Source organism: Microtus pennsylvanicus, chromosome 5, assembly GCF_037038515.1.
Source record: "Microtus pennsylvanicus isolate mMicPen1 chromosome 5, mMicPen1.hap1, whole genome shotgun sequence".
In the NCBI taxonomy this organism is placed as follows: Eukaryota; Metazoa; Chordata; class Mammalia; order Rodentia; family Cricetidae; genus Microtus; species Microtus pennsylvanicus.
Genome location: NC_134583.1, coordinates 84695844 through 84824220, shown reverse-complemented (window position 1 = coordinate 84824220; position 128377 = coordinate 84695844). Strand labels below are relative to the sequence as shown.

At 51.2% G+C, this 128377-nt stretch overlaps 3 protein-coding genes across 4 annotated transcripts; all 3 read left to right on the top strand.

Annotated features, from left to right (window-relative positions):
- Positions 1-9850: 9850 nt before the first annotated feature.
- Mrgpre (MAS related GPR family member E) lies at positions 9851-15667 on the top strand. The gene is made up of 2 exons (XM_075972884.1): positions 9851-10132; positions 12523-15667. The coding sequence occupies exon 2, from the start codon at positions 12591-12593 to the stop codon at positions 13518-13520; it is 930 nt and encodes a 309-aa protein (XP_075828999.1). The 5' UTR covers positions 9851-10132; positions 12523-12590; the 3' UTR covers positions 13521-15667.
- Positions 15668-29438: 13771 nt separating this feature from the next.
- Positions 29439-32808, top strand: Mrgprg (MAS related GPR family member G). The gene is made up of 2 exons (XM_075974935.1): positions 29439-29476; positions 30831-32808. Exon 2 carries the CDS (start codon positions 30906-30908, stop codon positions 31770-31772), a length of 867 nt encoding a protein of 288 aa, XP_075831050.1. The 5' UTR covers positions 29439-29476; positions 30831-30905; the 3' UTR covers positions 31773-32808.
- Positions 32809-60345: 27537 nt separating this feature from the next.
- On the top strand, positions 60346-122480 carry Osbpl5 (oxysterol binding protein like 5). 2 transcript variants are annotated; one of them, XM_075972882.1, is made up of 22 exons: positions 60346-60623; positions 87259-87415; positions 89568-89650; positions 94742-94822; positions 95154-95255; positions 95585-95788; positions 101043-101127; positions 103877-104048; positions 104317-104521; positions 105721-105905; positions 106299-106380; positions 107657-107755; positions 108135-108231; positions 109422-109520; positions 114975-115072; positions 115442-115531; positions 115623-115759; positions 116171-116356; positions 116780-116906; positions 117719-117845; positions 118710-118812; positions 121327-122480. In XM_075972882.1, the coding sequence occupies exons 2-22, from the start codon at positions 87280-87282 to the stop codon at positions 121463-121465; spliced, it is 2637 nt and encodes an 878-aa protein (XP_075828997.1). In that variant the 5' UTR covers positions 60346-60623; positions 87259-87279; the 3' UTR covers positions 121466-122480. The 2 variants fall into 2 exon arrangements, with proteins under 2 accessions (XP_075828997.1, XP_075828998.1); XM_075972883.1 differs by lacking the exon at positions 60346-60623 and adding an exon at positions 76886-76906.
- Positions 122481-128377: the final 5897 nt, after the last annotated feature.

The window sequence follows — 128377 nt, the reverse complement described above, 5'->3', positions numbered from 1 at the left end:
GCTGGACTCAGGACCTGGCCTTTATTTCTCAGGCAGACCTCACTAACCAGGATGGAGGAGGCAGGCAGGAACATAGCATGATTTCCTGCTAGAATGGAGGCTTAAATGTTCAGCCTAGACAGTTGAACGCTATCCCTCTGGGGGAAGCAGGAGAGGGCAGGTGAGGGTTGGAGGTCTTTCGGGGACGGTTGTGGAGTGAGACGGAGCTGAGGGTGAGACTCAAACCCAGCTATGTCCACTCGGAGTCTGACTTCCAGTGTAGAGATTAAGGTAGTCTTGCTCTAACACCTTGACTCCGTATGTGTGGCGTGTGGTCTGCTCCTCTTTGGCATGGTGCCCAGCCCCACTTTTAGCTCCTTTATCAGATGCCATTGTTACCCACCTGCGTTCAGTCCCAGAACTGAGTCCTGAGTGTGCAAGGAGCGCCCTTTTGTGGTAGATCTTGGGACTGCATATGGGGTCACATGTAGAATGTCCAGCTATGTCCATTCTGTTTGGGGTTCTGCAACCTCTTCTGAGGCACAGGGATTGTTTCTCATCTTCTCCCATTTCTCTGTGTCTCTCTGGGTGATATTCCTTTATAGTGAACTTCTGCGGAGACTTGTGTGGCAGGCTGTGGTTTCTTCTAACTTCTTGATTTTTGACACCTTTTCAGACATTGGATGTGTGCACCATTGGCCTGACTCCTCCCCCTCACCTCATCTCACATGCTTCTGGAAGGACAGTAGGGGAAGAGATGGAAGGTCAGGGGTACAGGGTTAGAGCCAGGGGTTAGTCCCGGCAACATCTAGCTGTCTAGGCGGACACACTGAGCCAGGTGAGGTGAAGCGTGGGGACGCGTGTGTGATAAATCCAGCTGCAATCTTCATGGTACCCAGGGAAGCAGGCTGAGTGCAGTGGATCCTTCAGGGAGAGGGTCAGTTGTCATAGAGACAAATTTAAAAGCTGTAGACCTAGAGTAGAGCCAGCGTGGGGCTCCACATTGAACAATGGAGAAAGTGTTTTCTCCAACAAGGGGCGAGGAGGGAAGACCAGCACTACCAGGTGTAGAGTTGCCCAAGGCTCAGCCTCGGAGGTGTTCTGGGATGTGTGAAAGTTAAAATCCGACCCCTGGGGCTGGAGAGAAGGCTCAGCGGTTCAGAACATTTGAGAGTACATTTTGCGCTGCAGAAGACTTCAGTTCCCGCATCCTTGCAAGGTGGCTCACAAAATCCTGTAACTCCAGCTTCAGGAGACCCAGCATCTTCTCCTGGCCTCCAAGGACACCTGTACTCACATATACAGGCACGTGTATACACAATTAATAATTTTTTATTTGTTTGTTTTTTGAGACAGGGTTTTTGTTTTTTCTGTATAACAGTCCTAGCTATCCTAGAAATCGCTTTGTAGACCAGGCTGGCCTTGAACTCACAGAGATCTGCCTGCCTCTGCCTCCCAAGTGCTAAAATTAAAGGTGTGCACCACCACCGCCCAACTTAAGTAGTAATTTCTTTTTTCTTTTTTTTTTAAGATTTATTTATTATGTATACAACATTCCTTCCATGTATGCTTGCATGCCAGAAGAGGGTGCCAAATCTCATTATAGATAGCTGTGAGCCACCATGTGGTTGCTGGGAATTGAACTCAGGATCTCTGGAAGAGCAGTCAGTGTTCTTAACCTCTGAACCATCTCTCCAGCCCCAATTAATAATTTCTTGAAACAGGGTATTACTATGTAGCTCTGACTGACCTGGAACTAATTCAATATGTAGGCCAGGTTAGCCTCAACTCCCAAAAACTCACCTGTTTCTGCCTCTCGAATGCTGGGATTAAAGGTGTACCACCATGCCAAGCAATTTAAAAATAAAATATTTGGAGGCTGGAGAATTGGCTCAGTGATTAAGAGCACGTTCTGCTCTTGCAGAGGATCCACATTCAGCTCCTGTTACCTGTGTCAGGCAGCCCACAGTCACCTGCAAGTCCAGCTCCGTGTGACCCAGCACCCTTTCCAGGCCTCCGTGGGCAGCCGCACTCAGTGCACATACCCCAACACAAATACATAGGCATACATGTAATTTATTTATTTACTTATTTTGGTTTTTCTGTAGACCAGGCTGGCCTCAAACTCAGAAATCCACCTGTCTTTGCCTCCCAGGTGCTGGGATTAAAGGTCCACACTGCTACCACCTGGTTTACATGTAATTTTTTAAAGAATTTTTTTTGTATTTTTATATTAAAAATTCAGTAAAAGTGCTAGCCACCAAGCATGGCCACCTGAGTTCCATATTTGGGTTCCATATGGTGGAAAAAGAAAACCGACTCCCCAGAACTGTCTCCTGATCTCCAGGCACACACCATGGCACAAGCCTGCCCCACACACAAATAAACAAACGTTGAAAATCAGGGACTGGAGAGGCGTTTCAGTGGTTGAAAGTACTGGGTGCTTTTCCAGAGGATCAGGGTTCAATTCCCAGCACCCACATGGTGGATCGCAACCACCTATAACCTTAGTCCCAGGAGATCCGACATCTTCTAGCCTCCAAGGGCATTGTTTGATACAGCTGAAACACATTAAATAAAGAATACACATTTAAAAAAGAATGAAAACTAATATCCCCCTGGGTGACAATGCTGTGACTGAGCGCCATGGGGCAGAGGCATCTCAGTGCCCCTCCCTGCAACAACACGTGGAGCTCTTCATTCCAGAGGGAAGCCAGCCACAGTCCTGGCTTCACGTTGAGGTTCTGGAGCTCTCAAAGCAGCCACCCCTAGGGTCATGGATCTCTCGGGATTTTCCCCCACGTTGTGGGAAGCAAAGCCAAGTACTTCAAAAGACACTTGCTGTTTGTACCAAGAGTTTTCTGGTATCTTAGAAGTAGATCTGTCACAACATCTGCCATACAAGGTCTTCCAGAAGTACAAACAAGGCCACCTCAGCATTTGGGGATGCTTCCAAAACGTTCCACGTGGAGCTGTCTGCCGCAAGTTCTCGCCTCCTGTTTGTGGCAGGTTAGAGATACATAGCATTTTAGGTCACAGCCACGAGCCAAGTTGTACCTCACATTTTCTTTGGCATGCTGAAGATAGGGCTGAGAGATGCGAGGGCGGGAGGGTGGGGACACACAAGACAAGCCACACCCAGAATTCCATGGGTGCTGCATTCCTGCATCCATGGGGGACAAGGCCCTCTAGACCAGGAAACCTGTCATGCCATGCTGAGCCTCTTTATGGGTCTCCACTACCAACCCCAGAACCAGCCGTGTGGGGAAACTTGTGGGGGAACGCAGTCTCAGCCCAGGCACCTCCTGGAAGCAGACTGAAATAAGGACTTGAGAGGAAACGGTTGCCTAGAAGGCCCTCTCAGGATTCAGAATGGAGGACCAGGAGGATCAAACTAAGTTGGCCATTCAAAAGAGAGTTGCCTGAGTTGCCCAGTCAGTCTCTGCAGTGGGAAATTGAATCTGCGTCTATCTAGAACCTTCTGAGGAGCCTCTGAGCCATCCACCAGAGGATAATTAGAAATCTGTATTCATGGGCTCCAGTCACCCATTGCTGTAGGGCTCGAGGGTGCACTGACCCCTCCATAGCGCCTTGGAGCATGCACTCCCACGGTCTCTTCAGTGTCCAGGGCTTCAGATCAGAGGCACCTCCCCAGGCAGAGAGTCCCCTCTGCTGGACACAGACCTCCAGCCTCCACTCTTGTCCTCTCCACCACGTCCCCTCCTGGGTGTGGTGGGCTGGCCTCTCCCTCCATCTTTCTTGAGTAATCTCATCCTGTTTCCTGGGGGTCTGAGAAGTCTGCAAAGACCCCTCCTCCAATCTCTGGTCTCATCTAAGACAGACCTGCACCAGGCCAGGCTTACGAACCCCCGTGTCCATGTTATGTGTCTATAGCGCTCTCCACATCTGGGCCCTGCTCCCTTGCCTGTATCTCTCCCCGCCTTACTCCAAATCCCTGTCATTCAGGCTAAACTCAAATCTTACGATAACCTCTGACTTGGGGCTCAGACCACAGGGTCCTACACAGAAGCTCGTATTCCCTGGTTTTTCCTTCCAGACGATTCTGGAACCAGGGAGGGTGACTGATCCTCTAAGCTAGAGCCTCAGGTAGACTAGGTAGCTGAGCTTCCAGGCCTGGCCATGACTCCCAGTGTACCCCACCCCAGCCGTACCTCCTCTCCCACTAGCCCAGCTGGGCCTTGTCTTCTGACTCCAGAGCCACTACACCCCCACCAAGATACCCCCTATTCCCAGTCTTGGTGACAGCCCTTCCCCTATATGTCGCTGAGGCCAACTTGCCTCTTCTCAGTCCTTCAGGCAAAGCCAGACCTGTGAAAACGCAGATCCTGGGAGGATGTGTCCCCCTGGCCTGCTCACTTACGACCTGGGATCATGGGGCTATTCTGACAACACAGACTTCTCAGGAATGGAACAACACAGTTGGGGTAGCCAGCATTCTGGCGGTGCTGTAAGTCTGGTCCTGCCCAGGGCCTACAGGCAGCACTGTAGCCCCATCCTGCTTTGGCTGGATGACACCTTCCCCCCCACCCCATCTACTCCACCTGGCCCTGTGCCTGTGTGAAAACTGTGCCTCTCCTGAGACCTGGGGAGGCTTCGCTTGCTCCTCGGCTGCTCCCTTACCTCTCTGGTTGGAAAAGTACAGCCAAACCCCAGTCCTTGTTTCCAGGGTGGTATCTTTTACAGCCTAGCTCCCTGCCAATCTGACCATGGTCTCAGTGTCCCAACCCCCAGTACCGCAGGGTCAGCCCCGGAGAGGCTGGTGGGCAGCAGTGATGGGGGTGCATAGTAAGAGGATGAGGGTCCTAAGTTTTCTGTGTTCTTAATGTGTGCAACCAGCATAGATATTAGAACACTGCTGCCTCTAAAAATGGATGGAATTGTTACTCTCAACTATTTTCTAAAGAGTTATGCAAGGTTTAAATGGTCCCCCTCTTTTTCTTTCTGTGTGTGAGTGTGTGCGCATGTGCGAGTGTGCGTGCAAGTGCCTTTGTGTATGCTTGTCCGCATAGGTACAAGTGTGTGGAGAACAAAAGTCTAGCATTAAGTGCCTTCCATGGTTTCTCTCCATCTTATTTTTTGAGATAGAGTCCCTCAAAGAACCTTGAGCTCAACAATTGTCTGGATTTGTCAGCCAGCAAGCCCCAGAACCTGCCTCTGTATGCCCCTCCTCCCCCAGCTCTGGGGTTACAGACAACAAACTCAGGGTCTCAGCCTTCACAGCAGTACTTACAGATGGAGAGAGCTCCCCAGCCCAGGGTAACTCATTTCTTAAATGCCTTAAAGATCCATGGACTTACCAGCTGTACCATTGGAATGGAGGAGAATTATTTAAGGAAAAATATTCAATTAGAATCCTAATTTCTAGCTGGATGGTGGTGGCACACGCCTGCAATCCTGGAGCTTGGGAGGTAGAGGCATCTCTGAGCTCCAGAGCTCTTCATGACATCATTTGCATCTTTGAAGGAGTTACGCCAGTCCCCAACCCCGTCACATGTGTCTGCACACAGCTTGTGTGGGGTGCTCCCCACAGCCTCTGAGTAGCTGGGCTCTGTGACAGCTGCCTCTGGGCCATGACATGGAGAAGGGCAAGGCATACAGTTGAGTGGTAGACAAAGTACAAGGCCCGGAGTCCAGTCCCGACACTCTTGAAGCCAGACATAGTGAAACACTTCTGAAATATCAGGACTGGGAGAGTGAGGCAGGAGGACCACTTTGCGTTCAATGCCAGCTTTAACTACACAGCTAGTACAAGGACTGGATTACAGGCCTGTTTCTAAGAGAAACGTGAGAGGCACCCCCATTTGGTAATTTGTATGTTTTTTTTCTAAGTCAGTCTACATGAAGTTTTCAGTTCTATTGTTTTGTTTTGTTTTTTAAGACAAGGTTTCTCTGTGTAGCCCTGGCTGTCCTGGAACTCACTCTGTAAACCAGGCTGGCCTTGAACTCCCAGAGATCTGCCCGCCTCTGCTTTCTGAGTGCTGGGATTAAATGCTTACAGCACCACCATGCCGGCTAGAAGTCTATCAGTCTCTTAATACTGCTTTTATTTTACTGAATTTTTAAAAAAATATATTGTGTCCATTTTCTGGGGTTCTTAAGTTACCTTTCTGTCTTCACAATTTCCTGAGGTTTCCTTACTGGAGTTCCTTGGTAAACTCCTTTAGTACCTCCTCCCATGCCACAGTTAGAGATTCTTCCAGACAGTACTGTGAGCAAACCCAACCAAACGCATTCTCTTGGGGAAACCTACCCTTCACTGCCTGGTGCCGAAGTCCTCAGCAGCACTACTTTCTGGTTTTATGATGGGGTAGCAATTCCAACTGGTACTCCTCCCGTATAAATGGGAGTGGAAACCACGGTCCGTCCCAGGCCCTTAGAAAACATCACCCTATGCTGTGGTCTTTGCAGTATTCATGGCTGCCACAGGGCACTCCCACACTTTTGCTTCATCCACAGCCCATCACAGCGCTCCTCTGATTAACCCTGAGGCCACACATACCCTGACTGCTAGCATTCCTCTTAATGGCCGCCAACCACACTGCCAGACCCAGCCAATGGTATGCTTGTGGTGGGACTCCTGGGACAGTTGCAACACAAGCAGGAACAGTCGGGAGGCAAGAACTGCATGTCACTAAAGAGCACAACCGTGCAGAGGGAACCCTAGGACAGCGCAGACGTAGGGACTGCAGGACATTACTGCAGAAGGCAGCAGCTGCTAGAATCTTCCACACATCCCCACACTCCTCCCCAGGCCTGGGGTCTCAAAGGAGCTGCCATAGTTAACACTCATTCAAAACCTTGAGGCCACAGTCACAGCTCAGACTTCAGAGGAGGGCAGGCAGTCGGGCTGGCAGCGGGTGTCTCTCAATTGTCAGACAAGAATGGTTTTTCATTGTTTTTTTGGTGAACCCAAAGAAAAACATATAGGCACCCTCCTGAATATTAACCTTCATCAGGCGATGAAAGGAGACTGAGATAGAGACCCACATTGGAGCATAGGACTGAAATCTCAAGGTCCAAATCAGGAGCAGAAGGAGAGAGAGCACGAGCAAGGAACCCAGGACCACGAGGGGTACACCCACACACTGAGACAATGGGGATGTTCTGTCGGGAACTCACCAAGGCCAGCTGGCCTGGGTCTGAAAAAGCATGGGATAAAACCAGACTCACTGAACATAGCGGACAATGAGGACTACTGAGAACTCAAGAACAATAGCAATGGGCTTTTGATCCTACTGCACGTACTGGCTTTGTGGGAGCCTAGGCAGTTTGGATGTTCACCTTACTAGACCTGGATGGAGGTGGGTGGTCCTTGGACTTCCCATAGGGCAGGGAACCCTGATTGCTCTTTGGGCTGACCAGGGAGGGGGACTTGACCGGGGGGAGGGGGAGGGAAATGGGAGATGGTAGCGGAGAGGAGGCAAAAATGTTTAATAAATAATTAATAATAAAAAAAGAATGGTTTTTCAAATTTTACAAAGATCACAAACTGGAATTAGTGGCTTCCACCAGGCTGAGGAAATTGCTGAGCAGTGTGGACTGTAACAAAAACAGAAGCAAGAGAGGGTTCAACGCGTGGGCACAGGAGACCACTTCCTAAATATAGCCCCAGCAGCACAGACACTGAGAGAAACAATTAATCAGTGGGACCTTCTGAAACTGAGAAGCTTCTGTAAGGCAAAGGACATAGTCAACAAGACAAAACAACAGCCTACAAAATGGGAAAAGGTCTTCACCAACCCTACATCAGACAGAGGGCTGATCTCCAAAATATATGAAGAACTCAAGAAATTGATTATCAAAAGAACAAATAATCCAATTTTTTAAAAAAAATGGAGTACAGACCTAAACAGAGAACTCTCAACAGAGGAATCTAAAATGGCTGAAAGACACTTAAGGAAATGCTCAACAACCTTAGTCATCAGAGAAATACAAATCAAAATAACTCTGAGATTCTGTCTTACACCTGTAAGAATGGCCAAGATCAAAAAGACTGATGACAACTTATGCTGGAAGGTTGTGGGGGAAAGGAAACACTCCTGCATTGCTGGTGGAAGTGCAAGCTGGTACAACCCTTTTGGATATCAGTATGGCGATTTCTCAGAAAATTAGGAAACAACCTACCTCAAGACCCAGCAATACCACTTTTGGGTATATACCCAAAGGATGCTCAATCATGCCACAAGTACATGTGCCCAACTATGTTCATAGCAGCATTATTTGTCATAGCCAGAACCTGGAAACAACCTAAATGCCCCTCTACCAAAAAATGGATAAGGAAAATGTGGTTCATTTACACAATAGAGTACTACACAGCAGAAAAAAATAACGACATCTTGAATTTTGCAGGCGAATGGATGGATCTAGAAAACATCATATTGAGTGAGGTAACCCAGACCCAGAAAGACAAATATCACATGTACTCACTCATAAGAGGCTTTTAGACATAAAGCAAAGAAAACCAGCCTACAATTCACAATCCCAGAGAAGCTTGACAACAATGAGGACCCTAAGAGAGACATACATGGATTTAATCTACACGGGAAGTAGAAAAAGACAAGATCTCCTGAATAAATTGGGAGCATGGCACCATGGGAGAGGTTTGAAGGGGAGGGGAGACGGAGGGAGGGGAGCAGAGAAAAATGTATAGCTCAATAAAATCAATAAAAATAAAAGAAAAAAGGGTTCAAAACGTGAGGTGGGGCTGGGATGGCGCTCAGGCGGCAGAGCTTCAGCCTAGCAGGACCAAAGCCCTGATTGCATCCCCAGAACCACGTGAGCAGGGTGTGGTAGCACAGACCTCTAACCTTGGTTTGTAATCTCAGCACTCGAGAGATGGAGTCAGGAAGATCAGAGTTTCCAGGTCATCCTCGGCCACATAAAGAGTTCAAGCCAAGTCGGAATAAATGAGAATTTCAAACAAACAAACAAAAGATGTGCACTTACAAAGCCGGAGAGAACCCTTCTCCACTCCTGCCCTGGACCTCTCTAGCGCTCCCTGTTTGCAGGGCTTCCCAGGGATTGTCCAGCAAAGCCAGAGGCAGCTTGCAGAGATGTGGTACAGCATTCCAGCGTCAGAGAAGCAGGTGGGAATGGAGCCTGGAGCCATCCCAACAGGTGGTGCCCTCGGGACGCAGATGCTAGCAGTCAGAGGACACCATGATCTCCTAAATGTGACTGTCACCCTGGGATCATGAAGGATGCTGCCAAGGTGTCAGGTTTGCGGTCCAGGTTTCTAAAGGGACACTACCACAGTCAGACACTTGTCCTGGCTTAGCTCCACAAAGGACAGGAACACAGGTGTCATTGCCATGGGAACCATTTATACTTGGTGAATTTGGGGGTTCCTCTTGAGACCCTCCCACAAGTCTAAGGTTTTCCCCACAATACTAAGGTGAGGAAGAGTCACTGGGGCCTGTACTTCTGGAGACCCTGGAACTAAAACATGCACTTGCCCTTCCTCATTGCACACCAGCTGTGATCAGTGACCCGTGGTTTTAAGATAATCAGAGAGCTCCTAATTATTAAAGTTCACTCTTACAAAGCTTTCTCTGGTTCCCTCTTTGCTGAAGACTGTACACACTGGCTCAACACCTCTGCCTCTGCCACAACCTGGGCTGCCACAGCCCCGATGCCTGGAGTTGCAGGGGCCAGCAGCCTCCATGTTCTGCTTGTTAGAGACAAGCTTGTTAGACCTTGTCTGGCACATGGTGGTCCTTCTGTGTCATCAGTAGAGCAAATGGTCTCTAAAAGGCCCCTGGGTGTCTGAGTCTAGACAGGAGAGCCTGTGAGGTCATTACTGGGCGTGTCGATGCTCAGCAGGCTCCCCTGAGCTATCCTGATTTCTTCTGAGCGCCAGGCTTGCCAGGAAGGCTGGCAGGGAGGAGCTGGCTTTCTCTTGCTGTTCATACCTGGCCAGTAACTGAGCTCAGCTTAAGAGCAAGGTCCCCAGAGAGGCTCTTTCCTGACCTACCCTATCCCCTCCAACACCATGTGACATTGAGGAGCCAGCCGGCTGACGCTGAGTCGGAGCGCCCGCCTGCAGCTTGGTAGCTCCAGCAGCGGCCAGAGCCTTGGTCTGGCCAGGACAGTTCCCTCCAAGGCCCAGGGTGGAGCAGGGAGGACCAGAACGGTGAGCAGCCAGGGGACAAGGAAGAGCTCTGCGGCAGCCCAGTAGCTGGGTGTCCTCTGGGCAGTGGGGGACGGCAGCTGGGCGGGTGGGGGAGGGGCAGCTACATGAGCCTGGCGGGCCTAGCCTCCATCCTCTGACTTGGGCTGGGTCATCTGGCTTGCAGGCAGCTTTGGGCAACACCAGAAGGGCAGCTGAGTTAAACAGCACTTCCTCCACCTGTGGTGAGGCTCCTGTCCTATCAGGTTCCTTATGTGTGCCATTGTGTCCCTTGAGGGAGAGGAGGGTGGAGACTCAGGAGACAGTCACCTGGGCACTGTTCCTAAATCCTCACTGTCCCCAGCCAGAGCAGAGCCCGGGCAAGGGGGACTCCATGCCAATCTGTAGAAGGCAGAGCCACACCTATGTCCTATCCCAACCTTCTGTGTTTCCAGGGGAAACCTCCCCATTTCTCCTCTATTGATGTTTTCCTCCCTCTCCATCCCCTCCCTTCTACCCAGAGTTTGTAATCTAGTTCTTCCTACCACCCAGCCCTGAGATTCTGCCCCCCAACCTCCAGATGGACAGGTGACCCCATACACAGCCCCCACAGGGTTCTAGTGGGAGAAGGACACTGGCCAGGCCTGGCTAAGCCTTGCCCTGCCTTTCACCCCTAAATTGTTGCTGTTGTTATCATTCCCCTGGTGAGGCTACAGCTTTTGTTCTCAGTTCTCCTCCCCACTTCCCTCCCTCTTCTCTTCCTCTCCCTTGTCATGTGCTCTCTCCTCTCCCTTCCTTCCCAGGCTTTCCCTGGGGTCAGCAGGGCTGTGCCCTTCCTAGCCCCTGTCCCTAGCTGGCATTGAGGCCCTTGGTACACAGACAGGCCCCTTCAAGTACAGACATAAGGAATTCAGCCCAGGAAAGGAGAGGAGGGAGCTTGCAGCGCCATGGTGAGAACCTCAAGGTTAGCGAAGACCACCTGGCCCTTCAGAGTCTGAGCCTCCTCAGGGTCCTGGAACCAACTCAGTGCATGGCTGTGTGGAACTGAGTAGTTGAGAGGGGTCTTGTGTCAGGGGTGTCACCTCTGAATGTTCCCCCTTGACCATGGCAACCCATCCAGGCTGCCTAGGTGTGGAAACACTGGCTCACCCCATCAGTCAGAGCAGTTTCCCGGCCACACATAGTGCTTCCCTCTGTGAAGTGTGGGTTCAGGGGCCACCCAGCTGGTTGTCATAGGATGATGGTACTTTAGAGAACCCAGCACCACTACCTAGACTCCACCCACCCCCACAGCACCACCAATACTCCCGCCCATTGCCCCCGCAGGAATCCCAATGCTTTGGGAGCTAGGATGGAACACGTAGCTAGAAATGGAGTCCTGAATCTCCACCTAGGGACTGATACGCTCTTCCCAAAGGAGACGAGGTGGCTAGCCACACCAAGACAGGAAGAAGACTCCAGCCAGACTCTGGGGAAAGGCAAGGCCCTGCCCTATCTCTCCAAAGAACAAGGAAAGGCTGAAGATAGCGATGGGGACAGATGAGCACAGGTGGAAGGATGGGACAGATGGCCATAGGTGCTGGGGTAGACAGGGAACCGCAGGTGACGGGAGGGACAGGTAGCCATGCTGGCAGGATGTGTGTTTGGCTGAGGGCTCGAGTTTGGTGGCCTCAGTGTCACAGCTACAGCTGTGTTGGGTCAGGGTTGTGCTCCTCTCCGGCCCCACCCTCCAGCATGCAGTGAGCCACTGTCTCAGGCACGGAAGGCAGATGAGGACCCTGTCCAGCGTCACCATCAAACAAGTACCTCTTCCCCCTCAGGGAAGGAGAGGGACAAGTGAGTGGCATTTGAAAAAGAGGGGCCTCCCTAGTCCCTGAAGGACTGGAGTACTGTCACAGGCTGCAGGCATATGGCCAAGGGAGAGGGACAGTTGCTGGGTCTCCCTTGCCTACACGGGATGGCAGTCAGCTAGAGGGTCCAGAGCCATTTGGCAACACACCCTCATGGAATGCTCCAGAAAAGCCTAGAAGACTAAAGAGCTTTTCATGCTGATGACAAACACAAGGGGGCCTCCAGGTCCTCAGAGTTATGCCTCCAGCTCCCCTTCTCTCTATACAAAGGGAGCCATCAAATCTGGGCTTCTCTTCCTCTCCCTGTGTTCCAGGCCATCCAGCCCCTCCAGGGAAGTCCAGAGTGAACAGTACTAGTAGGCTCCTGGAACAGGGCTCTGGAAGACGGACATTTCCACTTCATGCTTCAGACAGATAGGGGGGTGATAAAACAGATATAGGAGGTGGGTACCTCCTCCAGTGGGTGTCATCCTTTCTGTCACCTATGATTCCCTGGCTACCTGAGTCCTCAGACATGGGCAGGGACAGGCTCAGGTTCCTAAGCCAGTGTCATTACGGTTGCAGGGGTGTCCGGAGAGAGAAAACGCAACACAGACTTCTGCAGGCTCTGCTGTGGTCACCTTCGCTCCACAATGTCACTGAGAGTGCACACACAGTTTCCCAGAACCCAGGAGGACACGGCGTTCAACCTGACCATCCTGGTCCTCACCGAGCTCCTAAGTCTGGGTGGGCTGCTGGGCAATGGGGTGGCCCTTTGGCTGCTCAACCAGAACGTCTACAGGAATCCCTTCTCCATCTATCTCTTGGATGTGGCCTGTGCTGACCTCATCTTCCTCTGTTGCCACATGGTCACCATCATCCCCGAGCTGCTGCCGGACCAGCTGAACTTCCCGGAGTTCGTACACATCAGCCTGCTCATGCTGCGATTCTTCTGCTACATCGTGGGCCTGAGCCTCCTGGCGGCCATCAGCACAGAGCAGTGCCTGGCCACTCTCTTCCCCGCCTGGTACCTGTGCCGCCGTCCACGGTACCTGACCACCTGTGTGTGCGCACTCATCTGGGTGCTCTGCCTGCTGCTGGACCTGCTGCTGAGCGGGGCCTGCACCCAGTTCTTTGGCGCACCCAGCTACCACCTGTGTGGGATGCTGTGGCTGGTGGTGGCAGTTCTCCTGACTGCCTTGTGCTGCGCGATGTGTGTGACCAGCCTGATCCTGTTGCTGCGAGTGGAGTGTGGTCCAGAGAGGCACCAGCCCCGGGGCTTCCCCACCCTAGTCTTGCTAGCTGTCCTCCTTTTCCTCTTCTGTGGTCTGCCCTTTGGCATTTTTTGGTTTTCCAAGAACCTGTTCTGGCACATTCCCCTCTACTTCTACCACTTCAGCTTCTTCATGGCGAGTGTGCACAGTGCGGCCAAGCCTGCTATCTACTTTTTCTTGGGCAGCACACCTGGCCAAAGGCTGCAGGAACCCCTCCGGCTGGTGCTCCAGCGGGCACTGGGAGATGAGGCTGAGCTGGGGGCTGTGAGAGAGGCTTCCCAAGGGGGACTTGTAGACATGACTGTCTAAGCCCAGTGGATCACAACTGCAGCTCCGACCCAAGGGGTCCAGGGGAACTGCCTGGTATAGGTTAAGAGCTGGGATCAGAGCTCCATCAGTAAGACCCTGGAGGGACATCTTTGCTGATGACCCAGCTGTGTGTTCCCTGGGAGGATGCTGGGAAGGGGCAGACAGAGAGTGGTCTTTTTTTTGTGGAGGACCTGGGATTGTGCATATTAGGCAGAACTCCAGGACCACTCATGACAGCTGCTTCCATAGCCTCCCTTTCCCCACGGCTACAGCAAGAAGAGATAGGCCAGTCATAGTGGTGGGCACCTGTTCCTCCACTATCAGCATCCTCTTAGCTATAGAGCGTGGAATAAATGATGCTGAAATTGGACGCTTGGTTAGGTATGGGGGAATAAGTGGCTTGGGAGTCCTCAGTGGTTGAACTACAGCAGAAGGCATCCTCCTGACCCCACACCACAGCCAGAGATCAAAGCCTATCAGGGACCAAGCAGAACTGGCACAGGCCTGATATCCCAGCTGTCTGACAAGCTGCAGTAGGGGGAGCAGGGTTGTAAAACCAAGGCCTGCCTTGCTACATCTAGTTTCAGGGATCTGTCTTCCTCTTTTGGCTTCTGCAGTCAATTCATGCATGTGGTCCACACACACACACACTTGCACACATGGACACGTGCAGTGAAAACAGAGTTCAAGCTTAGCTTAAGCTAAAGGGGACCCATCTCAAAAAGCAAAGCACAGAGGGGGATGTGTAGGAGAGAGAGCACTGGATGATGCAAACCTCACCCAACACTTCAGAAAAGTTGGTGGTCCTGGCTCTCAATCTCAAAGTGAAGCTCTCTGTGGCTAACAAGGCCCCTCTCAGCTCTGGACACACCCAAAGCACCTCTATCTAGGACAGAGCCCAGAGCTTCAGCGCCCAAACAGCTCCTGCCTCCTTCCCTGCCCCCACATGCTACCTCTTTACCCTTATCCCATCCTGGACAGGATCTACTTAGCAGGGTTCCTCTGAGGAAGCAGCCTGGCTGCACCCCACAACAGATGATTGAGCTCCTGCCTGGCCAGGGGCACAGGAATGGAAGCCCACCAATCCAGGGACAAGGTGGCTGAGAGCCAGAGCTTGCCACCACCCATGTCATTGCACTAATGCCACCCTTAAATGGAACCCAGTCAGTTGGTTTACACACACACACAGTGTTTGGAGTCGTGTCCAGGAAGTCCCAAGAGGATTTTATTACATCATCAACACTTCAGGCCCACATCCATGATGTGCTGACCTCCTTTGACATCTGAGTGGGTGTAATTCTGACTTGGACCAGGCCCACAGATTGAGGGACATTTGGTCTCTGTCATGATTAAACTTGTACCCGAGTCTGGACAAGGATAGCAGAACCCTGCCTGGCATCCTGGAACTGAGGACTCTGCCTCCCCATCCCACTCAGCTTGCGTTGGGTTGCATCCTGCGGCATGATGTCTTCCCCTCAGATACTCTGGCAAGTCTAGATGAAGGGATCCCAGGAGGCAGGAGCTTGCGGGGGCTGGTCCTCCCCTTCCAGAGAAACCCCTTCCATCCCCCATGAGGTCCTTCCCTGTCCACCTCCAGGACAGAATTCTCAACCTCAGTTCTTCAGCTTGGGGAACAGAGAGCATGAAGGGAAGCAGCCTGTCCACAAATACAGTTTTCAGCCTCTGGACACCCACTTCTCCCCGGGGGAAAATCCAAGCCAGCCTTACAAGTGTCTCCCCAACTATGCATTAGCCCAGAGCCTGTCCGTGATGCTGGCCTTCTGCGGCCCTGAAGTCCAGAGAGTCCTGTGTCTGCTTGAGACAACCCTGAACATGGAACAGACTCAGCCTGATGCAGTAAGGAGTCTGAGGGAGTCTCAGGGAAATGTTTTTTGGTCAGGTTGACCTGTGAACATTTTCTTGATGGCTAATAGATGAGGGTGGGCTCAGCCCACTGTGAGCAGTACCACCCCTAGGCGAGTGGGTCTGGGTTATAGAGAAAGCTAACTAAGCATGAGCCTGGGGGCACGTCGGTTCTTTAAGCCCCATGCTTCCTACCTCAGGCCTGCTTGAGTTCCTGCCCTGACGGCCAGCACAGTGACGGACTGTGACCTGGAAGTCTAAGCTGAATAAACCTTTTCCTCCCCAAATTGTTTTTAGTTCATGGTATTTATCATAGCAACAAAAAGCAAACTAGTACATACATTGTCTGCCTTGTTGGGCCAGAGCTGGCTGGAGTGTCATAGCCCACCCTAGGTGCCCATGTCTCTCACACACTCAGACCCCTTAGCCACCCTGGGGTACAGACACGTCAGGGTCTTCCTTGGATGGGTTTGGGACACCTCAAAATTCTCCTCTGGACTTCATGTGTAGTGGACTCTTCCCAAAGATCCCCAAATGCATATATGAAACGGTCCACTCTACCACCCCTATGGTGTTCCAATGGCCTGGACTGGATGGCTCTTCTCTGGGCTCAGGTCTGCCTGTTTGGTCTTCTTCCAAGAGACCATCCTATCTTTGCATCCTATCCTGACCAAAACTCCCCTTCTGCCCTCAGAGCAACAAAGGCCTCAAAAAAAGACCCCCAGCCATTTTTTACTCCACCCCCACCCAGTGTGACCCTGAAGAAAGGTTACCCAAGTTCCCCTTCCCTGGGCCTCTAGGCAAAGTCAGACCTTGAGAGGCCCAGGTCCTAGGAGAACTGGCCAGGGGGCCAGGCTAGCATCCGTCGTAGCCTACCCACTGCAGGATCCAGGAACAACACAGGAGCCGCTTGGGAATACAGACTTCTCAGGAACAAGATGTCATCGTGATGTCACCACTGGATCAGCCAGACATTCTTGGAAGCCATTGGAAGCCTGCTCTCTCCCATGGCCCACAGGGAGCACAGAGGAGCCCAGCCTATATTTATAAGAACATAGTTTGTTGAGCAGGGACAGCAATCTAGTGGTCAGTGGCCTGAGATAACACCCTAGTGCCCACTCCACCCTACTGCATACTAATAACAGTGTTTCTCCCAAGACCGGTGAGGGCCTTGCTAGCCCACGCCTCACCTATCTCTCCCTCTCAGAAGGTGCTGCCTTCCCCTGGCCTCTGCCTCCTGATGTTTCTAGGGCTGTGCATTTCACAACTCCTTATAGCTCTGATCCTGTGTTCTAGAGTCCTCTCTGATGCTGAAAGACCCCTCCTAGAGCAAGCTAACTTCTAGAGACTCTCATGTACTGGTTTATGGTAACAAGTACAGGCTTGGATGCAGAGCCCATTCCCCTCCTTCTTTCTAGGGTTCTTATCCTCCTGTGGACACTTCTTCCCTCAGCCAGGTCCTTAGATATTAGGATCAGGCTGGTCCACAAAAAAAAAAAAAAAAAAAAAAAAAAGTGGAGAACCAGCAAGGAGTAGCAAGGGAGTGGAAGCAGAGTGGGCAAAGCCCCCAGCAGGCTATCTAACCCCAAGCAGAGAAAGCAGGGCTGCATGCTAAATGCTTCCTGTCTGCTGTATGGATGCCCTGAAATTAACAGGTATGGGTGGTTATTTGAATGCCACTCACCCCATGGCAGTAAGGAAGCAAGAAGCCTCAGAAGTAGGGTGACCATTGTTTGGCCATTGTTGTCAGCAGTTCAATTGGCCATTGATACCCAACTGTCTAAGGATGAGGTGAAGAATTAAAGAAGTTATAGCTTGAAACATATAAGCATTTTTATGTCCTTCTTATCCTTGAGACTTCCTGAGGGAAACCATAGCTCCAAGTTAACAACCCAAGTTTGCAGCTTTGGGGGTGGAGGATGGGAAGATAAGGCAGGTGTCAACTGTTAGCTCGGACTGAGTGGGATGCAATGATCTGGAAACCCGGGAAGAGGGTAGAAAGGCAACCTTGAGACTGAAGGCATGGAAGGGCAGCAGCCTGTGAGCCACACTCCTCTCTCTATGGTTACACCATGGGAAGCAGACTGGGCGGGGGGACACTCTGAAGGGAAGCTGCTCAGGACCCCAGTGCTGTCAAGTAGTTCAATATAACAATCAAGGGGCAAGCTCCATGAATGAGAGGTCCAGGGAGTAAAGTGGGTGGCATTTCTCTGGCGGGACACAGAGCACCAGGGAATGAGTAAAGTCACTGGCCCCTGGGGATTTGTGCTTTGTTTGTTTTTGGTTGTTGATGTTTACGTTCCTTAGTATCTTGGGTGAAGGATTCATGAACTTTTAGGAGGCGGCATCATGTTGCAGTGTCAAAAGGCTGGACCCACCTGATACGTTCTACCCTTCAGATCTGAAGAATTCAGGCCCTTCTAGACTAGATCATCATGGCCTTGAGCGTGGCATAAGCCAGACAATCTAGCCAAAGCAATGAACTCCAAGTTCAGCCAGTGATCTCTCTAAAAAGAATAAGGTGGGGTGATTGAGGAACACACCCAACAATGACCTCTGGCTTTCACATGCATGCCTATGCCCACACTCACATGGCACACAGGCATGGTGCTCACACACGACCCAGCAGTAACAGGATTCTGCAGTAGCCTACCGGCTTAGCATGCCACTTCTTCCCTGATCTTAGGACTCATTCACAGACATGTTCTGCTGGCTAGCACAAGCATGCTCCATCACGCCAGCCTAGCTGCAGTCATTCTGCTACCCAGCAGGGACACTGTCACCAGCATCTTCCTGAGTATGTCTTAACACCTGTACTTTGGCATTCCTGGAGGTCCTGCCATCTCCTTCACTGAAGGCTGCCTATGGTGCCAGCATTTCCTGCGATGCACACATCTCTGTGCACACTGAATGTGTGGATGGTTTCTTCTTTCCAGAAGATTTTCTGAATCACCTTGTTGAATGTCTCTTCTCTGAGGACAAGATTGGAAAATTCTAGATGAAGAAATATGTCAGAAGCTCTGCATAAACAAACCATTCTGAGCATTAAGACTGATGTCAGTTGTTGGAATAAGCCTTGAACAAATTCTCCAGACCCCGACCAAAGCCCTATGTTGAAACTCCAACTCCTTCCTTCTCATTGCCATTGCCAAACCCAGTCACTCACTATGACCCTCATCTTGATAGCCAGGACAAGGCAGCTTCCAAAGATAAGACAGCCTTGTCTGGATAAACAGCTCCAGGAGGGAGAAACTGCAGGGTTGCTCGTAGCCTTAGCCATTGCATTCCCCAAACCTCCTATATGAATCCCAAGTTTCCCTTCTCCTTTGGCAATCACCCATTTCTCATCGTGCCTGCCCCGCAGTGTTTGAGATAAGCGCTCCTGTCTGCTGAGGTCAAACTGGTTTCTTTGTTTCTGCCTCATTAACATTGAGATGCTAAAACCAAGGAGAACACCTGGGCCCCACCCCCAGCCCTCTTTCTAGGACCTTTTGACTTTCTTACTGTCCTTGCCAACTCCTGGGAACTGTTATCTTGGGGGCGCAGGTGCTTGCCAAACTCACCGTATAAGCTAAACAGCCACAAGTCTACCTGGGACCTCTGGTCTTGTGGCCTCTGTCTCCATGAGAAGTGAAAGTTCCACTGATGGGCCTCTGGTTCTGGGGGTTTCATTGATATTCTATGTAAAGCCAGTTTGGGGCCTCAAGTAAGCCTGGCAGGACCACCCACCTCTTTCAGACAACTAACCTTTCTCCATCTTGTTCAGACCTGGGACTCTTTCCAGTGACCTTGAGTTCCTGAAGTCCACTGACAGCTCTGGCTCTGGTGACCGTGATCATCTGGCACCTTTGCTGAGTATGTTCAAGCCCACCTCACAGGTAGACCTGCCTGTCCATCACTCTCAAGATCTCTATGATCTCTCTGCACTCTTCTCTGAAAAAAATCTCTTAGGACTACACTGTAAACTGTCTTAGAGAGTCCTCCGGGTGTGGTTTAAAACCTATAAACTCTGTAACAAAATTAGCTCTGTGTAACAGAAGGCTTAAAATCTATACATGAGTATATATGTGATCCAAGTCTAGTCTAGGATATATTGTATATGTAACTCAGATTCTTTACATTGTTGTCTAAATTTTCTAGAAGCCTGGTATTGAAGTTAGCAAAGGCATAAGTAGTTAGGTGTAAATCTCTAAGTCAGCTTTTGTTAATATGAACACACCTTTATAAATTTAAGATTTTTGTCGTCACACAAAAATTCATGCCAATCTACATATTTTGGAGACTTGCTGTTGTTTCTTAATCTAAAGGAGATACAGTGATGAGAATAAACAACTTTTGTTTAGGAAAATACATGACTGGCAGCCATTTTTACCAAGGTTAAAGAGTGCATGTCATATGACTTCACTACTTTTTTTCCTTTCTATTCTTTTCTTTTATTACTTTAAAAAAATACCAATCCAAATTCCCACTTTCTCCCCTCCTCCCATGTGACTTCTTCCAGACCAGCCTGGTCTACAAGAGCTAGTGCCAGGACAGGCTCCAAAGCTACAGAGAAACCCTGTCTTGAAAAACAAAACAAAACAAAAACAAAAACAAAACAAAAAAAAAGGTGACCATGTGGCATAAGTTATTCTTTCGGTCCCTGCCCTAGTAACGCCCACTCAATGCCCACTCCTTTTTAACCTCTGACCTCCGCCCGCCATCGCTCTCTGTTTGTTTCTCTCCCAGTGTACACACGGGGCTTTGCCTCTCTCCTCCTCTCTCTCTCTCTCTCTCTCTCTCTCTCTCTCTCTCTCTCTCTCTCTCTCTCATTCTCTCTCTCTCTCTCTCTTTATCTCTCTCCCCCTTTCTTTCCCTCCTTTTTAATAAATTCTTATATGGCTATTTCCTGTGTTTATATGTCTGTTACCCGCGTAGCCGCTTGTGGCATGGCGGCTCCGCCAGCCCGCCCCGGGGACCGACGCCCTGGGGACCGACAACCGTCTCTTCGGGGCTAGCAGCTGCTTTTATGGCTCCCTGGGTCTGCTCACATGCGCCTGCTGCATTGGGGGTTCTGCCCGCGTGGCTTCCCGCTGCCGCTGGGAACCCCCCATTTATTTTTTAAGAATAACAGCATAGAGCAACAATTATAAAACTTCTCAGTCCTGCTGACCCCTCTTCTCATCATTATGTCTCCTTTTAGACTAAGGTATAGCAAGTGTCCAAAATATGTTGAATCATAAATTTTTGTGTGATGACTATTATTGTTTTTTAAAGATATGGTTGCAGGGGGAGGCCAATCCCACAAGGAGCTTCAGCAGGTCACCAGAGGCCTTGGCAGTGCAGCGGCAGGTCACCCAAGGCATTGGCGGGTCACCTGAGACATCAGCAGGTCACTCGAGGCTTTGGCAGGTCCCCTGAGGCCTCAGTGGGTCCCCTGGCAGGTGAGAGACAGACAAATAAGCCATGAGGGGAGAGTTTGGATATAGAGTTTATTTAGTGGGTTATGGAGAGAAAGGGAAGGGGGAAGAAAAAAGGAGGGAAGGGGGAAAGGGGAAGAAGAGAGAAAAGCAGAGAGAGAAAGAGATGAGGGAGAGACAGAAGTTACCTCATACTTGTTAGCTCATACTTGTGTCAAGTTGACACACAAAACTAGAAAGTACAGGGTACAATGGCTCCACTTGAATTGTGGTAACACTAACCACTAGGCAAAACTTCCCCAATGCCTCCTTTGCCGCCAGGGCTCTGCCCCAACTGTGGACACTTTGGGGTTGATTGCCCTACTCTGCCTGGTCAAACTAGGTCAGTTTCCCCAAGTTTCTTCTCTGAGAAAAATCTCTCGGACCAGGGTCTGTCAGCCAAAGGCCAGTTGTGTTGTCTGAAGAGTGAATGCTGTCCTGTAAGTGCCGCTAAAGAGCCACCTCTGCCCCCAGTGAAGCCTCTGGGACTGTGGGAACCTAGGACGACTGCCTAGGTAGTGGGTAGTCTCTCTCATTTTAATTGATACATAGGCCATTTGGATTATATCTCCTGCTCTAATTTATCCTTTTCGGATCTCTGATGCTGTGGTTTGACTAACTGTAGCTTTAACAGCAAAAGGCTAACCAGCTCCTCCCCCAAGGCTGCAGCCACCTTCATATGCAAAACTCAGGCCTCAGGCCTCACTGGAGAGCCACTCTGTATCCAGCCAAGAAAGACAAAAAGTACCTTTTTACCAGACTCTAGAGACAAACGCACAAAATAGGTTTTAATGCAATTTTTTTTTAAACCAGGCCTTTATTTACAGAAACTTGCTTTGCAATGACTGCTTTCAGAACCAACCCCTGTGTCTCATGGTAAATGGTTGGATGGATGGAAAGAAAAATTTAAAGTTTACATATAAATTCTGAGGGTCTAAGAAAGGGTTAAAATAAAAAAAAATGTTTCAGATTTCTTTCCCCCTCTATGGTATTGTTATGCTAAGACTTCAAAAGTTCAGAGCTTTGACATTAATCGATAGAGTTCTGGCAAGCTGTTAATCTAGTTCTGAGAAGCACTGAATACCATTATCATGGTCACGAGCTCAAGGTTTTACATTTCCTTTGGTGTTTTTCTAAAAATGGGTTTAAAGTGCCTCTCAATGCTGCTTAAAACGCCTTTGTCCCCTCTGTGTATTGGCCCTCTGCAGAGAAGATTACTGCTTGTAACCCCGGCCCCCACACACTATGATCAAAAGCGTGAGTCCCCTGCCTCTTCCACAGTGCGGGATTTCAGCACAGATTACAAACAATGGCGATTTAACATACCTAAAATTTTTGTCTCTTTTTGTAAACTTAAGAAACCCATGCAAGCTTCAGGGAGCTGACTTGGATCTACAGGTCAAAGGGACTCCAGCTATGAACTGTCAATCAACAACCTGTTTCCCCACCTGCCTATTCCTGAGGGTGGAATTTTTCTCTCTTTCTCCCCCCTGGGTGGGGGGTGTTGTGTCGCATGTGTTTGGTGAACCTTGACTGCATGTAGTCTGGCCTGCTCCCAAACTCGCCTGTGCTCTTCAGGAAGTAGGTTATTAGATAGGATTATATAGATATCATGAAAGGTGAGATTATAAGACTGGGACTTAGAGCTTAGATAGTAAAAGACTTAGATGAAGGAAATTCCTTCCAGTTGCCTGTGCGCTGACAGTAGTTAGAAAGCTCTCATGGAATAACGGGATCACAGGTGCCTTTAGGTGACCACTTTAAATTGTTATCTAAACTGTAACGAGGCCATTTTTGAACAAAGATGGACAAGTGTGGGAATCTGTAAGTAGGGCCTGGGGTTTTAGGACCTCTAAAAGGCATCCCAGGGGGAGGCTGGATTGATGGTCTTGGAAGGCTTGCTACCCATAGCTGAAACCATGAAAACCCGCGTAAATGGCGACACAAGGCTTATAGGTAGGGTGTGATGGTAACATACACTGTAGGGCTTGTAGGGGAGCGTCCTCTACCTACAGGTGAGGTGTTAAAGCCTGACTGGCTCCAGTCCGGGCAACTCAGAAGCCAAAGAGGCCACAGCGGGGACCACTGACAAGTGGTCCAAAAGAAAAGAAAAAAAAGGAGAAAGAAAAATCTGAGGAACCCTGAGCCCCCAGTTATGGGAGGACTGACCCTGGGTCGTCCAAACACGATTTTAGTTAAGGGAAGCAAACCAGAGGTGAATGTCAGTGAAGGGCTCAACCGTAGCCATGAAGGCAGTGGTTGGGGCTGTGTCACCGCCCCCCCCCCCCCCGTTTCTAGGAACACCAGAAGATTTCCGGGAGGTCAATGGTTAATTCCTCAGGTTTGGAGAACCAGTTAAGCTGACCAGAATGGGGAAACTCATCGACTGAAGCCGGTGGTGTGCATAGAAATACCACTCAGGCAGACGGAACATGTGATTGTTGTGGAAAAAATACCCAGTTCCAGATCCCAACCCCAGGAGAAGGGCTAGGGATGGGAGAGCCTCCAGAGTCTCATGGCACCTATGAAATTACCTGGCGTGAGTGAGAAGGAAACACGGAACACACAACAAACCGGGGGGGGGGGGGGGGCGTGTACAGGCCTGGGGAAGTCAGTGTGCAGAGAGAGAGAAAAAGAGAGAGAGAGAGAGAGAGAGAGAGAGAGAGACCGCTGAAGATGGTGCCTCCAGCTTTTAAGGGCTGCCTAGGGGATGGTGTGGTTACGTCATACGCAGATGACGGAGCTCGCGCATGCATGCAAAGGCTCATGCAGCTGTGTCATACATAGATGATGCAACCATGCTGCACATGGGTCACCCGAGGTCCTCTAAGAGTCCCTTCTGCCTGAGGGCGTGTCTGCGTGTGTGTGTGTGTGTGTGTGTGTGTGTGTGTGTGTGTGTGTGTGTGTGCGCGCGTGTGGCGCCCTGGAACCCGGAAGTGTCAGCCGTGTTGTATGGCTAAATCACTACACAACCTATCCCTTTTGTTACCCTAGGCATTGTTTTCAGGACTCAGAACTAAACCAGCTGGACTGAGCCTTTTCTACATCAATTAACCTCTGTCTCACCAGCTCTCAAAAACTGTAGAAAAATTTCAGACCATCTTAATATAGTGATATTTTATTTGTGTTTTAATAAATAAAGCTTGCCTGAAGATCAGAGTGCAAATCTAGCCACACTGGTCAGCCATACAGGTCAGGCAGTGGCAGCACACACCTTTAATCCCAGCAGCCACACTAATTATCTATAGAGGCCTGGGGGTGGTGGTGCATGCCTTTAATCTCAGCACTAGAGAGGAATATAAGGCGGGGTGAGGCAGGAACTGGTGCTCTTTTCAGTTTGAAGATTTTGTAGAGGTAAGAACTCTCTAGTGGTTGGCTGCTTTGCTTCTCTGATCTTTCAGCTTGAACCCCAATATCTGTCTCTGGGTTTTTATTAGTCATGCTACATCTTAACATCCTTCAGGGCCAACTGGAATCTTCAGCTACGGCAGTGCTCCACGACTAGACCTGACCACTGCTAAAGATGAGATCTGTGCCCTCCTCTATAAAGGATGCTGCTCTGTTGAGGATGGGGTCTCTGTGCTCCTCTAGAAAGGATGCTGCTCTGTTGAGGATGGGGTCTGTGCGCTCCTCTAGAAAGGATGCTGCTCTGTTGAGGATGGGGTCTGTGCGCTCCTCTAGAAAGGATGCTGCTCTGTTGAGGATGGGGTCTGTGCGCTCCTCTAGAAAGGATGCTGCTCAATCAGGGAAATGCAAATCAAAACAACTTTGAGATATCATCTTACATCTGTCAGAATGGCTAAAGTCAAAAACACCAAGGATAGCCTTTGCTGGAGAGGCTGTGGAGGAAGGGGTACCCTCATCCATTGCTGGTGGGAATGCAATCTTGTGCAACCACTGTGGAAGTCAGTGTTTCGGTTTCTCAGGAAATTCGGGATCAACCTACCCCTGGACCCAGCAATACCACTCTTGGGAATTTACCCAAGAGATGCTCTATCACATGTCAAAAGCATTTGTTCAACTATGTTCATAATAGCAGTATTATTTGTAATAGCCAGAACCTGGAAACAACCTAGATGCCCTTCAATGGAAGAATGGATGAAGAAAGTATGGAATATATACACACTAGAGTACTACGCTGCGGTAAAAAACAATGACTTCTCGAATTTTGCATGCAAATGGATGGAAATAGAAAACACTATCCTGAGTGAGGTATCCCAGACCCAAAAAGAAGAACATGGGATGTACTCACTCATAATTGGTTTCTAGCCATAAATAGGGGTCACGGAGTCTACAATAGGCGAACCTAAAGAAGCTAAGTAAGAAGGTGAACACAAGGAAAAACATATAGTTATCCTCTTGGATAAGGGAAGTAGACAAAATTGCCGGGGAGAAAAGTGGGATTTTGGGGGTGGGGTGGGATGGGGGTAAGGGGAGTTGGGGAGAGAAAAGGTAGAAGGGAAGGAGGGGGGACTTGGGGAAACAGGAGGATCGGGATAAAGGAAGATTGGATAGGGGAGCACGGAACCACAATTCTTAGTTAAGGGACCCACTTTAGGGTGGGCAGGAGAATTGACCCTAGAGGGGCTCCCAGGTGCCCAAGCTGAGATCCCCAGTTAGTTCCTTGGGCAGCTGAGGATAGGGAACCTGAAATGACCCTATCCTAGAGCAATACTGACGAATATCTTGCATATCATCCTAGAACTTTCATCTGGCGATGGATGGAGATAGAGACAGAGACCCACACTGGAGCAATGGACTGAGCTCCCAAGGTCCCAATGAGGAGCAGAAGGGGGGAGAACATGAGCAAAGAAATCGGACCACGAGGGGTGCACCCACCCACTGAGACAGTGGAGCTGATCTACTGGGAGCTCACCAAGGCCAGCTGGACTGTTACCAAAAAAGCATGGGATAAAACTGGACTCTCTGAACATGGCGAACAATGAGGGCTGATGAGACGCCAAGGACAATGGCACGCAGTTTTGATCCTACGCAATCTGCTGGCTTGGTGGGAGCCTAGCCAGTTTGGATGTTCACCTTCCTAGATATGGACGGAGGGGGGAGGACCTAGGACTTACCACAGGGCAGGGAACCCTGACTGCTCTTTGGACTGGAGAGGGAAGGGGAGAGGAGTGGGGGGAAGGGGAGAGGGGTGGGAGGAGGGGGAGAAGAGTGGGAGGAGGGGGAGAAGAGTGGGAGGAGGGGGAGGGAAATGGGAGGCTGGGAGGAGGTGGAAATTTGTTTTTTTTTTCTTTATTCTCCTTTTATCAATAAAAAAAAGAAAAAAAATAAAGGATGCTGCTCTGTTGAGGATGGGGTCTAAGGATGCTGCTCTATTGAGGATGGGGTCTGTGTCCTATGTAAATGATACCACTCTGTACCAACAAACCCTAGCTGATTTGAGATGGTGCCCAAAGACACGGGGAAAACAGGCAGAGAAGCAGACAGACCTGATCTCAAGAGCTGAGCCTGCTTTATTGGAACAGCGAAGGGCCCCAGCCTTTCTGACGGTTGAAGGTTGAGAGCATTTAGAGGAGCAGGAGGACATGTACTTACACACGCACACGTGTGTAAGTGGCTACCAGGAAGTTACAGCTGTTTTCCTGAGGTTTGACTGGGAGCTGTCAAATATGATACCCTGAATATTATTTCTACAGTGGAGCAGAACGGTCAGATTAGGGCCAAGCCATTACTTACAGTTAGGGGCTATTGCCCAGTACAGCCTGACTCAATTCCTCATGACCTAAGGCTATTGCTCAACAGAGACTTGACAAAAAAAATCCAACCACAAACCTCCTATATATGGGCTTTCGGGTCCCTCCCTCGCTGGCTCCTCTCCTTTATCACTTCTTTGTTCCGTATCATCCCTGTACTTATGTTTTCACCCGAACAAAATGTCCCACGTAAGTTCTCTTAATGGGAATGGGCCTCACCCTACACCAGCTCCATCCGATGCTGATCTATCTGCAAAAAGACCTTTTAGGTGCTATGGAGAAACTCTGGCTGCAAAGACCCATCACCCCTTTGACTCCGGGCCAGATACAGTCCTTTCCATGAGTCCTCTGTTGTCTCCTGTTGTTCTGTGACTCCCTATTGCTTCTGCCAGCTCACTCTGGTGCAGCACTCCTGGCAGTGGGGAGTCCCAGTCACCCTGTGCCCACTTCCTCTCACCAGCTTACCCACCTCCCCCTCCCCACCTCCCAGCCGCTTCCCCGCCCCCTCCCTCTACCGTCCTGGGCAATCTGTCGGTTTCAGTCTATAACCAAATCATCTGTTTTCAGCTCTCTACTGATCATTTCTCAGAAGTTTCCCCCAGAAGGCATGACGACAATCGTATGGCCCATCACAGTGGACCAAGTTAAAACTCTTCTCCTGCTAAGCGCGCAGAGAACCCCCTCTTTCGCAGACTCTGAGCTAGACTGTGCCTACAGATTCCCCACAAAACTCCAGCCCTATTCCTGGAACCCCTCTCCTCTCCAGTCCATTCCTTACTTCTTAAGAGTTAGAATATGTCGGAATAAACTTTGAACAAACTCGCCAGACCGTGACCAAGGAAGACCCTATGCTGAAACTCCAACTCCTTCCCCATCACTGTCGTTGCCAAACTCAGTTTTGGCACGCAACCTGATAGCCAGGACAAGGCAGCTTCTAGAGATAAAACAACCTGGTCTGGACAAACAGCTCCAGGAGGGGGAAACTGCAGGCTTGCACGTAGCTCCGCTCATTGCATTCCCCAAACCTCCTATATGAACCCCACGTTCCCCGTCCCATTGTGTCTGCCCCTCCATGTTTGAGGTAAACATTCCTGTCTGCTGAGGTCAAACTTGTCTCTTTTCTGCCTCCTGACCCTTTAAACTGCCTCAGGACTCTAGCATCAGTATTGTTAGCATTAGGTCTGGGGTGCCAAGGAAATGACCACACGACCCAAAAGCATTTCGGCTGAAGTGAGCAAACACACCCAGTTGGGTCCTCCCTATGTTTCTGTTACTAATAAAGGGTCCAGTGCCTGAATGACAGGCCAGAGCAACCAGGTGGAGAAGCAGAAAGACGTTTCGAGCAGAGTGCCGCCTTGAGTTCAAGCAGTGCTGACGCTGGAAGAATTGGAGTTTCTGACGACTGGTTTCTGTGAAATGTTTCTTAGAGGAGCTGTTGTCTTGTGTAAGAAATAACAGCACATTTTGTTTACATTTCCCACAGTGTTACCCAATGTCAATGACACGGCCAGCCACAGGCCACCAGTCACGGAGTAACAAGCCACATGAATTATATGGAACCAAAATAAACAAAAGACAATAACAACCAAAACCTCACCAGGACTGATTGAGACAATGGAAAAGCTGGAGAGATTTGGGGCAGCAGCAGGTATTTTCTGCACGTTTATCTGGCGTATGTGCTGCTAGGTGACTCTACAGCAGCCATGCGGGAAGGTCCGCACCCAGCATGGATAATAGCTGGGCAGATGGAAACCCTCCTCACAGCCTTCCCCAGTGTACACTCCACTCTGGACCCTGAAGACATGCAGCTTGGGCAGAACTGCATACAAATGGCTGGGGGAGGGGTGGTGTTGGATACTCAGGTAAGGTCCTCAGGACCCTTCCCGGCCCCTCCTTCTATGAGCGAGCCTCTAAAGTCATCAGGTCCACCTGGGATGATCTTTGTCAGGCAGATACAGCTGAACTCATGAAGATGGCCACAGCTGGCTCAAAGGATGGGAGGATAGGAACTGATAATATGGTTCAGTGGGTATAGGTGCTTGCCACCAAGTCTGACAGCCTGGGTTCAATCCCCAGAAACCGTATGGTGGAAGGCGAGAGCTGACATTAATACACACACACTTGAGACAGTGTTTTACTATGTTGCCCTAGTCGTTCTGGAACTCTCTATGTAGACTCACAGAGACTGCCTCTGCCCCCCCCCACACACACACACACAAGTGCTGGGATTAAAGGAGTGGCCACCACACTGGTTTAAACACATGTTATTTGTGTGTGTATGCACACAAATGCACCACCATATGTGTCCAGAACAGAGGACAACTTTCAGAAATGAATTCTCTCCTTCCATGTGGATCCACGGAATTAAATTTAGGTTGTCGGGCTTGGTGGCAAGCACCTTTACCCACTGAGACTTCTCACTGGCCCAATAACTTATTTTTTTAAAGATAAGATCTTGCATTAAACGCACCGACTGGCATGGCCAAATGGATAGTAAGTCCCGGGGTCCTCTGGTCTCCACCCCCAGTAGCGGGGTTATAAGCAATCACCATCATGCCCAGCTTTTGTCCCAGGGGCTGGGATCCAAACCCAGGTCTTCATGCCTGCATAGCAAGCGCTTTCCTGACTGACCCATTCCTACAGTGGCATCTCTTTCTTTGGTCCTGAGCACCTAGGGCCAGGGATTACTCCAGAGTGGGTGGTGTGGAGGCTCTCTGGTTTCTTCTCCCAGATGAGGAGGAGGAGCCGCCCACACTAACAGCTCTGTTTGAGCTCATTCCTTTGGTTCCTGTGAAAAGGTGACACGCCCTCCAACTTCTAAGGAACTGGCAGGAGCCAGCCCCAGAGGACAGGAGGGGATTTAGGGGCCAGGCAGAGCTCAAGACAACTGAGTGTGGGCTGAGCGAGCTGGGGACAGCCACTGTCAGCAGGCGGTCAGCAGGTGAGAAGGGTAGTCTGTCCCTCCGCCTCCTCCCCCAAGCAAGGAACACCCCTTCTCTTACCCTCTATAGCACCCCTCCCTTCCTGGCTCTCAGAGGGGGCACTGGTGGCTCTGAGAATGTACTCGGTAAGGGAAGGCAGTTAAGGCAACCTTGGAGGCTGAGGCTGCAATCTCGGAATACACAGCTTTGGGTTCCCCGGAGAACAGGGATGAGGAAGATGCTCCAGTCCACCTTCTCATCCCCTTTCAGAACTAGCCTTGCCTCCATCAGCCAGAATCCACACAGGATTTGGAGCCTGGATTAAGCACCCCTGGGATACCATGGGGCACTAGGGGCCACCGAGGGAAAGGTTCCTGTCTCTGTCAACACTGTGATGTGTGAGAGGACCTGCACTCTGACCCTTACAGCTGGGCTTGTAGGTTGAGCCACCATCCCCTGGAGGTGCCAGGAAGGATTCTTGGTGATGAGCGGGGAGGTGACACTTATCAGGACACTGCAGAAGTTTTGGGATCAAGAGAGGAAGCAGAGTTGGGGGAGAGGCTCTCTGGGAGTGGAGAGATAGCTAAGGTGTCCTCCTGGGCAGGGGACACAGCCCAAGCCAGGAGTGAGGGTACAACACCAACTCACAGTTATCTCTGTCACTGTCTCCTGTACTCCTCTCCGTCTCTGTCCCCGTCTCCTTGTCTGTGTCTCCCCATCTCTGACTCTATCTCTTTATCTTTCTGTCTCTTTCTCCATCTATCCTTTCCTATAGCCGCTCTTCCCTGGCAGCCCCTGTGCCCAGAACTTGGGCCTGGGTCCTCATATCTGGAACATCCCCAGAGAGAGGTACTGCTCTGGGATCCCCTCCACTGAGAGCGCCAGGGACTTCCTTCTGCTAATCAGTCCCCAAGAAGACCCTGAAACCCATCACCAAAGCCCAGACTCTGGGAGGATGCTTCAGAGGAGTCACAGTCCTTCTGGACCATGGGGGTTCAGTGTCCTGCTCCAGATGGAGTGTGTAGGGAAGTCTCCTAATGCCTCACCCAGCACAGAATAGAGTACCCTGGAGTCACAGCAGGCATCATCAGAGACCCCTGGGTGGGTGCCATCAGGGCTTTGGAGCCCTCACACTAGAACATGATGGGAAAGGGGGTCCTGCCACCTGTGGCCCCTTTGCTTGAATGTGGTAGGCCTCTGCAAGGGATACCTCACACAGGAAGGGTTGCCCAGCCAGGATGAGGGCGAAGAATGATACCTCAGAGCACAGCAGATGCTGGGGAGGGGGCAAGAGCAGGCGCAGCTAGGCAGGGGGCCATGACAACTCGAACTCCAGAAGCTAGGGACTCATGCTGTCTTGCCTTCCACACTCAGAGCACTGCAGCTGGGGCAGCGAGCACCACCACCCTTTGCAGGGGCCTCCCAGATCACCCGCGGAAGCTAGCAGGGATGTTCTCCATATTCAACATCTGGGGCACGTTCATCAATGTGCTCTTCTACCTCAGCCTCATCGTCAGCCTGGCGGGGCTGGCGGGCAATGCCCTGCTGCTCTGGCACCTCGGCCTGCACATCAAGAAGGGCCCCTTCAACGTCTACCTGCTGCACCTGGCTGCCGCTGACTTCCTCTTCCTCGCCTGCCAGGTGGGCTTCTCTATCGCCGAGATCGCCTTGGGCTATGAGGACACACTCTACTTCCCGGTCGTCTTCCTATGGTTTGCGGTGGGGCTCTGGCTGCTGGCTGCCTTCGCTGTGGACTGCTGCCTCAACTACATGTTCCCCTCTTACTGCAGCCCCAGCTGCCGCCCCAGGTACACTTCAGCCGTGCTCTGCCTCCTGATCTGGGCATTGACCATGCCGGCCGTGCTCCTGCCGGCCAATGCCTGTGGACTGCTGTACAAGGGGCTGAGCGTGTTCGTCTGCCTCAGATACCACTGGGTCAGCGTCGTGTGGCTAGGGGTGCTGGTGAGCATGGCCTGTGGGGCCAGCATGATTCTCTTGATCTGCGGGAACTGCTGCTCTTTGCAGCCACCCCCCAAGTTCTGCAAGGTGGCCCAGTGCCTCGGGATCCTGCTGTTCTTCTGTCGCCTGCCAATGGTTGTCTACTGGAGCCTGCGGCCGGTCATAGCATTCCTGCTCCCCTTCTTCTTGCCATTGGCCACCCTCCTAGCCTGCGTTGACAGCACCGTAAAGCCTCTCTTGTACTACATGAAGGGCAGGCAGCTCAGGAAGAGGGAGCCGCTGCGGGTTGTCCTAAACAGGGCTCTAGGGGAGGAGTCAAACCTTGGGGGTCTATCCCTGCCTATGAGCCAAGTGTAGAGTGGCTATCCTATGCCCACTTGCCCTGCCCTCAGAGCTGCCAGGGTACTCCAGTCTTGCTCAAAACCCTTGCCATGTCCCAGCTCTGGTTCTACAGACTTCAGGGCTCCCTCTCATAAGCAGGGGAGAAGGGAAAGACTGGTTGCATGTTGGACATTTAAAGGACATGGCAAGGAGGACAGAAAGAGATAGAGGGGCAGGTGCAGGAAGGAGGACCCCAGAGCTACAGTGAGGGCATGTGCCCTGCATCCTTCTGCCCCATGGTACCCAACCCAAGAAAACTGCCCTTCAGCCCCAGTGGGCCAGATGACAGGAGCTTTGCCTCCTCCTGCCATAGATGGGCCAGGTGACTGGAGGCTCAGCACCAGCTCCTAGGGAGCATTCGCTGATCCTGGGGACACTGGCCCTTCAGCTCTGGGCACAGAGGTCTTATGTTGGAGGCATCCACTACAGGACCTCTTCTAAACTGCTGTTTCTCCCTCCCTCATCCCAACGTTTGCTTCAGAGCCTTCATAGACCCCAATTCACCAGCCTGGTGTTACCAATGAGGACCACTAGGTGGCGCTGTTTTACCACTAAACAGACCCAATCTGTCCTGGCCCCAGGGCCACCCCAAGATGCTGCATCCTGGCTATTTTTGCCTTTTTTGGTACCCCAGAGCACCCCTGGCTCCTTCTACTGGCTATTTCTGCTCTTGGTGCCAGCAGGGCTCCCCTGGCTCCTCCCCAGATCCCATCCCCATCCCTCTGTTCCTCCAAGATTGTGCTTAGTCAAGCTGTTTCTGTAAACTCCACCTTGCCTGGCCAGCCAGCTTCACCTGCAGTTGGAGAAAAGAGGAAGAGAGCCGAGCTTCCAAAGTGCTGGTTCAGTGGTTAAGAGCATTGGTTACAATTCCAGAGGACCTGGGTTCAATTCTCAGCACCCACACAATTGCTCATTTAACTGTTGAGGAGAAAGACCACTGACCTACATCATCATGGCCAAATTAGTTAAAGCAAAACAATAATTAAAACAAAGTGCACATTGTTTTTCTATGTTTTATGATGGTTCTTTAAACATTAAAAAAAAACTACTTTGATTGTCATTCATTCTTTTTTTTTTGTTTGTTTGTTTGTTTTTCGAGACAGGGTTTCTCTGTGGCTTTGGAGCCTGTCCTGGAACTAGCTCTGTAGACCAGGCTGGTCTCAAACTCACAGAGATCCGCCTACCTCTGCCTCCCGAGTGCTGGGATTAAAGGCGTGCGCCACCATCGCCCGGCTTGTCATTCATTCTTAAGGCATTCAAGCCCTGGGCTTGGAGAGATAGCTCAGCAGTTAAGAGCTCTGGCTGCTCCTCCAAAGGACCTAGGTTCAGTTCCCAAGACCCACATGGTAGCTCACAACCACCTGTTCCAGGGGGGGATCAGGTGAGTGACCTCTTATGGCCTCTCTAGGCACTGCGTGCACACAGTGCGCAGATGTAACACCCAGACACATACAATAAAAACGGAAAGAAGGACTTTCAGACCTTCCCAAGAACACCAGGAAAACAGTCAGATGAAAACACAGGGTATGAAAAACAACATTCCACCCGTGTCCCTTTCTGACAGACACCCTCAGAAACCTCCTCCCTTTTGTGTGTGGATAGGGAGGGGCAGGTGTATAGATGCCCATGTGGGGGTGAGTGTAGATACACACACATGTGCACGGAGGCCACAGGCCAACCTCAGGCTGTTGTCCTCAGGAGCTATTCGCGTTTTTGAGACAAGAGTCTCTCGCTGGGCCCTGGGGCTTGCTGATTCAGCCGGGGTTGCTGGCCAACAAGTTCCTAGGACCCACCTGCCTCCGACTCTTCAGCAGTGGGATTCTGAGCATGCATCGCTGTGCCTGAGCTTTACATGGGGACTGGATTCAGGTACTTAGGCTAATGTGGTGTGTACTTTACCAACTGTTTATTTTGATATTTTAATTAAAAGTAAATATGTTCTTTCCATCTATGTGGGACCCAGTACAGTGATCTGAAAGCTGCTAGATAAAGTTGTGCTTCCCCGTTTGAAAGATAATATGCTACTCATTCTGGGGACTCTGGAGTGGTGTAGGGAGATCTTCTTTCTATGTGTTAAAGAAAACTGCCTTGGCCTTTTGATAGGGCAGCCCTTAGGTAGGTGGGGTAGACAGAACAGAATGCTGGGAGAAAGAAGGCAGGCAGATAGAGCTGCCATGGAGCCAGCTGCCAGGTCAGACATGCTGAATCTTTCCTGGTAAGCCATGACCTCATGGTGACATACAGATTATTAGAAATGGGTTGAATCAAGATGTGAGAGTTATTGGGAGGCAGAGACAGGCAGATCTCTGTGAGTTCGAGGCCAGCCTGGTCTACCAAGGGAGTTCCAGGACGGGCTCCAAAGCTACAGAGAAACCCTGTCTCAAAAAACCAAAAAAAAAAAAAAAGATGTGAGAGTTAGCCAATAAGAGGCTAGAGCTAATGGCCAGGCAATAATTTAATTAATACAGATTTCTGTGTGGTCATTTTCGGGGGTTAAGCTAGCCGGGCGGCAGGACACAGCCCGCTGCTCCTACTACTACACTGGAGAATATTCTTAAAATGGAAAGAAAACCCTGCTTGTAGTAGCCCCAACCAAGAGGAACACCTCTGTAGGGTTTTAATCCTCCCCAGGATACAACTGTCATGATTCGGTGTCCCTAGCCCTCCTTGAGACGAAGCCCTCCGGAGAGCTGTGAGACCCTTAGATGAAAGGCCAGCATGGGCTCAGGAAGAGTGGGGCCCAGTGGAGGAGTCTGCTTTGGGGAGGCAGAGTAAGAAAGAGCGGCCTATTCTTCATGTTCTTCACACCAGACCCCAAGGAACAGAGTGGTCCTTTCCCAGAAGGTTTGAGATAAGGGTGAAATAAACCTGAAGTCACCTGCATCCTCCTTGCCCAAGGACACAGATGCGGTGCCCTGTAAGGCAGCCATCTGTGCGTCAGAGGCGACAGGCGAATATCACAGCAGCTGACAGTTCTGGGGCATATGATAAATGGCTTGGTCTAGACAGATGGCAGGGTGGGGTGGGGGAACAAGGGACCTCTGCTCCCCAGGCCATTGCTGGCTATGAGGATACAGTGAAGCCCAGAGGCAGCAGCCATGTCTACCCTAAAACTAGTGGGGCTCACAGAGTGTCAAGGCTGCCCTTGGGCTGGCTTAAGTTGGGGCAGATGCAGAACAGATCTGACTCCATCACAGGGTGGCAAGGCTCCTGCCTTCTGGCACCTCTATAGCTAGATGACCCCTAGGGGTCATCAGGCAGCTCAGAGTCAGGTCTGCAGACATTTTCCAGGACAGCTGAGCCAAGCGTTAGCAGCAGATAGCCTGCCCCAACCTTCAAGGGCAAAGACATCAGCTCTCATAGCAGACAGAGACCCCGTGCACCCTGCCCACCTGACCTCACACCTCTTCCTTGCTGCTGTGTCTGTCCCTGCTTAGAGCGTTGTCTGGTGACTCTGTGGTGTTGTAGCTCCTGGCAGAAGAATCTGTTCTCGGCTCTTCTTACCTGTCTGGGTACCACACATGCACACTGCCACAGAAAGCCTAATGTGGGGCTCCTTCCCCACAGCTAGTGTGTCGTCTGCCTGCTTGGTGCTACATCTCTCTCCAGCAGGTGTGCTCCTGAGGTCTCAGAACAGCAAGCAGCAGTCACTCTGTCCCTGCAGGGGAGGAGGAGCCAGGGCCCTTGGGTGTGGTGCTGGGGGTGCAGACCTGCCGCAATGACTCCCATCCCAAGGACTTTCTTTCTCTATTACTCTCCATCTTATTCTTAATCCTGGAGCTCGCTGGTTTGGCTGAACTAGCTTGCCAGAGAGCTCCAGGGATCCTTCTGTGTCCACTCACCCAGTGCTGGGGTTACAGGATCACCACACTCAACACACTCGTTCGACTTCTTCTGTGGGTGCTGAGGATCCGAACTCAGGTCCTTACGCTGTATAACAAGCACTCTCCTGACAGTATCATCTCCCAGCCCCCAGATTAACACTTCAACAACGGTGTTTCCTGACTATGAATGAGATCCAGCCCCCTGCCTCCCTGCAGCTCCTGCGCTTCTATAGGCTATCCTTTATGGATTATACAGGTGTCTTGGCACATATCTTGCCGACTCTCCTTGACGGATTTGTGGTTTCTGCATGCTGTATAAACACGATCTCTTCATTCTTGCTTTCCAGTTGTCAGCGCTGACTTGATTTGGATGTTGACCTAACACCATCCTTTCAATCTACTGCATTCACTAACATCTTCGAGGAACTTTGTGAAAACTTCTGAGATTTGCAAATAACCACAGTCTCCATCTAGTGCAAATTCTAATTGGTCTAAATACTAAAAATCCAGAGTCAGATATTAGGGGGTGAAAGCTGAAAGATCAGAGAAGCAGAGCAGCCAGGCACTAGTTCTTACCTCTACGAAATTCTCAGACAGAATGGGGTATCCTATCTCTACACGTCCTCAGTCTAAATGGGTGAGCTCCTGTCTCCTGCATTATATTCCTCTCTCCACCCAGCCATATCCCTTCCTGTCTCTACCTCCCCAGTGTCTGGATTAGAGGTGTGGGACTCCCAAGTACTGGGATTCAAGGTGTGCGCCACCACCACCCAGCTACACTGATCTTTTCCAAAATATGTTGTGTTATTTTTGATTATGTGTATGGGGCGGGGGTGCACACATAAGTACGCAGCTGCTCACAGAAGCCAGAATCCCTGGAGCTGCTGTGACAAGCAGCTAGGATCCCGACACGGGTACTGGGAACCAAACTCTGACCCTCTGTAAGACCAGTACACGCTCTCATCTGCCAAACCATCTCTCCAGCCCCTGCACTGAATTTTCTGCAGTGCTAAGAATCCAACCCAGGCCTTTGCTCACGCCTGGTGAGCACTCTACCAGCGAGCCCCAGCCCAAATGACACCGATTCATCTCCCAACACTGACCTCGAGTTTCTTGGGTAATCCTCACTCGATCATGATAGTTTATCCACCTGACAGATGCTCATGTTCTGGTAAGGATGCTTACATGTATGTACACAGGGAGGCTGGCACCCGTCCACTGTTGCGTGAACTGTTGTTCCTGGGGAGTCACGAAGAAAACATCTACTCGCTTCAGATGATGCATGGATAGACTAACAGTCTCACCAAGTCCAGCCTGGTGAACCAATGGCCTAGTGGGGTGCTGGGAGTGCCGCCACCTAAGCAGCTGCATCACTGAAAGTCCCATCACAGCATAGATGCTTCCTTCCCTGGAGAGACATAGATGTAGGTCCCCCTTCATGAACCTTCTACTCTGTATCCTGATGCCTGCTTGACCGCACACAGCTGGGACAGATTTCCTACAGCTAAGAGGGAAGAGCAGATAGGAGTGGCTGGAATCTCAGGGGAGGGTCTATGGCCATCCTACTCACCCTCCTACGGGAGCATCTACAGGCTGCATCCTGAGTCTCTTGTAGCTCATCACAACTGCTCTGATGAAGATAGAATGCTATTATGCTCGGAGGTCAGTGCTCCCAGATCCTTCTCGGAGGTCAGTGCTCCCGGATCCTTCTTGGAGGTCAGTGCTCCCGGATCCTTCTCGGAGGTCAGTGCTCCCGGATCCTTCTTGGAGGTCAATGCTCCTGAACCCTTCTCGGAGGTCAGTGCTCCCGGATCCTTCTTGGAGGTCAGTGCTCCTGGATCCTTCTTGGAGGTCAGTGCTCCTGGATCCTTCTTGGAGGTCAGTGCTCCCGGATCCTTCTTGGAGGTCAGTGCTCCCGGATCCTTCTTGGAGGTCAGTGCTCCCGGATCCTTCTCGGAGATCAGTGCTCCCGGATCCTTCTTGGAGGTTAGTGCTCCCGGGTCCTTCTTGGAGGTTAGAGCTCCCGGATCCTTCTTGGAGGTCATTGCTCCCGGATCCTTCTTGGAGGTTAGTTCTCCAGGACCCTTCTTTCCTTGTAAAGCCCTTGAAGAGGTTCAAATGTTCTTTGAAGAGAACAAGAGAGGTTCACTGCTCTTTCTGCCCTCACTGTGAATTTGTAGAAAACCAGTATGTTTCACCAAGGAAGCTCTCACGAGAGCAGCTTCCATTGCTTTTTCACCTGTTGTTTTTGCCTTTTTTTTTAAAACAAAAACTTCATTGTAGCTGGGTGTAGTGGCGCACGCCTTTAATCCCTACCACTCAGGAGACAGAGGCAGGCGGATCTCTGTGAGTTAAAGGCCAGCCTGTCTACAGAGCGAGTTCCAGGACAGCCAGAACTACATAGTGAGATCCTGACTTGGAATTTAAAAAAAAAAAAAAAGCAAAAATAATGTAAAAGTGAAGTGTCTGGAAATAAGAGTGAAAATGTAAAAATAGCAATGTAGACACCAAAGATTAGAATGTAGAAGTTTAGGATCTAGGAAGAGAGACATAGAAAACTGTAAACCTAAGTTAACTACCAACAACTTTCTCAGTGGATTACAGATCAGTCATTCACAGTGAGCTATTTTCTCGGATGCTTGGGAAGCCTCCATCAGTTTAGGTAATTTCATTTTACAACTGGCTGTTTTATTTATAAGGCCAGAGCTTCTCCCTACAAATTGAGAGTAGTGTCCTGGCCATAAACAACATAAACGACAGATGTGAACTGAGTTAGCCTTTAGGAGACAGATACTGACCTCTGGGTTAGGCACTGTCTCCGGTTTGGGAAACTGGCATCACCAAAGGAGAGGCATGGGGCTCCAGCATACACTGCCTGGAGGAACCAGGAGAAACAGTGGACAAGGTAGAAACACAGATTTGACTAATGAGCTCTGATAATGGAGGTTGTAAAGTATGGCCGTCTGTATCTGAGCTTTATCTTGAGATAGTGTGAAAAGCTTTCTGCTATCTCCTAAGTTCTCAGCGTAAAAACCAGTTAATTCTAATTTATTAACCTTCTGGTGTTACTAGCAGTCCCCTTTCTGACTAATTGCTAAAGACACCTGTTTTCTTGCAATTAGTGACTTTCTCTGTAATCTCCTCTAAAACATATTTCATGAAAGCTGCCTAGTTACCTACTGACATTAGAACTCACTCTCCTCCTTAGGGTCTATGTTAACTGACCCACGGGGTCAGGGCAAGATCGTAAAAATTCCTTTGTTCCGAGCTAATGCTTGGTGCTCCTACTATAGAATGTGGGTTCAAAAACCTGCCTTTTGCCACAGCCTAACAAACACCATCTCTGGTTGTGGTCTCAGCTAGCTGATAAGCTTCTGTGCCCCGTAGTGGGTTTTTTTATTATTTTTTATTTTTAAGTTTGCTTCTGGTTTTCCTAGGATCTGGTTTCTGGAATAAAATTTGCTTCTGGTTTATTAGACTTGGTGGTGTTCTCATCTTTGCACAACCCCCCTGGACCCAACAAACGAAGATTGATTTGATCTGATGTATACGTGTGCGTGCTTATGTCTGTGTGAGTGTAAGTGCACCCACTGTTCAGCACCCACTGGGGCCAGGAGAGGACATCCGAGCCCTTGCAGCTGGATTTACAGGTGTCTGTGAGCTGCCCAGAGTGGGTACTGGCTTCCAGAGTCTCATCTCATGATTGGGCAGCAAGTGTTCTTAATTGCTCATCTCCTATAGTTGCCTTAAATATACATATTTATTTAGCAGCGAATATATTTATTTATTTAGCAGCAAATGCTAAAACTTGGAGTTCCTGGGAAGGAAGAGCAACCACCATAGACATACAGACTCTCTGGGTTCCTTTACGTGGAAAAGAAAACAGTGTTATTTTACAGTTTGGTGTGCTAAAGGGCAGAATGGGGTTACCGGGTTACTGGGATCATCAGGCCTTACCTAGAGCTTTGGAGGTCAGAAGGGCTCAGAGCTACCTGCGAACACACTTCCCCAAGGCACACCTGACTATCAGATTGCCCTGCAGGATTCCACAGCCAGTGAAGTGGAGAAGATTAGTCACAAGTTATCCTCCAATTTAGGTTTGTCCTTGAAGGTTTTACAGGCTGTCTGCACAGCAACAAATATATCTTCTATGTAGCCCTGGTTAGCCTTGAGTTCCCTGTGTAGATCCGAATGGCCTCTAACTTGTGGTATTCCACCTGCCTCAGACTCCAAAGTGCTGGGATTACAGGTGCGTCCTTTATGATTGATGTGTAACAAACTCCACAATGAATTCCCTGCCAGCGTAGGAATCTACCTCATCCTAGCCCTTAGCTTGATAGGAGAAGAAAGTCTGAGCCCAGCCAAGCTAGGTAACTGATGTAACTGGTACTCAGCAGAGATGGAGCCAGGGCCTCTGCTTAGGTGTCTGCCATGTTCACAGCCTTGGCTCTGCCTAGCACCTTTTATGTGACCCTGCACAACCTAAGTTGCCCAGAGGCTCAGGCCTGGCAGAGATAGCCCCAGCCCCTCTAAACAAGCATACAGTCCCTCCAGCAGGGGCGGCAGGTGGCTAGACAGAGTTAATGGTCTGGAAGAGGCTGGCTGCAGGAGGTGCCTAAGAGACGCTGAGTAAGGACCTCTGGCAGCTTCCTGTGGAGAGGTAGGACCCAGCTTCACCAAAGGCCAAGAGCCAAGCAGACAGATGGGGCCTCCCCTTGGAATCAGCAGGGCCTGGCAAGGCTCCATCTTCATTAGTGCCTTATTAGATCATGGGTGTGTTGCTTAGAATATGCACAGGGAAGGGGGTCAACTTCTCGCTCAACACAGGACAGCCACTCTGGAGGAGAGTTGGGGAGCTATTCCCCACCCTAAATATTGCCTCCTTTCTCTCACAGGCTCCAAAATCCTATTGGTGCTGAGCTTTAGTGAGGTAAAGTTAGATAAACTGACCCGCCAAAACAGGAAAGGAAAATAACATGGGAGATCTTTTCTTACAGAAGAAAAGATGGACTAGCGTTGGCCACGAGCAAGAGGCAGAAGAGCAACCGTATCACCCAGGTGCTATGGTGAGAAATGTGGGGGCCCTGAGCATCCAGGAGAGCTCTGGAACTGGGGTGTGGCCTCATACAAGGTCCACCCATGTATTCCATATCATCCCTGCCACTACATACCCTTCATCACTGTCACCATCACCACTCACATCAATGTCACCATCACCGTCAACGCTGTTGTTACGACCAGCACCATGAGCACCATCACCATTAACACCACTATCAGCATCCGCACCCCCACTGCCACCATCACTACCATCCTCACCATCACCAGAACCATCACGATCATCGCCATCATCACCACTTTCATCAGCACCATGGCTTTCTTCATCACCATCATAACCACTCCTCCCCTAAGGCATCCATACTGCCTGCCAAGGACAAACACCAGTTCAAGTGATCGTGGGGTCAGAAGTCATGCCTTGAACTTGATACTGTCATGATTGGACCGCAGCCAGCTAAGTGCCCAGTTGATGCTGAGTAGAGGAAAGGGAAGGGAAGAAGTGAAGAGAGGAAGGGAGTAGAGAAGATGAGCGAGGAAGAGGGAGAGGAAGAAGTAGGGGAAGATGTAAGCAGGAAATCAGAGAGGGGAAATCAGAGAGGGATTCCGGGAGGGAGGGAAGTGGGGGAGGAAGCAGAGGTAGGTGGCAGTCAAAGAGAGGACTGTAGCAGGCTTTCTCTTTGGGTTGCCATCCAGCTCCCAAATAAAGACACGGAGACTTATTATTAGTTATGATTGCTTAGTCTTAGCTTAGGCTTATTTCTAGCTATCTCTTATGACTTAATTTAACCTGTTTCTCTTCATCTACGTTTTGCCTTGGGATATATATATATATATATATATATATATATATATATATATATATCCTTTTTCATTCTGTTTGACCTACTTCCCCACTTTTCTCTGTGGCTGGCTGCCTGGCTGGCTGTCCCACGGCATCTTCCTTCCTTTCTCCCTCATTCTCTTTTCTCTCTCCTTCCAAGCCTAGAGTCCTCCTCCTACTCATTGTCTCTGCTCCACCTGCTTCCTCTACGGGCTAGCTATTGGCCATTCAGCTTTGTATTAGACCAATCAGGTACCTTAGGCAGGCAAGGAAAAACAAATGCAACACATCTGTGCATAGCTAGACAAATGCAGCATAAACAAACGTAACACATCTTTACAGAGGACGACAGGGATCTGCAGATGTCCTCTTCGCCAATGCTAGGAATCCAGCCCCAGCTGCTGGGTTCAGGATGCCCTAGGAAGCCAAGGGCACCCAGGATGGATAAAGTGAAGATCTTACACCTATTCCCCATGTCCTGCTTGTCCATAAAGCAGCCTCCTTCTGCCATAGTACCCCCCAAGTGCACATAGGATACTAAGCTCCCCATCTCCTGAAGTCCCCCACAGTGTCCAGGACAAGCCAGGGAGCCTCTGAGAGGGTCAGTGCCCACATCTACACTCTAGGCAACAGGACACCTTCCAGGAGGAGCGTCTGTGAGTTGGGTGAGAGAAAGAGCACATCCTCGTGTGTTTACTAAGCACTTTTTATCACAAACTGCACTCATCTCTTTACAAAGGTCACTTCTCTTAACCCTTACAAGGTGGGTAAACTGAGGCACAGAGAGAACCTATGTTCTGCCAGCAGGTGCCTCTATAGCCTCCTGTTTTCTCTTTGAGGTGGACAGGGCAGGAGCGGCCTGCTAGATTGAGTAACCTCTGCTGCTCAAATCCTGTGGCCCTGACCACTCTCCCCTGAACTCTGAGGTTCACTATCCAGGAGTCTGTGCCAGGGGGCAGAGCCAAGTGTAAGCAAGCTGGCCCCTGTCACATAGCAACACACAGGGGCAGATACCTACTGTGGGGAGGCAGGGACAGCTTTGCTGACATCCTAAGTACAGCTGAGAGACACTAAGGCTGCCTGTCCAACTGCCTCCCACCCCCACAACTACCCCAAAGAGCCCTTATGGAGCAGGCATGGGGCTTCTTCCCAAAGAGGCCTCCTGGGAGCTACAGGGGAGGAAAGACAGCTGGACACGGGAGGAGAGAGAAGGGAAAGGAAGAGGAGGGAAAGGGCCAGGGAACGGCTGGGCATTGTGCTGGGAAAAAGTTGGTGCCCACGTAATGCAGACTGCACTAGAATACCGAAGGTGGGTCACACACCGTCTCTATGCTTTGTCCCTGGAGGAGAAAGACCATAGGGGGTTAGGGTGTCTGTCAGTAGGGTGTTTGTTATAGAGCTATTTCTCCTCTTGCAGCGTTACCCGAATCAGCCGCAGAAGAGACAGCCCTGGTGTTAGGTAAGCGCAGCTCTCACTAAGGCAGCTCCTGCTGCATCCAGGTTGGGCTGGATGCCCAGAGGAAGGCTGCAGAGGACCATGCTGGAGGAGACCGTCGTCTCCGAACATCACACACGGGACCATTGTGGGTCACTATTTGTAAGTCTCTGGGGTTAAGTCCCAGTAGTGAGCGTCTCAGCCTTAAGTTGCGTGCCTCACGCGCCCTCTACACGGACCCACACTTGCCTGTGGCTGCGGCCATCCCGCCAGGAAAAGCCTTCACTGGAGGCGGGGCGGTAGAGTCCTGTTTGCTATTGATTGGTTCTGAGCGGCTAGTTGGAGGCGGGACTAGCCCACTTCGGCGGGGCCAAACCCACAGGAGATAGCAGAGCTGAGCGTGGCGAACTGAGGACCAACCTGCAGGAGAAATCCGCCCCGCGCCCTCATGCCGTGCTGCACGGTGAGTGTGCAACACCCCCCACCCCACGCCACAGAGCCTTGTCCCATCCCTGAGCCTACGCTGCTGAGATGCGTTAGGAATCTGGGGGTCTGGAGTTATGCGGGGAGGTTAGGGACCCTTTAGGGTTTTCTGCTGACTTCAAAGTTTCCTGGAGTTGCACCTGGTCAGCTGAACCAGACGTCGGAGGGTCGGAGGGGCATCACTGCTCAGGTCTGCTGTCACCCAGAACTTGTCAGCCTCACAGGCTGATAACAGGCATGATGGGAGCAGGCAGCTGGTACCAGCAACTCTGAGGTACCTTGGGCAAGATGCTGCATTGCACCCACACGCAGGGCCCTGCTCCCTTGTCAAGGTGGCTTCTTCCACCACCACTGCCGGCACTACTGCCAAGAGTGGCGAGGGGCCTGCATACGCTTCCTTGGTAGGGAAGCCCAACAGGCTCAGGTCCTATGCCTCCTCCTGCGGAGCCCTCTTCCAGGCTGGCTCAGACTTCTAGCTTAGTTCACTCTTTAAGAAGAAAGAGGCTGTTTCTAAATTCATAACTTAATATTGCATTGGTGAGATTTGGGGCAAATCTGAGGTGCTCTTTGGATGTATCTCTTCATGATAAGAATGGGGGTGCTGGGGTCAACTGACTTTCCCTGGGTGAGGCTAGCTGAGGTCTTTGAGCATAGCTGGGCTCCTGGGACACTGACTGGTGCAGGCTCCCAGTGGTTCTCCACCTGTGGGTCACGACCCCTTGGGATCACATATCAAATATCCTCCATATCAGATCTTCATAACAGTAGCAAAATGACAGTTATGAAGGAGCAATGGAATAATTTCGTGGTCGGTGGTCATCCCAACATGAGGAGCTATATTAAAGGGCTGCAGCATTAGGAGGGTTGAGAACCACTGCCCTAAGGAGTTGACTTTGTGACTGATATGAAGAGACACATTGCCTGCCCCCCACTGCCCATAGCCTGCCCTCCTTCCATTGCCTGTATGATGTCTACGTGACCATGGCTGTGTAGGAGACGTAGTTATCAGCTCTTGGGATGGCCCTTGAGAAAGGAGCTGCTCTACCCTGGCTCCAGACGTTTCCAAGAGCATATGTGTGGAGCAAGGCTGGTCCGAGACCCTCAGCGCCGGTCAGTGTGGGGGTGCTGGGGTCACATGAGAACTGCCAGGGGAGAAACAGGTGCCCAAGGTGCTCCTTACTGCAGCTGCAAAGAAGCAGGGTTTCTCTGCAGTTCTAGACCCCAAGGGGCTCTGGACTCTGGGTGGTGGTACTGGTTAGAGAGGACGGAGGCAGTGATGGGGCCTTTGGGACCTCATGCTTCCCAGGTACTAGGAAAGTCAGGGTTACCACTCTCCATGGCCAAAGCCCAGGAGGAACAAGGGTGACGGCTGCTGCCCGCTCTCTGCCAGCCTTTATGTAACACACCTTGCAAGAGGCAGCCATAGATGGCTTGCCTGCCTACCGGGGAGCCTTGGTTCCTGGAGGCTCTTCAGACTCACGGGCTTTCTACCCTGGTCATCCTTTCCATGTGCCAGCCGAGGGTCCCAGCCACCAGCGACGGCTGTGCTCTGGAGTCTTTGGAGCATCATGCCAGAACAGCCCTGTTTCTAGGCAAATATGGCAGCTGAAGCTGGAGCCAATCCTGACTCTGTGGCCTTGGAGGACCACAATGCCATTCTGAGCCTCAGTCTCCCCATCTGCAAGTGATAGATGTGCCTGCATAGGGCATGCATGCTCAGGGGGACAGCAGGCTTGCTGTAAAGGCTTGAACACCCTGCCTTGAAGAGCTCACAGCACCAAGTCACCTAAAACTGCAGGGCAACTCCATGACATAGTCCAGGGCCCAGGACTGCCACTAATCCTAGGAAGATAGAAGTAATGGGGCGAGGTGAGTTAGGTGTGGTTGAGAGTCTGAAGCTGGGGCTACAGGGTCCTTTGAGTCCTAGCTGTCTGCTTCTCTGAAGGTCTTAACAGGACTTGGAGTGCTATGGCCCTCGTTACCACAGTGCCCTTTCCCCCTGCATTGCCTCTCTGGATAGCTCCTGACTAGTTGATGGAGTCGTTGCTGTTTCCCAACTCTGTGGCCCTCTCTGTACCTGGAGAGGAGTCTACACCCAGGCCTGCATCGCTAGGCTGTCCTTGCTATACCCTCCCCTTGGACAGGACAGCAACAAGTCCTCAACTCCACTGACTGCTGCTCTACTTATCCCTATGAGGACTCACAAGCAAGGCAATGGCCAAAAAGACAGCTGCCTTGCCCTCCTTGTCTGTCCCTACTCCTGCCTGTCTGCCTCTTTGCCTCTGACTGGGTGCCCCAGGTAGCAGGCCACATCCCCAGGTGACAAGAACCAGGTCCAGATCCCAGTGTATCCTGTGGCCAATGGGCCAGTGAGTACACCTGCCAGACAGTCTCTCCAGTGGGCCCTTGTGGTTTGTGGGTTCTGTCTTCACCCTGTTCCCAGATCAACTAGGTAGTGAGCTTTCATAGTGTCCCAGGATTTCTGAGACATCTACTGGACCAGTCAGGGCAGTACAGACCCTCTGCCCTAGCAACCCTGAGCTGGCTTGACACGTGGTGAGCAGCCCAGGACCCAAGGAAGCCCTCGGGAGAGGTCCCCAGGCTGAAGTACTCTATTCCATGAACTAAGCTTGCCCTGAAATCAGTAGCTGGGATGGAGCAGGGGCCAGCCCAGGGAAATGGAAAATGAGACATGGAGGTCTTCATAGAGGCTCTTCTGACCCTTATCATTGGCCATGCGTGGAGCCCATCAAATAACAAATGTAGGGTAGGTGGCAGGGACCAAGGCAGGGGACAGTGGGGCGAGGTCGTGTTCTCAGAATCTAAGCTCAGATTCCAGTCTTGATACCGCTATGCTGAAGTGAGCATTTATAGCCTTCATTGCTGTGCTTTTCCTGTCTGGGAATAATACCAATGACAGCAACCACCTGCTGTGTTCAGAACTCAATGCTTGCAGATTGTTTGCATGGTGAGTAGTGAGATCGGTGTTTTGTGTATTGGCTCCGGTGATGGTCAGGCCACTGGAACATCGCTCATTTCGACACTGCATATGGACAAATTGGAAGTTTGGATTTTTATTCATTTGTTTTTTGGGAGAGTTTCCTGTAGCCTAGGCTAGTCTCAAAATGCCTATGAATAGCCGAGGCTGCCTGAACTCCTGATCCCCTTGCCTCCACCTCCTGGTTTCTGGGACCATAGGCATGCATCACCACATCCAGCCGAGGACTCAGAGTTTTGGTACTTTTAACCCATCATGTAGACCCAGGTACGGTGCCCACAGGACCCACTAGCAAAATGCCCTTGAGCTTTGGGTTCCAGCAGGGTCAGTCCCCTCCACAAAAAGATACCTCACAAACAAGGGCTACCTTGAAGGAGCCTGCTAGAACCTGTATGGTAGGCTCTGCCTCAGGGGCTGCTGTCCCTAAGAGGTAGGACCTGCTGTACCAGGCCCCTAAGCCCAGGCTGGGCCCCGTTCAGACATCTGTCACTGCCTGGGAGACTGGACCCCATGTACTTTCCCTCGGGGATCTCTGGCTCCCAGTTCCTCGATATCCTTTGTCTCTGGCCGGCTCCTGGCCTTGGCGAGCAGGAGGAGGTGAGGACAAGAATAACAATCGGGCTGAGAAAAGCCTCTAGAGCTCCTGTTTCCAGCCAAGGAGGAGAGGGAAAGAGCTGGGCGGGGCAGAAATTGAAGCCAGCAGGTGCTCAAGTGAGAAGATGCCTGCTGTCCCTGAGAGGCCCTGGCTGATAAGGGCCAATTCAAGGCCCCCTTTTACTGAGGCCACAGCCATGGTTGGGTAGAGGATCTATGAGCCACAGAAGCCAGGAGCAAGGATGACAAAGGGGGCGTGTTTGGGTTGGTGGCTGCTGGGGAGGGGCATATCTTACCTGGATGAGGGACAGGGAGGGCTTGACAATACCAACGTCCCAATATTGGGCTTATTGCTCCTCTTCAGTCAGAGCCCCATCCCCAGATCTCATGCACCCCAATCCTCTGGACCCTCATTGCCCGAGTCAGACAGGACAGATCGCTCCACCCTACCTCCTCCTCACAGTCTCCAGGGCGAAGCTGGAGCAGGAACAAGGGTACTCGAGGCCTGCCAGCCAGCCAGAGAAACCTGCAGGACGCCCAGTGCCAGGGTGACCTGCGACTCTGTCCTCATCTTTCACCTCCATCTGGTAAGAGTCACACCTTGGCTGAGTCAGGAGCTGTCCTTCCGAGGACAGCAGTCCAAGCTGGCCCATCATTTGTCCTTGTCACACCAGTGTCTTTTTCTCCAGACCCTGCTGTTCTAGGAGTGGGTGGCTACCGCGTCTTTTTGGCTTTATCTCCAGACCTGGGGACTGTCCAAAACTACCTCAGGCTGGGGCTCCCTGGTATCACAAGAGGCGGAAGACATAGTTGCTGCAGCTGTTAGAGAGATAGCAGGCAGGGAGGGGCGACAAGGAGGGATCTCCAGGCAGGCTGCCCATCCATCTTTTTGTGTTTAACCATATGCTCCCCAAGACAACAGTCTGCGAGATGGGACTCAGTCTCACTGGCCCCCAGATGGGTTCCCCGGGGACATACAGGGCCTGACCCTCACAGATTCATGTCACTCCTGGGCGCTGACCAGCTGTGAGGCTGCTGCTGGCTGCCCATCTGGACCCTGAACTGGCCTCCCTGGGCTTCTGAGCCAAAGGTTATGACAGGCAAACTCTGCATTTCTCCAGACCTGGGACTTGTCCTTGATACTGGTACCCTATACCTCACCTCAGCTGTCCTTGCCAAGTGTGTGGGAAAAGCAAGGTCACACAGACCTCCAGCACAGGCGGGGCCTGAATCTCCAAAACATTAACAAAGCTCTGTGGCCAGTGTCAGAGTGCCCTCCTCTGCTCTCTCTCCTCACCAGGCATTGTGGGTCCCTGGCCAGAGCCCAAGTACCTATGTGTGCAGCCAGTCCACACAGACATGCTACATATGTGTTCCCTGGTGATCTCAAAGCCCAATGGGTCTGGAAGCCAGCAGCTCTGCTCAGTGACGGACACAGCTTCTTTGATTACTCTGTGGAAAGAGCCATCAAAGAAAGGCTGCCAACTGCAAGATGGCTGTGGGCCTCCGCATGCCACCACATTCAGCCCACGGGACCATTCATTTAAATTTTTAAAGATTTATTTTATTTTTACTTATGCGTGGCAGGTAGAACAGGCAACACCCCTCAGCATGTGGTCGACCACAGTGCCTCTCTGTCTAGGAGGAGACTGCTCCGCTCTCAGAGACTTTCGACACCATTGTCGAAGTCAATGGACCGTGCTTGCCAGGGCTAGTGTTCCACATCTGTGTGCCATCAGGTTCTACCTGCGTATTAGGGTGTTTTTTTTCTAGTTCTGGGAAAATTCATGCATCTTATCAGGGATCCATCAAGTCTGCATGCAGCTTTGGGAAGTGGGACATCTTCAGGAGCCACTCTGGAACATACCCACCCGGATCCCATGTGAGCCTAGCACCCTAGTCACAAAGCAGTGTGCCTTGGCAGCCACCGGCCACCTAAGGCTCTTTAAGCTGACATTTAAATTTCCTAAACTGAGTTCCTGGGTTGCCTACTACACCTTCAGTCTGCATTCATGTGTGCTTGGTGGCAGCCACACCAGGCCACTTTGCTTATGGAATATTTTCATAATCCCAGAAGGCTCTGTTATATAGCATCCTTTCTTGGTTGTAAGATCCTGAAGGTGTCAGAACCCCAAGTTCTGAGCTGGGAAGGAGGTGGCTCCGTTTGTAAAGTCCTTGCCGTGAAAGCGCGAGGCCCTGGGTTTGAGTCCCGGAACTTCACTGGTAAGAACTGCACCTTGTGGCACATACTTGTAACCCCAGTGCTAGGGAGGTGGAGACGAGTGGCTCCTGGGGCTCAGGAGTGAGCCAGTCTAGCCTAGCCTAATTGGGAAGTGCTAGGCCAGTAAGGGACTTGAAAAAAACAAGGTGAACAGTGCCTGGGGAACAACACTTGAGGGTGATCTTGGGGACACACACACACAAGGGACAGGAGGATATACAGAGAGCAAACATCCCACTGGAAACAGGGGGAGGATGGGGTCCCCATCCCAGACCTGCATACAGCCAGGGAGGGTATGCTCACCCCTTCTTTGCTCTGTCCTCTGCCCCATAAATGAATGTTCTTCTGACATGCACCCACTTGTCCCCTCTATCCTCATGAATGAAGTGAACTTTCCCACCTGAGGCCAGAGTAGTGGGCCCATGGAGGCTCAGGAAGGGCCTCTGCTACTCCCCATCCTTCTTCTGAGCCTCATAATCCCATCCACATCACTCCAGGTCACCCTGTGTCCCTTCCTCTCTGGCCAGCAGAATGAGACATCAAGGGCTGAGCTTGGACTGCCAGCCTGTCATGGAGTTACATGGCCTCCAATGGGGCAGGATACAACCCATCCCCTTTCTGTATACCTGGGACTAGGGCTAGGCCAGGCCCTGAGCCAAGAGTTGCTCTTCCCAGGGTATAGGAGCCCTGGCACCTACTGTCCAGCTGCTCTTATGCTGACAGGTTCCTCACTCAGGCAGGATAAGACTACACTCTGGTTCTGCTGGATGCTTGCTTGAGGCCCCAGGGTCAGAGACTGAAAATGCCAGTAGCCTCTATCGCCCCTTCTCATACCCCCAAGAGGGATGTAGGACCCAAGCTGTGCCCTGATGACTAGACACAAGACCTACCAGGATGGAATTTGCTTTGGACTGGACCAAGTCTGATCTGGGACAGAATGACCTCCAGGGCCATTCTAGGGTCAGTTGTTCAGCTTATATCTATCCCACGGCCCCTCTGTACTTGTGTGCATGATCCATGACTGCTCTGCTTATATGTACATATCCTGTGGCCCCTCTGTGTATGTGCACATGTCCATGGCCCCTCTGTGTATGTGCACATGTCCATGGCCCCTCTGTGTATGTGCACATGTCCATGGCCCCTCTGTGTATGTGCACATGTCCATGGCCCCTCTGTGTATGTGCACATGTCCCACGTCCCTCTGTGTATGTGCACATGTCCCACGGCCCCTCTGTGTATGTGCACATGTCCATGGTCCCTCTGTGTATGTGCACATGTTTCACGGCCCCTCTGTACATTTGTACATGTCCCACGGCCCCTCTGTGTATGTGTACATGTGCTTTTGAGACACTGCTCCCTGTCGCTGGCATTTCTTTCCATCAATGTGACTTTCTGAGCAGCTCCAGTTTCATTTCTGATAAATGTGCTGATAAAACACCCTGACAGAAGCAATCTAGGGGAGAAAGGGTTCATTTCAATTTACAATTCCAGCTTATAGTCCATGAGACCTGGGAAGTCAAGGCCACACATCCATAGTCAAGGGCAGAGGGAAATTAGTCAATTAATTCAGACACCCTCGCTTGCTTGTGTTCAGCTCCACCTCTCTAGTATCCCATAGTTCAGGAGCACCTGCCTAGGGACTGGTGACGTCTACAGTGTGGCATCAATTAGCTTCATTAAGACAGTCCCCCAAAGACAGGCCCACAGCCGCCACCTGTCCCTGCTCCCTGCCCGCCACCATCGTCATGTAGATGATTCATGCTTCTTGAGATTCTCTTCTTCCTGGGTGATTCTAGAGATTCTCTTCTTCCTGGGTGATTCTAGAGATTCTCTTCTTCCTGGGTGATTCTAGAGATTCTCTTCTTCCTGGGTGATTCTAGAGATTCTCTTCTTCCTGGGTGATTCTAGAGATTCTCTTCTTCCTGGGTGATTCTAGGCTGTGGCAAGTTGACCCCTAAAGCTAACTGTCACACAGCTACCGATATAGTCCACACAGATCATCTCGATAGTGTATGGCTGTGTGCCCACACTGGTGTAACTGCTGCCACCACCCACTTGCAGAGCAGACTGGACGCTCTAAGAGCGGTCCTGGGGTTTCCAGGTGTCCACCTTGTTCCCTGGCAAACCTGATCTCTCTCCTGTCCCTACACTTCTGCCTTTTCCAGAAAATTGTATGGACAATGGGTGGGCAGACATTTGTTTGTGCTTCTTCCATGCTGTGGAGAGCTGCAGAGATTCCTGCTTGCTGCTGAGTAAAGGAAGGGGTTGGGGAGGGGATGTCAAAGCCCTGGTGCTTCTGCGTCACAGTGAAACGTGCCAGCTTGCTTCTGTCTTGAGCGACTGTGAATGAAGCCATAGACAATACACACATTTCCGTGCAGATGTCGCTTTGCTTGGGTGGGTGGAGTGCAACGAAGCCGCTGGGTCTTCTAGAAGTGTGTAAATCAGAAACTGCCAACCTGCCTTCCCAAAGCCAGAAAGCCACTTGGCGTTCGTTTCAGCGACACATAGGGGCGCTGTTGTTCCATGGTCGTCCACACCATCTGTTGTGATCTGATTTGCCGAGAACTAATGGGCTCTAAGTCCCAAAAGCCCCTTCAAGGGCACATCCCAGCCCCGCCTCCTAAGGGTCTCACCACCTCCCAGTAGTGCCACAGGTTGGACACAAATCCTCCTTTCGTGGTTTTGGCAGACACTTCTCTAAGAGGCGGCATGGATCAAGGTTTGTCTGTCTGCAGAGAAAAGGCCAATTGTCACAGTACCTTTTGTTTGGCAGCTTGCCTTTTCTCCACTGATCTGTCTTTTTTTAATCGTTGTGTCTGTGTCTAAAACCGATGGCCCATGGATTCCTGGACTCTGCTTCGTTCTGTTAATCTGTGTCTTTCTTTTGCCAACACTAATACAGCACAGAATTGATTCCTGTGCATTTGTGGTGAGTCCCTAAGCCAAGTGGCAAGAGCCCTCCCACCACGCTGTGTCAAAGCTGCATCAGCAATTATACTTTTAAAAACTATTTCTATTTTAATTGTGACTGTGGACATGTGCTTGGGTGGAGGCCTGTGCACTCGAGTGCAGGTGCCTGTCGAGGCCAGAGGCATTAGTTGCCCCAGAAGTGTAGTTCCAGGCTTTTGTGAGCTGCGCAGTGTGGGTACTAGTAACCAAATTCAGATCTTCTGCCTGATCTTAACCACTGAGTCATCTCTCCAGCCCCAGCTACTTCAAAAAAGATTTTTTTTAAATTGTTTGGCAGTGGAGATGGTTAAACAGGGAAAGGTGTCTGTCCCCTCCTCCACCTCCTGCAAGCCTGATGGCCTGACTTCAATTCCCTGGAATCCACATAGAGATGGAAGGAGAGGACAGACTCCAGGAAGTTGGTCTCTCACCTCCACACACTTCCTGCAGCATTGTGCCCCCTCCACACATAACACGCACACACAACAACACTAATTATAATAAGTTTTCAAAAACTTATTAATATACATGACTTGTACAAAGTAATGGGTTTCTTCTGAGTTTTGTTTGATTGCTCACGTCTTGAAAGTGGTTTTTATTAATATTGTGTGTATATATGATCCTCCCTTCCCACTTCCCACATCTCCCTTGGCACCCTTCTTCTTTCATGTCTTTTTGTAAAAAATTTTAAATGTTTACAAATAAATAGGTTTTCATTGATAGTAAATATAACACAACTTGCTACTGCTGGGAACTGAACTTGGATCCTCTGAGTCTGGCTTATTTTGCTTAGTGTGATTCCCAATTCTACCCATTTCATTCTTCATGCCTGACTACAACTCCATTGTGCACGTTCATCCGTTGACCCTGAACATGCCTCATTTCTCCACTGTGCATCTGTGAATGCACCCCTAGGCTGTCCCAAATAACATCATGATGAATGCTGCCTATTGGTACGAATTTTAGAATCACCCTGCTGGGCTTTTGTTGGGATCCCACTGAGTCTTAGCAATGATGACTCCTGACTATTGCTGAGATTTCCGATTGTTTTGTCTGTAACTAAACCCTTGGTATATTAAACAGATAGATGCTGCATGGTTAGATTGGACCTGAGTATTTCCCATACTGAACTGTATGTGAATGCTTCAATAATACCTAGTACTGATGTCTTCATTGTGTTTTCTTTCCCAGTACTTACACGCACGCGCGCACACACACACACACACACACGTGAGCTTTACCTTATGGTGTTAAGTCCTTGTTCAACCCAGTACTGGGTTTGAACATTTTGTCATTCTGTAGGATATCTCATAATTATATCCCTTGCAAAAAGACGAAATGTCATTTCTCCCTTCCCAATATGCCTTGCTGTCCCTCCTGTCCCCTTACCCTTTCTCTTCTTCCTTCTCCCTCTCTTCCTTCCCATCTTTCTCCTTCTTCTGGGCTGGGATGGAGGCCAGATGTGCTGGTTAGGTGTTTTGTTTGTTTGTTTGTCAAGTTGACACAAGCTGGTGTCATCTGAGATGAGGGAATCTCAGTTAAGGAATTGTCTCCCTCATATTGGCCATGGGCAAGTCTGTGAGGCATTTTCCTGTTGAATGATTGTTGTGGGAGGGTCCAGCCCACTGTGTGTGGTGCCACAATGGTCAGGTAATCCTGGACTGTACAAGAAAGCAGGCTGAGCAACCCATGTAATTACATTGTTCCATGGTCTCTGCTTTAGTTCCTGCCTCTGGGTTCCTGCCTTGAAGTTCTGCTCTGGCTTCCCTTCATGGGGGACTGTGACCTGTCAGCCAAATAAACCTTTTCCCTCCCTGAGTTGCTTTTTGGTCATGGTGTTTATCACAGCAACATAGAAACAAACCAAGACACCAGGGATTTTAAAGCTAGACAAGGGCTCTATCACTCAACACCAGTCTCTGCCCCATGAAGTTTTAGGTGTTGTTTAGTTCTGCACGGATGGGTATTTACACTGCGGATACTCTTTTCTTGTCCCACTGAGTAGTCCAGGACCCATAAGTACTGCTGAATAGCAGCGAGACCCTGGATGCCTCGCTCTATTCCTGCCCCAACGAGAAAGAACTGATGTTTCTCTGTCCCCTGTGATATTGGTAGTGGGTTTTCTCACATGCCAGGAGTTGCAGGTGGTTGTGAGCTACCTGGTGTAGATGCGGGGAACTGAATGTAGGTTCTCTGCAATAGCTCTATGTGCTCTTTTTAAAAACAAAACAAACAGACAAAAGTAGTTTTGAAAACCAGAAGATTTTTTTTAAATATTTTTATTATTTTTATATCTATCTATCTATCTATCTATCTATCTATCTATCTATCTATCTATCTATCTATCTATCTATCTATCTAGTTTTTTGTTGTTTTGTTTGTTTTGTTTTGAGACAGGGTTTCTCTGTGTAGCCCTAGCTGTCCTGGAACTCATTGCGTAGACTAGACTGGCCTTGAACTCAGAGCTCCACCTGCCTCTGCCTCCCAGGGACTAGGATTAACGATGTACACCACCACCACCTGGCCAGAATATTTACTCTCTGATTGATTGTTGAAATCCTCAGGATGAACTGGATGTTGCAACAACTGCCCTTTTAGACTTAGGTATTGTTCCTTCACAGAATCCACGCCTTGGTGCCTCAGTTGCCCAGTCCTGCTAGTGTTTTGTCCCTTGGCCTGGGCACTCCAGTTATGGTTTCTCTTGCACTGGGTAGGGTAGCCACATTGCCACAGGTCTGCTTCTGAAGTTGGTAGGCCTCAGAGCCCCAGCGGCAGCACAGATGTGTGTCTTACTGTGATGCTCTCCAAAAGATGACTCTGCTGTCATCATCTTGTTTCTGCCACCAAGGTCAAAGAGCCAGTATGTAATCTTAACCACTGAGCCCTCTCTCCAGCGCCTGGGTTCTGCTGAGTGTTTAGTCTGCTCTGTGGGGAGGACTGTATGGCTTTTCTTTTTCAGTGTGCTGTGATGATGCAGGATATTGACAGTGTAAGGAATCCTACATGGGCATGGTATTTACATACAGATGGACCTGGTTAGCTTTTTCTGCTTGTTTCTATGTTTCCTCTTCATGTTTTGGAAACAGGGTCCCCCATGTAGCCTCTGCAATGCTGGGAGCACAGGGGAATACAGGGGGGCACCAGCAGGCTTGGCAGTCACTGCCTATGATCTGAGAACAATGTATCCATTCCTTTTTTTTTAAACCTCTGTGTTATGACACTCTCAGTCATTCTCGGAGCATCTGCTGTGAATGCACTCTGGGGAGGGGACTCCTGGAGAGAAGGAAACAGGCTCTGACCTCCAGGAGATTGTGGCTGGCAGATAAGGTCATACACACTGCAAGCCGGCATGCCGGAGGCAGTGCAGAAGACAAACGGTAGAATCTAAACCAGTGGAAATGTTGTAAATACAGTACTTAAGCGTGAAATTCTTTTAATTTTTTTTTTAAAAATTAAAACCAGGAAAGAATCCAGGCAAGACTGCTGCTCAGGCCACACCCACTTGCAGCAGCCTCCTGTAAAGAAAAGGGCAGCCCCTGCCCAAAGCCTGTCTGTGGCTCCTCACCCTTTAAGATGCCCCAGGTGCAGGACTCCAGCAGAGAAGGGCAGGCACAAGTGCCCACGAACATTTCCAGGCTCAATCTGCCAGAGTCCAGGACTTCAGAGGGCTGTGGGGCGGCCCATCCCCCACCCATACAGTGGGTACACTTCAGCTGGATGTACCCCTCCTTCTCACTGCCCCACATCCACCTTCCTGCGATACAAGACTCCCCTTTCCTTCCATACCAGCTCACTGGGAACCAGAGACAGCCTGACGCCGTGAAACCTCTCTCTTCCCTGAGACCTGTAAGAAGGGACATGGATCTCTGATGTGGGCCTGAACCCTCACCAGAAACCCCACCGTGCTGTGTATCTATGACGCTGGGGCCTGAATTCTCCTCAGAGCTCTTGCCATGCAGCTGTCTGCCTGTCTATGGTGTTAATGACTTTTTGAATAAATTTCTTACCAAATGAACACTCTACTTCAGTGTGCCCCAATTAAAAAATCTTCCAACAACGTGCTTTTGACATAGAAAACATGGGCCTCTCAGTTACCCCAATGGAGATTTAGCACTCCTCGAAGTCCATATTTGTATTATCATGAAAGGACAATGAGGAAACTGAGGCACTTACAGATCAAAGTCAGCTGTGGTAGGAAGCCACCTGGAGCCCTGACACCCCCCCTCCCCCTGACGCCAGACACTACAGCTTTCCCGTCCTTAGACTGGGAACCTCCCTCCCCATCCTGGATGTCAAAGGATGGGTGTGTGTCAACCTTAGTTTCTCCTTTTTGAAGATTTCTTTTACTTTTAATAATGTGCACATAACATACGTGTGTGTGTGTGTGTGTGTGTGTGTGTGCGCGCGCGCGCGCGCGCGCGTGCACCTGTGAGTACAATTGCATGAGGAAACCAGAAGGGGTGCCAGATCCTCTGGAGCTGAAGTTACAGGAAGTTTTGAACGAATGTGAACTGAACTCAGGAATTCAACTTGGATTCTCTGCCAGAGCTTTTAACCACTGAGCCATCTTTCCATCCTCTTGACCTCCTTAAACAAGCCTAGACAGAGTTCCACCACTGCCAGGTGCTCTACTACAGAGCCATATCCCTTTGCCATGCTTGTCCCTCGACATCAGTGGTTCTCAATCTGTGGGTCGTGACCCTCCCAGGAGTGTCAAACAACCCTTGTGCAGGGTCTCATATCGGATATCCTGCAGACCAGATATCTACATTACAATTGAGAACAGTAGCAACATTGCAGGTGTGAAACAGCGACACCAATAATGTTATGGTTGGGGGTCACCACAATATGAGGAACTGTATTAAAGGGTAACAGTATCAGGAAGATTGAGAACCACTGCTCTAAAGGGACAGATTTTCTTTTTCACAATCAAAAAGAGTATCAATGGGTTGAGGAAACAGCTCAGTTGGTAAAACGGTTGCCTTGCAAATAGGAGGACCTGAATTTGATCCCTAGGACTCGAGTTGTTTTTTTTTTTTTTTTAAAAAAAAAGTTCAGGCTGGGCTGCCGTGGCACAGGTCTTTAATCCTGGCACTTGGGTGGCAGAGGTAGGCAGATCTCTGAGTTCAAAGTAGCCTGGTCTACAGGGTGAGTTTCAGGACATCCAGGCTTACACAGAGAAACCCTGTCTTGGAAAACAAGACAAAACAGAAAACAAGAACAAAACTGAAAAAAGAAAATGCAGGCGTGGTGGCAAACACTTGTAATCCCAACATTAGTGAGGTTAAAGCAAAGGGCTCCCTAGTACTTGCTGACCAGCCAGCCTAGCCTCATTGGTGAATTCAAGTCCCAGTGAGAGGCTATCAAAGAGCCAAGTGGATAGCACCCGAGGACCCACACTGGGGTAGACCTGTGTCCTCCACATGCACACACGCAAATAAGACCAGTCTTTCTTTTCTCAGAAACCCTATCTTAATCCACTCCGATCGAAATAAAACCTAATTCCATACATCTCCTAGGAAGCCCTGGGCTCGACAATCTCCCAGCCTCCTTTCACCTCCCGCCCTTCTCCCTACTTGGCCGTCCTGGCCATCCCAGCCTCTAGCTACCCCATGAACACCAAGAGCATAGCCTCCTCACTCCTGGCACCTGCTGCTTCTCTGCCTGGGTTGTCCTGAGTTCCAGATGCCACACCCACTCCCTCCCTTAAGCAGCTGGAGGTGGAAACTGCTCTCGTTATCACCACTTACAGGTGAGGAAACTGAGGCAAAGAGAGTTGTACAACTCGCTCAAGGCTGTCCTAGGTGCTGGAACTCAACAGTATGCCCTCGCCCAACCTGTTCCTGCACAGCCCAGCTCCAAGCCTTTTTGCTCTTGTTCATCTGACAGTCAAGGAAAAGGAGGTCCATCCAGGAGGACACTCGGGCAGGGGCTCAGGCTCAGTTGGTGGAGTGCTTGCCTGGAGTGTACAACACCCTGGTTTCTAGCCCCAACACCACATGACTTAGGAGTTCTATTGCTGTGAAGAGACACCATGACCACAGCAACCCTTTTAAGGAGAACATTTCATTGGGGTGGATTCACTTACAGTTTCAGAGGTTTGGTCCATTATCATCATGACAGGGAGCATGGTGGTGTGCTAGCAACATCTTGATCAGAAGGCAGCAGGAAGTCAACTGAGACACCGGGTGGTATCCTGAGCATGGGAATCCTCAAAAACCCACCTACACAGTGACATGCTTCCTCTAACAAGGTCATACCCACTCCAACAAAGTTACACCTCCTAATAGTGCCACTCCCTTGGGGGCCGGTTTCTTTCAAACCACCACACCACCTGAAACCAGGTGTGGCCGCACACACCTGTAATCCCAGCAGTAGGGAGGCGGAGGCAGGAAGATAGGGGGTCAGGCCCATCTTCAACTACATAGTGAGTTTGAGGCCAGCACGGGACACATGAGGCTCTGTTTAAAACCCAAGAGGGATGACGTGCTGCACGGTGACAGCCAGGCTCAGCAGCGGCAAGATTGGAGCCTGCCTCTAGTCACCGCACTACCTTTCCCAGCCAAGCAAGGAGCAGGATGAGGGAGGGGGGGTTCTGGTCAGTCTTGTTCCAGCTGTGCACCTGTCTGAGCCAGACAGGTAGCATGTTCCTCAGCCCACACTTGGCCATCTGGCTCTGGGAGACCCTCATTCAAACTGTGTTCCCCCCACCCACACTCCCCCAGCTCACTCTTCCTGCCTAGCCCTCCCACCATTTTGCTGGTAATCTGGCCCCTACAGTCCACATTCAAGTAACAAGTGAAGGCAATTTGCTGAGACCTTGCCCCAGGGGACAGGGGCCTTGTTTTCTCCTTTGATTTCCCCTGAGGATTGGCCCTAGCAACCGCTGTTTTACTGGGTTCTGACAGCCACACCCAGCTTTTTGTTTGAGCTTGGAGCAGACCTAGCAGACAGACTGGTCTCCATCTGCGAGGTGGCCCACACTACACACAGCCCTGCTGGAAGGGCAGAGCCATCCCTCAGATCTCAAGAAGGACTTTCCACCATGGCCCTGAGCATCTTGTCTGAGCAGCTCTGCATCCGAAGGCCTCGCCAGGTGACTGGGGTTGGACAGGGATGGTCCTGGGGTGAACTGAGGACCAGCGAGTCCAGACAGCCCACCTGGCCTGCTCATCTGTGCACAGGAGGCTGGTACTCATCCACCAGGTGGAACCCCACCACCTAGTCTAGCAGGGTGGGTATGGCTGAGGCTGAGTGGACAAGGGGTCAACAGGGCCTGTAGTTGTATATCCCAGGCTTGCTCTCCACAGCTCTGCCCAGTGGCTTTTAGCAGCAGTGGAGCTCCACAGCCTGGAAGCATGTCTGCTGGCAGCCGCACTCACTGATAATGCAGGAATCAGGTGGAATTCTGCCCACATTCACGCCTGGATTCCTAAAGTTAAAGGTTCTGTTGGGAAAAGCCGCCACTCCTGTGTCCGACCTGATTTCAGGGGTCCAGAAGAGGCAGGCCGAACTTTTTGTTTAGGTGGCCCTTGGGAAGGACCCTTCCACATACCCAAACGCCTCATGCTGAGGACTGAGGCTGGAGACCCCTAAGATCAGCCCCTCTCTATGGGTGGTATAGAATTAGAGAAGTGTCTTCTAAATATGGAAGGAATGAGGTATCTAGAGAGTTCTTGTGGGGTGGGAAAGGATGGTAGTCACACAGGACTTTTCTTACAAAAATCGGGACTTCTAATTATTATTAATTCTATTTGTGAGTGTGTCACATGGTGCAGGTGCCAATAGAAGCTAAAAGAGGTTGTCAGATCCCCTGGAGCTGGAGTTACCTCTGGTCCTCTGGAAGAGTAGCATAAGCTCTCAACCTCTGAGCCATCTCTCCAGCCCCAAGAGTCAGATTCTCAGCCAAGGCATCCTGAAAGAAGTCTAGCGGGAATCATGGATGGCCACCTAGGAGTCCCCTTGACCCCTATGTAGGACAAGACTAGTGTGTTTGGTTTCTGGGTATCTTGTGCTTTGTGAAAGGAGGAGGCCCCGCACACAGGTTTACCCCTCAAAGAGAAGACCCTTCCTCAAGACTGACCTTGCTTACCACTGCTCTCCCCTTCTGTGGCTATTTGTGGGGCGGTGTCCCCAGCCTCGGAGCGCAGGTGCCACCCACTTGTCTATACTTAAGGATTCCTATGTCCCCAGTGCGCATCGGGGAGGAGGAGCAGGCTCCAGGCTGGGACTGGATCCCCAGAGCGTCTCCCCAGCAGCCGATCCGCCCTCCGTCCGCCCGGGGTTTTGCGTCCGCCGCTCCCTCCTCCCTCCTCCGCCCTCCTCTCCCTCGCTCCGCCTCGCCTGGATCAGCCCTCTGGTATTTCCTGCTGCTCGGCGACAGCTGAGCCCCTCGCGGGCCCAGCGCGGCCCGGCCCGGCCCGAGCACTGAGTGCTACCGCCACGGTAGGAGCTGCGCTGCTGGGGACCGGGAGGGATAGGGATGGTAGACAGGCCCGGGAAGGCCAGGAGGGGACTAAGCAGGCCTGAGAGGCTGCAGGGCCACGGAGCTGGCGTGGGGGTCAGGGAACCCTCACAGGCTGATCTGGGAGCTCCTTGGATGTAGCTGGGTAGACTCTGGCAGCAGCCGGTACGGGGAACAGCGCCTGGCTGGGGATCCCGGGTGTGTCGGGGACTTCTGCGTGGCGGGTGAGGCCCGCGAGTGGGTGCGGCATGCCCAGCCCCGCTTCCCACTTAGTGGGGCTTAAAGGAGTCAGGACCAGGCGAGTGGGTGGGAAGGTCTGGCTGCCTCCGACCCCGGGTCGGAGTACCCCTGCCCAGTCATAGCAAGGAATTGGTGTCTAAGAAGTCTGAGATCTCAGGTCGCTGGCTTGATTCCCAGATGATTCGGCAGGGTCAGCAGAGCAAGTGGCCGCTGACCCCACCTTGCCCTTGGACTCTGCCCATCCATCGCCTCCATCCGTAGGACTGGGTCCCTAAAGAAAGGGAAGGAAATTGGCGTTGTCGAGATTACTTGAGACTGCGCTTGAGGTTTTCTGGGACTGGGGTGGAGTAGGACCTGAGCCCCTCCCAGCTACAAGTCTAGCCTGGCTTTGCCTCCCAACCAGACATCCTGGCTCTTTAGTTCCAAGTCCCTGGAGTCCCAGTTGTGAGTGGCTCCTAGGGGTGTAGGCAGACACCTACTCCAGAGCCAAGGGGGCTGCTTCACCCCTCACCCACCTTGGGCCAGGCGGGTCTTATAGCCGGGAGGGGCTTACTTACCAGAATCCCTGGTTTGAATTTCTTGTTTTTGCCATCTCAGGGTCTCCCCTGGAGGCTTGTCACCCACTTGTCTATACTTAAAGATTCCTATATGTGTCTGCCATTGGTTCCAGCCTCTGCAAGATGCCTTTGTCAGGTCACAGGCGCAGGAGTGGTGGCGCCAGGTCCGGGGGTGGCTATTGCACTTTTGAATTTGTTTGTCCTGATTGAGTCCAGCAGCTACCCCCACCCTCCCAGGAACACCCCTGCTAATAACAACCAAGTGGCTGTGTCCTTACTACCTTTTTGCGCCCCCTCTTACTCAAGTGGGGGCAGAGGTGGGGGTGCTTGCTGACATTTGAACTTGGTGGGGTTTCAGAGGAGCCCAGAGAGCTTTGCAGGTGTCAGACAAGTCAGGGTGACCTGGGTAGCAAGTGGTGACATCTCGCTGTCCCTTTCAGGCTCCTGACTGCGGCTCTATTGTCTGCCTGCACGTGTACGGGGCAGCCTAGTGGGGGCTTTTAACACCAAGCCCTGGGTGCCAAGGAGGCAAGTGCTTGTGCCTGTCTGTTTGCCTGGCCGGGAGTGTTTAGAGAAGGGTGAAGCAGCTGGGTGAGGCTCCTCCCCCACAGCACTGTGCCTTGTCTCAGGGAGACTGCTGTGCTGAGGCCCAACCCCAGCAGCACATCCTGGATGTCAGAGGGGTTCTCTCTCTCAGCCAAAGGGTCTGAGGCCTTCAGAACTTGGCTCTAGGCTCTTGCCAGATGCCTCACGCATCCCTTCCCCCACACCCCATGTGTGTCTGCCATGCTGAGCTTTCCAGAGTCAGTCTCTCCTGACACCGGGCTTCTTCCAAGAAGCTCTCTGAGCTACAATAGAGAACTGACAGGCCACAAGGCGGGAAGACAGAAGTGGCACGCACTGGGGAGTGTTGTGTCTGGCAGCTGTATTGAGGACTTGAGCCATCTGTGCGTTCTGTGGTCAGCCACATGCAAGTAGACACATGCCACTCCTGACACATGTTCTGAGCTTGCTCAAGGTGGTAGGGGTGTGTCCCACCTTCATTCCCATTTATTGTTGAAGAGGAGGGTGGGGCTGCTTCTTAAAAACATGGGGGTCTCCCAGTGAGACTTAGGAGCTTGAATTCTGACTCCAAGATAGTGGTACAAATAGCCCCAAGCACAGGGCTGTTGGGTTCAGATCCCTCCCTGGAGCCACTGCAGGCTGTTTGCAGGGTTGGCTGGGCACCCGGGGTGAGCATCTTCAGTGTTGGGTGGGGCAGCACAGTGAGGTTGGCCTTTGCACAGGCTACCCACTGAAAGCCATGGCTGCCTGTTCCGGAATGCCCTGTCACTGTTGAAGGCTGTTCTATAGGAAAAATACCTGTGTGCTGAGCCTTCAGCTCAAAGACAGGAATTCATAATCTGCCCCATCCCTGAGGGTTTAGCAGCTATCCATTTGAGATGTATGCATAGATAGGGAATTTTGAGCCTAGAGTCAGGTACAAAGGCTTTGGACTTGGGATCACATCATTGTCTTTGTGTTGTAGTTCCCAAGTCAGGACTCACTCGGGATCATGCCCATGTGGGATAACAGGTTGCCTTGTTCTGGCATCTAAGCCGGGGGGACTGGTATCAGTCATGGACAGGGCTTGTGACAAAACAGAGGCTCCAACTTGGAGTTCTTTGTCTGTAGAGCTAGTGGCAGAATCACACATGTGAAGAGGGCCAAGCTGGTTTGGGGACCCAGAGAGGAGATCCTTGCCAGGGTGATGACAGACCTGTAAAAAAGGGGTGGAGGGCTTGAAGACGGTTGAGAAAGGCCTGGGAGCCACCCAGTCAGACCCCTAGGGTAGCCCTGGTCAACACAGCCTTACCAAGGTCATCCAGGTCATTAAGATGTAAGAGAATGCTTTTACAGTTCAAGTGCAGATTGAGCAAGAGTAGAAGGGCCTAGAATACACAGTGGCCTTTGATCAAGGCTCAGAGCCACCCGGGCGGTAAGCTCAAGCTTTATAGGGCTTTGCCAGCCTCCCACCTGCCCAGCTCCTGCATGGAGCATCATTGTTCCCCAGCTCATACCTAGCATCCAGCCAGAAACAGTGTGGCTGTATAACCTGGACTTCGAATCAGAGCCCTTAGTGTCTGTGAGGCTCTGGATTCCATCCCCAGCACTGCCAAGGTGTGTGCGTGCGTGCGTGCGTGCGTGCGTGCGTGTGTGTGTGTGTGTGTGTGTGTGTGAGCACGCGCGTTTTCATGTAACCTGACCCCTCAGAGCCCTTCTCTGGATAATCCCTGGTCACAAGGGACCTACCCCTGATCCCTGTCCCCTGCTTTCACCTTGCCCCATTCCTCACTCCCAAGGACTCACCTGCATGCCTGGTTTCCTTACCCCACTGCCCTGCGCTGACTGTACTCTGTGGTAAGCTCTCTCGCAGATCTGAACATGGTGAACTCCGTCGGATCCAGGTTCTACCAATCGCCCTCTGCCCCTGTCTTAAACTGCCTGTTTTAAATTCATGTTTCTTTCTTAGCAGCATGGAGCTATATCTGAAATTATCTTGATTTATTTAATTGGATGTCTGAATATTGCAGGGAACAGTTGGGCCGGAGGTAGCCTGAGGGAGGCTGCTGTCACCTGTCTTCATTCTCTGTTGTCTGAATGTGAGCTCCAGGCTCAGTTCCCAGGGCCTGGCACCCAAAAAGCCTTGTGCTTGTGTGAGGTGAGGTTAGAAGGGAACTCCCTGGAAGTCGGTGGTCTGAGGCCAACCGCCTGTCTTGCCTCTCTTACCCCTGCTTCCCCAGCATCAGGGGCTAAGAGTTCTGCTTTGGTATTGTGTGTAACCCATGTCTCCCAGCCTCCAGCCTCTAAATTAGGACCAACTTCTGCAGGTTAGCCTCAGAGCAAAAGACACCGGTATTCTTATGTGGTGTGTGCAGGTGGCTGCTGCTTTTGCCTCAAGGCCAGACAGAAGAGATTTAACTCATTGGGGTTCATAACTTAAGGAGAGACATCGAGATGCCCTGCCCGCAGGCTCCTGGCTGGTGTGGAATCGCCTTTCCTGGACAAATGCCTGGGCAGTTTGGAAAGCCAGCCAGGTCACGCTGTCTGTGAGGTCATCCCAGAAACACTGTCTCTCCAGGGATAGGTGGGCACACAGAGTGCCTGCACCGGGAGAAACCAGGCCTCTAGGACCTGATAGGAGCTGTGCCGAGAGTGCTGTGTGGTTCCACTAAGGGACAGGCTATCACTCTACACCTGGGGGAGCATGAGCAGGAATAGGAGCAGTGGCACCTGGACAGAGATGGCAGTGAGATTCCTGCATACCCCCTGGGTGAGTGCAAGTTGAGAGGATCAGGCCGGGCGAGGGTGGTTCCTGTCTGAGCTCAGCCTTCTGCCTTCTTTTTCAGGGTAGGAGAGAAGCCAGGCCTCTCCCAGATTCTGGTCTGTGGCCCATAGCCAGGGCTGCTTCCCTAAGAGTGCAGAGGACTCTGGGGCTGATCCCAGGGACAGGGCAGGGGGAAGAAGGAAGGCCCGGTTTCTAGTTTACATGGCAAACTTTATGCTCAGCCACATCAGAAAGTCACCTTTGTTCAGGGGGTTCCAGCCTTTGGTGCAGGGACCAGAGTAAGCCCTGTGTTCCTTGTTCTAGAAGGGTGAGCCAGGGCAGCGAGTGGGTACTCGGCTCTGGGCTGCCCTCGGCCCCTCCAACCAGCCACAATCCCAAATACCAGAACCGCCCAGGCTGCTCAGATTGCTGGTACAGTTTCTGAGACGTACGGGGGCCTGCGTGGGATGAGTGGATGGAAAACCCTGGTCTATGGGAACCTTACAGAAATGTTGCAACCCAAGTGTCTGCCATGATGTTCTTTTGTCTCCAAGTTACCTGTACTTGTGTGTGTCACTGGGCTTACATGAAGTCCCCAGCATTATGTGATGACTGACTTGTATGTTCCCTAAAGTCCCAGTCAAAGCTGTCAACCCTCCAGCTATCATCTCCCTTGGTAGTCCCCCCTGCTGTCACGATGGGCCTTCTTCTGCAAGTAGAATACCTTCTACTCATCCCATCCCTCCTCTTTACAGCCCCCTCTCTGCTCATGACCTTAGCCTCCGTCGCAGCTGTCCTGAGCTGCCTCTGCGGATGGTGGGCACCCAACCTGTGAAGAGACAGTGATTCCATGGGAGGGGCTTGTCTGGCCCCAGCTTCTAGAGTATGCCTGTCATCCCCCACAGGATCCCAGCACACAGAATCCTCACAGGGAGCAGGTCCAGCGAGATGCCCTAATCCAAAGCCTAGAGAACTAGAGTGTCTTTATCTCTGATCCATAGTTGCCTAACAACCAGCACTTCGCTTAGGAACCAGACCGTTCATTCTGGGTACCAGAGCTGGTATTCAGTCTCCGAGATGACAGATGGTGATGGTGACAGTTCCCAGGCCATACTGGTCTCTGGAGCATGCCCTATCCCCGGAGAAGACTTGACCGCGGGAAGGGACTGGCAGCTCTGAGTTCTTAGGTGCCACCCTATTGCTCCAGAGTTCCACGTGCCAGATCCTGAGCCCTGTTTCTCCATCCCTTCCCCGGGCAAATGCAGGCTTCCAGTACCCCAGCTCTCATTTGCTGGGGACCCAGGAATGTAAGATTACCCTTCGCCTGGCCTCAACTTCTCCGTTCTTCAGTCTCCCTCCCTATGACACTGCCCCCTAACCAGCAGATCCGGGGACTCCTGTGAGCACATGATGTCTAGGCAGGAGCTTAGCATGTGGCTGGACACGTCCAACGCCTAAGATCTCCACAGAGCACCACCAGCTCTGCTCCTTGAGCCATTTTCTGTCATTGGAACCACATCGTGTTTTAGGCACAAAGTTTCTGTTTGTTGTAAAGAGTTTGAAAGCTGCTCCATCCTCCTTCCTCCCACCGACTCTCACACACTGTCACAGACAGCTGCGTCTTCAGTGTCACTAAAGCGCCCTCTATTCTACTGCACATGCATCCTCATGTGGCCTCCCCATGGCTGACGTACCTGCTATGGGAGGCAAAGCCCACCCTACTGTCCTGCAGTCCCTGGATGAGGATAGCGTGGAAAGGACAGAGGCAGATGTGACAAGCGGGTACCAGCGTGAGCAACAAGCCTTTACCTGATGACCCTGTGGTATTCTTTGACCTCTGTGGGCCGAGGAACAGCCAGCTTTGAAGGGAGCCCTCACCCACTGTGGTGCTAAGCTGGGTTTCCACTTTGGGCCTGGCACCTGCAGGAACGCGTGGGCCCCAGCTGCTGAGAGGCCTAAATTCTGCCTCTGAATAGCAACAGAATGACAAGTCCCTGGAAAGCAGGTCCCCAAAGGGCAGGGGAGGCTGCTGGGAAGAGGAGGGTACTTGGCTACATACTGATGGGGAGTTTGGGATGTAAAGAGGCTGTTGCTTTGACCTAGAAATTCAGCCCCAGCGTGTTAAGCCCAGGGTGAGGCTGCTTAGCATAGGGCTTAGTGGCTGGTCCCGTCCCAGTGGCCACTGTTGGTTATCCCTGCTGGCCAGGCAGGTGAGCTGTTACAGAGTCTTATGGGGAAAGGGGACAGAGGACTTCCCTGTTGATGATTGGTCCCCAAGGGGTTGTATTGGTTCCACGGCCTCAATGGGCTGCTTAAGAGTGTCTGTCAGTTGGTACAGGCTCCATGAATCCAGACCGGTAGGACCCACATCCTTGCTGCCCTCCCTCCTCTGTGTGTATCCCAGTGGGCTCTTTGCCAGTACAAGCCCTCCTTGATGGTACCCACCATAACCAGTGCCCACCTTCCCAGGAGAACTTGGGCGGGGACACCTGGACCACACTTTTAGAACCTCATTTAGAAGGTGGAAGAGTGAGGCGTGCAGTCCCTATGGCCAGGGGTACAGTCACCCTCACTCTGTACGACCTACAGTATGTCTCAGGGCAGCTGGTGCCGGTAGTAGCCTTGTGGCCACTCAGCCAGACTGAACACAGGACTGGCCCTATTGACCTTCCCTGAACATGATACTAGCTTATCTGGTCCTTCTTGCTGCCTGCATCTGTCTGTTCTCACAGATGTCCTTCCCTGACTGGAAGGCCTGTCCCTGTCTCTGTCTGGGGCACTAACCCAGTGCCCCTAGCACATGTATAGTAGACACAAGATATTTGGGGCATGCTTAGCACCCAGGATCTGGCTCACACCACCCATGTCTTCTGGACCTCCACCCCTTTTACAGGGTGACCCTTCCTTAGTCTGACTTGATATACCTTTTATTTGTTTTGTTTCTGAGACTGCTATGTGTCCCGACTGGCCTGGAACTCCCTATGTAGACCAGGTCCTGAACTCACAAAGCACTGCCTATCTTTGCCTTTTGGTTGCTAGGATTAAAATGTGTGCCCCCACACCCAGCCTTTTCCTTCCTTAAAAAAAAAGAGAAAAAATTAACTTTTGGGGGCAGAGGAGGAAACTTGACACAGTGCATATGGGGGTCTGAGCTTGTGGGAGTTGGTGTTTTTCTTCTACCATGTAGGTTCTAGAGATTTAACTCAGGCCATGAGGCTTGCTGGAAGTGCCTTTCTTTCTTTACCAAATGAGCCATCTCATTGGCCTCCCTTAGCCCTCTTTCAGGCATGTCTAACCTGTGACCCATGCAGCCGAGGTTTGTAATAAATATAGCCCAAGACAAACTGTAAAACTTACTTAAAACATTGTGTCTGGCGTGGGGCATGAGTTTGGGTTTTGTTGCTGTTGTTTCGTAATTCCACAGTGTGAACTTTGTAGATGACAGTGTCCTATCCTCCTGTCAAAGACACACTTATTGAATGGGCCATGATCGCCTTGCTGCTGGCCCCATCCTTCTATCGAGGCTTAGCGGAGCCCACTTTTCTCTCTCTCTAGCCAGTGAGTGTCACGTGGTAGCTGTGTACATGTCTGTGTGGTTTAGGTGTTTTGTTGGGTACAGAGGCACATAGACTCTGGATCATTAGCCATGAAGCCACATGCCCCAGAAGGCTGAGCCACTTCTATCTGGGCTCTGAGTGGCAGTCTGATGTCGTGGATGCCGAGTACCCGTGCCATTAGAACATGGATCCAGTAAACTTCATGGGAACTCCTGCCCCAAGTGGCCCTGATTGTTCAGACCTCAGCTTCCCCATTTGCCTGTGAAGTGGGCCATCATGTTGCCAGGTTCATAGGGATGCCTGGAGAACTTGGTGAGAGCACACACTGAAAGTGCAGGGCCCACAGTTTGGAGATGGCAGGATTCTCAGCATGGAGAGGAATACTTCCTTTCATTAATAAAACACATTAATAGCTAATCATCTTGAAAGCTTTAAACACAGAAACCACATAAAATCACAGAAGCATGCCAGCCGCACGAGGCCTAGTGTACCAGCGTTATCAAGGCGCCTGTGTTTGTCTGTATTTGCTGCAGCTTGGCTCTGAGAGACCAAAGTCATGCTGCCGAGGAAGGGAGAAAGGACCTTGTTCAGTCCTTCAGCTCTTGCGCCTTCCCCAGGGCCCTGCAGCCTCGGGTTGTCCAAGTGGCCGTTTCCAGGCATGGTTTTACTGCCTTCATTGTCGGATGATGAACCTTCATGAGTGGACGCCAATCTCTGCCTTCATTTATATACATATGGTCCATTCTCGATCTGCGTTGTTTGGTGTTTGGAGACAGGGTCCCACTCTGTAGCCCAGGCTGGCTTCGAAGTCACAGCCTCAGCCTCTGGAGCTCTGGGATTTCATTTCACTTGTACCTTCCTTCTCCTTGCATCTCAGGATCTGCAGAAAGTGGTGCACAGTGTAGGCGGCTAGCCTTTTTGCCCTCTGGTTACAGGACCTGCTCTCTTCCTGCTTTGTGTGGAAATGTCTTGTTTGCCTCGGTTCTCTCTGGCTGGAATACTGTGTCCGGTTTCCTTGGCCGCGTCTGTGAAGATCTCCTAAGGAATGGGTGGTTAAGGGTGCCCATCAGCGGCCTGTTGGGGTGTCATCACATTCCAGCTAAGGGCATTCCTGACTCTCCTGGCCCTAGGGGATCCATTTACCACATCCATCTAATCGCTTGTCCAAGAAGACTCCAATTTCTCTTATCCATTTAGAGAGAGGATTTTAGAGAGAGTGCGCCCCCCCCCCCCAGCTTGCAGAATAAAAGCTTGTTCCCACAAATGTTTGCCAGGCCCTCCAGCGTTTTTAATTGGCCAATACATTTTGTTAATTAAAAACCAAAAAATTGGCCTGACCTTCCCTGAGGGCCTGAATATCCAGAAGGGTAGAGTCTGGCTGATGGACTGCAGGGTCTGCCTGGAGTCAGTGGTGGCACAGGGCCCGCTGTTGCCACCTCCTGTGGAGCCACATTGCCTTGCACGTGTGCTGGGATGTGATTATAGCCTTCTGTACCCATAAACACATAACATAAATGTTCTCAGCATTCACCTCTTCAAACTGTGGCCCAGAAAGCCTGGGCTAGGATGGCCATGGGCCAAGCTTTAGGTGAGCATGCCGACCCAAGCATTAACCCTAAGGGGCTCATACTGGACAGGGCCAGCAAGGCTCCATGGTCATGCCCTGTCAGTCACTGGTCATTTCCACTATAGGGCTGCCCTCCCCCTGTCAATCATAGATTCCCAGCCAGGATCCACAGGCTAGAGCGCCATTGGTGCTCTGCCTTTCCTAGGTACTCCCTGCTCCCTCTGTGTCAGGAGATCACATACCCCTAAGGCCACCTTCCTGCCCTTCACTGGCAATGAGGGGTCTGGGTTCTTCCCTGGGTTTCCTACGTTTCCTTCATCGGGCACTGCCTGTAGACCTTGGGAGGGTGCCCTCAGCACTCCTGGGCAGTTGAGGCTCCCAGAGCTCCTGGCGCTCCTGGGAATGTTGCCTATGGAAGAGGAGGGAGACACCCCAGGGCTTCCTGCTGCTGGAGACTGTGCTCTCAGAAGCTGAGAACCCCTACAGTGCCGTGTAGGGGGAAAGCTGGAGGCTCCTCCCAGGCAGCCATGGTGGACAACTGCCCATCCCTGGTGGCCTGGCCACGTGGGTCATTTGGGAATTTTCCCAACTTGGGTCTGTGTCACCCAGCAGCCCGAGCTTCCCGTTGGTGTAAACTGCAGTTTAATGAATGACTGCACACAAACAGCCACCCTCACCCTGAGCGTTATTTTTAACCCGGGTCTGCTTTCCCATTTTCTTGCAAACCTTGCCTGTATGAGGAACAAGCCATGTATCTCCAGCAGGCGTCTGTACCCTCTGACAGTGGTCATTCAGCATCCCTGGAGCCTCCTCCCGGTGTCATCAGCCACTGTGGACCCTAGGAGCTTCTTAGGGTGCTGGGGCTTCTTTCCCAGATCACCCTGATAACCCTGCTGGTAGCCAAGTTTTGAACTCTTTTCCATGCTCAGTGGAAGTAGATTGGTGTCAAGGCACCAGGTACTCGGCTCCTGGTGACCTTAAGGTGCACATGAGGAGTAGTCCTCTTCCTGCCAACTGTGGTGGCACACGCCTTTGATCCCAGCACTCGGGATGCAGAGAGGGGCAAGGAGATCTTCGTGAGTTCCAGGCCATCCAAGGCTAGCTACATAATAAGAAAATAAAAGCAATTAAAGAAATAACCCACTTCCTGTGACTAGAGTCATTTTGTAGGCCCTTTTGGCTTTTTTTTAAATGATTTACTTTTTAAAAAGTGTTTTGAGATAGGGTCCCTGGTAGCCCAGGTTGGCCTCAAACTTGCTATATAGCTGAAGATAACTCTCAACTGCTGATCTCCTGTTCCCACCTCCTGGGTGCTGGGATTACAGGCATGCACCAGCTCACTTGTTTAGGAGGTAAACACTGCCAACAGCCACATCTCCAGCCCTGTAGGCTTTTAGTCACTAATCTCTGCTCGCACTTAAAATAACTCTAATCAGTAGACGCTGTTGTCATCTCCTTTTACAGATGGGGACACTGAGGCTCAGAGGTGACAAGAGCTTCCCCAGGTCACCACCCTATACAAAGCTGGGGTTGGAACTGGCGCCGTGTAGCATCTCCCATACAGTGGTACACTAGACTCTAGAGAGGTACCACAGTGTTCTACAGTTGTTCCAATGCCACAGCTCCAGACTCCTTGCACTTCCTATGGGAGGGGCTAAGTCCACTGTTGCCTGGGCAACAGATAAGTGGTGGTGTTAGAAATGTGAACAAGCCTTGAGAGCTTGGGAGGTTCTAGCAGAGGAGCCTTGGACCAAGACCCAGCCTTCTCTGCTCAGTGAAGGTTGTCCTCTTGGACTGAGCACAGCGGCTTCCTGAGGGACACACATGGAACCACGAGGGAGGAAAGGAAAACCTGTCTAGCCATGGTATTGAGATGGGATTGCCCTCGGGACCTGTCTGGGGTGAGGAAGCCATGGAGGAACATGGCTGAACAGTATGTGGCTAACCTAGGAAGACCACATGTTGCCACTGAGTCCTGCTCACAAAGGGATGGTTCAAGGCAGCCCGACCACTCAGGACTCACTATCTAGCCCAAGTTAGCTTCAAATGCAGGATCCTCCTGCCTCAACTTTCCAAGTTCAAGTAAGTGCCCTTGCACTTGGCTAGCATCTTGTGTGCCTCATGGCTAATGAAATCACATCCAGGAGCCCGGCGCCCAGCTGTGCTGTGTCTGTCTATACTGTAGCCACTGAATGCTTACTATCTTCTTTTGGTTTGTAATTTTTGAGGTGGTTTTATCATTTTTTTTTCTAACCATGTAGTCCAGACTAGCCCCAAACACTCCTAGGTTAGCTCATCAGCCACGGGCTTTGCCAGGACCACTGTCTCTAACAGATGAGAGGGAGGAGTGGGTTGGAGGCATGGGAGCCAGCCCCCTTTCCTTGATGGCGTCCAGAGACCAGAAGAGCATCAAGGGCAGATCTCATGCTTCCCTGACCGGGCTGGGTGAGGCCACCCAAGCTGCCAGTGTCATCAGGAAATGCAGGTGACAGGGACACATTCAGTCTGGCCGGGAGTAAAGAGGGACTTCGGGGGCTGGTTCTGAGAGCTCTGAGTGCGAGCCTTTCCCTAGGAGTGGGCAGGGGCTGGGAGCTGACCAGGCCAGGGGCCTCACCCTGCATGTGGGGCCTGGGAGAGAACAGTCTGCGTCCTGCCTGCTAGGAACTCAGCCATCCCAGTGCACCACGCTGCCCTGAGAACCACCCGACTCCTAGACATGGGATGGCCCCTGCAGCACCAACAACAATTCTCTGAGGCGACTTGATTTCCCTCTGGGTTATGCCAGGCGGGTGCGCAGCAGTGGATCAAAGAGGAGCAGGAGATCTGGCTTAGTGCCCTCACCTCCAGCCCCTCTTTTCTCTGTGGGGAGCCCCTGAGATGGGACAGGCTGTACAGCTGGATTTGAGTGCAGCAGTGGGTCACCTAATGCAGCAGTGACTTTATCTGGAAGCAGAGACTTCTAATGCCACACAATGAGGGTGGGGAGTGTCCGCTCCTTTCAGCCAGGGTTCCCCCACCTAGTTATGTCCTCATCCTGGGCCACCACCACAGAGGACCAGACACTGGATATCAAGACAGTAGAAATGCCTTTTTGTGTGGTCTTTCCTCGGGGTGGGAATAAAGGCAGGCTGCCTCTGTGGACCATCAGGGAGGGACCATCCTAATTCCTTAGCTTCTGGATACCTGGGGTCACTAAGCTGCAGCCACAACCCTCTAGTCCCTTCTGCATCTTCACGTCACTCTCTCTGTATCTGTGTCTCTGTTCTGTCACCAACAGGTCCCCAGTTCTAGGAACCTCTTCACTAGTTATCTCTACAGATACCCTATTCCCAAAGACACCATACTCTGGATTAGGACTTAGATATATGTCTTGGAGGGACAAAGACCACTTTCTATACCCTTAGGCAGTGGTCAAGAGCTCCTGAGACTCTGAGGGAGATGAACTAAGAGGTAGCATTGCAGACCCAGCTGATGGAATCGGTGGAGGAAGGGGCTGGGCCCTGGGACAGAGCGTTGCTACACTAGCAACACCACTCAGCGGCAATCAGTCCTGGGCTGGGGACTGGGGTGGGATAGTGTGTGGTCTTATTTACTGATACGAGCAATGAAGACAGGGGCAAGACCTAGGCTGCCCAGGCAGTGGGCAAGGAGCTGGGAAGGAGGGTTAGTGTAACTGATCGGGAGATGCCCCCAAGGGGAGAGGCTGCCTGAGGGATTTTGTGTTTTGTGGTAATGGGCACAGGCATTGATTGAGCCTCAGCATTCCACACTGTCTTGTCCCTGAGGGAGACCTGAACAGGTCCATACTCCTATGTTAAGTGGCCAGCCTGGCCATGCTGGATGTGCTCCTGGGCCCCTCCTAAGCTCTGAGCCTCTGCCCCAGAGGAACAACCTGGGAGGAGGGAACAGCAGCCATTGCATCAGCGTACTTCCTTGGGAATGGAAAAACAGTCTTCCAAAAGCCCTCATCCAAACAAGGAAAATCAAACTGCACTGTCTGCTCCCTGGGGACCCGGACTCTACCCCTGAGACCAGGTCTTCACTGGCTTTCTGTGGAGGAAGCTGCCTCAATGGCTGCTCACAGCCACACAGCTCCCCTGCCCTGACCACACAGCAGAGGAAACAGAAGCAGATGGCTGAGGCGTTTGGCACCTCTGATGTGATGCACATACACATGCTTGTGTGCCTATTTGCCTCTGTGTGTGTGTGTACAGTAAAAGGGTCATGAGTGGTGAGGGTGGGCGAGAGGAAGCAGGAAGCAAGGAACTTGTGCTACCATACAGAGCTCATCAGTAACGACCACAGCTGGCCCTTAGACTCCAGTTGCCTAGCACCAGAGTGAGGTTGTGGCCACCTGTAAACAGTCCTTGGGAGATAGATTGTTTGATTAAGAGGCAGATAGACAAGGCACAGGAGGCTCTCCTTCTTGGAATATACCTGTGTGCTGAGACAGGGCCTCCAGAACCTTAGGCAGCCCACAACTTTACCAATTTATGTTTATACCATGGGCATCTTGGCAGCACCTGTTTCTCGTGACCCCAGAACCAAATGAGAGCACAGGAGCCTAGACTAGCCATTCACCTTTAATGGAAGAGTCCCATGCTGCTGTGGCTGCAGCTGCTTCTGCTCTGGCTGTTTGTGGCTGTCGTGGCTGCTGTGACTGCCGTGGCTGCTGTGGCTGTCGTTGCTGCTGTGGCTGCCGTGGCTGTTTGTGGCTGTTGTGGCTGCTGTGGCTGTCGTTGCTGCTGTGGCTGCCGTGGCTGCATGGCTGCCGTGGCTGTTTGTGGCTGCCGTGGCTGCTGTGGCTGCTTGCTACTTATTCCCTGGGCTGACCCCAAGCTCTGAACGGCCGTTGTCTGAGGAACTGTGGAGGTCGGAGTAGTGCTGTGGTGGTATCATGTCAGGGTAGACATGGAAAGAGGGACCTTGGGCATGGCTGCCCCAGAATCCTGACTCTGCTACATTTAGGTCACAGGGCATGGCCCAGCCTGATCTGAGTGAGGTGAGCTTGGCATAATCGTGGAAGATAAATGGGGAGCTTGGCAGTGGGAACCTAGGCTGCGTCTCCCCAACACCCCTGGCCTTGAGCTTTTTTGATCCTGCTCTGCCTCAACCCTGGTACGTCTCCCTCCTTACAGGACTCCGTGCTGTCTCCACAAAGGTATTTTTTTCTAGACTTAGCCCCCAGTTGGCCTCCTTTCAGCCAGAGCTCCCTCCCAAGGGTGATGAGCTGACCCCTCACCTCCAAGGACTCCATCAGGCCCCGTGCCCCAGAAGTTCCTTGTAGGGTGTAGGGTAATATTGCCCCATATATGCCCAAACCCTCGTCCCAGGTGTCTGAAGGTGGTCTTACTTGACGTGGGGTCTTTGCATGTGTGAATGAGGGTCTTAGTGGAGATCAGCTGGATTTGGGGGAGAATGGAGAACCAATGAGCCCTCAAAAGAAGAAGCACATAAATTCTCGGAAGATGCACTAGACGCTTGGAGATGCCCAGGGTGCCCAGAAGGTGCAACCACAGTCAGGTCCCTCTCCTGGAGACCTTGAGGGGACTCAGCTGATACCTTGATTTTGGATTTGGGGCCTCCAGACCCATGATCAAATAAACCTTTAAGTCATTGTCTGTGGTCCTTTGTCAAAGCTGCCCCACAGAGAAACGCACTCCCTCTTGGGGAAGCTGGTGTCAAGGCCAAGGAAGGCCCTGCCCCCATCAACTAGGTTTTCCATCAGAAGGAAGCTGAGGGCCTGGGTGTTGTGTGCCTAGAAGGCTTCACTTCCTAAGGAACCGTCCCCAAAGACAGGGATAGTGGGCTGTAGCATCAGACTCAGAGGCATGTGTCCCTAAAACTCCTGGGGGTGGGAAGGGTTGCGTGTGATGTGACCAGAGACCCATTATGGTCTCTACATCACAGCCTGCAAGCATCTCTCTCTTCTCACCTGTCGCCTGCTGCTCACGGGGCCTGTGGCTGTGCTTCTGGTTTAGAACTTGTCATTTCAGAGTGTGACCAAAATGTCAGCATACAGATCCAAATTTAGGCCTGGGAATGTTAAGGACGAGCCATGCCTTCTTGCTTCTCCTCTGGCACTATTTCTTGGCCCTGATAGCTCTGGGGACTTAGGACCACTGCGGGGGTGGGGTGTCTCTGGACCCCTCTATGTCTCAGGTGCTAGTAAACTGGCCAAGCAACTAGCCAGTCATGGCAGATGACTGGGAGTCTCTTGTGGCTCACTATTCAAGTGGTCTGTCTTTCTGCCCCTCCAGGACTCTGCTAAAGAGTGGAAGAGTCAGGCCAAGGTCCCTGGGATGTTTAATGGAATGACCAATGGTGTGTCCTTAGGGGAGCAGGGAGTAATCTTTACCCTGATCCATCTGAGTAACCGGGAGCAGAGCTTCTTCAGCGGGGACTGACTTGGGACTTCTGATGGTTCTGACAAGAAGAGGAGAGGGCTAGACTGGGCTAGGAAGATGGAGGAAGAACAGCTGTACAGTGGTCCCTGGAACCCCTGCCAGGAAGCATGCTGAGCCCTCCATAGAGATAGTCCAGAGTGGACAGGCAGGCCCTACGGTCAGTTCCTTCTTCCACCTGAAAACCCATGCACCCACCTGTGGGCCTTTGGAGCTGGGGAGTGGGTTCAGAGGCCTGCGACTCGAGAAACCAGAACCAAGACCTACAGGCTGGTCACCCCTCACACAAACACTATGCCTGTCTTGGGGTGTGGTGGAGAATGGCACCTGGCAATGCTGGGCCCCACCCACCTGTCAGAAGGGCCTGCAGCTTTCTCTGGAGCTTTCACCTGACTGACGGAACCAGTTTCCCCACAAAGCACAGGGAGGGGCCAGCTGAGGTTGTAACCCGCAGCATAGGGTATGGGGCCCAGGGCTGCCACAGCTGCTTATCCACGAGGGTCCTGCACCTACCCGTTACCTCTCGCTTGCCTGGGTTCCAGCAGCAGCCCAGTCAGGCTGCCAGTCAGTTTCTGAAGTGATTAGAAGAGGCTAAGGGCTGAGGCCGCGGCCGTGGGAGACCCTGCCCTCAGGTGAGTACAGGAGGTTGGGCTGGCAGAGCAGGGAGGCTCCGGCTCCGGCTCCGGCACCAGCCCTGAATCAAACTGTAGGACTCAGTTGACTTCTTTTTTCCTGTATCTCAGTTTCCCTATATGAAAACTGGAAAGGAACTAACCAACAGGCGTGAAGCCTGAGGGAGGATTGTGGGTGGGGTCCCGAGCATCGAGTAGAGAGGGGGCCCTGAGTTTTTGGTGGTAGCAGAACAGAGCAAGGAGGGAGGTGGACCCCAGGTGTCTGCACCCAAAGCTCTTCTTCTTTTGGGTTATCTTGGTCTGGTTGGTGGTCCCCACAGACGCTGGCAGTCATCTAGAGGGGGTGTGTGATTCAGTGTTTGCTTGTGCCTCAGTTACCACATCTGTCAAATGGAGAGAAGGCAGGAGAGAGTGCTAGAAGCCTCTGGACCCTTTCCCCCTTTCTTCTTTTTCCCTATTTTACATGTGTTGGACATGTGTGCATGTATGTTTTTTGTATATGTGGGTACATGTGAATGTGTGTACATGTGTGCAGTTACTGAGGTTGATGGCAGGAATCACCCTTGATCACTCCTCCACCTGTTTTTTTTTTTTTAAGGAAGATCTCAATCAAACCCAGAGCTGGTGGGTTTGGCTAATCTTCCTTGAGCCAGCTTGCCCTGGGAATCCCCTGTCTCTGCCTTCTGAAGCTGGAATTACAGATGGGATACCAAACACCCATCAGGCTTTTACGTGTGTTTCTGAGGACCAAAATTCTAGTTCTCATGCTTGCACAGTAAATACTTTAATTCCTGAGCCATCTCTAAATCTCCAGGGCCTTTATTACTGCAAGCACCAGAATCCTTCTGGGCAATGGGAGGTAGAGAAGGGGAGGGGCCTGCTGCCTGCCTGGCATCTGCCATACTCAGCAAGCAGGGGCAGGAGCGCAGGGGTGGCTCCCGAAAGAGTTGTTGATGAGACTGAACTTGCCAAACCTAGGTATCAGTGGCAGCTTTGCCCTGTGGGCATTTTGCATTTCACAGTGTAACCCTCCCCCTGACAACCCAAGCTGCATGAAGCTCCCAGGTCCTCTGTCCACTCCAGGCCTTTCTGAAAGCCTCTCATGGGGTGGACAACAGAGGGGGCTGTGTGACTCGGCCCATGGAATAGGGCAGAAGGACATGTGGGGTCTGAAGCATTGCATGGGAAGCCAGAACTCTGACCACGCCAGGTGAGAGAGAGCCCAGGTGAGCAGGAGCCTCTCAGGGAGAGCTGCTCCAGCTTGGCAGAGGGCATGTGAGCTCATGGGGTCAGGGGGCTCAGTTTACCCCTCCAGCAAGTGAGGAACTTGTTGCTCATTACATCTGGGGGAGGGGCTCCTCACTCCCCAGTCTAGAAGCTTATTTCCTAAAGAGGAGGATGTCTAGGGAGAGGACAGTTTGATAGAAAATTGGACCAGGCTAACGTGAAGCACCTGTGACCAGGTGAACACAAAGCGGGGAGCTGCTGCATGGTGGAGCCCTAGAGGGGTGCTTTTGGGAGTTCCCCTCAAACCTTTGGAATAGTGGGTTCTTGGTTTTAAGTTCCACTGCAGCCCAGATGCACAACTATGCAAATCTTTCCTCAACCCTCTCAAGGTGGGATGCCTCTTGGCACCAGAGGGCAAGGGAGGATGGGAGGTAATTTGGGGCTATTCTGTAGTATATGTTATAAGCCTCCCCAAGCTGATCTAGAGCTAGGACTGGGTCAAGACTAGACCTTAGTTACCATGTGGTATCACCGGCCCTGTCCCCTGAGTACCACTAGGACCTGAGTGGGCACGTCTGATGTGGGTGTTGTTCAGTGTTTGACATTGGACTAGACTCCTCACAACACTTCCAGGGTCCCACACCTGTGATCCTTGACACTCAGCAGATAGAGATGAAGAAAGTATGGGGTGTCTGTCTCCAGTGGTCACTTGATCTAGGGCCTCCTGACAGTTTTCACATTCTAAGGTCAGTACACTTTGGGGACCTGCCACAGGATCCCTGCGGCCATGCTTGGCAGTGTGGAGAGACCCTCACCCCACCTTGCTCCCTAGTATTGGGCCAGTCTGATTTTGTTACACCCCACAGGTGGTAGCTTCTAGATGTGTGGGGTAGCCGGGCACCCACAGATCACATGGTAGGACTGGTATGGGGACAGCAGGCAGCAGAGGTCCCTCTGGCAATTTCTTTGGTCTCAGACACCAGGCTCATACAGTTAGCCAGATCACCTACCATCTTAGAGATACTGGCATGCTGGGTCCTTAGTATCCTTCTTTCTGATTGAGGGGCAGAAGCCATGTCCAGAGTCCAAGCAGGCCCACCAAATCCAGGAAGCATGAGCTTCCCCAAGACAGGAGTCCCCAGTGGGGGTGGGGTGAGCAGTGGATGGGGGTGGGGCAAGCAGTGGGAGAGGAGGAGCTGGGGTGTCTGGGCAGTGTATAGGTCTCTCAGAGCCAGCCCTGGCAGTTGCTACCCTTTGGGCCTCGGGTTCATGGTGCTACTAGGGAGGAAGCAAGAGATACTGTGGCCACCTTGTCTCCTCCAGTCTTCTTGTGGTCCATCCAGGTCGTACAGCCTACATGGGGAAAGTGAGTGGCTAGACCAGGTCAGCAAACAATTCCTGTCAGCACTCACCCAGCTTTCCTGCTGGGTGACCTAGTGGCAGCTGTCTGTCGCTCCATCGGTCGCCACCCAGGGTAGATAGTGACCTACAGCACCATCCCACTGGGGATGGCATGCTGGGCACTAGAGCTAAACTTAGGGGCGTCTCTGTAACACCAACCCCCTCCGAGAGCCCCTCAGATATGCCCACTTGGTACAGGGCTGACCGTGACTCTGCAGTGGAATTTTTCACAAAAGTCTGTCTGTCTGTCCCTGCGAAGCCTGGTCCATCCCTCTCCCTGGCTGCACTATCCCATGTTTTTCCTCTCATCTCTTGTCCTCCATAGTCACCCATGCCAGCTTGTATGACCACTAAGAGCATCGTCTATTGCAGTTTGTGTCCAAAATCAAAGCCGTCTCAGTTGGATGGGACAGCAGGGACTGGACGGGACATGGTGGGGACAGACCTTTTAAGTGGTAGCTGCAGTCATTCTGTAGAGTCTGTCAATTCTTCAGTGAGCATGCAGAGAGCTGAGCTTGTAGGCCGAAGTCCTTCACCGCTGAGCTGGTTTCAAGGGTTGACCCCCGCAATAGCCTTTAATGAGACTCAGTTCAGACAGAACCATCAGCACATACATAGAGATGGAGGTTTCCACCCATGATAGAGAGCCCCAGCATCTGGAGCCTCACCTCTCCCCAGGGACCCTGGCCTGCCTCCCTCCAGCAGCTCCCTAAGGACTGTAGGTAAGGAAGCTACCCAAAGACCACAGTGCTAGCCATGGGAGATCACCTGGCTGCTGCGGGTACCTTGAGGCCCCACTCAGAGAAAGACTCTACACATAGCTGGAAAATGAATGTGGCCAGCTGCGCAGCCCTGGTTCTTCTCGTGGTCCCCAGGCCTCTGCAAGATGACAGAAAGGACTTAGGCCCGAATGCCCCATCCACTTGAGTGTGCAGGTGGACGAAGGGGGTCTGGGAATGGGAGACTTCACTGATTCCTCTGAGGTTCAGGCGAGCCTGGGCCCAGATCACAGTTCCACGCCTCCTCCTGTGTGGCCCTGACCTTTCTCCACAAAGAATCCATTGTTTGGGCTGAAGGTGGGCGTCTGTCAGCAGTGGAGGGAGTGGTACTTTGGAGGCCAGATCCCTGCTTGGAAGGCAGCCGGAGGTCAGTGAGCTGGCTCTTTTTTGGCAGGGTGACCCAGCTGGGAGGGATGTCCTCATTGGGGATTGAGGGTCTCAGAGGGAGGGGTATTCTCTTTAAGTGGATGGCATAGGTGGTGGTGTCCCCATGGTAGGAGGTGTCCCAGCTGGCAGGGATCCTTGCCCACTTTCCAGACCCTTGTCCACAGGGACATGGCACTGATGGAACAGGGAAGCAGCATCACCCCTGATGCCATGGCAGGCTGCTATGCTCTAGATGGGAAACTGAATTTGAGGAGCCTGTCTGGGTCCATGTGGAGGGCAGGGCCAAGGTAAGAGTTGCAGTTGCCTCCTCCCCCTGCTCTTGCTTTGCCACCTTCCTGACCCTCAGCTGGGCAGGAGAGAGCAGAAGCCCTGAGAAAATGGATAAGGAGGATCCATAGTCACGGGAAGATAGCCACACAGTGACTCTTAGGCATGAGTAGGAGACAAAAGTCAGCTGTCTGAGCCCCTGCTGCTTCCAGGCCCAGACACATGGATATACTTAACTGTGGCCCCACCAGCACAATGGGAGCTATGGCCACCAAGGGCCCCAGAAACCCATGCCCATTAGCCCTGGGTACCCATAGGGAGGAATCCAGAAAGGGTCTGAAACAGGAAGTTGAGCTCTCAGGAGGGTGTGTCTATTCCTGTTCTGGCTGGGCAGCCACTGCTTTGTCCAGAAGAGCTCACAGCCTCAGGGATGGGTAGCCCCCCTGGTAGCACCCTTCAGGAACCTTCCTTGGTGTCAGCAACTTTAGCTTCTCCTGAGCCCAGTTCCCATCCCTGAGCTAAGTCTCTGCAGAAGTACTACATTAGCCGTGTGTGTACCTCACCAAGAAGCACAGCAGGGCTTGAGGAGTCAAATCAGCTAAGGATGAAGCCCCTCACGCAAGTGCAATATGGCAGAGCACAGCTCTCATACGGACTGTAGGAAAACGTGGGTCCCTGAACAGCAGCCTGAGGAAGCGTTCTGTGGAAAAACTAGTTCCCTAAGGAAGGAGAAGAGTCCCACAGAAGGTCCTGTGGAGGCAGAGACACACCTCAGCTACCTGGGTGGAAAGAATAAAGGCCATACACTGACTGGGGTGGATATGGTGGCTCCCCCTTTCTCCTCCTCTCCTAATTGCCCCTCATCTAGCCACACTCAGAGTACAGCCTGTAAGCTCACCCCTATTTTCATATGCTCTGCCAGCAAGCAGGCCCTGCCTAGGCCTCATGGCATCCACACTGTCACTGACTTAACACTCAGCTTTGACTCCCCGTGGATCAGGAGTCCCCCCCCCCCCATTTCTCCCATACTCGCATCACACCTCAGAGTCACGTGTCTAGGCTCTGAAGCCACATTCAAAATGCCCCTTCCTGAAGGTTGTATGTCCCTACCTTCTGTGGGCTCTAACTACAGACAGAGCAAAGAGGTTACCTTGATGGCCAGGCCGAGTGGCCGTGTGAGAATTGCCAGATCAGGACCATTCTGCCAGAACCAGCAGGAGGAAGATAGGTGGCATCCATGCTTCACCTGCAGCCTTTGTAGCCTAAGGAGTAGGTCTGGCTGACACAGAACAGGAATGGCATCTGCTGTAGTCACAGGGTCTACCCCAAGCTGCATTAAAGCTTTTGCTCCCAAAGCAGGGGCGCTGGGTGGTGGGTTCCACTCCTGCCTGCCTGATTGGCCTTCCAGGACCACACCTTACTGCATAGTGAGTGGTTATATGTTGTAATAGGAACGGCGGGGCTGTGTCCGCGCCAGCCGGCCGCCCGCACGGCTAGCTTTATACCTGAAATAATTACACGGAAACTCTATTCTTTTAAACACTGCTTGGCCCATTAGTTCCAGCCTCTTATTGGCTAGCTCTTACATATTGATCTAACCCATTTCTAATAATCTGTGTAGCCCACGAGGTGGCTTACCAGGGAAGATCTTAACCTGCGTCTGTGTTGGGTGGGAGAATCATGGCGACTCACTGACTCAGCTTTCTTTCTCCCAGCATTCTGTTCTATTTACTCCACCCACCTAAGGGTTGGCCTATCAAATGGGACTAGGCAGTTTCTTTATTAATTAACCAATGAAAGCAACAGATCAGAAAGAAATCACTCCCACATCATTTCCCCTTTTTCTGTTTAAACAAAAAAGGCTTTCATTTTAACATAGTAAAATTACATATAGCAAAACAGTTATCAAGCAAGAATTAGTTACAATATTTATATCTATTTTATCTTTTATCATAACTAAGGAAAACTATAACTATCCATTCTTCAACTCCATCAAAGACTCTAGAAGGATATAATATCACCTAAGCAAATAAGAAATAAACTACAGAGACATCTCGCTGCCTGGACAGTCACCCAAAGTTCCTCTGTACCGTTGGGGCATTTATCTTCGGCCCATAGTATCCAGCAGACACCTCCACGAAGCAGGAAATTCCAAAGACAGTTCAGTCACTTTCTTCTGTATCCTGCAGAATGTCTCGCAGACTCTTTCATGCATCAGGAACCCCAAAAGACCATCTCACCTTTAGGCAAGTTCAGCAGTCCTCTTTCTGCGGGTTCTTTGTGTCCAGTTTATGCATCAGTCCAGGCAAGAGCAGTTTCTTGCCCGAATGGCTAACCAACTCCATAAGGAGCCTCTTTGATGCCCATCTTCCTTTTGAAGTAGATTGGTGCTGCCAGGAGCAGACTGTCTCATTGTCATGAAAAGCCCTAAGTTATTAAAATATTTTAAATGCCGTGTTCTGCAGTCTTTGAAAGATATGAAGAATGCCTATCTAACTGAAGTATATCTCTATATATCTAGAAAATCTAACTCACATGACTACAAGTTTTACTATTATCAATGATTATCCATTAACAACCTATATTTCCTAATTATACATTACATTTTAAAAATGAACTACACACTCACAATACCTTAATCAAGATCAGAAATACATATACATATAACAAAATTGACCTTAAAATCCATACCAATGCAAATTATTCATATCTACATCATATCCCCCTTTAAATGTAAAAGAACGTTTATAAACAATATTTGGGAATATGGGCGCAGTTATTTCTCTCAGTGGTTATAGCCTTCACTCTGGAGGTAACTGGCTTAGGCTATACCATGGGGAGTCCTAGCTCCCCAGCCTGCCCTTGACCTGTTGGATTGCCTTGGGTTCCTGTCTTACAAAAACTTCTCTTCTGAGGCCTGGGCCAGAATTGGGTGTTGCTGGTCATGGCCTCTGCCTCATGGCGTGGACTTCTGTGTTATCCTACCTCAGTGGGTCAGGGTCTCTGGGCTAGGTCCCCCCTGGGTAGAAATGGCACCACCCTAGACTTCCACCCCACGAACCCGAGCAGGTCCTGGTGTGTTGTATGCTTGCCTTGGGTTTTCTCCTCAGGTCGTGCACTTGGACTTGAGGATCATGAGAGCAGGGGGGTGACACAACTAAACAGAAATGGCATCCTCCGCAGCAGGGAGGGGCCCTGGAAACTGCTGGCAAGGACCAGCTGTGTTCAGATGGCACTGAGTAACGGTGAGGTCTGAGGTGGCCTTGCTGACTCTGGTTAGAGAAAATAGTTGGGGTAAGCACATTTTTGGCTTCTGGTGGCCTTGGGTAAGCAGAATTTGGGATCCAGAGAATCTGGCTGGATCTTGGTTCCTAGCGTCAAAGTCCAGGAGACTTCCCAGAAGGCTCATGGGCCAGAGGTGGGCAGCATAGCCCTCCTGAGTCAGCATTCCATTTCCTCATCCATGCTTCTTTCTAGTCCCACTCCTCCCTTGGAGCTCCCATGGGTGGGCATACATAGGGGCTGGGCTCCCAGGACCTGACAACCTAGAGCTTCTATTGGGAGGAGACCATTGGCCCAGGGCTGACTGACAGCTCCCTGCTTGACCCTCTGTATGTAGGATGGTCCCCGCCTCCTACCCCATTCCTTAGCCATTCCAAGCACTCTACAAATACTGCCCCTTATACCTAGCCACTAGCTAGAAACAGTGACTGTGGTGGTTACTGTGGATAGCAGCCCTTGCCTTGGTCACCTCTCTGAAGCTCTTCCCTGAGCTGGAGACTGGGTGCGCCCAGTGTAGGAGACACACTGTTCAGGGAGCGCAGCTTTACTCCACAGTGTCTGTGGGCATCATCTATAGCCCCACATTCCTAGGTCCCTGTCCAGGACCTGCCTCACTTGTTGCTTTTCCTGGGTGGTGGGATCACGTGGTGGGCAAGACATAGCCAGACAGAGTACACATGTGTGCTTATGCATATGTGTGTCCACCTCAGGTGCAGTTCCTCAGAGCGACAGGAACTCTCACTAGTTTAGAGCCTTCCAGATCTGGCCAGCCAGCCCCAGGGATCCACGTGCCTCTGCCTCCCCAGCACTGGGATTACAGGTTCTGAGGATTGAGCTCGGGGTCCCCCTGCTTGTCTAGCACATGTTTTATGAAATGAGCCATCTCTCTTGCCCAAGAGTTTTAACAAAGTAAAGAACTGCCAGGGATTGTGTCTAGGAGCCTCCAGTGCTATGCAGAGAATGCACACAGTGCAGCCAAAGAGTGGTCACCCAGAGGACACTCTTCCTGAGTGGAATGTGACAAAACCCAGCCTGCACAATAGGGGTGGGGATATGGAGAGAGCAGAGCAGAGCCGATCCATACGGAGGTCGTTCAGCAGGCTCGGGCTCAGCGTTTGTCGGGACTGTGAAGAGGCCGGAGTCCAGTAGGTGAAAGGAGTGGAGAACGAGGGCCAGCGGCACAAGGTGGGCAGAGCTCAGGACTACGAGACTGGCTGGCCTGTGAGATGTACCCCCCCACACACACCTAGTGTGTGACAGTGTCCTCCAGATGCAGGCCTCTAATGGTCAGGGCACAAAGGACAGGGAGGGGAGTAGGGGCCTCAGGATAGCTCTGCAGAGCTGAAGCCTCCTGCTGAGTGAGCAGATTGAAGGAAGCTGCTGGGTCACCACTGGCCTGTAGGTGTCAGCTATAGAGCCCATGGCTCTGGGTGTACGCCTGAATTGTACTGGGGCTGCGGGGGCGGGGTTTCTGTTCATGTTGGCTGGGTAGTCACTGCCCCTCCCAACTCGTGTGTCTGAGTGTAGGGGAAATGAGAAGAAAGTGGGAACCAGTTTGGTCAGCTGACTGATTGGAAATATTTGGGAAGGGAAGATGAGAGAATGGATGGGTGGATGGATGGATGGATGATGGATGGACAATGGATGGATGGATGGACGGATGGATGGACAATGGATGGATGGATGGATGCTGGATGGACGGATGGATGGATGAAGAATGGATGGGCGAGTAGGTGGATGATGCATGGATACACTGATAAATGGATGACTGACACATGGATACCTGGATAGGGAGGTGAGTAGTGGATGGTTGGAAGGAAGGAGGGAGGACAGACAGATGTGTAAATGAATGATTAGGTAGATGGAGAGAGGTGAGGAAGACAAGATAGGGAACATGAGGTGTGCATGGGGTACACTTTTCGATGAGTCCCTCTAGTTACTTACACACACCCTCCCCTAACACACTTACCGCAGATGGCCTGATGGGATACCTGAGAGTAAACTGTAAACCCTGCCCCAAGCCTGTGTCACTCAATCCCTAAAGAAAGTGAAGCTCCAGGTGTGGCAAACCAACTCTGTCAACACCCTTTGTTTTGCTGCCAGAGATAGCCCTCTTGCCCCTGCAGGTCCCTAAGGGTCCAGCTTGCCCTGATTGCTCTGGGCCTGGCACAAGCCAGGGAATCTCAGCTGAATTAAGAAGTAGACAGGGGCCACAGACAGGCTTTGGACTGTGGATAGAAACCCCTGGAACCATTGACACCCCAGGTACCCTGTTCATTCCTGGTCCAGCAGGAAAGCTATGTGTATTTGAGATCAGGCCATTGGAAAAAAGGGAGGTAAAGTCGGCTCTTTGGGAAGCTATTGGCCAGCTAAAAAGGCTCAGGCCATGTCCCTAGAAAGCTGGGCAAGGGGGAAAGCTGGTCAATAGACTGAAAACTGGTCAGGCAACTCTGGAGCTGGGCCTTTGTGGTTTTCTCATGTATAAGAGTAGCTGAGACTGGATGGGTTCTGTTCAGTCAACAGGGAAAGGCTTGGGAGGTGGCTGATCACCTTTGCTCAGCTGGCAGGCCTTGTTTCGGGTGAGGCTGTGAGGCCCTGGGCCCTGCTGAAGGCATTGCAGTGGCTGAGAGTGTGGGAGTGGCTGGCTGTCATTCCTCCCCTGTGGCCTCTCCTGTTCCCAGGGCTGTTCCTAGCAGGTGGGTGATGTCATAGGCTGGTATGAACCTGTCAGAGCACACCTGCACCTTCTCAGCTTGTTCAGGACTTCGAGTCCAGGGACCCACACAAGACCAGAGACACTCAGGCAGTGCCATGGATCTCATGTGCCCTAAAATGGAACACGCGGGTGGAGGACACCCCAGTCTCCTTATAGTGCCTCCTACCAACTTAACTCCTGACAGTTTGGGGCAACCTGGTCTGTCCTCTCTTGACTTCTCTGTGGACTCATCGGAGCCCTCCCCCTGACCTTAGGTGAGGTCTGACCACCTGCCCCCCTCTTCTTCTTTTCAGAAGCCTCCCAGTACCCACGCCATGAAGGAAGAGGCCTTTCTCCGGCGCCGCTTCTCGCTGTGTCCACCAGCTTCTACTCCACAGAAGACTGACCCCCGGAAGCTCCCACGGAACCTGGTTCTTGGCTGCGAAAATGAGCTTGGTCCCATCACCCCAGGTCGGTGCAGGCCATGGGCAGCAGAGGTCCCCTGACCCTGCAGTTGTGAGAGCTCAGCTGGTGTCCCACCCCTCCAGGACCTTCATGGCCAGTGAGGGTGGCTCCCACATGAAGGAGACTAAGGATTTCGTGACCAAAGGGTACACAGCATGCTGAAGGACCAAGTTTGCTGACAAGGGACTAACTTAGGGTCGGCAGAGGGCAGTTGTATCAAACAGGGGCTGTGAGGACCGGCACCTGACCCAGCCCTAGCCGGGTGCCTGCAGATCAGTTATTGGGACTCAGTTTACCCATTTATTTATTTGTTTGTTTATTTATTTATTTATTATGTATACAATATTCTCTCTGTGTGTATGCCTGCAGGCCAAAAGAGGGCACCAGACCCCATTACAGATGGTTGTGAGCCACCATGTGATTGCTGGGAATTGAACTCAGGACCTTTGGAAGAGCAGACAATCAATGCTCTTAACCTCTGAGCCATCTCTCCAGCCCCCACCCATTTATAAAATATAGATGACATCAGTACCTATGTCTCACTTCCAAGAGGTCCTGAACCCTGGGAGGGAACAGTTCAGTCTGTGCTACCTCCACGCTACTTGTGGATGAAGTTCTGGGTCCTGGGATGTGGACCCCGCCACAAGGAATGCTCTCGCAGCCTCTGGACCTATGGCTTCCATGCCTGCCCACCCATAGCCGAGTCTGAGCTGAGCCCTCTCTACGCTGTAGGTCACAGCTAGCCTTAACACACCTAGCTCTCCCTTTCAAGAGTCCCCGAAGAGTGGGAAGTGGGATCCCGCTGCTCCTGAGGACTAGCCCTGCCCTCTTCTCTCTTCCACCTCCCAAGGCTGGGTGCAGAGTGAGGAGAAAACAGGTGGAAGGTTGTGACAGGGAAGGAGAGTCATGCCATCAACAGTCTCCGCCACCAGAAGGGGAGACCGAGGCTCAGAGTGAGGAAGGCACTCTGGACGATCACTGGCATACAAGGAAGGTGGATGCCTAGGATATAACCCACAGGCCTCATTCACCTGTGCCACAGGAACGGAGGCGGGGGGGGGGGGGGGGAAGACTGGGTTCCCGTGGGGAGGAGGGAATGAGAGGAGGTAGTGGCAAGCCTTAGTCGGATTCTGGAGATTTGATCTGTGGAAGGACTGACTGGGCAGGGCAGGATTGGGAAGCGCCAGGCTCTCTTCAAGGAATGCAAGAGGTCACAGGAGCAGGGGTGTGGACAGGATATGTATGGCCGCAAAGAGCCAGTGCTAGGATGTCTGGAGTGACGTGGACACCTCTGTGCTCTTGGGTGCTCGGAGCATGATCCCTCCCCATCAGTATGCGCCTTTCCGCATGTGGCCTCTGAGAGTGGACAGCTGCCTCCCCTTCACCAAGGCCTGAGTCAGGGGCTGTATGGACAGAGAGTGGGAGCTCCTGAGGCTCAGTCACATGGGGGGAGTAGTCACCATGCCAGATTGGGATGTTAGATGACCTCATATGGTTACTGCTCTCTGACTGGTGGGTAGAACTACTTCTTTAGGTTACTGTCCTAGCTTTTCTGGAGAGAATGTCTCCATTGCCCAGAGTTCCTGGGAGGTGATCTACAGAACACCCAGCCTCCCAACTGTTCCTTCCCCTTATCGCTGGCCTATGGCTTCAGGAAGAGTTTCACCCCACCACTGACTCATGGCCTCTTATAAACCACAGCACCACCTTCTCCAGGCAGCGGGTGGCAGTAGCTAAATCATACCCATGGCTGGCTTCAGGCCACCCCACCACCATCTCTCTCCTTCAGGCTGCAGAGTACAGGGAAGCAGGGCAGGGTTCCAGGTGCCAAGCCTCCCTCCCACCTCTTCAGCTAATCTGGAGCAAGACTCTGGGACTACCGGAGTCCTGGATTTTGAACCAGTGTGCCTCTGAGCCTGGGCACCATGCTTGCTTGGTGATCCAAGGGCCTCGGTCACACCCCACTAGCCCAGCTGCCCCCTGTTTCCGCCAGCTCCTCCCGTTTCCTTTCTGTGGTTGTGAGGGCCTCGCCAGAGCCTCTGGGACCCTTTGCTGAAGCTCACTCCACCTCTCAGGGCTGCCACACTCTAGTGGCTTCCTGCCCCTCCCAGGCAGCCTCCAGGGCACTCTCTGAGGAGTCCTACCCACTGTCTTCCAGGGAGAGACATGGAGTCCAATGGCCAGTCACCACCCAGAGATGAAGAGCCCCTGACCCCAGGCTCTGCCACGAAGGTGCCACCGGTAAGAGCCTGTCTGTGGGAGGACTGGGAGGCAGGGAGCCTAACTAAAGGGACAGCAAGGCGCTGGCTGAGCCTGCGGTCCCCATACTTAAAAGGAAAAGCCTCAACTCTCAGGCTACACCCTTGCTGCATGGGTTTAGTCTCTGTCTCTCGGTTTATTAGAAGCTGAGCATAGCCCAGGAGACCTGAGAAGAGATGTGTGCCAGACAGAACTATCTGGGGAGTAGGAAGTCCCCATGAAAGGAAGCCCCTCTGTCTAGGGGGAGCCTCCAAGCTACTAGCCTGCTCCATCCCTCCTTCCACGCTCATCTGTGCTGTTCCCTCTGCAGCCACTTCCTGGTGTTTTCCCTTCTCTCGCTGCAGTAAACAGCTCCCGCGGGCACCCGTGTACACATGTGTCTGGGCCACAGCCCTCTGTGAACTTGCCAGGTGCTAAAGTAACTGTAGACTTCTGAAACATTCTTTGTTCCATTTTTGAAGAACTGCTGAACTCCTGTGTGCTTGGTGAGCCCCAGCATGTCCCCGGTCGCCCTCCCTCAGGTCTCCCCAGCCAGCACTGAGGGTTTCTATTCTGTCTCTGACTGTAACCTTCCTGATTGGCGTCTCAGTATGGCTGGGTTTCCGTGTTGACTCAGATCTGCATGGCATCATGTGCATCCTCCTGGGGGATGCTGCTGAGTCTCACCTATCTTCCATTTGGGTTGCTTGTTTTTTCTTAGTGATCTGTAAGCAATATATATATATATATATATATATATATATATATATATATATATATATATATATTCCCAGTCCTTCGCCCTTCTCAGATGTGTGGTTTGTTCCCAATTTTACTCATATGTATGTGTGTGTGCAATGCGAAGTTTGCGTTGGTATATGTGCTATGTGTGCATTCATGTGGAGACTTGAAGTTGATATCAGGTGTCCTTCCTTCTCTATTGCTCTCTACTTACTGAGGCAGGGTCTCTCCCCGAACCCAGAGCTAACCAATTCTGGCTGCTCTTGCTAGCCAGCTTGCCCCGGAATCCGTCTCTCCCTCTCAATTGGTAGGATTACAGGCGGTTACAACATCTGTCCTCCTTTTCGATGGCTTGCTTCTAGGAATCCAAACTCCAGCCTGCATGCTTATGTAGTGTGTGTTTTAGTCATTGAGCCACCACCCCAGAACCCTCAAATTCCACAGTTCTGAGGGGCCTTCCCATTTCCTAGGTGTCCCTGTGTGGCCCGGGCCTCTGATGTGCAGGTACTCCACCCCAGGACCCCAGCTGGCCTTCCCTCTTTCTTTGTGGTTAAACCTGACCTGGTGGAAGGCTGTAAATAGTGGGGTTTTTAGATGTATTTGTTTTTATTTTGTGTGTGGATGTTTTGCCTGCATGCACATGTGTGCATCTGCGTGCCTGGTATCCTAGGAGGCTACCACGTAGATACCAGGAATCGAACCTGGGTCCTCTCGAGGGCTCTTAGCCACTGGGCCATTTCTTTCTGTAAATAGTGTTTTAATTTAAACCATTGGTTGATTTGCCCATCTCTTCCTAGTTCTTGAGAAATGCCAGCTGCTAGTCTCAGCAGGGACTGAGTTAGCTGCCCCACAGGGGCACTCTTGACAGACAGCTAACCACAATTCCTGCAGGGCTGGGACTATCTAAGCCCTGGTCAAGTCAAGGGAGCTTGTCACCAGCAGTGTGGTCAGAGCTGTCCTCCTTCTATGCAGGCCATTTGGGGGCTGAGGAAGAGATGCATCTACCCAACCACACGGAGGAGCAGGCCAGGCTGGGGAGCTTTCTGCAGAGTACCCACAGGGCCTGTCCCTAGAGGCCCGCTACTTGGCCCGTGCTTTGTCATTCACCCTCAGCTCAATGACTGCTTCTAAGCAGAGCCCCTGGGCACTTCCTCTGATTATCCAGAATGTTCTTTGCGACTAAGAGGATGCAACTCTGAAGGGAGACTGCCAGGTTCAATTCCAGCATGGCTCCTTGGTTGCTGCGTGACCAGGGCATGCTTCTGAGACTTGTTATGATACGGTCCCCTTCTCTGCAGGTGACACCATGGGTTGAGCTATTGTGGTCAGTTGGTTTGTCTTTGAGAGAGGGTCCCACTGTGTAGCCCTGACTGGCCTGGAATTCATTATGGAGACCAGGTTGCCCTTCAGCTCACAGTGGTCATCCTTTCTTTGCCTCCCGAGTGCTGGGATTAAAGGCGTGTAACACCACACCCAGCTGAGCTGTTCTGGTTACTATGCATATACAGGCCGGTGAAATGGCTCTGCAGGTAAGGCGCTTGCCACTGTGCCTGATGATCTGAGGTCAATCCCAGGAACCCACACTGTAGGAGAGAACCTACTGCTGCAAGTTGTCTTCCCACCTACCTACCTACACACACACACACACACACACACACACACACACACACACACAAATAATGTTAAAAAAAAATGAGTACAGATGTACCCACCAACACAAAAGCCCACACATCGTACTTCAACCCCTCACCCTTATAGCCTCCATGAACCTGTGGCCTCCAGTCTGTCCCTCAGAGCCAAGTACAGGTTACAGTCCATCACTTCAGGGAGGACAAGGCACCAGGAACCTGGAGCTCTGGTCACCTACACCACAGTCGCCCATACCACAGTCAAGGGCAGAGAGCAGCTGAGCTGACTAATCCCCTGGGCTGGAGCTCAGCTTGGGCTCCCCTTTCCATTCAGCCCAGGGCCAGCCCAGGAGATGGTGCCATCCACATCCAGGCTGGGTCTTCCCACCTCCGTCAACCCAGCTAAGAAAACTACAGCCAACCTGATCTCGAGAGCCCCTCGCTGAGACGCTTCCTAGGTGGTTCTAGATTTTGTCAAGTTGACAATTAAAACCGACTCTCACACCATTATTTTCACATCATGAAATATTCTTTTTTTTTTTTCCCAGACACTTCAGCTTGTTTTGTGCAGGAGAGTGAGTTAGGACAGCCAAAGCCGATAGACATGTTTTGAATTTTGAATAAGTGTGTTTAGTTTTTTTAATTAATTAATTAATTTTGGCTTTTCAAGACAGGGTTTCTCTGTAACCATGGCTGTCCTGGAACTTGCCCTGTAGACCAGGCTGGCCTCGAACTCAGAGATCTGCCTACCTCTGACTCTCGAGTGATGGGATTAAAGGCGTGTGCCACCGCTGCCCAGCTTAAAGTGTGTTAAGTATTTACCAAGACAAAGTACAAGAACACATGTAGGTTTTATCCCATGCTTTTTCAGACCCAGGCCAGCTGGCCTTGGTGAGTTCCCGATAGAACATCCCCATTGTCTCAGTGTGTGGGTGCACCCCTCGCGGTCCTGAGTTCCTTGCTCGTGCTCTCTCTCCTTCTGCTCCTGATTTGGACCTTGAGATTTCAGTCCGGTGCTCCAATGTGGGTCTCTGTCTCTGTTTCCTTTCATCGCCTGAAGAAGGTTAATATTCAGGAGGATGCCTATATGTTTGTCTTTGGGTTCACCTTCTTATTTAGCTTCTCTAGGATCGCGAATTATAGGCTCAATGTCCTTTATTTATGGCTAGAAACCAAATATGAGTGAGTACATCCCATGTTCCTCTTTTTGGGTCTTGCTGAACATAGTGGACAATGAGGACTAGTGAGAACTCAAGAACAATGGCAATGGGTTTTTGATCCTACTGCACGTACTGGCTTTGGGGAAGCCTAGGCAGTTTGGATGCTCACCTTACTAGACCTGGATGGAGGTGGGTGGTCCTTGGACTTCCCACAGGTCAGGGAACCCTGATTGCTCTTTGAGCTGATGAGGGATGGGGACTTGATTGGGAGAGGGGAAGGAGGCAGAAATCTTTAATAAATAAATAAATTTAAAAAAATAAAATAAAATAAATAAAAATGCTGAATGATTTTCACAATAAAAAAAAGAACACATGTAGGTAGCCAACAGAAAGAAGCAGCAGATAGCAAAATATCGCCAAATCGGGCATCTACAGCAGAAGTGACTGGAATAGGCTACTAGAGAGGGTGAACAGAGGGACTTCCAACACCCGGGGCTCACAACATCTGGCAGAAACTGTCTGGGGAAGTTGAGGCTGTCCCCTGGAGTTCTCACCGTGCTTTTCTTTCTGTCGCTGAATTCTGGCTTCTTGCTCCCACTGTGAGCACTGTTACACTGTGGGAAGAACCATGTAACCTTCTCCATTAGAAATGGTCACCTTCCGCTGTTCTCAAGGGCACAGTATTTGAATTCTTTATAGGGCTGCTCTCTTCTCTCTCTGTCAGAGACCAGAGGCCTTGGGGGACACTGCGACAAACATGCATGGGTCTGAAATGGGGTGGGGTGCAGCCTTGTTCCCAGAGGCAGCGTCTCAGTGAGCTCCAGTAGCCTGTGACAGCTTCTGTATTGTGTATCACGTCTGCAGAGCCTAGGGACCCGGCAACAGGTAGCATGTGGGATTCACGGCACAGTTTGCTATCCCCAAACCTGTGACCTTTAGACAAAGTTATGGCTCTGTACCCCAGACCTCAGTTTCTTTATCTGTGAGGCTATGGCTCCTTGCATAGTTACTGCTCTAGGTCCAGGAAGTGAGCTGTGGCCCCAGGCTCAAATGCTTGGCTCCCGTCTGCAGACATTGACCTTCCAGACGTACCTCCCCCAGAGCCAATGGCCATCCCTACCCCATAGTCTCCTAGTTGACCCTGCCCAGAACCGAGGAGTGGTTCTGGGCATCAGGGAAGATAGGGATGTTGTCCTTATGGCTGACACAGCCTAGGAGTTAGTCATCACCTTGGCTAAGCTGCCACTAAAACCCTCTTTGCAAACCCCACCGTGTTTCTTCTCTCATTACTGAGACAAGATGCCCCATGAAGGCTCCTTAAGGGAGGGAGGGTTTATTTGGGCTCAGAGTTCAAGGGCACAATCTGTCGGGTGGGGTGGGAAGGCGTGGCTGCGGGTGCTGAGGCAGTCGGTGTCCTCATGTCTAGTCGGAAGCAGAGATGAATGCTGGTGCCTGGCTCAGTTTCTCATTTCTGTTTATTCTGGGACCTCTGCTTTCTCTGCTCTGGCCCTGGCAGCCCCCAACCATACACTGACACCCCCAGCACCCCGTTCCCTCACTTACAGGCTGAGTACAGACTATGCAATGGATCTGACAAGGAATGTACCTCCCCGACGACCAGGGTCTCCAAGAAGGACGCTCTCAAGGTGGGCCTGGCTCAGGGTGAGGATGGAGGAGACACCCATACCCTCTACATCAGTAGTTCTCAACCTTCCTAACGCTGTGACCCTTTAATGTTAAAGTTCCTCGTGCGGTGACCTCCAACCATAAAATTATTTCATTGCTACCTCATAACTATAATTTTGCCACTGTTATGAATTGTAATATAAATATCTGATATGCAACCCTTCTGGAAGGGGTCACAATGCACAGGCTGAGAGCCACTGCTCTGCATCCTCCTTTTCCGGTGCCCTGCTGGCAGTGGGAGGAGCTGGGGCAGCCCATGCTCTCCGTGACCCACTTCTGTTCTGGTTGCAGGCACAGAAGGAGAACTACCGGCAGGAGAAGAAGCGGGCCACAAAGCAGCTCTTCAGTGCCCTGACCGATCCCAGTGTGGTCATCATGGCTGACAGCCTGAAGGTAGGCAGGTGCCACTCACAGGGGCTCCTGTAGGCCAGGACATCTGTGGCACTTGGGAGACGCATGTGTTTGTCACTACAAAACCCTGAACCACGATAACAAATGACCTGATGCCGAAGCCAGCTCCTCATTGGTCTATCTGGAGGGCAGAGTCCAAAGTCAAGGTGCTGTGAGGACCACACTCCCCCCAGAAGTCTGGGCTACTCCTAGTTCCTGCAGCCTCCGGGAGTCCATCACCCCAGTCCCTGCCTCTGTTCACTCCCACTAAGCTGTGTAGCTGGCTCGAGGGTATCCTCCACGGGTGCCCCTGACCGCGAAGTCCTCTGCAGATCCGAGGGACCCTGAAGAGCTGGACGAAGCTGTGGTGCGTGCTCAAGCCAGGCGTGCTGCTCATCTACAAGACGCCCAAGGTGGGCCAGTGGGTGGGCACGGTGCTGCTGCACTGCTGCGAGCTCATCGAGCGCCCCTCCAAGAAGGACGGCTTCTGCTTCAAACTCTTCCACCCGCTGGACCAGTCTGTGTGGGCCGTAAAGGTGAGCTGATCAACAGGGCGTCCGGAGTGGGGAGGTGGGCGTTCCAGGGAGATTGGGGGCTTCTCTTGGGATCCCAATTCCAAAACGGGAGCTCTAGCAAGGGATCCCTGGGGGGGTGAGCATCCTGTGATGAGCTGGGGGAAGTGGAGATGGGACAGATCCAGGCTATATGTTAGGTCTCTCATCCAGTGCTGTCTGGAGGGAGGAGGGGCCTGTCCCTGGCTCAGACCTCACCCCTCATCACCAAGTCTATTCAACTAGGACTCATCAGGACAGGCGTGGGTCCCCAGGAGAAACCTAGTGACATTTGGGTTTCAGAGAAACAACAAAGTTTATGTTTTGTTTGGATTTGGGGGTGGGAGTGACACAAGGTGACACTGTGTAGCTTTACACAAGGAGACACTGTGTAGCTTTACACAAGGTGACGCTGTGTAGCTTTACACAAGGTGACACTGTGTAGCTTTACACAAGGTGACGCTGTGTAGCTTTACACAAGGTGACGCTGTGTAGCTTTACACAAGGTGACACTGTAGCTTTACACAAGGTGACACTGTGTAGCTTTACACAAGGTGACACTGTAGCTTTACACAAGGTGACACTGTGTAGCTTTACACAAGGTGACGCTGTGTAGCTTTACACAAGGTGACGCTGTGTAGCTTTACACAAGGTGACACTGTAGCTTTACACAAGGTGACACTGTGTAGCTTTACACAAGGTGACGCTGTGTAGCTTTACACAAGGTGACACTGTAGCTTTACACAAGGTGACACTGTAGCTTTACACAAGGTGACACTGTGTAGCTTTACACAAGGTGACGCTGTGTAGCTTTACACAAGGTGACACTGTGTAGCTTTACACAAGGTGACACTGTAGCTTTACACAAGGTGACACTGTAGCTTTACACAAGGTGACACTGTAGCTTTACACAAGGTGACACTGTAGCTTTACACAAGGTGACACTGTAGCTTTACACAAGGTGACACTGTAGCTTTACACAAGGTGACACTGTGTAGCTTTACACAAGGTGACACTGTAGCTTTACACAAGGTGACACTGTGTAGCTTTACACAAGGTGACACTGTAGCTTTACACAAGGTGACACTGTAGCTTTACACAAGGTGACACTGTGTAGCTTTACACAAGGTGACACTGTGTAGCTTTACACAAGGTGACACTGTAGCTTTACACAAGGTGACACTGTGTAGCTTTACACAAGGTGACACTGTAGCTTTACACAAGGTGACGCTGTGTAGCTTTACACAAGGTGACACTGTAGCTTTACACAAGGTGACACTGTAGCTTTACACAAGGTGACACTGTGTAGCTTTACACAAGGTGACACTGTAGCTTTACACAAGGTGACACTGTAGCTTTACACAAGGTGACACTGTGTAGCTTTACACAAGGTGACACTGTAGCTTTACACAAGGTGACACTGTGTAGCTTTACACAAGGTGACACTGTAGCTTTACACAAGGTGACACTGTAGCTTTACACAAGGTGACACTGTAGCTTTACACAAGGTGACGCTGTGTAGCTTTACACAAGGTGACACTGTAGCTTTACACAAGGTGACACTGTAGCTTTACACAAGGTGACACTGTGTAGCTTTACACAAGGTGACACTGTAGCTTTACACAAGGTGACACTGTGTAGCTTTACACAAGGTGACGCTGTAGCTTTACACAAGGTGACACTGTGTAGCTTTACACAAGGTGACACTGTGTAGCTTTACACAAGGTGACACTGTAGCTTTACACAAGGTGACACTGTAGCTTTACACAAGGTGACACTGTGTAGCTTTACACAAGGTGACGCTGTGTAGCTTTACACAAGGTGACACTGTGTAGCTTTACACAAGGTGACACTGTAGCTTTACACAAGGTGACACTGTAGCTTTACACAAGGTGACACTGTGTAGCTTTACACAAGGTGACGCTGTGTAGCTTTACACAAGGTGACACTGTGTAGCTTTACACAAGGTGACACTGTGTAGCTTTACACAAGGTGACACTGTAGCTTTACACAAGGTGACACTGTAGCTTTACACAAGGTGACACTGTAGCTTTACACAAGGTGACACTGTGTAGCTTTACACAAGGTGACACTGTGTAGCTTTACACAAGGTGACACTGTGTAGCTTTACACAAGGTGACACTGTAGCTTTACACAAGGTGACACTGTGTAGCTTTACACAAGGTGACGCTGTGTAGCTTTACACAAGGTGACGCTGTGTAGCTTTACACAAGGTGACACTGTAGCTTTACACAAGGTGACACTGTGTAGCTTTACACAAGGTGACGCTGTGTAGCTTTACACAAGGTGACACTGTAGCTTTACACAAGGTGACACTGTGTAGCTTTACACAAGGTGACACTGTAGCTTTACACAAGGTGACACTGTGTAGCTTTACACAAGGTGACACTGTGTAGCTTTACACAAGGTGACACTGTAGCTTTACACAAGGTGACACTGTGTAGCTTTACACAAGGTGACACTGTGTAGCTTTACACAAGGTGACACTGTGTAGCTTTACACAAGGTGACACTGTAGCTTTACACAAGGTGACACTGTGTAGCTTTACACAAGGTGACGCTGTGTAGCTTTACACAAGGTGACGCTGTGTAGCTTTACACAAGGTGACGCTGTGTAGCTTTACACAAGGTGACACTGTAGCTTTACACAAGGTGACACTGTGTAGCTTTACACAAGGTGACACTGTGTAGCTTTACACAAGGTGACACTGTAGCTTTACACAAGGTGACGCTGTGTAGCTTTACACAAGGTGACACTGTAGCTTTACACAAGGTGACACTGTGTAGCTTTACACAAGGTGACACTGTGTAGCTTTACACAAGGTGACACTGTAGCTTTACACAAGGTGACACTGTGTAGCTTTACACAAGGTGACACTGTGTAGCTTTACACAAGGTGACACTGTAGCTTTACACAAGGTGACGCTGTGTAGCTTTACACAAGGTGACACTGTAGCTTTACACAAGGTGACACTGTAGCTTTACACAAGGTGACACTGTAGCTTTACACAAGGTGACACTGTGTAGCTTTACACAAGGTGACACTGTAGCTTTACACAAGGTGACACTGTGTAGCTTTACACAAGGTGACACTGTGTAGCTTTACACAAGGTGACGCTGTGTAGCTTTACACAAGGTGACACTGTAGCTTTACACAAGGTGACACTGTGTAGCTTTACACAAGGTGACGCTGTGTAGCTTTACACAAGGTGACACTGTGTAGCTTTACACAAGGTGACGCTGTGTAGCTTTACACAAGGTGACGCTGTGTAGCTTTACACAAGGTGACACTGTGTAGCTTTACACAAGGTGACGCTGTGTAGCTTTACACAAGGTGACACTGTGTAGCTTTACACAAGGTGACACTGTAGCTTTACACAAGGTGACACTGTGTAGCTTTACACAAGGTGACACTGTAGCTTTACACAAGGTGACACTGTGTAGCTTTACACAAGGAGACACTGTGTAGCTTTACACAAGGTGACACTGTAGCTTTACACAAGGTGACACTGTGTAGCTTTACACAAGGTGACACTGTGTAGCTTTACACAAGGTGACACTGTAGCTTTACACAAGGTGACACTGTGTAGCTTTACACAAGGAGACACTGTGTAGCTTTACACAAGGTGACACTGTAGCTTTACACAAGGTGACACTGTGTAGCTTTACACAAGGTGACACTGTGTAGCTTTACACAAGGAGACACTTGTAGCTTTACACAAGGTGACACTGTAGCTTTACACAAGGTGACACTGTAGCTTTACACAAGGTGACACTGTAGCTTTACACAAGGTGACACTGTAGCTTTACACAAGGTGACACTGTGTAGCTTTACACAAGGTGACACTGTAGCTTTACACAAGGTGACACTGTGTAGCTTTACACAAGGAGACACTTGTAGCTTTACACAAGGTGACACTGTAGCTTTACACAAGGTGACGCTGTGTAGCTTTACACAAGGTGACACTGTGTAGCTTTACACAAGGTGACACTGTGTAGCTTTACACAAGGAGACACTTGTAGCTTTGGCAGGCCTGGAACTCACTATGGGGGCTCCTCTCAGATTCATAGAGCACTGCCTGCCTCTGTCTCCTGAGTGCTGGGATTGAAGGAGTGTACTACCTCACCCAGTTTGGTTTGGTTTTTTGAGACATGGTTTCTCTTACTCTATGGCCCATACTGATGTAGAACTCACTCTGTGGTTCAGGCTAGCCTAGAACTTGTGACAATCTTCCTGCCTCGTCCTCTTAAATGCTGAGATTACAGGCAGGTACAAACTACCATGCCTGGGCTTCTGTTAGTTTTAAAAGTAGTATTCTCTCCACTTTTGGTGAAATCACAGCTGAATAAACTCACTGTGGCTTAAAAATACTGCACCTCAAAAATTTATGAATATGACTGAGCTAGCACGGCACAGCCTCCCTTCAGCCTGCTGAGGACACTCCATCCTCCAAAGGTGGGCAGCACTTGGGGGGGTCGAGGCAGGAAGATCAGAGGTTCAAAGCCATCTTCAGCTACATAGAAAGTTCTAGGCGGGCGCTGGAGAGATGGCTCAGAGGTTAGAGCACTGTCTGCTCTTCTAAAGGTCATGAGTTCAATTTCCAGCAACCACAAGGTGGCTCACAACCATCTATAATGGGATCTGTCGCCCTCTTCTGGCCTGCAGACACACATGCAAACAGAATACTGTATACATAATAAATAAAATCTTTTTTTTAAAAAAAGAAAGTTCTAGGCTAGTCTGGGCTATAGAGTGAGGGTGACCTTGTTCAAAACAAACCAACAACAAAACTGTCTGAAAAACCAAAAAGGAGGAAAAAATAAAACTGTTTTATATGAAAATTCTGACTGTATAGATGTTCTCCAACACTCCGGAGGCGGAAGTAGGCAGGTCTGAGTTTGATGCCAAGCCTGGTCTACAGAGCAAGTTACAGGCCAGCCAGGGCTACATAGTGAAACCCTGTCTCAACAGGAAAGCAAAACAAAACATTTACTCCAAATACCAGACATATTTCCTTACACTGAGCAGCCCTTAGCTGTCCCTCTGAAGCTCCCATTCAACTATGACTCCAGGACTTGCCTTAGCTGGGTGTGGCCACTGTAATCAGGGATCTGAACTGGAGGGGCCCCTGCTCAGAAAGGGATGGGGAGTGCCCCCACCCTCTTCCTCCTGGCCTTCCTGGCCCAGTGCCTGACACTTCAGGTCTCTGCCTTTCCAGGGCCCCAAAGGTGAGAGTGTGGGCTCCATCACCCAGCCACTCCCCAGCAGTTACCTGATCTTCAGGGCCGCCTCTGAGTCGGATGGTGAGTGCCACCTGCCCTGTTTCTGCCATCCCAGAGTCCCCTGGAATCAGCTACCCAAAGTCACAGACTGAGTGCCCTAAAGTGATACCTCTCTCTCAGCCGAGCCTCAGTTTCCTCGTGGATTAAATGGGACTAGCTGTACCTGTCACCCCAGTGATTTGAGAATCTCAGGGCTGTATGGAGATAATCAGGTTGATAGTTCTGAGCGCCACCAAAGAGTTCTACTGTGATACTTCATGTTTGACAGATGGGGACACTAAGTAACAGGCAACCCAGAGGTAGTCTAGCAATAGGTTACAGGTATCAATGTGGGCTTCCCTAAGTCCAGATTCTCTGAATTAGATAACAGATTCCAAGCAGCAGCTCATCTCTGTAACTAGGAATCCTTCAGGTGACAGCCTCTAGCCAGGGCTATGGCTCCTTATCAAAACCTCAGAGCTGGTGTCCCCTGCTGGAGGTCGAAGGCCCCACAACTGGGGTCCTGCTGTCCTGGCTTGGAATCCCGTACATAGCTTAACTACTGATGCTATGGCTCCCCTTGTGGTCAAATATATTATATCCAACACCTGCCCGGACTATCTTGAATGCTTTTAATAATATTATTCACCCTCTCTGTCATGCTTTTAATATTGTTGTTCACCTTGGTCCTGCTGGACTCTGGGGTGGACAGACAACCTGTGCCCAGAGCCTGCATACCTTGGGGGTCTGAGCAGTGAGCCGCTAACAGATGGCAGGCCTGAACTGAAGCCCTGATTGTCGGGGGCCACAGTCAAGGAAGATTATCTGCAGCCCCATGTGTATCAGGGTAGGCTTCCTACAGGAGGAGCCAGAGGCTTTCAAACGGGTTTCTAAGGATGTGTAGCATTCAGGATGTCTAGTCTTTTATGGCAACCACACAGTGGTTGCCTAAGTCCAATTCCACAATGATCTCCCCATGTCTCACCCTGAGTTATGTAACCTCCCATGATCCTCTCACTGTCCCCACCAAAGCTCAGTGTCACTGGTGGTAGTACTGTGCTCAAAGCAAACCTACAGTGAGCCCTTCAGGATCCCAGGCATCCTTCAGCAAGAGGGCAGTTCCAGGGCACCAGGTGGGTCCCCTGAGCTTCCCAGTGTAGCCCTAGGGGCTCGCTAACAACAGGCTGTGTAGCTTTAAGTTAGGGAAAGAAGCCCACAGTACCCGGGGACACCCAGCATGGAAGCTTAGGAATCAAAAGCTTCCTTATCTCACCTTAAGCTGGGGCCCTCACACATGAGTCCCTCGGACACTAAGGTATCATTTATAGGAGGCTCTGAGGAACAGGGTGGATGGAAGTCCTGCTGTTAGAAATCATGCCGGACACTGGTGTCACCTGCATGGGTGCCTCTCCCCATTGCTCCTAACAACACTCTCCTATCTGTTCCCCCCCCCCCCCCCCGCGCGCGCGCTTTCCAGGACAGTGGTGTGACACAGGTCTAACCAAGCCCTGCGCGCGCGCACACACACACACACACTGTCATGAAGAAAGTGGGACCTCAGGGCAACAGCATAGGCCCCGTTCTGCCTGTTCCCTGCTTTCCCACAGCCCCGATTGTCTTTTGTTGCCTCTTGAAGCCTGGTCACTGGCTCCTCACTGGCATACCAGACCCTTGCCCAGCCTCTGTCCCTAGTCACACACGATCCCTGATGTGTGCCTCACGCTCTGTCGTTCCCAAGGGCACACACATGTGCACACATGTCCCAGAGCTGCTGGCAGCCCCAACAAGCTGGACTCAGCCATCCATTCTCAGTTTATGAGTTAAACATTCAAACAGCAGTGAAACACAGAGGAGGGAGATTTATTCAGTGTGGATACATTGTGAAGAGAAACAAAGGCCCTCAAGTCCATCTTTAGGATCTTGGTGCGAAATTTAGGTTTAGGTAGAGGGCAGGAGGTGTGCATAGCTAAGCAGCCCTGGTCAGGGTGTGGTCCTGCCCGTCACTGACCCATCACTGTCAGCTCCAGGCTCTCCTGCAAGGCGGTCTGACAAGTTCTCAGAACTCCATGAGGTCTCTCTGGGAGACAGGCTCCCCCTCTGGCTGGCACCAGGCTTCAGCCTTTCCCTTTCCCAGCTTGAGACTCCTGGGAAAATTCCGGTGTCTTGAGGTCCATTGTTTCAATAGTCTGATGGCCAAAGGAAGGGGCAGGCCTGTCTCTAGCTTATATTCATTCCTGCTAGGATGACTACATGCAAGGCTGGGGGTCTGTGGGGAGGCAGATCTTTAACTTGTCCCTAGTGGGATGGAGTGAGGCGTGGGACCAGACGTTTTATGACTGAAAGACAGGGTACCTTGGCAGGAGATTGGTTTTTGAAAGCCACTTCCCATCATTCCTTGGTAGGTGTCTTAGTTAGGGTCTCTATTGCTGTAAAGAGACGCCATGACCATGGCAGCTCTTATAGTTCAGAACTTCAGTCCGTTATCATCAGGGTGGGACATGGCAGTGTGCAGTGTGCAGGCAGATGTGGTGCTTGAGAAGTAGCTGAGAATCCTACACCTTGCAGGCAAAAGGAGTTGACTGAGACACTAGGTGGTATCCTGAGCATATAAGACCTCAAAGCCCATCACTGCAGTGACACACTTCCTCCAACAAGGCCATATCCACTCCAAAAATGCCACACCTCCTAACAGTGCCACTCCCTATGATATTATAGGGGCCAGTTATATTCAAACTACCACAGTGGGGAAGTACAGGGAAGGCCACCCCACCAGACTCACTCTGTCCCCCAGGCCGCTGCTGGCTGGATGCCCTGGAGCTGGCCCTGCGCTGTTCCAGCCTGCTGCGACTGAGCACATGCAAGCAGGGCCGAGATGGAGAGCAGGGGTCCTCACCCGATGCCTCGCCCTCTTCTCTCTACGGACTGCCCACCTCAACCACCATCCCAGACCAAGATCTGTTCCCGTGAGTGATCTGGGTGAGAGGGGGCCTGCATGCTGTCCCCGTAAGCAGCAGGAGGGGGGCCAGCTAGGGTGGCAGACTTGTTCTCCTCCGTGGGTACCAGTCTTTGCATCCTTACTGGTAAAACAGGAGCAATTGCACAAAGGCAGGTCACTCAGTATAAGGCAGTGTGTGAAGTCCCTGCAGTGAGAGAGGCCAGGTACCAAGATGGGTGTCTGAGGTCCTAGGTGCCGGCTGGAATTGGGGGTCCACGGGCATTTCCACTCTCCAGGCTGAACGGGTCTGCCTTGGAGAACCACCTGGAGAATGATGCATTCTCCGACAAGTCAGAACGAGAGAACGCCGAAGACTCAGATGCTGATACCCAGGATCACAGCCGCAAGACCAATGAGAGTGGGAGCGACCCGTTGGACAGCCCTGGTGGGCCACGGAGGGGAACGACCTATGTGGAGCAGGTCCAGGAGGAGCTGGGAGAGGTGAGAGCCACTGTCACCTTAGAGAGTGGAAACGGGACACGGCGGGGATAGGGCTGCAATCTTCGCATCTGCATCCATGAGTGGACATCTCTGAATGCCCTGCCCACTGTGCATGAGATACAGGGGTGATGTGAGGGCCCACATCAGCTTTCCTGCACTGGGGTGGACTGTGACCAGGGGACAGGAAGCTTAGGAAAGATCCCAGCCCTCCCTGCTGGACAGTTGACAAACTCTTGTATACACCTAGCATGACCCTGGGAGATCCGTGGGTCGGACGACGTTGGGCCCCTGAGGAACCTGTGCTGTCTCTCACTGTTGTCATCTGCATGTTGAGCATCCTCCAAAGGCCAATTGTGGACAGCTTGTCACTGCTGGGAGGTGATAGAACCTTGAGGAGTTGGGACCTGGGAGGAGGAAGTTAGATCACTGGGGGCATGGCCTGAGAGGGGTCTGCTAGGTTTCTTTCTCTGTTGCATCCTAATCGCGAGCACTTGTACTGCCGTGCACTTCCTCCATCCTGTACCGCCTCTCCAGAGGCCTGAGAAGCAGTGCTGTTCAGCAATCCACACCAAGCCCTCCACACTGAAGATAAAACTTGTTTCCTTTGTGACTGGGCCTAGCACGCACTCAGGAGCACAGACTGGCCATAAATAGCTGTCCCCTTTGTCAGCCTCCTTAGTGCTGAGATTAGCTCAGACCTTTCTTTTAAAATTGACTGCATCTAGCATTTCTTATAGCAGCAGAAAGCTGCTTGGCACACCCACAAGCACAAGAAGACCCAGGAAACCAAATTCCTGTGCAGGAACTTCTAGAGAGAAGGGGGTTTTGAAAAAGCCCTGTGGGTTTGGCCTCTAGTGAGAGCCTCATGAATGAGCCATGTGGTGAACGGCACCACAGCAGTTGTACCTGTGAGGAGGAGAGCCGGGACACCAGAGGTAGAAAAGAGCTGGTCTTGTTCTCAGACCCGCAGACGAACCCGCTCGCTCCCAAGCCCAGAATGGGCGGTGGCACTCATTCTCACAGGGCAGGCATGTATCCTGTGGGCAAGGACCAAATGCACCGTGCTGACTCCCTGTCCCTCAGCTCCTTTGGGCAACCCAGAGCGGGGGCTCCACGTCCTAGCTCACGGGGCCTCACGTCCCAGCTCACGGGGCTCCACGTCCCAGCTCACGGGGCCTGACCGTGTTGCTCTGCTGCAGCTGGATGAGACATCCCAGGTGGAGACCGTGTCAGAGGAAAACAAGAGTCTGATGTGGGTGCTGCTACGTCAGCTGCGGCCAGGCATGGACCTGTCCCGTGTGGTGCTGCCCACCTTCGTGCTGGAGCCTCACTCCTTCCTCAGCAAGCTCTCGGATTACTACTATCATGGGGACCTGCTCTCCAGGTGCGGCACTATCACCGACAGAAGGGGCTTCCATGGTCCCTGAGAGCTGCAGAGGCAGGAGGCAGGGTAGAGCCAGGAAGAGGGAAGTAAAGGCACGTGCATCAAGGGTTCTTCCTAGAGGCCCCAGCAGCCCCCAGCAGCCCGGAGCGTGCAGAGCTCTCTCTGCCCCCATGTGGAAGTGGCCACAGCCCTTTCTGGCTACGTGCTAAAGCCACTTTCCTGTTTCTGGCCCACCTGGAAGTATGGTGTGGGGGTATTGAGGTCGTCTGGGATGAGGCTGCCTCTTTCAGACAAGTGGGTGGAGGTTGGAAGGGTTGAAGAAAGGGGTGAGTGCTGGGGGGGGGGGTAGCTGGGGACCCCAGCCTGAGTCAGAGCTCTCCACCCCTATCCCAGGGCAGCCGCAGAGGAAGACCCTTACTGCCGCATGAAGCTTGTGCTGCGATGGTATCTGTCTGGCTTCTACAAGAAGCCCAAGGTGAGGGGGGCCTGTGGGAAGGGCAGGGTCTCAAGCAGGGGTCTATCAGCCCACCATGAGTGGGGCCAACACTCTCCTCTGTGGCCCAGAAGACGCACAGCTCTGCCCACCACGGCCCCAGATCCCGAGAGGTGGAGGACAGTCCTTTCTTGGACTTCTCGGGCCCAGCTCCCAATGCTAACTGGATCCTTTCTCAGGCTGTGTGACAGGTGCCACCACACACAACAGTGTTGACCCTGAGTTACATGGTACCCCTGGAATCTGGGGTTATCTGTCACAGAGCCCCTTTCGAGAACCCCCAGCCCAGGACTGACTACGGAGTACACTGCAGGTCTACCCGAAGCTGGGTTCCATAGTACACAAAGTTGACACCCAAGACTCTGGCCAGACCTGGTGGTGCACAGCTGTAATTCCAGCACTAGGGAAGTACCAACAGGAGGATTTCCTGTTCAAGACCTTCTGGGCTATATACGTGAGAATCCATCTTTGAAGGGGCAGGGAGGATGGGGGACAGCTTACTTAGTAAAATGTTTGCTCTGCAGGCACGAAGACCTGGGTTTCGTCTCTTAGGTTCACAGGACTGGGTGAACTGGGTGGCAACGCGTGTTTAACCCCAGTGCTAAGGAGACAGAGACGGGAGAACCCATGGCTCACAGGCCAGCCAGCCTAGCTTGCTGGGCAAGTGCTAGGTTAGCGAGCGGTCCTGCCTCTGCGGGACAGTACTCAGCGTTGACTGCCAGCCTCCACAGGCATGTCCACTCATACACATGCACACACGCACAAGCACACACAGAGGTGTGGTAGCTCACACCTACAATACTAGCACTCAGGAGGCAAAAGCAGGAAGATTCCAGTGGGTTTAATTCCAGCTCTGTGTGTCGTATAGATGTGAGCCTAGGCCCAGAGAGGAGAGACCAACCCAGAGTCATATGGTAGACTGAGATAGACCAAGGGAACCCTGGTACCTCCCAAGCTTGACTTTGACCCAGTATGTGTGGGCTGTGCCCCAGTTCTGGCCAGTCAGATTTGGTTGAGGTCTTGAGGCCCCTCTGGGAAGTTCAATAAAAGCCAGGAATTCCCGAGGTGTGCCTCCAGCTGTATGTCATCTTCAAAAAGTCGTCTCTCAAAGCAGAAGCAGGGTGCTAATGGCAACTCAAAACCCCTTCTAGAGGCAGGAGCGCCCCTATACTGTCTCTTCTGCACCTCACCCCATCCAGACCCCTGGAAGTGACTTTCTCCTCCTGGTTCCTCCAGCATGTGATTGTGCTCCCCACAGGGCATCAAGAAACCCTATAACCCCATCCTGGGGGAGACCTTCCGCTGCCGCTGGCTGCACCCTCAGACCAACAGCCACACCTTCTACATAGCAGAGCAGGCAAGACACCACTGCCCAGATCGGCCTTCCAGCTCGGTGTGGGTGGTGGGCAGGTGCCTGTGGGACCGAGGGTGGTGTTTTCAGTGGCCCATACCCTGCCATAGGAGAGGCTGCACGCTGGTCACTGTCCCTGGGGATTCTCCAAGAAGGACAGGCATGATGCTGTGACAGAGCGCCCCCTGGAGGAGGGCAGCAGCCTGACCTCTCCTTAGATGACTCAGAAATCTAAATAGGTTCCCAAATATTGGGATTCAGGCTCTGCCCTGGTACTTTTAGGAATGTGTCCCTCATTCCACACTTCCCCCTGGGACCCAGAGGTATGCCATTTCTGGGACTGCTCTTTCTGGAGCCGTCCCCAAAGTTACTTCTCTTCATGCAGGTGTCCCACCATCCTCCTGTGTCTGCCTTCTATGTCAGCAACCGGAAGGATGGCTTCTGCATGAGCGGCAGCATCACAGCAAAGTCCAGGTTCTATGGTGAGGAGGCTCCCGGGGGGCACGAGAGAGAAGTGGGGGGAGAACTTCACTCCAAAAGCCAGTGAACCCCAGAAGCCCAGTGGGGGAATGACATGGGTAACCCCAAGTCTGCTTAGAGTGGACACCTTCTGCAGGGAAGCAAGAGAACAAAGGAGGAGAAGCCTGCAGGAAGGATTTGCTCCAGCACAGCCACCTGATTCCATAGCTGTCAGCCAATGTGGCTGTGTGTAGTGATTAAAAGCGCAGCTGGTCTGTAGATCAGTGGAAAGTACGTACCTGTGTGCAGAGGCCCTGGGTTCCATCCCCAGAGCTGCAAATGGATGATGGTGGATATATGGCAGACAGACAGACAGACAGACAGACAGAAGGTAGGTAGGTAGATAGAAAGTCAGTCTATAGATGATAGATAGATAGATAGATAGATAGATAGATAGATAGATAGATAGATAGATAGATAGATAGGCAGGCAGATAGGCAGATAGGCAGATAGGCAGATAGATAGATAATACGTAGGTGGGTAGGTGGCAGAGAGATAGGTAATAGGTAGATAGATAGAAGGTAGTTATATAGAGGTGAAATCAGAGTGAAGCACAGTGTTCCACTGCATGGGTCCCATCAAGTGTTTTGGTAGCCGCACGTGGCTGGTGGCAGGCACTGGAGTGTTCCAAGAAGGCCAGAGCAGCCTATGATCACAGCACATGCTGCGTTTCTGTCCTTCTCTGAGCTGGGGAATGGTAGTGCCCGGTAACCTCACCAACACCTTTTCCCTTTCCCCCTCAGGCGCCTCTTTACCTTGGGTGCAGGTGTGTGCTCAGGGCCTGTGTGTCCAGTAGCTGCAGACGGTAGCATGTGGCATCTGCACCCATGTTCCATTCACCTTTCTCACCTATGCCCTGGGCTCAGGCTAGCTCCAGGTTTATAGTCTCCACCCTGATGCTCCCTGGTGGAGTAAGTAGGTTAGATCACAAACACGCCGCAAGGCAGATGATTTTCCCAGGATTCATAATGGGTGCAAACTAAAGAGTTTTTATGATATCCAAGGACCAGAGGTTTGTGTCTCTCCCTTGGTGCTCCAGCTGGAGGCACTGGGAACTCTGGGTTATTTTGAAAGGGCACTCAGACCTTGGGGTCCAGCAGCAGACAGATGCTAAGGGTCTGTGCCTTCAACAGCCTCTGTTCTGCCCTTGCAGGGAACTCCCTGTCAGCGCTTTTGGATGGCAAAGCTAAACTCACCTTCCTGAACCGCAAGGAGGAGTACACCCTCACCATGCCCTACGCCCACTGCCGAGGTGAGTGACTGTGCCACACCCCATTCCCCGATAAGCCAGGCTAGCCCTCAGTCATGGCGTAGGAGACTGTGTTAGTTACTTGTCCTCTTATGACATGGTAAAAACAACTAAGAAAGGAAGAAAGAGATTATTTTGAATCCCACTTTGAGGGTACAGCCCACTATGGAGGGGTAGGTGACGCAGCTGGTCATATTGAATCCACAGTCAGAAAGCAGAGATGATCCTGGTATTCGGCCAAGGACCCCGGGATATGCCATCCATACCTAGGGTGGGTCTTCCTTGCTCTGCTAAATTTCCTTGGGAAGACCCTTGTAGACCTACCCAAAGGTATGTCTCCCAGGGGATTCCAAATTCAGGTGGCACTGATGATCGAGATGAAGCAGAGCAGATGCTGAGCACTCCCGTGTTTGCTTGTTTGAAGATGTCCTGACCTAAGTGACTTTTCAGAACTGGGGGTGTAACTCTGGGTCAACTCCTATTTTCTCCTTGCTGATTTTTCCCTCTGGTTCCTGTTGTGTTAGTGATCAGTCCCAGCTATTGGGGAGGCCAAGGCAAGACGATTAAAATTTCAGAGCCTGCCTGGGCTGCAGAGTAAGTTCAAGGCCAGCCTGGATAACTTAGTGAAAGCATGTCTCAAAATTAAAAGATAGGAAGGGAGCTGGGCTCACTGCTCAGTGGTGCACACTTGCCTGGTATGTATGAAGCCCTGGGTCAGGTCCCAGCACCACACACACAGGTCAAGAAGTATAATTCCTGTAAACCCCTACCCACCCCCAACCTCCTGTCACAGATGTTTTCCTTAGTTTCCTTTAAGGCCCACTCCTTGTATATATTCTACAGGTTTTAAGACTAGTGACATTGAGTTACCACTGTAGTGTCAAACTGAAGAGCTTCCCCACCCTCGAAATCCCTCTGGTTGGGGGCTGAAGCTGAAGCTCAGCGGTAGAGCACATACTGAGCCTGCGGAGGCTAGTATCCAACCCTGAGAACTCCCGAAAATAAAGTTGAGAATCCATGCTAAACCTGCTGTGGTGGCTTATAGTTTTCATCCCGGTACTTGGGAGGCAAAGGCAGGTCTCTGTGAGTTCAAAGACATAGTAAGATCATATCTTAAAAAGTAGAGAAAAAAAAACCCAATTCGCCTTTGACCTGGCACAGCTCTGACAACTCAAAGAATGAGCTGGTCAAGTGCAGCTGGATTTGGGGAGCAGCATTTAGCTTATGCCCCTAAGTCTTCACACCCTGCCGGCCAAGTTCCTTTCTCGAGTGCCTCTAAGTCTCTGGCAGAGCTGATGCAGACCTGGCCTGAGAGCGACAAGTGTATTAAAGCAGCAGGGCAGATGTGCTCCTAGAGAGCCAAAGCACAGGCAAAGCCAGACTCCAGAAACGCACGTGGCTGTTGGCACTGGGTGTGCCGCCTCCCTGATCTTATCAGGATTCTGACCACGCACTTTGCTGCAGTCTGGCACTGACAACAGCTGAGCAGCAGCTTGCTGTGACGTGGTTACTCTGGTTAGGTTCCAGAGAACTATCCTCACTATTGTTTTAAATGTGATTGTCTTCCATCTCTGTCTGGGAATATTCATGCCCTGTTGTGTGAGTGACCTGTATTCCACAGCCAACAGCAGAACATGTCTTTAAATCCAACATGCTAGGGACAGAGGCAGGGAGATCTCTGTGAGTTCAAAATCAGCCTGGTCTACACAGTGAGTTCCAGGACATTCAGAGCTACATAGTGAGACCTTGTCACAAAAACAAAAACAATTAAAGTGTTGCTGTTGTTGTTGTTCAGTGGATGACTCTGGGGTCTAAGGTCTAGAGTATAGGATGTGTGAGTGTCATAGGGTCTCAGAGAAGGAAGCATTCAGAGCTGTAGGGGTAGACAACACCCAGGAGCCAACAATGGCTGCTCGGACCTTAGATAAGATGATGTGACTTTTCTGGGTGTCTCTGCCAGTTCTACAAAGCAGGCTGTTTGGGGCCCACACAGGAAGTGCTCATTGAAATCCCCAGAGTCAGAGTGATGTCGTTGGTCCTTGGTGCTTCTTTGGCTATGGAAGGCTTTCTGTAGCAATCTCTTAAGACAGAGACACTTTATAAAAGTCTCTGTGGTGTGAAAATGGCTGGGGACAAACTGCCAGCTACTAGGGCCAAGACCTGCCAAGGTCTCAGATCCTTAAGACTGCCCCTTCTTCCATCTCATCTCTTTGGCTCTCCCCCATCTCCCTTCTTCCTTATCCTCTTCCTCACCATCCCTTTGTTCTTTCTAGTTATATCTTATGCATGTGTGTGTTTTGTCTGCGTGTGTGCATGCTTGTAGTACCCACAGAGGCCAGAAGAGGGGGTCAGCTCACCAGCTTCTTCTAGAACTGAACTTATAGGTGTTTGTGAGGCACCATGTGGGTGCTGGGAATTAAACTCCAAGCCTCTGCAAGGGTAGCCAGTGCTGCTAAAACCTGCCCCCCTTACCCTCACTCTCTCCTACTTTACTTTTTTTTTTTTGGCCTGGGATTTCCTTTATCTTCTTTCCTCCCTATCTGTTCATTCAGGCACTTAAAAGAACATCCTAAGAGCTAGCTATGATGGTACAAACCTATAGCCCCAATATTTAAGAGATTGAGGTAGCCCCAGGCCAACCTGGGCTACATTGCAAATGTAAAAAAAAAGATAATAATAAATTAAAAATAAAAATAAATATTAAATAATTTTATGCCGGGTGGTGGTGACACATGCCTTTAATCCCAGCACTCAGGAGGTGGATCTCTGTTAGTTAGAGGCCAACCTGGTCTACAACAACAAGTTCTAGGACAGCCAGGACTATTACAGAACCCTGTCTCAAAAGAAAAAAAAAATTCTATATTTTAAAATACCAAGTTCACATTTACGTTTCCTGCCAGGCTCAGGGCAGCAGCTGTGGCTTGCCTCTCCAGGGTTCCAGCCCCAAGAATCCAGGCTGATGGCCCCACCTCGGTTCTCCCATCAAGCCATGTGACACAGGAGGAAGCAGTCTTAGGATAATAGGACTCTTGGTGCTGTGGCTGACAGCATAGCTTGCTTTCCGTGGTTGGCTTTGTGTTCAGCATATCTTCCAGGGGCTTTCGGAGTCCCATGGACTGGAAAGGTCCGCTCCACGATTACACCATTGCTCACACCTGTTGTAGGAGGCCGCTTGTTTGTTCCCCGCTGCCCAGACTCGAAATAATCACTCAGAAACTATATAATTTAAATCACTGCTTGGCCAATCACTTAAGCATATGGATAGCTAGCTCTTATATCTTTGGCTAACCCATTTCTATTGTTTTATATTTTACCACAAAGCACACGCTACTGCACATATGTGGAGGTCAGAGAGCAGCTTGAAAGAGTTGGTCCTATCCAATCACCATGTACAACCCGAGGATTAAACTCAGCTCCTCAGGCATATTGATAAGCATCTTGCAGCTTATGAAATAAAGATTTTATTTGGGCTTCCAATACCAGAGAGATAATTAGCCATCATTGTGGGGAGGCATGACAGCAAGCAGCAGGCACGGCAGCTGGAGCAGGAGGCTTTGAGTTCTTCTCAAGCCAGAAGCAGAGAGAACAAAGGAAAATATCGAAAACCTCCCAACGTGGCCTCCAACTTATAAGTCCAACCTCCTGACTTATGTCCTCCAACAGGGCCACACCCCCTAAACCTCTTCAAGTGGAGGCCAGATATTCAAATACGTGAGCCTCTGGGGAACATTCTCATTCAAACTGCCAGTCTCCTCACGTAGTCCAGGCTGGCCTGGTACTCACTCTGTAGCGCAGGCTGTTCTCCAACTCATAATCCTCATGCCTCGGCCTCCAAGTGCGGAGATTACGCCAAACTTGTAGCTGACTTTTCTTACCTTGTAATGCAGCCCAGAGTTAGACTAACTCTAACCCTAGTCCTCTGGAGCAACAGGAAGATCCCCCCTTCCTCTAAACTATGTAGTTCCCTGTGGCATTTTCTGGAAGAACGTAGGGGTAGGGGTTGAGCCTTTTGCTGGTACAAATGGCTCTTCCTGCAGTGATATTTTGTTTATGTTTTAACAAAAAAGCTTGCCTGAAGATCAGAGTGCAGAGCTAAGCCACTAGGGGCCAGGGAGTGGTGACACATGATTTAATCCCAGGATTTGGGAGATGGGGGCTCTCTGTTGGTTCAGGGTCACCCTGGGCAACACAAGATTGATCTGTCTAAAAGAGAAACAGAGCTCACACAAAGGTGATCCCAGCACTTGGGATCAAACACCCTTTAACGCCAGCACTAAGGAGATGGAGACAGGAGTGAAGGCTGAGTGGAGAGAGGAATAGAAGGCAGAAGGAGACAGGAGCTGAGAGCAGACAGTTGCAATCTGAGGATCGCCCCTGCAGTGAGAGGAGAAGTCTGAGGACAGGATGGCCCGTTGGACCTGAGCATGGATAGAGGTGAAAGGTCCCGCTAGTGGCTGGCCTCACTGCTCCTCTGACCTTCAGCAGTAACCCCTATATCTGACTCTGGGTTTTTATTAGTAAGACCAACTAGAATTCTGGCTACACTTACTTTTTTTTTTACTTTTCATTTTTAAAAATGAAATATTTTATTTCACATTTCTGAGTTTTCACATAGAAATGTTTGGGTGTTTTGTTTCTTCAGTGTCTTAGTGTCTTGCTGTGAAGAGATCTATGACCATGGCAGCTCTTATAAAGGAAAGTGTTTAGTTGGGTCTGGCTTACAGTTCAGAGGTTTAGTCCACTGTCATCATGGCAGGAAGTGTGATGGCAGGCAGGCAGAAGTGGTGTTGGAGGGGTAGCTGAGAGTTCTACATCCGGATCAGCGGGCAGCGGGAAGAGAGAGCTGCTGGGCCTGACTTGGGCATTTGAAACCCCAAAGCCCACTCCCAGTGACACATTTCCTCCAGTAAGGATGCACCTACTCTAACAAGGCCACACCTCCTAATCCTAGTCAAGTAGAACCATGCCCTAATGACCAAGCATTCAAATACATGAGCCTATGAGGGCCATTCCTATTCAAACTACCGCAATCATGGTGGTGATTTTTAAATTAGATTATATTTTCTGTATGACCAGAAGTGGACTGAGAAAAAGACATACTGGGTTTTCAGATGCACGCGACACACTCCTGGGGGACAGCTGGGAACAGATATACCTGCACAGTCCTGGGGGCGGCGGGGAACAGACACGGCTACTCTCTAGTTTTGGTGCAGAACCCAGCCACAAATGTGACTGCTCAGACACTGAGATTGGGGCTCCTGAAGGAGCTGACCCAGCGAAGGGTGTGGCATCTCCAGACCAAAGCAGAGGAGGCCCCTTCCTGGGCCACAGTACTGAAGGACAGGCAGGCTTCTGGCTCCATCTCAGCAAACCCCCTTCACACACCCTCCCCACCCTCCTTGCCTGTCTGCCGACACAGGCTTTCAGGGATGAATCCCAACACCAGTTGCATTTCAGGGATCTTGTATGGCACCATGACGATGGAGCTAGGGGGCAAAGTGACCATTGCGTGCGAGAAGAATAAGCTCCAAGCTGAACTGGACTTCAAGCTCAAGGTAATGGATGCAGCTTGTGGGAGGCAGTGTATGGCGCTCAGAGAGGGAGGGAGGGCTGATCCCTTCCTTCCACACCAGGCGAAGTGCCCCAAACAAGTACACCTTTTATCCCCACAGTCAGGCCCAGGGAAAGAAAAGGTTGCCCATAGGCCACACAGCGGAGCCTGCAGGCCTAAGTTCTATCGTCCTCATGATAAAAGACTACAGATTTGAGTCCAGACTAAGGCACTGGAGTGAGGGCATCTTTTTCTAGTAGTGAACCTCATCTAAGCCATAGTCGTGAGAATGAGTGCCCTGGATCTCTGAGGCTGTGCCTCTAAGCAGAGCCCTCCTCCTCCCCACTCATTCGGTGGCCACCTTCTCTTCCAGCCTTTCTTTGGGAGCAGCACCAGCATCAACCAGATCTCTGGGAAGATCATGTCAGGAGAGGAGGTCCTGGCACGCCTCACCGGACACTGGGTAAGACATCATTCCTCGGGAGTCTGGCTGAGCCCTAGGGTGGTCACCAACCAGGCCAGCAGCTCTGATGCTGCTGTGCCATCTGGGGCAGGACAGAGATGTGTTTATCAAGGAAGAGGGCGGTGGAGGCACCGAGCTTTTCTGGACTCCGAGTGAGGAGGTCCGCAGGCAGCGGCTGAAGCGGCACACGGTGTTATTGGAAGAACAGAGTGAGCTGGAGTCTGAGAGGTGAGGCCCTCTGTCCAGGAGCCCTGCTGACTGCAGCCTGTGCTAGCCAGAGGGGTGGGTTGTCAGGGTCACAGTGCTGGGAGCACTTTCCAGGGTGTCTGTCAAAGACAGAATAGACTCCTCAGGCCAGATCAACTGTCCTGCTGGGGACAGCTGGAGGAGAGGGCCTCATCATAGCCAGCAAGGAGATCCTTGCCAGTGGCAGGTGGGAGCCCATCTTAGTTCATGGTGTGGAGTCAAAACCTGAGAGACACAGGCTTCCTGCCAGATAGTCAGCCCCTTATCACTGAAGGCAACCAAGTGGAGAATACGCTAAACCTCTTTCCGATATAAAGGGGACTGATTCTGGGCTGCTGATTAATGGAGCCGCCCCACTCTGAGTCCCTGGTGGGTTGGTCCTCTGGCCTGTAGGCTCTGGCAGCATGTCACCAAGGCCATCCGTGAAGGTGACCAGCACAAAGCCACACAGGAGAAGTCTGTGCTGGAGGAGGCACAGCGGCAGCGTGCCCGGGAGCACCAGCAGAGCCTCACTCCGTGGAAGCCACAACTCTTCCACCTGGACCCACTCACCCAAGAATGGCGCTACCGATACGAGAAGTGAGTGGCTCATAGCACAGCTTCCCCTGCCCAGGGGTGACAGTGGGCGGGACATCCTGTGTCAGTCATCCCTAGGACACGCCCACAGTCAGTCTGATTGAAAACCCTTACTGAGACCCTTCCCAGGGGATTCTGGGTAGTGTCAGGTGACAGTTGAAGCTGGGGCCTACAGACCCACTCTGCAGAGCCGGCTTTAACTTGGGGGATGTCACAGAGTCTCTAATCTCCTCTCCCTGCCTTCAGTAGTACCTTAAGGATAAGGGATACAGAGGGATGGTCAGACAGGCCCCCTAAGCCTTCCCTGCAGACCCTGAGCAGTGGTCATCCCCTGGGTCATCATGAGAGGCTGAGTCTAGGCTAGGACAGAACCCTCTCCCGTGAGGGTCATCACCTCTACTGATGGACACCATCTGGATCCTCCAGCCACAGCCCCTGGGACCCCCTGAAGGACATCGCCCAATATGAACAAGATGGGATTCTTCACACACTACAGAGGGAGACTATGTCTGGCCAGACAACCTTCCTAGGGAGTCCGGGGTCCAGGCACAAGGTCAGTACCCCTCACCAAGGCTCCAGCAGGTTTGATCTCAGTGACTGGCTACCACTGAAGCCCTCACTCCCTCCACCTGGCCACCTGACCCTCCTCCCTCAGTGCCCGTGTCTGAGATGTCTCAAACCCTTCCTGGCTGCAGGCCTTCACTGATCCCAGGCTTCTCATCATTCCTTCCTTTCCAGTGGGGAACCCAAGACACAGAATACCTGATTCATGGGTGTCCTGGGCCTCACAGTTTAAGACTCCATGCAGGTGTCAGCTGGCTGCCAGCCTGTTTACCCCCAGAAGCCTTTGTCTCATTTTACATCTAAAGAAACCCAGGCTTAGGGTAGCCTAGGGAGGAAGAGGAGAAGCCAGCATCCATACATGCCTAGGGCCTGGGAAAGGCAGGAAGGAGTCAAAGGGTTGGGGGAGCTCCAAGAAAAGAAAAAAAGGAGGGAAACATATTTATGTAAGGTAGGACTAGGAACGGCTCCACCAGGTGTACCTAATCACATGCTCTGAGTTTCAGTGTGAATAGCATTGGCCTTGTGACAACCTGGTGGCCAGACCATGCAGAGCTGACCGCTCCTCATTCCTGAAAATGAGGTCAACGGTTTTATGTTCCTGATGGGAAACTGAGGCCCCAGAGATGGAATGGCTACAGTTCATGCCCGGTGATCTAAACCACCTGTGTCCAACTGCAAAGCCACTGGGCCCATCCTCTGCCCACAGCCCTACTCTAGTGCATCCTGACATTAACAGGCCACCATGTCCCCAAAGGGCCTTTGGGAGGAGACCCTAGATACAGTAACTCCATCTCTTCACAGAGGCCTGGCCCTGACCGGCGGCTCCGCAAGGCCAGTGACCAGCCATCTGGCCATAGCCAGGCTACCGAGAGCAGCGGTTCCACACCTGAGTCCTGCCCAGACCTCTCTGATGAGGACTTTGTTCCTGGTAAGTAGCTCCCAGGGTTTCATGCATGCTAAGCAGGCCCTGGCCCTGGCTGGTGGAAGGCAGAAGGAGAGGACCTGTCCCTGCCTGCAGCCCCTTTGCAGGATGGTAAGGACCAGGATGTACCTTCCAGAGATGAGGATGCAGGGACAGGTGTCTTCATAGTACAATCTACTTGTCCTGCCCTCCCCTCTCCCTATGAGATCTGCTTTCTCAGAGTCTGGGAACAGTCAGACCTGATGAGGACTGTAGTCAAGACATGGGGAAGAAAAGAGAGTACTGGATGTGTGGCTTAGTGGTAGAATACCTGGCTAGCATTTATGAAGCCCTGGGTTCAGTCCCAGCACAGCATAAACCCAGCCTGACGATGCACACCCATAACCTAGCACTCCAGAGGTCACACAAGAGGTCAGGGGCTAAGGTGATCTTCAGCTACATAGTGAGTCCAAGGCCAGGCTAGGATACATGAAACCTACTTTCAAAAATGGGGATTGGGAGAGGACGTGGTCCCAGGGTAGGATTTTCCTGAGCCTCGGGGATACTGTGAGAGGTTGGTTGGGTACTGTTCATTGCCCAGCCCCTGACCTGCCTCTGACCCTTTCCTGATGGGTCATTTGTTGTTACTGAGCCATCTATGTCTCCCCAACATTATCCCAACCTCTGCAGTGGCCCAGCCTTGTCTTGGTCACTCATCTCTATTGCTTTCAGGTTAGCTGAGCCTACATCCCCTACTAACTTAACTTTCCCTGTCTCTTTGTGGCTGGCTCCTGAAGATTTCTCAGGTAGTAGATCAGGATCTAGGTCAGACAGGACATCCCAGCTCACCCTGGTTTCTTACTCCCTGCTGTCTTCATCTTGGACTTCCAGGTAGCGAGAGCCCTTGCCCTCGGTGCAGGCGAGAGGCGCACCGGCTCCGGATGCTACAAGAGGCTGTGCTGTCTATTCGGGAAGCTCAGCAAGAACTGCATAGGTAAGAACACGGGAGGCGGAGGGACCAGCCAGTGTAGGAGAATACAACCCTTATGCAGGAGCCAGTGGGCACAGGCTTAGAAGAAAGGCAGGGCTAGGGGAGACCCTCCTCCTACCTGCTCCAGGTGTGTGAAAGCAGGTAGCAGCCCTCCTGGACATCCCAGGATCCCTGCAGCTCACCAGTACTTCTGTACAGATTATCCTCAAAGCAAAGGGAGTGTCTGAGAGCCATACTATGTGACTTCAGTGGGTACGAAACAGGGTCACACAGTTCCTTCCTGTCAGCAAACAATATCATGTGAGGGCACCGTATGCCATCACACTTGGTTCTTGCCTGTAAAGGGGGTTAACAGAGCCAACTGAGAAGGGGCAGAAGGAGTGGGTGTGGAGAGCAAGCTTTGTGCCCATCCTCTAGGCACCCGGCACGGTACTTGACTGATTCCTTCTCTGCTCTTGCCAAGAGAGTTGGTTGATAGGGATGAGTCATGGAGTGGAGAGAAATGAGACAGGGCTGGGACACTGAGGAGGAGGGTGGGGCAGGAGTGGGATGTGCTGAGTACCTCCTGGGTCAGGCGGCTCCAGATACACAGGGCTGGGACAGTGACGAGAGAGGGGACAGGAGTGGGATGTGCTGACTACCTCCTGGGCCAGGCGGCTCCCGATACACAGGGCTGAGACACTGAGGACGGTGGGGCAGGAGTGGGATGTGCTGACTACCTCCTGGGCCAGGCAGGCTCCAGATACACAGGGCTGGGACACTGAGGACAGTGGGGCAGGAGTGGGATGTGCTGACTACCTCCTGGGCCAGGCAGGCTCCAGATACACAGGGCTGGGACACTGAGGACGGTGGGGCAGGAGTGGGATGTGCTGAGTACCTCCTGGGTCAGGCGGCTCCCGATACACATGGCTGGGACACTGAGGACAGTGGGGCAGGAGTGGGATGTGCTGACTACCTCCTGGGCCAGGCAGGCTCCAGATACACAGCACCACATAGAGATCTCAATACCTGACTGTGGGCTGGCTGAAGTCAACTGCTGTAGTTTTGGAAGGTGAGAGGTCACTGACTAAAGGCCCTTGGGTACCTGTAGGGAGGTGGCACACACCATTCATCCCAGCATCAGGAGGCTGAGGCAGGCACATCTCTGAGTTCAAGGCCAGCCTGGTCTACAGAGTGAGTTCCAGGACCTCCAGGGCTACACAGAGAAACCCTGTCTGGGAAAAACAAAATAAACAAATGAAAAAGACCCTAGGGCCTGAGGGGCAGAGAGCTTGGAGTGGCTGTATCTTGGCCCCAGGAAAGGTGATGGCTCTGCCAGCCTAGCAGTGCTCTCCATGGCAAGTGCCAGTTTCTCTTTACCATATCTGTGAGCTCTAGAGGTCTAACAAACAAACAAACAAACAAAAAACCTTCAGTAATCCACAGGCATGTGTAGAGAAAATTGGCTTGCCATCAGAGGCAAAAAGTGCTGGGATCTGAGTCAAACATGACCTCTCTCTCTCTTGTTCTGGGTACTGGTATGTCTTGTGGCTTGTCTGCAGACAGCCATCAGTGAAGCCATGAAAATCTCAGTGCCTGATGCCTTGTTTGCTGTCTCTGCTGCTGCCACATAAATACACATCAGCTAATGAGAGTGAGGAGTCCGAGGACCTCTGGGGTTCTTCTAATGTCACAGTGGGAAGCCCCAGACCCAGAAGGCTGACAGAGGGCTGAGGGGTGTGAAGTGGGCTGTGCACAGCCTGCTGAGGAGAAGGTCTTCCCGGAGGTGCTTGGCCAAATTCCTAAGTATCCTTTGGTCAATCCAGGTTGATGCCTCTAGCCGATGTCTCAACAGTACAATGACTTTTTTTTCCCATCCATTCCTTACCCAAGTAGTGTGGGCAAAGAAAGGAAAACCTGGTACCCCCCAAAAGGACTGTTGCCATCCAGGAAACAGAGCCCAGACACCAAAGTCCAAGCTTTGTGGATTTGCTCCTATGTCCCTGGCTGGCACCCAGCCTGGGGTATCAAAACACTGATTGTTTCACATTCTGGAGGCTGAAAGTTCAAGATGGAAATTTCAGGCCTGGCTCTTCCCTGTGCCCTGTCCTTGGCTTGCAGCCATGGTCATCTTCTGGGTGTCTCTGTCTTGATCCCCTCTTAGGATCCCAGTCTAGATTAAGGGCCCACCCTAGTGAACCTTTTAATGTAGCTTCCTTTTCAGAGATCTTATCTCCAAATAGCTGAGGGGACTTCAGCACAGATTTGAGGAGGAGGACACCATTCAGCCACCACCCAGGGGTGGTAGGAAGGATGCAAGCGGCCTATTCCTCAAGCCCAGACCCTCCTGTCCCACAATTGATACCCAGGAAGCACAGCCCAGGTTCCTGCCCTGGGACCCCTCTTCCTAAGGAGCCCCCCACCCACCCTGTAATCATGTTCCCGGCAGGCAGACCAGCCATCCTGTCTCATACTCCCTTATAGGTTGGGAGGGTAGCCATGTTGGCGTTGACACAGCCTCCGCTCCTGTCTTTGCAGGCACCTCTCAGCCATGTTGAGCTCCACAGTGCGTGCTGGGCAGCCGTCAGCCCCCAGCCTCCTGCAGAATCCCCGCTCCTGGTTCCTGCTCTGCATCTTCCTGACATGTCAGCTATTCATTAATTATATCCTCAAATAGGAGCCCTTGGGGTCTCCAGGGTAATGCCTGCAGAGCCCCCTCCTAGGCACCCAGCACTTTACACCAGCCCACGGAGGCAGTGAAGCCCACAGGCGTGGCCACTGGGACAGAAGGGTCCTCGTATAAGAGGATGACAGGTGGGACCTGGGGCTCTGAGGGTGCTGTGACCCCAGCTGTAGGACACTCCAGGGAGCATTGGCCTCCCCTCCAGGGTCCTCCACCTAGCACCGGCCTTAATGCTAAAGCCAAATGCAGTTTCTGCCCTGCAGTGTGCCCCTGGGCATCTCAAGTTGACACTCCCAAGCCAGCCCCCACTTAGATCTGGGGGTCAGGAGGACCTAGGCAGGCTCTGGACAGCCACTCACCGCAGAGCAGGGGAAAGCAAGGAGGTTTCCAGGAGCAGCGGGAAGGAAGACCCCAGGACTTCTCAGGGTTCTTTGGGTGATGATTTTTGACTTCTGGACAGTCTGCCCGCTCAAGCACTGAGAAGCTGTGGCTGCTCTGGTGAGGACATTGGGGCTTTTATCTTGTTATTAAGCTGTTTGGACAGGAGCCTGTTCAGGGAGTTACTGCACACACACCTGCCCTACAGCCAGAGGAACCTACCTGTGCCAGGGGAGTACCCTGGCCAACTGCAGTATGAGCTTGTAAGCAGGAGAAGTGCCCAGGGGGTATCCCCCAAAGGCCAGGGAGCCTCAAGCTTGCCACATGCCCTGACCAACACAGTCTTCCCATTCTGTTGACATTCTGAATACATAGAGTTGCAATATTCCAGGCAGCTGTGTGCAGTGGCCAGCCTCTGCATCCGGCCCCCAGCCCTGTGTGGATGGCCCTCTGTGCGTGTGTGTGCATATGTGTAGGCACCTACACGTACTCACATTCGGAGCCTTAATACCTTGTTGGTGCCATCTCCACTGTAACTGATCCTTTCAAGTTTTGTATCCATTTGTCTCTTTCCTTCCCCAGCCCGGGGGTTTGTCTGCTCCATGCCTTGAAATAAATGGAAATACATATATGTTTTCTTCTTGGGGGATCCTTGAGCACAAGGAAGAACTTCTGGGGAGGTGGAAAAACAGTGTAATGGGGCTGTCTTGAGCTGGAGGTACCAAGTGTGGGGTCTAAAAGGTGGGGTGCAGGTTCACAGTGTGGAGTGGAGAAGATGGCCCATCTGGAGCCCTTGGGAGCCAGGGAGTTGCTGTGGACATGGGAAGGATGATGCCTGTCGGGGCATTCTGGGAAGCTACCAGAACTGGGAAGGTGAGGGAAGGGATGGGGGCCCAGTTCTTTAAGTCACCACAAAGGAGTTTCTAAGACTGGGCAGCCTGCTTTTGCCAGCATGGTGTTGCTGAAACGATTAAGCTTCTGTAGGCTCACATAGCTTGGAGGTATTCAGAGTAGCCCTAGGTGTTTGGCAGCACACTCCACAGCACCTCAAAGAGAAGCTGTAGCCCGCGTAACAACACATAGAAGATAACAGAAACCGGAGGGAACAAAGGTGGCCAGGCAACACCCAGGGGAGGGTGGGGCAAAGAAAAGCCACATGGGATCACATCCACCCACCCCAGGACTCTAGAGGACCCTGCTTGTGGGACCTCCATGAAGCAGCCAGTCACCCTGGAGCATGGGTACCTGCAGGTGGCCAGTTTATACCACAGACATCTCTTTCTGGTATAGACAGGAAGCCCTGAACCCCTCACCTTGTCTCCTGCACCTTGTGCCCATGCGGAACTAGGGCCTGTCTCTCACAGCACCATCATACACCCTGGAGTTTTGGAATGTCTTCCTGAATTCTATTCCTGCTTCTTTATAAACTTAATAAACTCATTCAGTAGGGGGCTGTGATACAGACTTCAGCCCTTTATAAAAACATACACACACTGGGCTGGAGAGATAGTTCTGCAGTTAAGCGCACTGATGCTCTTACAGAGGACCTCAGTTCTATTCCCAGCACCCCCATGACAGCTCACAGCCATCTGTGACTCCCGTTCCAGGGATGTGAGCAATGCCCTCTCTGGACTCCATGGTTCACTTACATATATACAAGCAAAACAGTCAAACACATAAAAAAAACTTTAAAAAAGCACAAAGAAAGATAAAAATGTTGATTTCTATTTTATTAATTTTGTATCTTCATTCACATGTGTTATGCTTGCATGTATATCTGTTCACAATATGCATGCCTGATCCTGTGGAGGTCAGAAGAGGGCATCAGGTTCCCTGGAACAGGAGTTAAAAGTGACTGTGAGTCACTGTGTATGTGCCCAGGTCCTCTGTTAAGAGCTTCCAGTGCTCATAACCACTGAGTCATCTCTGCAGTTCCTTGATTTCTATTTCTGTTAATAGACTTGGGCCAGGTATTCGGCGGGGGAAAGAGCGGCCTCCTTAATAAATGACTTAGGGAGTTGGTTATCCATGTGTGAAAGAGTGAAGCTGGACCTTTCTGAATTCAAGTCCAGCAAGATGTCATCCCTGCTCTGTAGAGGTAGAAGGAGGTTAAAGGTTATTTAACCTGAGTTTGAGGTAAGTCTGGGTTATGTGAGTCCCTCTTGGCTTCTCAAATGCTAGTACAGGCATGCGCCTTCATGTCCGGTCAAAAGACCCACGAGAGAGCACAGAGTGTGAGCAGCATCAGTGATCTTGAGAAAACGAAATCATGCAAGACATTTCACCTCCATGAGGACAGCTACTAATTTGAAACAAAATAAAACCTAAGCCAGTGAAACCAGAAATGTTTGGGAGGATGTGGAGTGATTGTAACCATACACACTGCTGGTGGGCACAGGAGTCATATAGATGTTGTGGAAAGTTACATGGATATTCCTCAAAATATTACAAATAGCATCAATGGATCAAACCAGCCCACCTCTGGGTATATCCCTACAAGTTCTCAGACCCATCTACACATCCAACATCCCAAAGGTGGGAGCAGCCAAAGGTCCACAGGTAGATGAATGAACTAAGAAATACAGTCTGTACATTCAATGGAATGACATTCAACCTTGAAAAGAACAGAAGTTCTGACATAACAATATAAGCCTTAAAGGCAGCATACTAAGTGGAATAAGCCTGGCCCGAGGGGCAAGTGTGGTTGTACTCCCAGGCGGTCCTGGAGCAGCAAGATGACAGCCGGGAAACCACAGACTGGGGACAAAGGTGGGAAGCAAGTGTCCACTAGGGGACAGAGGTGAGTGAGGGAAGATGAGAAAGTTCTAGAGACTGGTGTGGAGATGGCTGCACAGTCACATAAAGACACCTCGGGTTAACCAGCTGTGTTCTGAAAGTGGATGAGATATTAAGTTCTGCATGATGTGTGTCTTACCAAATTGTATAATAATCAGCAAACTCTTGGGAACGTGTGTAAGTGTTACAGCTCGGATGGAAAGGTATCTTGGCAGCTGGGAGCTAAGGAATACTACGCTGTCACACTGCACAATAAACCTCACACAAGATTTATTGGGAGAGAAAAAAAAACAGGAGGGTGTCTGCCTCTGCTCCGGTGAGAAACAGCAGCAAACTGAAGCAGATACAGGCAGGTATAGGGGTTCTTGGGAAGGGGGTGGAACTTTTCAGTGTGGAGCTTTCCAGGATGAAGATTGGTAGGATTTCATGGCCAGAGACTGGGCTTTTTACTCTCAGGGTGTAAGGCAGGGTCCAGCAGTTAGAGTATTTTGTGGGTAGAACTGGGCAGTTAGAGGTCCTCAGGTGAGGGACCTGGCCACTCTTGTGGCTTGAGAGGCTTACAACATTGATGTCTCCTGTGTTGGAAGACAGAGGTCAGTCCCCTCTGTCCTCAGGAGTGCCAGTGTGGTGCAGTCTGTTTGGGCTCTTGCTGCTGCTTTCATGCACGTTAGTGGTTTTGCTGCTTTTCATGCTCTTGGTGCAAGTGGGTCGTTCCAGCGACCAGGCTCTGGCTGGCAGGCCATGGAGGCATGGGAGGGCAAGGCTGGGAGATAGGTAGATCAGAAAGCTCTGAGCCTAGAGGGCAATTCTGGTTAGATTAGCTGTGAGCAGCAAAGGCAAAGGAAGATCAAAAAGTTCAAGCCAGAGGCTGAAGAGATGGCTCAGAAGTTAGGAGCCTGGCAGCCCTTCCAGAGGACCCAGTTTCAATTCCCAGCACCCCCATGGAGGCTCACAACCATTTGAAACTCCTCTTTCAGGGAATCTGATCCCCTCTTCTGGCCTCCTTGGGTACTGCATACATGGAGTATACAGACATACATGTAAGCAAAACAACTATACACATTTTAAAAAGTAATTCTTTGAAAAGAGGAGCCCCTCCATGAGTCATAATGGTTACCAGAATGCCCCCTCCCACCTCTGCTGCATTAAATCCAATTGAGTCGAATTAAAACATAAAAGGATACAATAGAGGAAATAGACTCATCAGTTAAAGAAAACATTAAATCTAACAAAAGCTTAACCCAAAATATCCATGAAATGTGGGAGAACATAAAAAGGCCAAATCTTAGAATAATAGATATAAAAGAAGAAGTTCAACTCAAAGGCACAGAAAATTTATTTAACAAAATCATAGAAGAAAACTTTCCCTACCTAAAGAAAGATATGCCTATGAAGATACAAGAAGCTTACAGAATACCAAATAGACTGGATCCAAAAAAAAAAGTCTTCTTGCCACATAATAATCAAAACACTAAACATACAGAGTAAAGAAAGAATATTAAGACCTGCAAAGGAAAAAGGCCAAATAACATATAAAGGTAGACCTATCAGAATTACACCTGACTTCTCAGTGGAGACAATGAAAGCCAGAAGGTCATGGTCAAGCATTATGCAGACATTAACAGACCACAGATGCCAGCCCAGACTACTATACCCAGGAAAACTGTCAATCACCATAGAAGGACAAAACAAGATATTCCATGACTGCTGTGGGAGCTCCTTCCGCTCCTTCAGCCAATAGCCTTTAAGATACCAGCCCACTGGGGCGTGGTCTCTTTTGCTTTAAAAAGCAGTGGTAGCCATGCACGCTCTCTCTTGCTTCCAGCTCCACTTCTGGCTACTAGACTCCTTTCGTGGTTGTGCAGAGGGCTGTTGTCTAGGAAGGTGATCTGTAAGTTTCTCCCTTTAAATAAATAACCCTTTTATTAATCATAATTCCAAACTGGTGTGGGATTGTTTAGTGACTTACGCCTTCACATGACAAATCTAGATTTCAAGAATACCTAGCCACAAACCCAGCCCTACAAAAAAATAATAGAAGGAAAACTCTAACCCAAGGAACATGGCTACACCAACAAAAACACACACACAATTGATGATCTCATTACAGCAAATCCTGAAGAAGAAAAAATGTACAAATTAACATCACCAACGATGAAATCTAAATTAACAGGAGATAGCAACCACTGGTCATTAATATCCCTTAATGTAAATGGACTCAACTCACCTATAAAAAGGCACAGGCTAACAGATTGTGATGTAAAAGGGTCTTTGATCTATCTGTTGCTTTCATTGGTTAATTAATAAAGAAAACTGCTTGGCCTGATAGGTCAGAACATAGGTAGGCAGGGAAGACAGAACAGAATTGTGGGAGGAAGAAAGCAGAGACAGGCAGACACCACTTCTCCTACCCAGGATGGATGGTGGTTAGACTCATGCCAGTAAGCCACAGTCAAGTGACGATACACATTAATAGAAATGGGTTAATCAAGATGTAAGAGTTATCCAGTAAGAGGCTAGAGCTAATGGGCCAGGCAGTGTTTAAATGAATACAGTTTGTGTGTTCTTATTTCGGGTGTAAAGCTAGCCGTGCGGGAGCTGGGTGGGATGAAAAGCAAGCCTGCTCGCCTCATCACTACAAGATTGGATAAGAAAACAGAATCCATCCCTCTTCTGAATACAAGAAATGCATCTCAACCACAAAGACAGACATCATCTCAGAGTAAAAGGTTAGGAAAAAAATATACCAATCAAATGGACCTAAGAAACAAGCGGGTGTAGCTATCCTAATATCTAACAAAATAGACTTCAAGCTTAAATCAGTCAAATGAGACAAAGAAGGACATTTCATATTAGTCACAGGAAAAAAAATCCATCAAGAGGAAATTTCAATACTGAACATCTATGCCCCAAATACAAGGGCACCCTCATATGTCAAAGAAACACTTATAAAGCTTAAATCATATATTAAACCCCACATACTAATAGTGGGAGACTGCAACACTCTGTTGTAGGGAGCTGCGGGCCTGCTTTTCATCCCGCCCGGCTCCTGCACGGCTAGCTTTACACCAGAAATAACAACACACAAACTGTATTCTTTTAAACACTGCTTGGCCCATTATATCTAGCCTCTTCTTGGCTAACTCTCGCACCTTGACTAGCCCATTTCTAATATTCTGTGTTGCACCCCAAGGTGCGCTTACCGGGAAGATTCTAGCCTATGTCCATCCTGGTGGCTTGCTTCATCACATGCGTCTGCCTCAGAGAGCAGAGCTATTGCGTCTGCCTGGGAGAGGGGAGCATGGCATCTCTGAGCTCACTTCCTCTTCTTCCCAGCATTCTGTTCTGTTTACTCCACCCACCTATGTTCTAACCTATCAGTGCAAGCAGTTTCTTTATTTAATTAACCAATGACCTTCCTCCACCAACACTTCCCTCTCACCACTGGACAAGTCAATCAGACAAAAAAATGAACAAAGAAATGAGAGAACTAACAGATGTTATGACTCAAATGGACTTAACAGACATCTATAGAATATTTCATCCAAACAGAAAAGAATATACCTTCTTCTCAGCACCTCATGGAACCTTCTCAAAAATTGACCACATACTCAGTAACAAAACAAACCTCAACAAATACAAAAAAATTGGAATAACCCAATGTACCTTATCAGATCACCATGGTTTAAAACTAGAAGTCAACAGCAATACTAATTCCAGAAAACCCAAAAA

Excerpts from the sequence above, each read along its gene's own strand:
- Mrgpre (XM_075972884.1), top strand. The coding sequence starts at position 12,591 with ATGTCACTGAGAGTGCACACACAGTTTCCCAGAACCCAGGAGGACACG.
- Mrgprg (XM_075974935.1), top strand. The coding sequence starts at position 30,906 with ATGTTCTCCATATTCAACATCTGGGGCACGTTCATCAATGTGCTCTTC.
- Osbpl5 (XM_075972882.1), top strand. The coding sequence starts at position 87,280 with ATGAAGGAAGAGGCCTTTCTCCGGCGCCGCTTCTCGCTGTGTCCACCA. Across the intron at positions 94,823-95,153 it reads CCAAGAAGGACGCTCTCAAG|GCACAGAAGGAGAACTACCG; the intron begins GTGGGCCTGGCT and ends TTCTGGTTGCAG. Across the intron at positions 118,813-121,326 it reads GCTCAGCAAGAACTGCATAG|GCACCTCTCAGCCATGTTGA; the intron begins GTAAGAACACGG and ends CTGTCTTTGCAG.